Consider the following 143142-nt stretch of genomic DNA (forward strand, 5'->3'; position numbering starts at 1 on the left):
CTATCATTTTGTTTTAGAGCCCTGACCTGTAGCTTCGATGGTGGCTCTCTGGGAGTTTTTATCTCTTCGATGTACTCGGCACTCAGAAAGCTTGGTTGATTGGTGGAGGATAGAAGCCTCGCCCACATTCTGTCAGTGATGACCACCTTGTTTCGCTTTTGCGTAACCCTCTGGAGTTGTATTTGTAGAAGAAAGAAAGATCCACATGTTAGAGAACAAGATTGTGAAGCAATTCTTTCGACTATAGGCTTATGTCACTTACATAGAATGGTATGTATGTGTGCCTGCCATTAACTAGGCCAACTGTGAAACCAGTGTATCCTGCCATTGCCCCATGAACAGCACTCTGTGCCAAAAGCGTGCTGTAGACATTGTCGGAGGCATTACTGGGAATAGCTCGGATCATGTAGGTCGGATCTGGTTATCTAGCTGCATGTTAGATCCAGTTTTCTACAAGGACAAAAGGTTAAAGTATTCACTTTACCTATGTACTTGAGATTAATCACCATCTTTTGGTTGCTTGTGAAATAACCCTACATGACACCGACGAAAAACCAGTCAATCTTTATAGGCTAAAAACAAGATACTATGTCCTACAAAGCATCATAACCTCAGACAGTCGGTCGGATAGTCAGTCGGAATATAAAACAAGAATATTCGTTGTGGTTGTGTTGTGAGCATTACCTTAATCTTTTGAGATAACCATAATCCTATATCAAGAAGCAATTTGTTTCCAGAAGCATCTTTGTGACCCGTGGGTTGAATGCTTTCGGCGATAAGTTCTTGTCCGGCACCCTCGGCGACAACAATAACCATATGCCCATTGTCTTTCAACCTCTTTTCTATGTATTCAAAAAGTCCACCTTTCCCTTCCAAATAAAATGGTGATTCTGGGATTAAGCAGCAATCCTGAGAAAACAGGAAGGAGGAACGGCACGCGAAGACATCGGCGAATTAATCATTTATTGAGATTGTATATCTATAAAACAGAATAAAGCCGATAGCATATTAGAGGCATACCACATCCCTACTGGCGAGAGTAGCATACATCGCAATGAATCCTGCATCATGGAATCTCATTAAATACAACATATGACAGTATCGAAGTAGTTGCTAGATCCATATGAGAACAGATCTTTACCCTTTTTTCTAAGAAACAGTGACTCTTGATATTGGAGAAAGTAGCTTCTTGACTTTTTATAAAAAAATCTCTCCCAATTTCTTGGCACGAATAGTAGAGTCAAGAATATAAATTGCAATGTTACTGTATTTTTCTTATTTCATTTTCTACTATTTGCGCGCAAGTTAGATGGCATTACGATTTTACTTAGGGCATACAAACTACAGTCAGACTACTTTATAGAGAATGAATCTTACCACTGTGGCGACCCATAAGTTTGACAACTCCTATGCCATTCTCAACACTTTCAGCTTCTACATGTGCGGCATTGATGGCACGCTGGGCCTCTTCAACAGCAGTATCAAAACCAAAAGATTTGTCTATGACCTGAGGGAAAGAAACAGTAACCGTTGAGTAATGTTCTTATGCAATTTAAACAAGTAGAAAGAATAAAACTAATGAAGTACCGCAATATCATTATCTATTGTCTTTGGAATCCCAGCAACAGCAACATGGAGGTTACGTCTTCTTATTTCCTAAAAGGCAGAACGGGAAGGTTATACTTGCTTCGATTATCTCATAAATTCAAGGGTTTAGCAAAAAAGGAATTCATATGAGACACAGGACAAGCACTGGTCGACAAAAAACAAAACGAGGGAACAAGTTGTAGAAATCATGTCATCAAGGACCAGATGACTCATTAGCTATGCTACTGAAACAAATTACAATAACACGCATGACAAGATACAAATGAGGCTCTCTAACTTCAGAAATGCTTCAATTAGTGGCATCATAAAGTAGAGTATTTTATGTTTCATGTTTTAATTACCTCAAAAATCACAGAAGCTCCCTTTTGTGTTCCATCTCCACCTATAATATAAACCTGAAGAAAATGCAAGCCATGAATTCTTCCAAAAATAAAATATAATATGTTTATTAAAAAGAACATGTATGTTTACCTGATTAATACCACGATCTTGAATGTTGTCAACTATTTTCATAGCATCATGCCCGCCTCTTGATGTTCCAAGGATTGTACCACCACGCTTGTGAATATCGTTGACAATCTTTGGCGTCAAAGGCATAGTGTTGCGAGCATAGAATCCCCTGTAACCACCCTGTATATGCGAACTACTCACAGGTATGCTACAAGAATAATTTGACAAGAAGACAGAATGGATGAGATAAAAAAAGATACTTCTAGGTATAACTTGAGTACATGTGACAACACTTCCTGTAGTTGACAATGCGATGCAAACTTGGGATATGAGATAAGATATCATATTACCACATCAAATTTCTAAAATGCCCATATTAAAGTTTACAAAACAAGCAATCCATGGAAAGAAATTATCTGGTTTTCAATTCTCAAACATTTGTTAGTTCAATTCATATAATATTTATCCCTTGTCTGAGTAATTCTATGGATAAGGTTATATTACTAGTAATACTTAAATTAATTAAATTGCTTTTTTATCAGATTGACTAGTCTCGACTTTGATCTTCCATACACCTCCCACTCTCAAATCCGACATATGCTTTTATTTTTTTCAAATCTAACATAATATTCAAAAAATTCATGTTAAAATCTAGCACCTGTTACTGTTAAAAAGCTGGCATAGTATCCACATAACATTTTGTCAACTCAACAAAGTTCACATATGAATATTGACGTGGATGAATCAGTTGTTGCCTCTTACAACATGGATGTCAATGTGCATTTACCAAAAATGTTACAAGAAGCAAACAACTGACAGCATGCATGTGTATGTTTTACTGAATTGGAAAAACACCATCCATGTGCCATATCACATTTTTAATGGAAAATAGATTGAATTTTAATGGGTGCTAGGTTGCTGTCTCAACATTTCAACCTTACATAAGGGTGCTAAGTGAACATGTTATTAAGAAGTCATACGTAGAATAGCCTAGGTTTGATTATCTAGATAGGCAATTTCCAGTTCTTATACAGTATCAATACACTTCTAGAAGTAGCCATCCATGTGTTTGATACCAAAAATCTGGAACTCAAAAATGTACATGCATGCATAACTGATCTCTCGTATTTTCACAGGGAGATCTGCATGCAATATCGGAGCCTTAGTATAGAGTATCAAACGTAGATCCAAGTAAGACCATTACAAAGAAATCAAAGGTTATCTTTTCAACACAAAATAGAAATATCATAGTCAAAAGTCAAACAAGTAAAATTAATTGTCCTTGGAGATGAACATCTTGATTATGTGAAGTTATGTAAAGGTGCCACAGAATCATAAATCTTGTTCAGTGTTTACACTTCACACAGAGATATCACAACTATTATAGTGTACTAGGTGGCGAAAAAACCACATGCACAAACACCACAGAAACTAATTCAACCTTTCAGGTACACTTGCGGGGATACATTAAAGCTTGAAATTATACTTGTCGAGACTGAAGCCATGCCACATAAAAATGACTAACATATGAAATTAACATGACCTGGTCACTTTTTGTTATCCTTGTTATATAAGATAAGAGTTCTAAATGGTATCTGATCCCAGTCCAATTTATTTAGCACCACCCTCTAATTTGCTTCCACACAAGAACAGAAAGAGGATTAAACACATGGGGTGCAAGAGGGATGTGTAAGGGGAAAAGTAAGACTCATGAATGCCTCTAGATTACCCATATGCTTGAGAGTTCAAATAGAACTATACAAATTTTTATAGTTCTCATGCAATCTTTGGATTTCCAATAAGTCACCATAAAATTGGAGTTAACATCCTGATCTCAAAGTTTCCCATGGACTCAAATGTTCAAAGCCTTTATCTGCTCATTTTTTACATTTAAAATAGATTCTTTTGAAGAGCTTTAAAAGAAATTGTTCTCCATCACCGAATTAGCCTAAATATAATTGGTAGGTGATTGAAAACTACACCCTGTGGAAAATTCTCAAAGTAAATCTATGGCAAAAAAGGCATTATACATTCTTACCCGTTCCATCTTGAACATAGGCATGACCATAAATACAAGGATCACAGAAACGAAATTTCAAATTAGGGTTCTGGATAGACTATTTTAACGCAGTTTAGTTCAAGTGATCCTCACCTCTATGCCAACAATTTTTTTGACGCCGTACATGTAGGACAATCCACATACTAATTCCCTGATCACAGTATTAAGCCCAGGGCAAAGTCCTCCACATGTTACGATGCATGCATAAACATCTTCTGGTTCAAAGTATACCTAGAATTAGGTTCAAAGCATACATTCATTAATATCTTCCATGCCACTTAACCATTCAGCAATGCATGCAACACAGTAACATACCCTTTGACGAGGACCAGCTCGTCGAAAATGGATGCCCCTTGGGCTGTTTTTCTGAGCCACAACCTAAAGATGTAACAAATACAAATTTAAATAAAATTACCCTTTTAAGACCACAATGAAAATGATAGCAGGAGGTTTTACCTCACCAATTTTATGTTAAAAAAAATCCATTTCCAATATTTATGAAGAAAGTGTACTTACCTTCTCTGGAACAGTATCATCCGCATTAACAAAATACTTCCTGGAAAATGGATATTTTACTTAGTAATTGCAGACAAAAAAACAAACTTAGTTGTAATCAATAACGAATATACTAGAACACATACTTTACGACGGAATAAGCTGGATTATCTTGGAGCGGATTTGAATATGTCTGCAAGACAAGACATAATTTTGCTTCAAAAAAAAACACAAATGCATACATGTACAAACCAAACTATACCATCAAGAATACACCAAATGATAGAAATACTTGACAATCATCAGAGCGTAATCCTCATACCATTATCATGAATGGCATCCAATGTTTCTCCATGTTGATTCATTGCTTTCCAGTTTTGACTTATTATGACCTACTTATCTTCACTCTTGATAAACAATCAAACAATTAACTAAGTTAAGCTGCATAGGCATGTCCCAAATTGGACCAGGATTCCTTTTTCTCATAATTAATCAACCTAAGTGTTCGAGTCACCTACAATTTTAAGCATGCTCTCGCTGTGTCACTGCCATTTTGACCATTATTTAAGCTGGATACCGTTGAATCATTTCTAACCCAGACCAGACCAGACAGAGTCCACACAGCATGATGTCTTTTAGATTTTGGGGAATCGTAAATATTTCAACTAACAGGATAACATATTTTGCATAACCGATATGCTAAGATCACTTCATGGCCGTCAAAATAACAAAATTACATAACATACACTACCAACAGAAATAGACCCCAAGGTCACGCCTATGGGCCAAGAGAAGAAGAGTAAACCAAGTCTCTTTAAGAGTTCTAACCAACAGCACCATTTCAAGGACTAGGTCATGTCAACAAGTCAAATATTCACAATAATTCCAATTTTTTGAACAAACAATGAATAATCTCCAAACCTAATCGAAGTAGCAGAAAGGGGCCGAAGTCAAAGAACAAGACTCAATGGATCACAAAATTCAATGGATCAAGCAAGACTCACAGGCAAATCGGGAAGGTAATCTGTGAAATGCGGCACATCCTCGAGAACGTAGCCGAACTCGCCTTCCACGATCTTCTTCTCCGATGGCGCGAGGGTCGCCATATCCCCCACCGACCTAGCCCTCAGATTGGCGTAGCTGGCGGGCGACGGGAATCCTTTTCCGCGGACCGTGGCGCTGAAGTCGCTGATCTGCCGCCAAGTTGGGGAATCGCGTTCGGCTTCGGCGACAGCTCGCTGGGGATCACCGGATCCGGCGGCCGTGGAGAGGGGCGGAAGCGGAGGAGGATGCATGATGGCGGAGTGCTCGGAGGAGAAGAGCAGCGCGACTGAGGCACTATTTATAGGCGGTGGGGAGAGGTTGGCTGAGGAATTTTGTCGAGCAGGTGGTAGCGTCTGGAATGGCGGCCAGCGTGGACGGGAAGCTACTTCTGGTAGTTTGTGGAAAACCACCGCGATCTGATTAACGGGTGAAAAGACTATTTTGACCTCTACCATTTAGAAAATTTTCATTTTACCTTAATATTTGGATTCAATCATTAGATTCAATTAGATTGTTAAAATAATATATCGCCCCGGTATAGTTGAGTTGGTTACAACGGACTCGGGACATAGGAGTTGGTTACGGAGCAGAGTTGAAAGAGGATAAGATTTCGAATCTCTGCGAAGCTGAGATAATACTCTCCTCCGTTGTGGTCAACTGCAGTTTCTTAATTTATCTCCTCACAAATGATCGCGAACTCGACCGTGTGGAACCGCTGGGGTGATAGATTTCACCTTTACAGAAGAGTTGGTTACGACGGAATAGAATTATTGAAGTGGATAAGGATTGAATCTTGACGAAGACGTAATGTCCTCTTTCCGTCGTGACTAGTTGTAACTTCTCGATTTATCTCTTCACAGATGGTCGTAAGGCTGACGTGTGACACCGCTGAGGTGGCGGATTTCATATTTTACTAAAATGTCGAAGTTAAAATAACATATCATATATATTTTGGTAAAAATTAGAATAACTTCTTTTATTTTGTCATTAAAAAAATTACACCTTTTTTTTAATATATATATATATATATATATATATATATATATATATCAAATAAATATTTTATCATATTTTTATTTTAAAAATATTTGTATTTGAACCGTTTTAACCAAAACTACTCTAACATAGAGCAACTTTAATTAAAATTATTCTAAATAATTTTATTCAATTATTTTACATTATAATACTTTTGATCAAAATTATTCTATATTATATCAATTTTATCCAAAATTACATTTAGGTTTTATTAAATCGCATTAGATTATTTTTTATCAAATTAAAATAAATAATTTTGAGCATATTAAAACGGCAATAATAATAATATTAAAAAATAATATTTTTCAAAAAATATAGATATATCAATGTGTCTTTTAATTATTTTTTAAAATAAAATATCCTTTTATTAATAATGAAAATAAAGTGAGTCTTTTGATTTTTGTCCGGTCTTTTTTTAGTATTTTAATAATTTTAAAACTGTAAAACATACTTTAAAAAGAAAAAAAAGGTAAATTATAGTAAAAATTTTACGCTGATGAGCTAACGATGTTAAATTAAGTGAAGGTGAAACTTGTTTTTCACTAGTGATCATCACGCTGTTAAGTTTAGGGGTAAAATAATATAAATTTACAAAGTTTAAGGGCAAAATGTGACTCACGAAATCCAGATGGCGGGAAATCAAAACTGTGGTCGGGGCCGCACTGCGGCTCCAACCCGCCTTTTTTATCCGATCATAAAGCAGGTGCGTCGCAAATATTTTATAGTATTTGATGGGAGGTGAATAAGAATCCGTGTGGCGGATCTTTAACTTGATCGATATAGATTTTATAGAATGTGTTAATTGTCAAGTTGACTCGACTAATTGAGTCGTCGGCCTTCCTGAGAAGTCCTCCCAACAAAGGCTGATTCTCCGATCTTTCCACCTATGAAGGTCGGCTCTCTAATCTTCCTCATGAAAGTTGACTCTTCAATCTTCCTCATGAATATTGATTCTCCATTCTTCCCTATAAGATCGATTTTCCAATCTTTCCCATGAAGATTGACTCCACAACCTTCTCGAGAAAGGTTGACTCCAAAGTCTTCCTAACAAAGGTCGACTTTTCAATTTTCCCCACAAAAAATCGACTCTCTAGTCTTCCCCTTGAAGGCCGACTCCTCAGTCGACTTAGCCTCATTGAATTGATACTCTTACTCATCTCCTCTCGGCCTCGTCGAATCGATACTCTTGTCTAGTTACCTCAGCTCCACTGTTTCGATATCTTTCCGCTCAACATGTCAAACCCCTAGCTCAAGTCTCCTAATTGGTCAACGACACGTGTGACCTCATGTAGATTATCATAATACATGAAATAACAAGGCCTCTATAGCGAAGTCCCACACGATCTTCTATATGATAGGACGTGGGTGATTTAACTCTCAGACATGGCAATGAAACATTTAGGGTGACCCATTAAGGAAGCGAAAATATATTATTTCTGGTGCTATAAAAGGAACCTGTTGCTACGAATAAAGGTATGCTAATAATATACACATTTACTAACTATCCATGCATTGGCTCCCATTTTTACTATTCTTCTTCTCTACCCCTCCCTGTCGAAGATTTGACTTGAGTGTCGAAGTGGGTGCTAGATTACCCGGGCTGGCTCCGCCATTGCATTCCCCGACCTCTAGTCTAATTCTCTTTCTCTCTTAAATTTTACAAGCTCTTCAATCAGTCTAACTCTCCCTTAGTGTTTAGCGACTCCATCCACATAGAAGACAATTGGTCGGTAGCTCATCTTGCGGTGGTCTCAGGCAACAACAGTGTTCAAACTTATTTAATAAAGTAATTGAGTTAAATCAAGTTGAGTCTAAAATAAATCAAGTTGTTGAAATAATTGTTCAAGTTTAGCTTGATTTATTTTGTATAAGCTTGAGATTGGTTCAATCTAGTGAAAATGTGATTTCGCTCATGTTAAGCGGTCCAATATCATCGATCCCACATGAGGACAGGTAAATAAGGTATGTAGCATACCCCCAAGAAGGAGAGATACTCTAGGGCGATGAAATCTCAGAGAATCGACCCGTACCCAATCCAACAAGTCTGCCTCTTGGGAACCAACTGTGTTAAACTACCTCAATGACTCCTCTAAGTCAGTTCCACGGATATGGAGGGAAGTTCATTTAGGTACATAGGCATAGGTACATGGTAGGATTGACCCCAAGTCATCACCTCTTAGAATCGACCTTTGATTATTATGACAGTAATACCATGTCACTGTCTATGCTACACCGTAGGAGCGTGAACTTTTATATTTTAAATTTGTTTGATTAGTTGTTAAGTTTGATAATATAAATTTATTTTTTTATTTTAATTTTTTTATTTTACATATTAATAAAAATTTTATAGATGAATATTATTGGTGAATATTAATGAATTTGAATAATATATATTCAAATTTATTTATTTATTTTAATAAATTTTTTAAATTTATTAAATTAATTATTTGGTGTATATTAAATGAACATAAATAAGTCTATACATCATTCACAACCCTCATTTAAGAAGGGAAATCAAAGCGTTATTTATTATTCACTAGATTCAGAATGGTATGAACAATGAATTATTAATTTATATTAATTTATTGTAAATTAATTTTTTTATTAAATTTTATCTACTTAAAATTAGGGATGCAAAAGTCAAAATCGAATAATATAAAAAATTGAATTAATACTAAACATATATATGATAATTCGATTCGAATTCGAAAATATCAATAATTTTGATTCGAGTTTGATTCGAAATTACGAAGTTCGATTCGAATTAGGGAAATCAGAATTAAACTTTAGTTCAAAATGCCTTAAATTATTCGAGTTCGATTCAAATTATTCGAACCTTAATTCGAGCAAAATCAAACTTTAGTTCGAAATGTCTTAATTCGAACGGCTCGCAAATAATATTATAGATTCGAATTCGGTTTGAAAAATTATCGAGCATGTTCATGTTCGGCTCGAATTCGATAATTTTGAATACAAATCAAATATTATTCAAACTGGCTCGAAAAACTCACGAACCGACTCGATTCGTTTGCACCTCTACTTAAAATTTATCGAAAAATTTAAAATTCTTTCCTTAGGCACTTCTCATGAGTATGGCCCACCTTTGCCCATTAACCCATTGGGCCGCCCTGAGCCCGCTAGTTGGCGAACGATTTTTTTTTCTCGAATTAATGATTTTGTTTTTTCGAATTGAGATCGAATAGTTGGTGAACGATTTGACTCGTGTACTTCTTTAATTTTTCAAGTTTTTGGAGTATCGCGAGCGTGGAGTTGCCGTGGGAGAGGCGTCTGGCGACGTCCAAATCAGCGAATTAAACGCGAAGGCTCCGTGTAGCAGTGCTGCAGTGGACGGTTCCACATGACTGTTCCTCTGTTCTGTTCTGTTCTGTTCTGTGAACGCGTCAATGAATTAATTAATACGGCCGTGACCACTTTGACTGGCTCCTTTCAGACCGCCTCCTCGTCGCCGAGGCAATGGTGCAACGGTAGAGACATTCGGGTTGTGATCCAGGGACTCGCGATTCAATCTCCAACTGCGGCGTATTTATAAAAATTTTCTTCCAAATAGGGAATTGCAATCAAAGGATGTTGGACATCTAGATTGGCCGCCATATGCGCTTCCCGATTTACCCTAATGGTCGGTGGGAAACTTCCGTGGGACCGGGCCGACCACCCCAAAAGATTGAGTCCATGAGACTGACTGAGATTTATCATTTTTTTTTCAGACCGCCCCCTCGTCCCTGGGCCCATCGTGCCACGGTAGGACATCTAGATTGTCACCTAGGTATTCATGATTCAATCCCAACTATGGCGTATTTGCAGGAATTTTCTTTCAAACGGGGATCACAATTAAAGGATGCTGGGCATCTGGGTTGGCCGCTATGTGCACTTTCCGATTTACCCTGGTGGCTGATGGGAAATTTCCATGGGATCAAACCGGTCATCCTTAGAAATTGAGTCAATACGACTGACTGGGATTATCATTTTTTTCATACCACACTCCAACAACTATCAAATCTATCTAGATATCTATTCGTTCTTATCTATCTATCTATCGATCGATCGTTCTATTGTTCTTATCTATCTATCTATCGTTCTATCGTTTTCTGAACTTTGCTAAGTCTAAATTCATTGATTTCCGACAGCACCAACTCCGCGTAACATCTGCGGCTACAAATAATTTTTTAATAAAATTTTAAAAATCACTGAAAAATTTATGTTGATGCAATAAAGATGCACCGGATAGGCCCTTGACCCAATCAATAGAGAATCTAGATGATATGTTCTTGATGTGTCAAGTCTGATCTGTTGAGTTGACTTGATCAATCGAATCGTTTACTTCTCTACTTCCAAAACAGTTTGATCTGTCGAGCTGGACTTCTCGATCAGTCCAATCCGTACTTCCAGAGCAATTTAATCTACTAAATCGATTTGACTAATTGAGTCATTGACCTCCTGATTTTTATGAACAATTTGATCTATTGTGCCGACTCAACTAGTCAGGTCGCCGACCTTCTGACTTTCTTATCATCACCCCCGACTTGCCAAGTCGACAAGATCAAGTCCTTTAGTTCATCAAATTCTATTAAATCTCCACTCTTTTCATATTCTCTTCCCCACCTCCCTATGATCTTCGCAGATACCTCACGCTTATAAAAGGTTAGATATATACTTCGATCAAAAAGGAGGCTCTAACTCAATTTCTCATATTACTGTCTCTTTTGATTGAAACACCATAATGACTTAAGCATCAAAGTGGTTTCGTTAGGAGTAACTTTCGACAAACCCTTTGATGTTTGTTATTTCTATAGGAATTGTCACGTCGCGAGAAAATTAGCATGGAAAAAACATCGACATCATTGCTCCTTATTGTGAGAAGGATTTCTACTGTTATATCATCGTGGTGAGCTGTATCAAATTTCATCTGGATCATCATGTTTGTTCGAAACTGTAGAATAAAAAAAATAAGAATTAAAATAAATTTTTTTGTTAATTTATTATATTTGTCCTTATCTAAACTTGTCAGTATAATTGGATTATTCACATAATGTCTATTAACATATAATCTACAGCCCCCGGATTCTATACTGCCGAAATTTTTTTTTTTACTGAAGTGAACACATAATTTGCTCTTTTCTTATATTTGCCCATTTCGTTCAGTCGTAGAATATTCTTCTTTTTCTTTTTGGAGTCTACTATGTTATTAATTTACTTGATTGTATCTTGGACATCTTTTTATTTATTTATTTTTTGAAAGATTGAGGGTCTAAACGAAAATATGTTGTTTACTTCGACTCCCACCGCACGACACGTTTCATACGCGGAGATAAACAAGCACCCTGAACTTTATTTATTTATATCCTTGGGCCTCGACGTCTCTGCCTCGAGCAGCTCCCGCCGGAATCCATGGAGAGGCGATTCGATCTTCTTCTTCTTCTTCTTCTCGCAGTGCTTCTGACGGAGGCGGCGACTTCGTCCATGGCGTACACCTTCTACGTCGGCGGAAGAGGCGGCTGGGTCGCGAATCCGTCGGAGAGCTACGACGCCTGGGCCGGCAGGAACCGGTTCCGAGTGAACGACACGCTCGGTATGAATTTTTAATCGATCTCCTCTTTTTCTGTTCTTCGATTGATCGGAGGAGCATGGCCTGTGCGGACGCAGTGTTCAGGCCCGGCGGCGGTGGAGGGGGAGGAGGAGACTCTGTTCTGGTGGTGGCGAAGCCGGACTACGACGCGTGCAACGTGAGCAGCCCGATACAGACGCTGCAGGGAGGGAGCTCGCCGGCGACGTTCGCGTTTGACCGTTCGGGTCCGTTCTTCTTCATCAGCAGCGTGGCGGAGAACTGCCGGAGCGGACAGAGGGTGGTGGTAGTCGTCTTGGCCCCGAGGAACACCCCGCCGAGCACCCCGCCGCCTCCGCCGCCAGCTTCTCCCCCTTCGCCTTCCGTTTTGGCTCCTGCTCCGTCCATAAGTAGTACTCCTCCAGCTCCGCCAGCTACGTCCCCGGCGTCCTCCCCTGCTGCTTCTCTTCCACCTTCTTCCTCTTCGCCGTTGCCTTCTGTTGCGGCACCGACTCCGTCGTCCACAACTAGTTCGCCTTCCGCTCAACCACCGGCGTCCTCCCCCGTTTCCCTTCCACCTTCTTCCTCTTCGCCATTGCCTTCTGCTACGGCACCGGCTCCGTCGTTCACAACTAGTTCACCTCCAGCTCCGTCGCCGGCCTCCCTTCTTCCTCCCTCCTCATCGCCGACGCCTTCTACCACCGGTTCTGCTCCGTCATCACCTACTAGCACACCTCCATCTCCTCCATCTCCACTAGCTGCGTCACCGGGTTCGGGAAGCGAGGTGTCGCCGCCGCCACCGAGCTCCTCCACCGCGCTGCAGGTGAGATTCACTCTCCAGCTGCTCGCCGTGGCCCTCTGCGGCGCCTTCCTCCTCTGAGGACGAACTCATACGCTTGCTGCCGCCATGTACACGAGTCATTCGATCGTCGATCGCGCCTATTCTTGTTCTCGATTTGTTCCTACCAATAAAGATCGAATTTTCTAATAATTAAACAGAATCCACGAAATGATCCATCTCCAGCACACCGTAGATCATGAAGCTTGACGTTGACTTTTTGACGTGATCGTCGACGATAGATGTCTTCGACGGGCGTTCGGAATGGAAGGGAAGAAGACACCTCAGGCGGCCTCGTTGTCCTCTTATGCCGACAGACGGGGAAGGGCTTTCGTTCGTTGAAAATTATGAATATTGAGAAATTTATTCGGAGCAAAAATTAAAAAGATATTTAAAAAATATTTATATATCAAACGACACCTTCTTTAATATTTATAATTCTAAAAATAATATTAATTTAATATTATTATAATAGTTGGCAGCATATCTTCTATATTAAAATAGTAAAAGTTATTTAAACATATTAAAATTACTTCAACTTAATTAAAATGATTTCAAAAGTATTGTATCAACTATGGTACCAAAATGATTTTAAAAAATAAAATATTTGTAATCAAATTTAAAAAATTTTAAATAAATTAATTAAAATGTATTTTGATATAATAAAAAAAAGATAGTAGAAGTTATTTAAACATATTGAAATTATTTCAACTTAATTAAAATGATTTGTAATCAAATTTAAATAATTTAATTAAAGAGCATTTCGATATAATAAAAAATAATAGAAGTTATTTTTTAAATTTAAACCGGTAACCTTTAGATCACACACTAATAATTTTACCATTGCACCAAGATCCTCTCATATTTTAATATAGCAATGTTCATATATAATAAATTAATTTGATTAAGCGAAATCTTTTTACTTTGACGATTAATCTTGAAGGTGATTCTTCATCAACTATCAAAATAAATCTAGAAACACAAATAAGTTTTGAATGTCACTAATTTTTTAAACTTCTCTGATGTAATATATCTAGGATGAGATTTGAATCCTTATTTTTTAAGAATACACTTCTCACCTTTTACCATCGTATCATAATCCTGAGGCATCCTTTTGCGATCTTGATAAATCTTAAGTTTGATAAGGGCAAGGGCAATTTTGAATTTTGGAGCTCTCCTTAATGGATCTTCTATGCTTAAAGGTGAAGAATACATGAAAACTATATAGTCAAAACTTCCATAAATGTTAGGTATGATTTCCTTTTCAAGATGGAATATTTGGGTCAAAATAAATTATAGCCATAGATTGCTCATTAAAAAATAACAAATATATATATATATATATATATATATATATATATATATATATATATATATATATATATATATATATATATATATATATATATATATATATATATATATATATATATATATATATATATATATATATATATAATAATAAATAAAGTTAAACACTAATGAATTGTATTAAACTTATATATTAATTTGTCTAAAATATTAATAATAGATTGCTTTTTCTATTTTTTAATCAAATGCATTAAAAATATAGTAGTTTATAAAATTTTACCATCTTATATTGTTAATAATATGTTAAACATTAAAAATAATATAAGATTCATATATTAGATCAATATTTTATCTAAATTATAAGAATAATAATTACTTTTAATAAACAAGTTTGATAAAAAATAAATAAATAAATTTGAACACAATTAAATTCAACTTGACTTATTTATATCCTTAATCATGGAAGAATGTTGAGCGATTTGGATTAGAAAGTTTGAAAAATGCAAGCTCGAAGGAAAGCTCTTGCATACTTTTTATTATTATTATTTATTTACTAGGTATTTGGATAAGAATCAATTAATTCTTAAATATACGATTCAGTCCCACATTCCACATATTAAATAAATTTAAAAAATGAGATGACTTCTAATATAGCCCAAGATTAGATTGTAGCATACTTAAACAAGCATGCAACGATCGAGTTTTATGAACTTGTATGGAAACTAGGGATGTTTGTCCCATTCTTCTACATGAAGAGTTTGTGAAGATAATTTATGATCGTAGCTGTTATAATTACGTTGAAATAAAAATATTTTCATAATAAAAAAATATGATAAGGCATTCTTTTGATATATATATATTTTCAAATATTGATAGTTTTGTAGCTTTTTCCTTATTCTTTCAACCATTGCATGGAACCAGTGAAAACAACTTATACTTAACTTTTCTCTTGTTAACTTGTCGACCCACACCTAGCTAGACCATTCCTCTCTAGTAGTCTAACTCACTCTACTCCGTCAACGAAAGTAGACCAATCGGTTTTCACAAATTCAACGGTCAAGAGTTTCCACTCACCCTATCACATCTTGATGTTGTTAGAATCATCAATTTAGATTAGACCCATTGAATTAATTTATCCTGTCAAACAATTTAAGTGAGTTAGATTGATATTTTATCAATCTATTTTAAGATAGGTTCAGATGGATTGACCCACTTGAACCTCACAACCTGTGCAAGTTGACTTGCATTGGATTTGAGTTAGTGTAAATGAGTTCATGGGCTTACCTCACCTAATCCGCAACCAAATTTTAAATCTTTAATTATATATATAAATATATATAATGGGCTCATTTTTTTACTTCACTTAACTCACCTAATTTACAATTAAATATATATAATATTTCAATATTTATATTTTATTTTTTATTTTTTGATAGACTTGTGTATTGATCCGCCTAACCCGCAACTCGTCTTAAGTTGAGTTGGATTAGAAATTTTCTAGCCCACCAAGATGGTGGACCGATCCACCTCGCTCCATTATATGATGAATTTTTGATGAATTGACCCATCCCACCATGAATTGGCTCATTTGACCACACTAGATGTCATGTCTCATTTCCAATATTCAAAATACAATAATAATATAAAAATAATCCGATGTACAAAATTCCCTTCAATATAGGATCTCAAAAAAAAATCAAACTACAATCTATTATAAGTAGTCTTACTCTATATTACAAGAGGTTATTTTTACGATTTGAACTTGTGATCTCCAACTCACACGATAGTAATTTTAACATTGTACCAAGGCTCCCTTTCACAGTGATAAAAAAAAAAAACTAAAAAAAAAAAACATGAGGAAATTATCTATGCATTTTAAATGAACAAGTACTCACAATGTGTATCTCATCCTTAATCATATGCTATGGCTTTCGTTTAAACAAAAGCATTAGAACTGGTTTAATTTGAGTATTACAAGTATGATTCAGTCATGTATAAATACCAAAGTTATGCACATCAAATGATATTTATTTAAACATAGATATGATATAATAGAAGATAAAGTCCGTAGGAAGATCTATAACGGACTCCACGATTGTTATTATAATCATAGCAAAAATTACCTAACTAACTAGAACAAAAGGCACCAGTTTAGGCAGCAACAAAACAAATAGGATAAGAAAAAGAAGAAAATTACTTTCTTCTCAAAAGTCATTAGCTTTAAACTAGTTGGGTAATTACAGCTTGCTAATCATGTCATTTAACTAGAGATTAGATGACTTTACTGTCTTACCAGTGATCGAAATTCTGCTTCAAGCATTGGATTGCAGTGGGATGGATACTCGTTTAACTCATTGTTTGTGTCGTCTCAAAACTAAAACTGAAGCAAGTCCCTTTGGGTGTTGTGAATGGAGCCTGCAAGAAGTTGGAAGCTCACATCATCTTCAGGGTCGAAGTGATTGGATGCATCTGCACTTGAAGCATGAACCATGAGGCTTTGGCTTTGACTTTTGCTTGGATTCTGTCGGAAAGTTCTTGTAATCAACCCTCCGGAGCTCAAGCTGTTAGCTGATGCACTGACTTTTGAGAGAAATGGTTGGATAGGGGTCTGACCCTCGAGCAGGCTCACCACCTTCGACATTGTCGGTCTGAGTGTGGGTGATGAGTTAGTGCACAGAAGAGCCACGTTCAACATTAGAATCACCTCGTCGTTCGGGTAGGCTGATCCAAGCTCAGGATCTACCAGTTCCATGAGAATGCCTCTGTCGTGAAGAACACATGCCTAGATGAATTGGCACCATAGTTAGTTCTTTGCTAAACCTGAATCCTTTAGGAAATCATATCGAGATCAGTTTGATATTTGGAAGTTACCCAGTCAAGAAGATTCACAAATTCATCCTTGGGCCTGTAGCTTGTGTTGCTTTTTCCACTCACAAGTTCTAGAGCAACAATGCCGAAACTGTATACATCGGCTTTATCAGTCAAATAACCTCGCATTGCGTATTCAGGAGCCATATAACCTCTGCATAAATCAAAAGATCATCTGTAAGTTTAGGTTTGTACCAGAGGTATGGGAGCATATGTTAATAAGTTGTCGCCGAAGGATTGGCCATTCATGACTGTGCCAAACGAATCAATGGATTATCTTAACATACTGCTTGACTAGGGTATTATCATAATACTAGTTACAGAACCAGAACTTGAATTGCTCCAAAGCAAGAAAGGTATGAACATACACAGCATTCTTAAAGAATTTGATTCTCATGGTAGAGGTATTGGTAAATATTTTTGAAAATAAATAACAAAACATGAAACTGTGAAAACAACAAAAATTCATAGACTTTAGATATATTCAAGGTTTAAAACATTGTACTGAGCTGGGGTTTTGGTGCTTGGTCAAAAGGAGATGTGTCAATGCAAAATGAGGAAGAATTTGGGAGGAGAAGAGAAAGAAGAATGGTGAAGGAGGAAGAGAATTGGGATATTGATCCCTAAGCTTCATTTTGTGGCCGCAAAAGGTTTGCGTGCTCAGGGGAAGCTCCTCAGTCCTCACCACATCATGGAAGCCTCCAGCTGCATCGTCATCGTTATGGAAGCTTCGCAAGGGAGTTCATCGTCTAGGGTTGTTCCATGTGTCGGAATGAAATGTTTTGCTCGTGTTTCAAGAACCAAGTAAAAAACACAGGCCTATGCTCTACATCCATGTATGAACTCTTCTTGTGTTAATTGTGAATGTAGACCAACTGGCACACCCATACATTTATCTGTATCAGAATGTGTTCTTATAAGTTTCTTCAGGTCCTTGTTTCGTGTGCCCTAGTTCATTGATCTACTTAACAAGGTGGACAATTTGCAGTTTGCTTGTGCTTTGTGCTAAATTTCTGCAGTTAACAACTAATGACTCTCCTGTCAATAACTTGAAAACCGAACAGGAAAAGATGTGCCATTCAGGATAAAGGGCCATCTTATTTTTGGAAACTATGACTAGCAAAATGTTAAATTGCTTTATAGAAGACGAAAAGTGAAAAGTGGTTACTTACATCGTTCCAGCTATTCGAGTGCTGATGTGAGTATGGTCTTCCTCATAAAGCTTAGCGAGACCAAAATCAGAAATCTTGGCATTGAGGTCACCATCTAGCAATACATTGCTAGCTTTGATGTCTCGGTGTACAATCCTTATTCTGGACTCCTCGTGAAGATATGCAAGTCCTCTGGCTATTCCAATACAAATCTTGAGTCTTGTCGGCCAATCCAGCTTTATTTTGTGCTTTGCGCCTTTGCCTACATAATTCTTATGTTCTTGACTTCAACATAAACCTTTAAGATATATAGCCAAAGGTAGGTGATGTGTTTGGAATGCTTACCAAATAGAGCACGGGAAAGACAGTTATTCTCCATATACTCGTAAATCAACAAGAGTTGGTTGCCTTCCATACAGCATCCATAAAGCTTCACAAGGTTAGGATGCTGCAAGGCAGAAACCATGCCTATTTCGTTGATGAACTCACGGTTTCCCTGCTTAGATCTGGATGAAAGCTGCTTAACAGCAATTATCGTACCATCGGATAGCAAACCCTACATTCACAAGATAATTTGTAGAGAAAACAGAAGCAAGAAACATGAAATGATCAGATGCTCTTACAGTAAGGTTTCATACTACCTTGTAAACTGAACCAAATCCACCTTCCCCTATCTTATTTGCAGAATCAAAATTCTTTGTTGCTGCTTTGATTTGCCGTAAGGTAAAACATCCAGTTTGCAGGTCGAGAGCTCCAAGTTCTAGTAGAAAAACAGAATGTATAAGAGTTCTATGAGATGCATAAGAACATTTATGAATAAAGCTAATCTGTTGGAGGGAAAACAACATATTTTACTCCTTATTACGTAAAATATTGTTGGTGTAATCGTGCCCCGAGCGGTAAAGTTCGACCTTGAGTTTTGATGTTTGTGCAAAAGATTTAAGTTAGATCTTGCATGTGCATTTTATATGTGTGTTTGAGTTGTGAAGGGACTAGCAGGACCACGTGGAGCTTAAAAAGCTTGTGATTCGATGAGGACAAGGTGATGATTGATGATGACTTGGTGTGGCTAAGGACAACACATTCAATGGCTTAAAGGTCCATGAAGATCAGAAAAAGTTGCACAAGGTGACCAAGGGATTGAAGGACGAGAAACACTAAGGTGGTGTTGGAGCAACTTTGAAGCATGAGTTGGTGTGGCCAACTTTGTAGTTCGATGACTCGAGGTCTTAGAGATCATACAAGGATGAAATAAGACATTCGAGAAACCACAAGACGAGGAGTATCGAGGCGTAAAGTTGATAAAATTTGAAGAGAAGACAAACTAAGTAAATGAAGCATGAAGGATGGCACGTGAACGAATCAAGGGCTTGGGTGTACTTGAGGGATGAGAAGCCTAACAATAGAAAACAACCTTGGTAGCAAACTCAGCTGTGAAAGGTAAGCTCTGGTGGTGAGATATGAAAGTTGAGAGACTTGTACTCTTGTGAGGAAGGATAGTCTTCAACTTAGGATAGACTTGATTGTTAGGATGGTCCTAATCGGGTTCCAGTCGATTGAGATTTGAATCAACTAAGGAGTCAACTTGAGTTCGGAAAGTGGTGAACAAAATCTCTGTTCCTGGCTGAGTTGGTTGGATAATCGACTGAATTAGAGTCAACTGATTGATGATAGGATCCAATCAACTGATGTCACAATAGGAAAGTCGAAAAGAGTCATTGATATGATAAAGTTGCATTGTAATTATCGGATGACCTACGGGTTACAGTGGTCTAGTCAACTATTGGTGGAATTCAATTAACTCAATCAAAGGAAGTAGTCGACTAATGGGTGAATTTAAGAAATTGATCGACAACAAACCAGCTGAACAACAAGTAAAGAATAAAGAGGGATTGAAGGCTATAAAAGGGACTGAGATAAAAACATGAAGGCTAGTGAAAATAAGATTGGATAGATTCTATTGGTCTCCCATTGTACTCTTAGTCCTCCCTCTATTTTCTTGTAATTAATGTTGTAAGAGGTTTCTCCACCTCTGGTAGTTAACCAAGAAGAAAGAAAGCGGGCTTTCTGGGAGCGACACACTAACGAATCATAGGTTGTGGATAGAAACAAGAGTTTCGAACCACGTTATATGCCCATGTTATTGATTAGAATGCTTGTATCTCTTTATATTTTTAATTTAATCGCGCTAATATTTTTTGTAACCTCACTAAGCAATAGCAAGAGCAAGAGTAGAAATAATTCACATTTGCAGGTACAATGGTTATTCACTCCCCCTCTAGCTCATCCAACCATTTCACCATCTTGGTCCCAACAAATAGTGCATCTTTATTGCATTTAAATTTAGCTTTCACTCTTTTGTAGTGCTTTGTTTCATTAATTTAGTTTTCTTAGTTGTCATGTCATCTAAACTAAGGCATGTTTGCTAAAAAGAAAGAGAACTTATTACATTGCAACAAGCCAGCAAGAATTAAATGCTTCAATTTTCAATGCGTGAACTTGTGAACTGGATATAATCCGATACTTCTAGCAAGTTCAGCTGCACTTATCATTCAACTAATTCAGAAAATTATTTGGAAGAAAGTAAAATGGTATCATTAGGTATAGGTATATAGGTTAACAATCTAACTGCATTTCATAAACCTAAAGAATTTTAATCTAAACATATAACCATTTTAGGATCACAGGCATTAACCATCACAAAAGTTGGGACATTTAGGAAGCAAACAACAAAGGTAGGAAGCATCTATATCGAGCAATAAGCTAACGTGTCTTCGTTGTGAATACAACACACTCTAGTGAGAATTGAGTTCTTAATGCCTAGTGGCCTACAATCTCTTGTTGAACAGAATCTATAGCCGAAAAGCTTGAATTAGTAGAAAGAAAAGATCATCTCATTAGGAGGCAATACAAAGCCCCTCTCTATGATTGGACCTAAGTGGCTTCATGATGTACATGACACCAGAAAGTTGGGCTAACAATGAAATCACCACAATGTACACTACCTTGGCTAACAGGCTAAGCGTTGCTGCATCTTCAACTCCTTTGAAGTAGTACTTTGGTTCTTGACAAATACACTTAGAATAGTCTAGTGCAAAGTAGTTATTGATAGCTGATGAATAACAAACTGATTGGTTCATAGCTGATGTACATGGAAATAGACTAATATTGGCCCTTGTAGAACAGATGGAAAACACTGAGTTGAGAGAAATCAAGCATCAGCCAGTACTAATTTTATCGCTAATGGAAGCTAAGAAATAGAACTTTGAAACACTCATTCCAAAATAAACCATTTGCGGGTAATCAATAAAATAGTAATACTGTAAAACAAGAATGACCACAAACACCATATAAGTCGGATTTAATATAATATAAATCCATTACCTTTGTACAAGATATTCTGTCTCTTCTTCCTCCAAATGCCGAGAGTAAACAGAACTATCAGAAAAACCAGAGCCACAACCACAGCAATGATAATACTATGGAGCTTTTTCTTACTGGAAGATTTAATAGCTGGCGGTGGCTGGAAATCTGAAGATGAATTAAATGCATGTGAAGTTATTTAACAATCTCACATGTATGTTTATAGAGAGAGAAAACTATTTAATTGCGTAGAAAATAAATTGAATGCCATTGAAAGAAGTAAAATTCCAGTAGCTATATTTAAGTCTGTGCATTGATCTCTGGAGTAGACAAATATCAGATGGAAGCACTTAAAGAAAAGTAGAATTTGCAGCAAATGGTTATCTACAAAGCTCTCGAGTAAGGACTCCTGAATTCTATTTTTCCTTTTTATAGTCCAATTAGATGATTGTGCACCTATGAATAACTTTCACATACTAAACAAGAATATACTAAAAGATCATAGAATGTCAATTCAAAACATTTGAATCCAAATTCACATATGTAAATATATCCAATTAAAAGAAATCTGTAAATGATTAACATAGTGGAAGTAGATAGGCGGGTTTTTCTATGAGGAAATTTTTTGTGTTTGAATGTAGATGTAGATATTTTTCCTAATTCAATATATGTTCCCTAGCTTTGTGCAAAAAAAAAACATTACATACTAGGTGTCACTGAGATGGCTGATATCAGAGGACCATAGATTCCTCTGCTTGGGATGCCTGTTGTCCCTTTCCCAGACCAATAAAATTTGATCTTTAAGGTATTATCAGAGACAGAAGCATTGAAACTCTTAATAATAGGTTTTCCAGATCCTCCAGCAGCATCTTCAATGTTGAAATCCTCCAACACCAAATTTTCCTGTATTCAGTAAATAGACAGTAATTTGCTGCGTAGGATCTACAAGAACTTAGATGAATGCAATTAGTTATAGCTATTGACCTGAATAAAGACATTGAATACACGCTTTCCAAGGCTTCGAAATGTATTGTCATCAGTGAAAACTATTTCCGCAAAATGAAGTTTTACTGTATAACTCCCTTTCATTAAACAAAGACCATAGTAAGTGAGTGAAAGAGGAGAAAGACGTGCTCTAGTGTACAGTTCTGAATTGGGCATGGAAAGTTCAGATGAATTTCTAGCAATATAATTGTCAGCATCAAGATCATTGTCCATGAAATTCCCAGTACTACTGAATGCCCAATTTGTTTCCTCTATATGCAATTCTGAGGCACCTCTTTCCACTATATCAGCTTCATATTTGGTTCCATTGATAGTTACTTCTTTTCCTCCACAATTGATATGCAAATAATATCGATCTGTCAAAAAGATCATTAGTAATTGAAAGTGATGAAAATATAACAAAAACAACAAAAATATGGTCCTACTATCGCACCCAGATGAATTATAAAACAAATTTGATCTTGACTGAAAGATAATGTTATGCATCTATAATGTAAATTTTACATTCCACTTCCTTTAAATTCAACACTTGGTACATTGTGAATTTTATAAAGGATTGTTCTTGAATATGAGCAGAGTCATGGTTGGAAATGTTGAATTGTATTGGGTGGCATGGTTAAAACATACAATCTCTCTTGTGTCAATTGTGCAAATTGCACAGATGAGTAACTTGTGCCAACAATTAATACACCTTGGCATGCTATGACCAACAACAACAACAACATTCAGCCTTTATCCCATTAAGTGACGGTTACATAGATCCTCCTACACCATTGTACTCCATCCTCTATTATATTCTCATCTATATTTAAATAAATTTTATTTTTTTATCATTGTTAATCAAGTCTTCCTTGGTCTCTCTTTTCCTCGATTAATGTGCGTATTTGTCTTGGTCTCACATCGCCTAATTGGGGTATTTATTGATCGCTTAAATACATGTTCACACTATTTTAAATGTATCGCTCAAAGTTCAATAGGTGCAACCTTGAATTTCTTTAAAATATTCTCATTTCTTATTTGCCCATCCTCATATATTCGCACATACACCTTAACATCCTCACCCTTGCGGCTTTGATCTTCTACTCTTATACTCGCTTCATAACCCAACATTCAATTCCATATAATATAATAGGTCTAAATCGTCATTTTATAAACTTTCCTTTAACCTTTAGAGGTACCTTACAATCACAAAAAATACCTAGTATTCTTCTCCATTTCAACCATCTTGTTTATATCCTATGTAAAACATCTATGCCAATCCCACTTATTCTAAACACTCAACTTTAACCCGTTATCTGAGTTAGATCTTCCCCTTTAAAAATGATATTGAGCCTAAGGGGCATATTAAAAGAAGGAAAAGTGAGACTGAGAGGAAAACTTCACCCTTTTAATCTAACATACTAAAAATGGGAGCTCTTGAATCTACTTAAATACCAATAGACCCTCACCTAGGGCCTTAGCATTTTAGTTTGAATTGGGCTCTCTTGGGAATTAACATGGTATCAAAACAAGAGGTTTGGAGTTTGAATTTTGTACGTGTCAAAATAAATTTATACATCTGAGTCATGATGGACGTGAACGGGTGTGTTGAAGTTAGAAGGCTTCCTATCCACTAATCCCACATGGACAAGTGTGGTGGTTCATATAAATATATAAATTAAACACTACATCTTTCCTAACAGCTTGAACTTTTGGGTTAAGCAGTTAACCAATTAACTTTAACAAGATTAACTTGAGCAGATACATTGAAAAGTAATCCCTAAATTGATATCATGTAGGAAGTTGTGTGAAATACTTATTCAACCAAGATTATATATAGTTAGTGAGCAGGGAGCTAATATAATTATGAAGTCAAGTAGAATCCAAGTTGAATGGACACATCTTACTGGATGAACTGCAGGGGAAATTCTTTTTCAAGCATGGCTGAACTGTATTCCTGCACTAAAAGATAGATATTTAAGATGACAACAATAGATGGAACAAACAATGGCTAATCAAATTGATCTAATAAGCAGAAATTAACTTGACTAAGTGTTCGGAATCCTACACGTTGTCAGCAGAATGTGAGTAGCTCTCCACCAGGTTGCTGAAAAGAATAAAACAACAAACTTGTTATAGGTGATCGTTAAAAAAAAATCATTGAAGCCATACACCAAAGCCAAAATCGGACTCACACACTCCCTTGAGGACATTGCATAGGACCTGAGCCTTCAAAAGTGAAGCTATTGAATGAGATATCCCTTCAATTTGCAAGTATACAAATCAGTGAATAGAAACCCATAAATGGTTGATCAAATTCAAATAAATTTTCTAATCATCCTCAACATGGAATGTAAATGACAACTTAATTTCTCGATTATATACTCCATATACTTTGTAGCATGTTTTGCAATCTAGTATGTGCTAGGCAATACAGCCAAAACATATTGTTTCGATAAATTATCAAAAGTCAATAAATTAGTATAGATAATTCTCTAGTACCAATTGTGTCAATCGCCTTGCAATACAACACAAGTCAAGATGAACGCAAGTAATGTTTTTTCTTTTAACTTCTTTAAAATTAAAATTTAATTGATTATGCAATTATTATAAGTACAAATAGTATTGAATTCATGTTGACATGTATTGAAATAAAAATATATATATAATTTTTTTAAAATCTAATTATCAATTGTCATATTCTTATTAAGAATAGAAATGTCAATGAACAAAATGTTAGTCAAGTTGACTGATATATAGTTTCAATTGACTGATAGTCATGTTAGCTAAGTTAGTCGACTCCGGCTGAAATGTTAATAAACAAAATATGTGTTAGCTCAACTAGACAATTGACTAAGGCATGACTAGTCGATTGATTAGGGAGACCAGTGGAATCAACTAGTTAGGGAGATTAGACTGATGAGATAGTCGCCTAATAGCATAGTCACTTGAGGAATCGGTCGTGATCAATGGGTAGAACAATAAATTTGCCTCTGATAATAAGCATGACTCAACACTTCGACCGTTGGTTAAAATAGCATTTTTTCGTTTAGTTTTCATTGTCCCTATTACTATATAGTGGGTGACATCTGCAAGCCTTAGATATTTTTGTGTGCTCAGTTAACTAGCCTTATGCTTTGTACCTTAATCAATGACCACACATGAACGAAGAAAGAATATTTAAAGTAGAAATTGTTATATTATTAGTTCAATGAATTTATTGAGGGAATAAACTGATAATAAGGGATCAAACTAGTAAAAAAAGGATTAATATGTTAAAATTTTATATTGTGCACTAATTTATTTTATTAAACTAATTCATTTTTTGAAAAATATTTTTTCTTGGATTGAAACAATTAAGGATTTGTATGAAGATTTAATGACAAAAGTGAAGACCCCAGACGTATTAACTAAAGTATTTCTATAATGATAGGGTTACAACAATGATCAATTCTAAGTTTGTATATTTTTATACTAGTCATGGATGAACTCATTGGGCACATCCAAAATATGTTACCATGGTGTATATTATTTTTCGATGACATTATTTTAGTAAATAAAATGCGTGAAGCAGTAAATGTGAAGCTCAAATTTTGGTGAGAAACACAAGAAGTAAAATATTTTAGGCTTAGTAGAGTAAAAATAGAATATATGAATTTAAGTTTAGGAATAGTAAATCTAGCAAGACAATTGTTAAGATAGAAGAAAATAAGTTATCTGTAATTGAGAATTTAAATATCTAGGATCATTTTTGTAAAAGGATAGAGAGTTGATAAAGATATTTTACATACAATACAAGCAAGATGGTTAAAATAGAGGAGGTCATTAGAGGTTCGTAAGGTGTCTCTAAAATTTAAATGAATGTTTTATAAAATGGCGGTTAGAGCTACTTTATTATATGGAGCTAAATATTAGGTTATGAATCAAATACATGAGCAAAAGATGAGAATTCACAAAGATGAGGACGTTAAGATAGATGTATGGACATATAAGAAAGGACAATATAAAAAATTAGAACATTAGAGAGAAAGCCGAGCTTGTGCCTATTGAGGAAAAACTCCAAGAGATGTGTTTAACATAATATAGACATGTACTTAAGCAACCAATCAAAGTCTCAATTAGATAATGTGAAACCATAATAAATGTGCACAATAATCAAGGAAGATGGAGACCAAAAAAGCTTAGTTAGCAACGATAACATGGAATAAAATTCATTTAAATATAAAAATAGATTGTCCTTTAAATAAATGTGAAGATATACTAGGGGACCAAGCCTAATAGGAATAAAAGCAATATAACGGACCTCACTTAGATAAAAGCTTGGTTGGTGTTGTATTTTTTTTTTCTTGGATTGCATCATCAGGTTTTGCATGTCTAACATTGAGTTTCTCTTCAATATGTTAGACATTGAAGGTAAAAGTGATTCTTCCATTCTATCAATAAGGGCTCACCCTTTGCAAAGCATATGTCATTTTATGTAACCTTCAGTTTTTGTGCATTAGCAAAAATTCCCTTTCACACAGCAGTCCTTTCTCCTTTATAAATTTTGTCTCGTTTTCATTTTCCAAGAATATCATATAGGAAAAGTTTAGCAATATCTATACATCAAGCATAAACAAAGTCCTGTATTAGCCACTATGCTAAAAGCAAACACACTTTAATGTAAGTGCAGTAGATTCAGATCTTCAATGCTGAATATGCCCGTTGCTAATGGAAAGAACATATGATATACTTACGCATTCTTGTTTCTGTTCAGGATCCAACCAGGGATATTACCAGTAAGCAAATTACCAGTCAAATAACTGCAATACCAAAATAAGGAATGAGAATGACTAAATATAGAAATATAACAAGTGGTTTATAACCAATAACTACAAACGATTTTATTAAAATAACTTTCAACAACAATTGCAGCATACATGAAATCCACTTGTTGCAACTGTGAAAAGGAGCTTGGGATCTCTCCAGATAATTGGTTAAAGCTTAAATCTTTGAATCAAGAAAGCCCAATCAGTGGGAACAAACCATGATGAAAAGATATCATTCTCAGAAATTAAGGATATAAGAACAAAAAACAATTCAAGAATGTACAAAATTCCTGTTTGGAGTTATAAGGAAATGAAGACTATATCTGCATGACAGTGATTAGTAGTTCAAGGATTTTAAATAAGTAAATCAAATTAACATATCTCTTGATGACAATGATGGTTTTCTAAATCCTATACATCCACTAAATCTATGAAGACTATATTAGTACTAGGATATTTGGCCAATCAGGGTTGGTTTTCTAAATCCTATACATCCACTAAATCTATGAAGACTATATTAGTACTAGTATTCAGATTCAACACAAATAATTATAGAATCTATCAGTCATCTTTATACAAATTAATACCATCTTAACAAATATCTCTTCCATTTCTTCATCTAATGGAGCTACACCTAATTACTTTCAAACCCAGTACTTTTTATTCCTTTCTAGCAATTTCACACATTTATATTAGCATTCTCATCTCAATACTTCAAGCTTTACTTCCTAAACTACCCAATATTGCAATTGATAAAATATAAAGTTGCACCATAGTGTTATAAGCTTTTCCTTTTAGCATTAAGTGGTAAGTCAATCACACAAAACTTTATAAGCTCCTCTCCATCTTGACTAATCATTCATTGTTTATCCTATTAAAAATATCTTCATAAATATCCTCTTCTTGTTGACAAATAAATCCATGATATCTGAAAAATGGGATTAAGATTCATGTTCAGAGGATTAGATAAAGTTTGATGTTGGGTTTCTAGGCCTAACTCAACCTTCAACATTTTTAGCCATTATTATGTCAACAAATAAGCAAAACAAAACTGATCACCAAAAACAGATATTTAAAAAAAACAGAATCACCAAAAAAAAAAGGTAAATTTTAAAAAGAAAAAAAAAGATGATAGCAGAACTCATTTTCTTTGGCAATCAAAATAACTCCTACTCGATGTCCATAACTTTTCTAATAGTCCAAACCTAAAAAAATTGTAACTATCTTTTAGTTCTCTATTTTTTAATGCATATAATTAGAAACGTGATGAAGAAAAAAAAAACTTACAAGTTTTTAAGCTTCTCCATATCCCCAATGTAAGACGGTATATTTCCATGAATAGAGCAATTCCTTAGTATCCTGTGCATGCAAAGCGCCATTACTCAAATTTAATAATCCACTAACAGACAGCAAATTAAGATTTCTTTCAAGTGAATTTCTCACAAAGTTTTCAATGTTTCCATTTGTCTCAAATCTGGGAACACAGATGAAATATTTCCTCTTAAGTCACTAATCCTCCTAATTATCAACAAAAAGAATTACTCAGCAACATAGAAAAAAATGATACAAAAGAAGAAAACCAGATGAATGTATTCAAACTCATACAGATCATTTAGGCTCGTTAAATATGAAATTCCAGGGGGTATGGGTCCTTCCAAACGGCTGCCTTGGATGTGCCTAAAGAACAACTCAGTTAGGGATCATGCACAGATCATTGCCAGAATTCACAACAAATATAACCAAAAAATGTCTTACAACTTTTCAAGCTTCTTCAAGACCTTTACAAAATCAGGTAGTCTGCCAGTTAAATTGGTATCAGAGATCCTCCTAATTTTATGATGCCCATGTTAAAACCATCAAATATAATTACATGAAACATGATCCAAGCTTCACTCTAACATGAAATCAGGGGAAAATTTTAACTCACAGATCAGTTAAGTTTGTCATCTTGGCAAGTGCTCTGGGAATTTCTCCAGTGAAGTTATTGGAGGATATAACACTGAGTCCATATTTGCAGAGGAAAACAAAAAACTAGTTGCCATTAACTTTGTGTGTTTTCCAACTTTGATAGAGTAAGTAACAATGAAGTCTGAGAAATCTCACAATTTCTCCATGTGAACAAGGTTTCCGATATCCGGTGGCAGTAGCCCATGAAAGAGATTCCCCTCAATGCTTCTGCATAAAATTTTCTTTCAGTGAAATTATCAGCCATTCTCCTCAGCAAACTAAATGAACCAGCAAAGCAAGAGCTATATGTTCTTGAATCAGGAAGACATACAGATTAGTCAAAGTGGTAATCTTTGTGAGGACTAGCGGAAATGGCCCAGAGAGTCGGTTCCCCATGAAGGACCTGCAAATTTTCAGCTAATTATTACACAATAAATGGTTATATTTTTCAAGAAAACTAAAAAAGAAATTTTTTGATAAGCTTTTGTTTTTCCTGCTCAACATAAAGAAGAAGAGACGCATTTCAGGAAATTTTTTTTAAAATGATAATAAGGAGACATACAAGCCTTGCAGCCGCATCTTCTCCCATTCATCAGGAACGGTGCCATTGAGGACATTGCGACTCAAATCCCTGAGACCAAATTAATCATCAGAAAAGCATGCAATCTAACATCTATCCATTTTTTCCCCCATTTTTTCCCCTTTGGACAGGACAGAGCTCCTTGGACTCACAGTTGTTGGAGGTAGCGAAGACTACCAAACTCTTTGGGGATGGCGCCAAAAAGATTCTGGGACTTCAGCGAACTGCATCAACCATAAAAACCTCATTCCTAAACCCTAATCCCGAGAACAAAAAGCTGAACCAAAGAAAACAAAACGATGGAAGCCAAGATTACATGTTAACAACGTGGCACACGGAGTTGTCATTGAAGGAGCAGTCGCAGTCGACCTTTCTCTCGACGCTTTTTTCTCCCTGAAAACTCCAGTTTCCCATTCTGCTGCAGGGGTCTGAGTCGAAGTTCCAATCTATATTCAGTTTGGTAGAAATCCGCTTCAGCAAATTCTCTGCCATTACAAACAAAACACAACAAAATTAAATCTTTCTAGGAGAGAGCAAGAGACAAGCTAGCAAACAGGTCGCGTACTCTCATTCGGGTGAATCCTGGGAGCTTTCGCCCCAAATGCGACAGGAAACACACTAGAAAACAGCAAGTAGTAAGCCAGCAATAGCAGCTTGAAGCAGATCACAGCTGGCGACTTCTTCATCTGTAAGACTAGCAATGAGGTGCTAGAACCGCATCGGAAGAACAAGAACAAACAAATCTATAGCAAAAAAGAGCTCCTTTTTCTCGCTGCTCGATCGAGCTCGGATTCAGTGAATCTGGTTGGAGGAAGCAGTGGCTTGCGATCGATGGAGTGGAGACAGTCATCACTCCTATCAGTGTCGGCCTCTTTATCGCGACATGGCTGCGATTTGGTGAGCTTCTTGTCGCTTTCGCGGGTTCAATCGCCCGCAGAACAGTGTTGCGATAAACTGCACCGAAAAGAAAGGAATGCTGGGAAATCGCTGGCTCGTGGAAAAGGTACGGTTCAGGAAACAGTTGGATAATTATGGCAACTACTTTCCCGGTTCGATCGAACCGGGACGAGTTCGAACCGACTTTACTGAATTAGCACCTCAATTTCTATAATATCCAAAACACACCACGTGGCTTACTTTTTTAGAATTAATGAATCAGTTTCCCAAAATACCCACCGTCCAGTTAAGTTGGCGGTGGGTATTTTAGAATTAAAAAAAATACATTTAGTAATTTGAAAAGTACGCATACACTCAATCGAGCTAGCCGTAAAATCATGACCGTTCAATTGAGCAGTCGGCTGATTGAGCGGCTGTGAAATTACAGTCAGTTATGATATGCCTCTTGCGTTTGAATTTTGGTGAAGTCGAATAATACTTTTCTTCGTCGTGATCAATTATAATTTTTTAATTTACTTCTTCATAAATAGTTCTGAAGTTGACCACATATGACCGCTGAAATGACAAATTCTACCATTTAGAAAAGAAATGTAATTGATTGGATTAGGGTATCCTTCTCATTCTCATTTATCATATCCATATGCTTCCACAAACATAATTGAATTAGTATTCAATGACAAAGTTACTGTATTTGATAAGGATTGATTCTCATAGAGTGCATTCTCTTGCGATTTATATTTTTCTTATGTATTATGTAAAAGGTGAAATCCGTCACCCTAGCAGTCTCACATGATCAGCTTTACGACTATTTGGACTTTCACCATCTAGGGTGCAACATTCATTTCATCGCTTCGCCTAGCAACACGACGCTCCTTTGTCATCTTTTGCAACTCTGCTTTGTCATAACCAACTTCTCCAGGGTGAAATTTATATTTTTCAATTTAGGAGGTAGTATTGTGGTGTATTCTAATATCAAATATATATCCTCTATAGTAATTTTTTTCCCCATTTTATCCAACTGGCAACAACTATCATTCATATATTAGAATTAACATAATATCAATATATATAATTCAAAAAAAAATAATAACTTTGTAGACTACGAAAGAAAGAAATCAAGAAGATCAAAATTATTTATTTATTTTTTAATTAGTTGTAAGTTAGTGTATATATATATATATTATTTAATCAAATATTTGAGTCAGATACCGAATAAAATTTTATCAGATTCCTCTTTATATTTGAATTCAAAAAATGTTATATCTAAATACCTAATTATTTAATCGAGTTTAAAAAAAATTTCTTCTAAATATTAAAATTTTCATTAAATTTGAAGAAAATTATCGTGTTGATTGTAGTTTCTTAGTAAGTGTCGTCTAGCAGTTGCATGATCGATTGGTTTAGAAAAGTCGACCAGCAAAGGATAGGAAGATATTTTAAAATTTTGATGAATAATTTAATAATTTAAAAAACTTAATACATAATATAGTAAATTATAAAAAAAGAATGAGAATTCAAAAGAATTGTTGATTTTGGTTTTTATTAAATAATAACAATATAAAAAATTTTAAAAACTATATAATATACGTTTTTTATGATAATTAGAACATTTAATATAAAAAAATTAAATATCAATCTCTCACGAATAAAATAAATATATATAATTAAATGAGTGGGTCCACATTAGATGAATATAGATTTGTATTTTTGTATGGATCGTAGACTTCATGTGTTTTTGAAATTATGGTTCCCCTCCATCTACTTTATGGAGGGGAACCATAAATTAGGGTCCATATAAAAAACGATGTCGGCACAAAATAAGTCAAGCTTTCTCATATGATACGAATTGATATAAATTATTTATTTCTGTTTGAAATCATTTCGGATAAGTTGAACACTTGGTTTATATATTGACAGAGTTACGTAGTACCCATGACCCACTTTGAGGAGAAAGACATTAGGATCTGACATGCCGTCGAGCGTCAAACTGCAAGGAAAAGGATGAGGGTGAGAACGGAAGTCAGGGGTGTCTTAGCTCAGTCACTCCGACGTTCAAATCAATCAGTTGCCCATATATGATGAAGAAAGACCAAGAAGGGAGAAAGAAGTATATCTTCGTATTCATGCGTACCTATACCAATGCCAGGAGGAGCTATTATATAAGATTATCAAGGAAAGAAATATCTCATCCTCGATAAAAGAAATGTCACATTAGTAAAAATGTCCTATCAGAAGTAAGGAGAATATCTCATCGTCGTTGCGCGCCGTAATGAAGGGTATTATCATCCATATCTAATACAACATTAGACTATGCCATCATAAATTATATTGTTTGCCTTCTGGCATGGTAGCGGCAGTCTGACAAGTTGAATGATGGAGTGACAAGAGCAGAGTCAATCGAGCACTGAGTAGGACATTGGGCGAGTGGAGCTTAAGCAGCAAAGAGAGTCTAGGCCGAGGCTGTCCGAAATTGGGAGCTGAGACGCGGTCCGAGATGGAGCTCAGGGTTTAATGGAGACTTGGTTGGAGGCCCAGACTCGGAGCTTGGCGTTGAACCTAAGTGGAGCAGTCGAGTATTGCGTTTTGAGTCGAGCTCGTTATCGAGTTGGAGAGTGGTTGCTGGTTGTCCGAGTCGGAGAGTTGGAGCTGAACTGATTGTTAAGTCGGAGAGTTGGAGTCAAGCTGGTTGCTGAGAGCTCAACCACCTTGTTAGGGTAGAATTCCGACGTGGAGCTAGGGTGTGGGATTAAACTAATCAACTTTGGAGTCAGACTTTATATCCGACGTGTCATCTCCAATTGGATCAGGTTTTGACTTCCTTGACCAAAGTGTACTAACCTGTAACATTATTCATATCAAGTTATCGAATGGATCTTGTTATCTTAATACGTCAGTCAATGTTCTATATGAGGTCGACTCAGCCTTACCTCTAGTCGAGTCATATTCAGCTACTATGCCAAAACATGGGTCAACTTGTCGAGTGCCTCGTCATCAAGGTAATAGGCCAAGCTTTTTATCGTAATAGGTACATTCTATATATGTGCAAGAGCAAGGGCATTAATTGTTTGTGTTTTTTAAGTGTCAAATTAGGTCCATGAGATTATTTCATGAACATGATGTCCATGACTTTCACATTTAATTAGACATCCGCGAGTCTATTTTTAACTGTAACATACTGTGAATTAATTTTCATAAGTGATTAGACAATCTTAGAACATTAATTATGAAACAACACATCATTCTTACTTTCAGATTTACTCTTGTAGTCGATAAAAAAATTTAAGGGGATTGGATAAGTTGTTTTTAAAATTAATCAATTGGAATAGTTAAATATCTAGATTATGAAACACTCCTTCTGATTAGAAACACATAAGTTCAACTATAGTATACCTTTTAGTCATTATGACATCATGTATCTAGTTTTTTGGATTAATTAATCATAAGATGATTAATCTGATCCTATAAAAAATTTTCACCGGTCAATAAGATAATTTAGAAAATATATAAATGACGATTCAATCTAACAGTTAACGTTCTCAAGTACGCTAAAACAACTCAACGATACCCCTCAATTTACTTGGTCATTTTATCAACTCATCTAGAGGTCACTCTAAGCTCAAAGTATTCAAAGCAATTTATATTTTAAAAAACATAAATATTTATTTTAAAAATATTTATAATAACAATGTTTTTTGTTTGTCTATACTTTTAAATCTGAAAATAAAAGTCTAATTTGTCTTTTGTGTCTATAGATAAGAAATTCCAAACACAATAATGAGCTGAGTTGTCATGTGTTGACATTTAATTTGTTACCATTCCAATTAATACAGAATATTCTTGTCACCATCACTTGTTTAATTAGACTTAAATTTCAAAAACTTTTATTTAAAATTATAAAATTAAGTTTATATTTCTAATTTAGAGTAGTTTAAATAAATTCATATAATAATTTTATTCGAAATTGCTATACGATTTATTTACGAATTTAAAATGGTTTAGATTGATGTATTTTATTCAAAATTGTTATGTAGCTAAACTTACCTAAATTAGTAAAGGAAGATATGCATATAAAAATAGTTATTTGTGAAATTAGAATAATTTTAAATCGTGACATAATTTTATATAAAATTGGTATATGTTTTTAAATTAATAAATTATGTATACTTTATAAAGTATATGGTAGAATTTAGATCACTTTATTTCTTTTATTTTTAAAGATATTTTTAAAAAAATTTATAATTTATATAACAATATTAATTAAAATTACAACCAAAACTAGTAGATAGACTAGTTGGATAATTATTTTTTTATAATATAGATATTCAATTCTTACGATATATATCTAAAGTGATATATTATAAAAAATTTTTATTGACTATCAAAATAAATAAAAAAATATAGATGGATAATAATAGATAATCCAACGCGTTACAAATTTTTTAAACTCCTCAAATATAATATATTTTGGATGAAATTTAAATTATATATTATTGTCTAGAAAGTCCAGTCCATCTTTTATCATCTTTTATAAAAGATGGAATCTGCCACCCTAACGGTTCCATACGGTCCTATGATTATATGTAAGAAGGTAAATCGAGAAGCTGTAATTGATCATAATGGGGAAGGATATTGCCTCGACTTCGTCAAGATTTGATCCTTGCCTACTTCAATAAGTTTGTTCTATCATAATCAATTCAATTAGGTCTCAGAGATATCTTTTATCATCGTATCATCATCTAGAGGAGAATGATTGGACAATTAAGTATAATATCTTCAGGTTAAATTAAAAAGAAAACATTGAGAATAATATCTAAAAAAGATTATTCTTTTTTGACTACTCTTTTGGCTTTTACCTAAACACTAACAATGAAATATATGAGCTATTTTGATGTAGAGATAAAATCACACGAGAAACTATAAGTCACATTTAAAAAAATATATTCATTTTTTATTTTAATCATTTAAGATATCACTAAGAGCGCCGCTGATATTTAAAATGAGAGTGATAAAATTAAAGGGCACAGATAAAAAAAAGATCATTTATTTCTAAATCATCACATTTTTCATTTTAATTTTTTTAATTAAAAAACAACTCACTTCATTATTCTATTATGTATACTAATTCAAATACTCTCAAATACTATTCTATATTATTATCTTTTATAAAAAATATTTATGTTGTACGATTATAATTTTGTAGATTCATTATTATAATTATGAAACTGTATTGCTACGAGCAATTATAAAATTTTAACTATACAATATGATTTTGCGTTAAAAATAAATCGTGTATCAGAAAATATTTGTATCATTTTATATAGAGAATTAATGTGATGAAATATTTTTTTGATAAAAAAATCAAATGTAGCTCTTGGAATGATTTTAAAAAATGATAAATTTCAGTTAACCTCGATAGAATTTTACATTTTAGAGAAAAATTTTTACAAATACGTTGTAATTGGAATATTTATGTTATTTTATATAAAAATTAATGAGATGAAAATTTATTTATTTTTGATAAAAAAATCAAAATAAGATAGCTCTTGGAATGATTTAAAAATCATATATAGAGCGTCATTTTTGTTCAAAATTAAATTTGTTCGGGTAACCATCTGTCTGAGTTGACCATGCATGAGTCAAAGTCGACGGTCTGGTTTGACTAGATTGTACGCGCCATGTGGACCCGCAAACAACGCGTTCTACGATTATTTTTTTTCCCCTAAAAAGAAAGGATTAGCAGAGGACGACGATATGTATTATCCATGCCTATTATTAATGCATGTATTATCCATGCAGTTTATTATTAATTTGTGGGGCCCGTGTGTACCTTTCACTTTCTACTCGTCGATTGACTGGTTGGCTGCGTTCACACCGTGAGACATAGACTCGTGGAGCATTTATTTACAGGAAAAAATTCCTTTGTACTTGCACGGACTTCATCCCAATGCAAGAGGAAATCATAAACAATTATTAAAAAAAATATTAAAATGATCTTATTTTTTATTCTGAAAATACTTTAATATTCTTTCAATATTGGTATATCAATCAAATTGCTCGACCTTAAAAACTATAATCAGATTAAAATATAATTAAATTTAAACAATTTTAAATAAATCTAATATTTTCTACTCAATATTAAATCTAAATACATAAATACACACTAAAATAATAGAAATGCTAATTGATTTCAAAATTCTCTTTCATTTTAGAATTGAGGATTTCATTAACATCATCATATTCAATTCTTCCACTCATAAAAAATTTCATCAACCATCAAAATAAATTCAAAAATTTTCAGACCCTAAACCCTTAACATCATCTTATTGCTACCTATCTTGTAAAACACAATTATTTCACTTGCTACACATTCCATATGATTTAATGTTGATTGTATTGTTTGGAATTCTTAGTCAGATAGCAATTAATGCACAACAATGTTCAAAATTATTGTAATTGTTTGAATTCGTACTCGGTCTTGCGTCATGACCAACTGTAGTTTCTCGATTTATCTCCTCACAAATGATCGTGAGACTGATCTTGTGGGGCCATTAATGCACAATAATGTTCAACTTTTTGTAAAAAGAATTCATACTCGGGCACAATTATTTCTCTTTATTCAACAATGTTTGACCAGTTCTTGCCTTACATTCTTGGTCAAACTCAGACCCATCCATGTAGCCTAGTTGCTGATTGAGACATGACAATTAGTCAAACTAGTCAGATTTTTCGTAGTCAAAATTGTCGTGACCTACTTATTAAAAAGGTCCTCCTTCAAATAATAATTCATAAAAATGCCTTTCATATTCCAGCAATCAAATACGAGCATCCAGTTAAAAGAATATAATGTAGAAACAAAATCGGTATCTTTGAACAATTCTTTCATATATAGTGCAACGGTGAATAGACAAATTCTTGAAGAAAATGTTTCACACTAAGCATTTATTTTTTTTGGTAAAAAATCAAAAGAAAATACTCCCTATTTTTTGAATATGATATCCCATTTTAATTTTTATTAAAAAGACATCATATTCTCGTTCCAACTTAACCTCTACTACACTATCCTGGTAGTATTCTCGTTATTATCTATTCTTGTAGTATTCTCATTATTATCTATTCTTGTATTTACTGCTTAAATCCTGAACTAAAAGTGCATTATTACAATTATGAACTTATAATTACTACACCGTAAAATTTTTAATTCAAATTGAACCATAAAACACATAATATATCAAATTAAAACTCATTTAAAAATCTACATTTATTATCATATATCACCTATAACAACACAATTTTAAAAAAAAATATCATTTAAAATCTTTTCAAAAGTTACGAAGAATTTTAATCTCTTTATTAAATTATTTTTTTATATTATAATAATTACAAAATTATAACTACTACAACTATAAATTATAAGTTGTAACAACTATAATTTACCACTGTTATAAAATTTGTAATTACTATACCACACCCGACCAATTCAAAATTTAAACAAGAAATATACACAAGATAATAATGAGAACAATAGTAAAAAATAATTGCATCATTTTCCGTGAATTGAGAACCCTTTTAATAATAAAAATAAAAATAAAACACCCTTTTAACGGTTTAGAAAAATAAGAGTGTTCTTTAACTTTTGCCCCCTTTTTTCCATTTTACGAGATAATCGTAACATCAGCAATCAAATAATATTTTTGGTACTTCAAAAAGCAGATGAAACAATGAACTAATTTGCCGGATCAATTCAATATATCAATCAGATTCTCCCGATATATGCAAAAATAGCCATTCCCGAATACATTACAAAATTTAGGTTTCTTAATAAAATACATTAACAAAGAAAACTGTCACAAAAATATTATCGAACCACTACTCACTTGTTAGTTTTAGAAGGCTATGCGCTATAGAGTTTAAGTATCTAGTGCCATAGTTGAAATAATTTGATGGTAGATCATGTTCTTTTTTTTGTTTTTGTTTTTGGCATCTTATATGATAGTTCTTGGGTCTCTAAGTCACAACTTAGGTATCAAATATTAGAATGGAACAGCAACAAGCAGACCTCAAGCAGGAAGTTGAAGCTTTGCGTTGTTCTTCCAGCTGCAAATCTCATACAATGTGAGACGTCCTTCAGGGTTTTAAGATCATCAAATTTCCCCATAGAGTTTAAAAAGTTTGTCATTTTTACCCACCAATCCTCCAATCAGTAATACTGTTAACAGCCTCCATCATTCGGCCGAGTTACTTCACGGTGTTAGTAGTTGAGGGATAAAATTATAACACATTTCAAATTCTATGGGGCATTTTGACGATCTTAAACACTTTTGAAGGCATTTTGAAAATGCAAGTAAAAGCTTAGGGAGTGAAATGAAATTTTCCCCTAGGAAGTAGAAGATTCAGTATCTTACCTTATGAAGTAGTAGTAAAAGAAATCAGCATAAAGAACTGTCTGGACCAGACCACAAATCCAAGCTGGAAAAATGCAACGGGGTCAGGGGAAAGAAACTAGAAATAAGTTGAAATGGCAAGCATCCATGATAAAGCCTTACATATCCAGGAAATGTGATGTTCCGTCGCATAACGATATATCCAGTTGAGAATATAAAATGCACGGTAAGCCCTGAGGAAAATAGATTAAGGGCGACAAGTGGTCAGAAGCAAGTTAGGAATGAATTGAAACTTCAGAGAGTAAAACAAATAACCTTTTTTAACAGAGAAGGAATTTGATAAGGCTTACTAGTGCAAGAAAAGGCATGTATAGGAAATAATACCCTAGGAAAAAGACATATTGGCTAGTCAAATTGTCAACATTTCCACTTCTTTGCAGCAAAACCAATTGTGGAAGTATTGCAACTGCTTCCAAAAATATGGAAAACGACCAGCACACCTACAAGACAGCGAGTAGATCAAATAGATGTAAGTGCAATATGTATCAGAAGTAAAATAAAAAAGAATCTATATGGCTGCAACGAATGTGGATCTACATGGTTAAAGGAATGTTTGCCATAGTTGAATATTGCAAGGAATGTGCATAAACGAACCTAGCACACTATATGTGAACTTAAAGGAATAGCATGAGCAATATAAATGTTCTAGCTAGTACCAAGTCTAGATTAAAAAGGTTGAATATTGTGGCAGGTTCTGACAGGATGTTGGAAATCTCTAAACCTAGAGCATTCATCTTAGCTATATGTGTCAGTCCTAGTAGATAGTAGATGCAATTTGAGTGTGATATATATATAGGGTAACAAAGTAATGAACACGAGTACAACTTTGATCAATCTATAGTCAAAATAAAATCATGCATGAAATTAAATAAGAATGATAACTTTGATCAATGCATACAAAATTTTTTAATCTCCCTCTAAAACTGAATATACCACAGGACTTTGAAGGTTTTGAATGTGGAGAAATAGATTGTGATGGGTTGCGGAATGAAAAAAATGATAGATTAGGGTTCCTCTTGTGGAGTTGATATTGAGGAGACTATGAAGTCCAATATCAATCCAAGCAGTGAATATGCCATAGAGGAATAGAGGAACTGAGAAAAGTTTTGCTAGCTCATTGAGGGAATGAGAATACTTGAAGAGAGACAAGGCTAATAAATCTTTTCAAAGTTAAACTTGATATAAAGATTGAGATTGCAGATGTTCCTGAGAATAAGGTTCCAATAACCTGCTTTGATTTTGAGAGAAGAGAAATATCAGAAGGGCACTAAATAATTTCCAACCAAATCATCTAAGAAAATTTTTGATCAATTATATGAGATTTTCAACTTTCAAATGGAAAGATTCTTTTTAATGTTTTGTCGATGTTATACATCTTATAGAAGATACTACTTATCAAAGTTATATTGGATTATTTGTATACTAAAGAACACTGATTATGAATTGCCATGTTAGAGTAATGCAAATTTGCAATGTCCATGACAAAATTAGATATTCAAAGTTAATACTGCAAGCAATTACAAATGATGGAAGATTCATGTGGCTAACAAAGAATAGTTGGGTGAAAAATAGCTTGATGACGACAAGATATAGGATCCAACACTCTCATCTTAAGATCCAATCTTGTGAAGCTCTCATTGTGCCTAAATAGGATCTCAATCCTAACTACTTTGCACTCAAGTACAATCTACATAATAGTAAAAGGATAAATAATTTTGCAAGCGAAGAAAAATAATTTTCATGACAAAGGTAATCACTATCTCATGATGTTATAATGCTTGACTGCCTAAATAATAGCTCAATTAATATCAAAGGTAATTTGTATCCTATAGTTTAAGATACCACAATTCAAGATCTTAGGCATTTTTGCAAAGTATGATAATTTCGATGAAGACTATGTCAAGAACAATCAAAATGAGCTAATTTAAAGTGAATACGTATAGGCTGCTGAAAGAGATTATTAAGATGAAGAATGCATGGGCATCTGTGTGCGTGACTTGGATCTCTCTGTGATTGTTTTCTCTCATAATCTCTTATGAATCCTTTGTGTCGCATAAAGGCCATTATTCAAATATATACTTGTTAAAAGCTCAAATGCGAAGATTGATTATGATTACAATTTACAATTGCCTGTCATTTTAGTGATTCCTCAAATCCTCAATGAGGAATATGATTCATGTTTGCAGTTCAGATTGCATAATAGAAATTAGAAGATTGATGATTTCCTCTGAACCCCTTTTCTGCATGTTATTTAAAAAATAAAAGAATTCATAAGTCCACTAGCTTCAGGAATCTACCTTGGATTCAATTGGAAATGTAGCCAAAGGAGATGTAGTGGAGAGAATGTCAATAAGTTGAGTTCAACTGGGGTTAGGTTCGCCAAGCTAAGCCCAGTTTGATGAAAGTGAATGGAGTGGGATCAAAGTGAGTGTCCTTGGATGCGGCAGTGGGAATTTACTAGTCTATGTAAGTTGAAATCTAATGAGCTAAAGTCTGGTTGGAGGTATCTGAGATGAAGAAAAGTTGGCTACATCATAGACAAGCTACAAAATGCCCTTTTGACGGCCTTGAACCCACCTTTGTAGGCCTTGAGTGCACACTCATAGATAGTTACCATGTCACGGTTTTAACCACCTGGGACATGGTTCTGATTGATCGAATCTAATGAACAAGCATTGGACCCTATTTACACTGTCAATCAGATCCAACTGTTCCTGAGATCAGTGGTTCATTTTACCCACATCACTTGCAACTCATATAAGAATGATATCGAATGGAAACAGAATATTAGGACAATCAAACTTAATCAACGATCAACCCAAAAAAAACAAAATACCTCGCGAATGGTGAACTCGTCATGGAAGACGAGTGCGAGGAGAAAGCAGGCACCGACAAGGACGTAATGCCGAAACACGTCCTGACTCTTGTCGTAGGTCCGCCTTACCGCAGGGTGGTACCTCATGCACCAGACAATGGCGATCGAGCTGGCGACGAACACAAGCTTCATGATGGTATTATACACCGAGACAACGTAGATGAAGAGATCGAGGTAGCGGGTGAGGAACACCAGCGCGAACAGCTCCTGCGTCTTGAGCGAGATCCCTGCCGCCACAAAAATCGCCCATAATGCGCGTTTCTCCGACGGCCCAAAAAGTAACTAGGGTAAATCGGACGAACCTGAGCAGGACTTGGTGGCGTAGATCTTGAGGAGGAGGAGGACGACGCTGAAGAGGTGCGACATGTCGCCCAAGAACCGGAAGGCGTTCATGGCTGGAGAGGGAACTAGGGTTTCGGGGGAAAGGAATGAGCAAGGGGCGGTGATTTTGGCTGCCGTAACGGGAGGAAAAAGAGACCAGAGAACATTCCAGCACTTCGAGGCGACGAGAATGACGTGGCAATCTGCCGGAGCTTGCGGAGCTTTTTCGGTTATTTAATATATATATTAAATAACTTGTTCCCGCAATTGACCCAATTGACTCAATCAAAGTTGACTCGGGTCAGACTAAATTGACTCATGTCGGTTCCATGAGCTGTCCGAGTATGAGCATGACTTGAGCCATTAGATTTATTTTTTAATAAAATAATTACAATTTATGATATATAATAAAATCGGAGAAATATAAATATGTTTTAGCTGTCCGAGAAGAATACACCTAGGTTTGGTCAGTTTGATTAAAAGGTTGATCCAAATAGGACCTGATATTTGGATGTGAGTGAAGTCTAGTCAGATCAGTTTGACCAGATGACTAGCGAAGTCCTGAGAAGCAAGGAAGTCCTGTTAAGTGAAGCTAGACAGGGAAAGTCTTAGTTGTAGGTTAGGTAAGGGAAAATCCTAGTTGTAGGCTAGGCAAAGATAAGTCCTGGTTTGGAGGATCAGACAGAAGTCTTAGCAAAGTCAAGTGCACTAGGAGCAAGTCCATGCAGTGTCGGAGGACCGGGAAGCGTGGCCAAAGGCCAAGCGAGTAGGGTCAGGATGACTGGAGGCTTGGTGGAAGTCTAGGCGGTCAGGAGGACCGGGGCCTAGCAGCAAATTCCTGGGGGCCGAGGACCATGGCTAAGCGGGAAATCCAACAAGTCTGGAAGATTTGTTGGCAAAACTTCTTTCGAGTGGAGTGGGTAAGGGCGCGTTCTTAGTATGAGAACAGTATGCCTCAGACTAATCCAGGATTTTGGTAGAAATCCGAAGTTACACCCACAGGATAAGGTTTAGGTTGTTTTGCGTGTTTGTATGCTTGTCTTGCAGGAAGCGGGAGCTAGAAGCAAGATGAGAAAGCATAAGAGAAGCAAACAGAGGCAGCCGAGCCAAGTTCGGGGTCAACTCAGGTCAAACCTGAGTCAATAGAATCCAGGCAACCTGATGGTCCGGGCGACCCAAATGTGGAATCCAGGTGACCCGATCGGGAAGACCCAACTCGAATAAGATCGAGAGGATCGGATCAGAGCGTATCCAACCGCCCATATAAGGATTTCAGTCGACCGGAAGAGACTATACAAGGAAGTGAACATGAACAACAAAGAGATAACAACAACAAGTCATCTTCTTCATCTAGTGGTATTGCTGAACGCGAACGGGGCTAGGCTCGTGCAATCGGAGAAGATCCAGGAGTAGTGCGCGACATTCAGGACTTCCGGATCGGCTCTACACAAGTGTTTGTCTTTATTATTACTGTTTTGCGTTGTATTTTATTGTTATTCTTTATTAGACTGTAGACAGGTTTCTCCCCCTCCGAACGAACATTCAGAAAGGAGACTACTAGTGGACGGGCACCTCCCGTACATAGATCTTGGACGTACTAACCATGGAGGGTTAGGAACCAAGTAAAAATCCACGTGTCCTTGCATTGTTTATCTAATTCCGATGCAAGTGTTTCTGATAGAACGAACGAACGAGAAGCGACGACCGTGCTATTCACCAGGGGCGGAGCTAGGATCTTGATTCATTGTAGGCAATAATATAATATAAAGGGGTAACTCGGTGCGTGAAGCTCCTACCAATGCTGGTCCCGGAGAAGGATTTGTTGTACGTAGCCTTACCCTACTTTACAAGAAATTGTTTTCGAGACTTGAACCTATGACCTCTAAATCACACGGCAATAACTTTACTATTGTGTCAAATCAATACTATAATATAATTAATAAATATAAAATATAAAATCTTGTAATAATAAAACATCACAAAATAATTACTTTACAAGTGTTCTTTTCGAGTCTTCATATTTTGAAACATTTGTACAATGACTTCATTATAACTGTTAAAAATATATATTTCTCTACATAGATAATAAGACTATCATTCACCCATTTGATTGAACAACTTATCTTTTATAATTCTCATGGTAGAAAACACTCTCTCTACCGTTGTAGTCGCAATCGTTAAAATTAATGTCAATGTCAAAAGCTAATAAACCAATAGGTACACCATATTTTTCTTTGACATAATTAAATTTCCTGAAAGATCGCTAAGACTTTTTAATCCTTTAAAATTTTTGTTAGAATGCATATCACATATATAAGTTTCAAGTTGATCATCAAGTAAGATCAAATCTTGAGAAATCTTATGGATAAAACTCAACTAGTTGCATCAATTTTTTCATATCAAAAGTCAAAAATGAGTTTTGTGGGCACAAACAAGCTACACAAAGTAACTCCGTACATGCCTCTAAGAAATGATCATTTAACTCTTAAAGTTGTATATCAATAACACCATAAAATAAATTAGCACGATAGTGATATAAATTTGTCATTTCTAGGGGATTATGATGGGGGCAACCATGTGGTGTCCAACGTGTGAATGTATCATCCATTTCCCCCTCTTTGCTAGTAAATCTACCACAATTTAGAACTCGTCGGAGTCAAAAGATGAGCCTTTAGATGATGATACACGATCTCTAGCTACATTGAATCTTTTTATTACAGACAAAGATGAAGTAGATCGAACCGTTCCAAAATGTAGCTTTAGATGATGATACAGGATCACTGTTTGAAGCAGCCTTAACAGTCCTTCGAGATTTGCTGAACATCCATTCGGGGGCCTGAACACTTTCTGCCTCATTTGAGAAAGAGATGTTGCCATCATAGTATGTGAGGGAGCTTCCGGTGGCTAGAGACTTGAGCACATCACAAGCCCCTTCATATTGCAATCTCTCTTCCATATCTTCCTCTGAACCAATGTTGTGAGCAACCATGTGAGGAGGCTACTCCTATGCATCGATTAGCTTGACAGATTCGTTCTCAACCCTGCCAACAACTTCAACATAGTCAACTTGCTGTTCTTTGTCTTCAAGGTGGATCGATGTCAACTCAGCTTGAGATTGAAGCATGAGGAGTTTTATTCTGCTTTGTTTTCCAAGTTAGAGCACTGCATGGAGGTTAAAGGGTCGGAGATTGACTCAGAATCTGAGAACCCTGCATCGGAATGACTCTCAGGTTGATTGATTTGAGAAGGTTCAGCGATCAATTAATAAATTTTTTCTGGGCTTAGTGTGGGCAGCTGCCCACACTGGGCAATGTAAGCTCCGCCCATGCTATTCACCCCGCTCTAGCACGTTACACGATTCTACAAAATCGAATAGACACTCATCATTTACAAAATCTTCATATAATGCCCCATTTTCAATTACAATTTAATGGTGCTTTTCCAATGATTTTATCCCGACAATACCCCTTGAACTAGCATTATCGTGGCAGATATTAATAGCTATTACAACATATAAAAGTTATTCAACAGCTGCTAGAACATATTTAGAATTTATATTATATAGAAATTATTGAATAGTTGTTATAACATATAGAAGATATAATTACTATATCGTATTTAGGGTAAGTTTAGGATTTATACTATGTAGAAACTATCCATTTGTTGTTATAATGGATTTAAGATGAGTTTAGAATTTATAATATCTGAATAATATTATATTTAAATACTATTTATCAATTTAATCAAAATCACTTTAAAACAGTTCTAGAGGGTGTAGACTCTCCGTAGTAAAAATTATATAACTTCTCAATTAAAATAATAAAAGAGTGAATGTATAAGATATATGAGAGTGGTATGAAATAACTCTCCATAGTTTAAAAAAGGTTTTTTAGTCTTTTTGCATATGCATAGATTCCGATTTAATTGATATGATTTTTCTTCTCAAGGTGGATTATAGGTTATTCTTCTTTTATGTCAAGCACCTATAGGTTATTCTTCTTTTATGTCAAGCACCTCATATGATGGATTGTAAATCGTTCATTTTATTTTTATAAGTACATTTAGAGTGGATTACACATTGTTCACATTGTGTTTGTGTTTATATATATATATATATATATATATATATATATATATATATATATATATATATATATATATATATATATATATATATATATATATATATATATATATGCATTATATGATGTATGGATTACAGATCGTTCATTTACTGTATCAATGATATATCTTTTTTTAATGAATTGTAGATCGTTCATCCTAGCTATATATATATATAAATGCATACATACGCACTTCGTTATAAATAGATTGTAAATTGTTCATTCTCTTATACGATACATATTTCTTAATGGGTTGCATGTTTCTTACATTGATATTTTTATTTTTATATATATATATATATATATATAACATATTCATATTAGATAGATTATAAGTCATTTATCTTTATTTGTACAATATTTTTTTTTTATAAATATTATATATTATTTATCCACTCAATAAATTATATTGAGTCGTCATAAAATAAAATAAAAGTGCGGAGTCCTTACCCATTAAGCAATATGCGTATTTTCTTCTCCAACAAGTTAACAGGAATTTGAATTTTGAAAGTTTGAAATTCTTTGGATTGTCTCTTTTGCCCTCGTGGTCGGTTTTCCTGTTGCTGTCGCCGTCAGATCTGCAATTACTAGAGGAAGGACAACATGTCGACTTGCTATTATTAGGTTCTTCTTGGGTCCACAGCAGTTTGCCGACTTGTAAAAATTCTGATGCTTAGTATGGTGTTTGCTGTCCGTTGGATGATACGGAGAGTACTCAAGGGTAACGTGGCAAGCAGACCGCCTATTGAATAACGGACACAAGCCCCAAGGGCGGTCGTGGTCGCATCCCCGTCCAAAAAGTAACGGCGTTACAATTTTTCAAATTGGTCTTTAAAAGTTTGTTAATATCAAAAGGCTCTCCATATTTTTAATTTGGGCAAGAATTAAAAAGCACCCTTTTATTGTTATTATTATGAAAAGAGACTTCTATGTTTAAAAAATATTTAAAAATATTTTACCTTAATTTTTTATATCACACAAATTATTGTATTCCTTCTTGTAAAATTATTAAAATAGCACCCTAGTCAATATTTAATTCCGAGAGCTTTATTTTCATTTTAAAACAATTTTATATAAAATACTATCATTTTAAAGTTATTTTAAAAGAAAATATTATAAATAAAAAATTATAAATAAAGGTGTATTTTGATATATATATATATTTTTAAAAGTGATTATGATATAAATAAACAAAAGTAATTTTTTTAAATTTTTTAAATCATTTTATTCAAAAATACCCTTCCTTTTTAAATACGTAATTTTATTATATTATTTTTAATCAAGATCTATAAACACTTTCTAAAACATTTAATTATTGAATAATTTTAATTAAAACTACGTAATTTTGTTTAAAACTTAGTTTATTAGTTTAGTAAAAAAAATATAATTTAGAAAACAATAGATTATCTGATAAACACCATTTAAATTTTATTTTTTAGTTTACTCCTAAAATCTCTTATCTCAAAAAGAAATAATAAAAATTTTAGAACAATGAAACCAAAAGAGGTATTTTTGAAAAAAGAGTAAAATCTGGGACCTTGTGGAAATTTCCGTTAAAATCAACCCGCCGTTAAGTTAATCGCCTATGCATTTTCGGATCCAAGATCGGACGGCTGGGATCTCTCCCCTGAGCTCTGCTGCTCTTATAAAGCCATCTTTATCGCCTCCGTTCTCTGCTAGCTTTTGACGCGCGGAGACGAAGGCGATTGCTGTGCTCGGCGGCGGCGACGATGGCGGAGCACGGAGAGGAGTCGCTTTTGGAGAAGATAACTGACCATTTCCACGGCTCGGACTCGTCGTCCTCCGATTCAGGCGACGAGAGATCGTCCGGACCGTCTGCGGTTGCGGCAGCTGCCGAGGCCGCCAACGCGAAGATCTACCGCCTCTTCGGCCGCCAGAAGCCCTTGCACACGGTCCTTGGCGGCGGAAAACGTATGTATACAGTCTGCTCTCCCCTGATGCCTTTCCTTTTCGCGTGGATTTGCTTGAATTGATACCTTTTTGTTCATCGGATTGTTTCAGATCTTATTTTCGCTCTTCTCATGATTACTCCAATCTATTTTTTTGTGTTCTTCGTTAGATCTAAGTTTTTTACGATTCGCTGATGATCTACTGACCATTTTCTGAACAGCTGCTGATGTTTTCCTATGGAGGAACAGGAAGATCTCAGCCTCGACGCTCGGATCTGCGACCGCTATTTGGGTGTTGTTCGAGTTGTTGGAATACCACCTGCTGACTCTGGTGGGTCATGCGCTCATCTTCTCCCTGGCCATCGTTTTCCTCTGGTCCACTGCGAGCACTTTCATCAGCAAGTCAGATCTCTCCTCTCAAATCACGTTACCTTCACGCACTCGTCTCTCTCACGGCTTAATCTCTAAGCTCTTGATGACAGGTCCCGGCCGAACATTCCTGAGATAAGCATCCCGGAGGATCCAGTTGTGAATGTGGCTCTTTCACTAGGACATCAACTCAACTGGTTGCTAGCTTCGTTGCGGGAAGTTGCAATGGGGCGTGATCTGAAGAAGTTTCTCATTGTAAGTCGATTGTGTTCACTTTGCAGATCGAGTTGTTTTTGTAAATTGTCTATGAATATTCGACCTCTTGATTCTAGATTATTGGCGGCTTGTGGCTTGTGTCGATCATTGGTAATTGCGTCAACTTCTTGACCTTGTTCTACATAGGTAATTGTTTTCCCAGCTCTCAATCCTTTTATTGTGTGTGTGTTGAGATTGTAAACTCTGGAAATTTGGTGCAGTGTTTGTTGCCCTGTACACGGTGCCCGTGCTGTATGAGAAATATGAAGACAAGATCGACGGCTTCGCCGAGAAGGCAGAAGCAGAGTTCAAGAAGCACTATGCCGTAGTTCATGCCAAATACTTGAGCAAGATCCCCAAAGTGCCACTGAAGGATAAGAAGCTTCAATAAAAGGAAAGGTACTTTGTGCTACCATTTAATTTTTCTTGGATTCTCAAGTATGGCTATGAACGTTTCATGTTCAAATTGATTCCGAGTTTTATGGGATCAGGGTAGTTTTATTACGTAGCTTTATTAATTTCTTAATGTTAATGGGTTTGGGTTTAAACAGTTAATTCATTAATCCATCCACTACCAATTAAACCCACTAAACCTTTTAATCCTAAATAAATTATGATTTGATTGATCAAACCCCATCCATATTAAGTTTATTTAATTAATCCCTCCTAAATTAAAGTATCGGAAACTTTAACTATTGCCGTTTCCCGTTTCCGTTTCCACGTTTCCCGTTTCTCGTCTCCAAGTTTAAAAATGTTTATTTGGATTTGGAAAAACGCATCATTTTGGTTTAGCATATATTTAATTTGCATACTTCGTTTGCAAATAAATCGATATCGAAACTAGATATTGAACTGTCCTTGGCAAGTTGGCCGTGATAACAAGGAACAATAGGGATTAGATGGGAGGAAGAACTATGTAGATCTCCTATTGAACCCTAGCAACGCCCTGAGCCTATGTAGAATTTCTGCGGGAATAAAATATCTGAAGAGGTCGTTCAATCAAATTTTACCACAAGCATTTCAAACTATAGAGGTAATTTGTTTATTTTCTTATGGAGATTATTGAGTTCAAATTTATATTATATTTCAAAGATTATAAAATTTTATAAATTATAAAATATATATAATTAAAATTTTAGATAAATTAATAAAAAAAGTTGTGTAAATTGTTTATGTGCCTTTTATTATTATATTTTGTTTTGTTAATAAACAACATAAATTAGCTTTTATTGAGTTAAACAATATTGGTCTAGAAATACTAAACAATATTGGTCTAGAAATACTATTCAAAAAATTCAACCTTACACGTCTAATTCACTTTAGGATATTATCGCTAACTTCCTTACACACAAAGCATTTCAATTATTAATAGATTTTCACTCCGTAAGTCTTACGATACCTAAAAAGATTAACTTATGATCCTTATAAATTTATTTTTTTTAAAAAAATAATCTTTGTTTTTTAAATTCTTTGATAAATCTCTTCCAATGTAATGAAACTTCCCATGAAGAAAAATATAAAGTTAACATGGAATCTTAAATTTACAAGAATAAATTATTTTAAAATTTTTATAGAGAATTAAAATATCTTCATACCTATTTCATTATGTTAAGGAAGTTATTCAGATTCGGAAGTTTAAGGTAGGGTTTAAAATGAATAAAATTAAGTCGCAAACTTTTTGAACTGATTTAAAATTTTTTGATTCATTATTGAAATTATTAAATGCGAATTTAATCATGAATTACTTTTCATAATTTTACTATGAAATTTTAAATAATTCAAATTCAAATTTAAACCATTTCAAATGACAATTCAATCCTCCTCAAATCAAAATTCAAACAACTCAGGCTACGTTTGATTACAAGAATGATTACATTACAGTGTTTGATGTACATTATTTTCAGTAAGGAATCTAATTTTTATTATTATAAAATACCAATAATACCCTCTTAATTTTTAAAATAAAATAAAAATAAATGTAATAATAAAGATTATTTTTATTATCTTTAAAATAAATTATTTTATTAATAATTAATAATTATTAATTTTTATTATTAATAAAATTAATAATTTTTATTAATAAAATTAATAATTATTTAATAATTTTATTAATTATAAAAAATAAAATATTTATTAATTACTAATTAAAATTAATTAATATTTTTTAATAATTAATAATTTATTATTAACTATTAATTTTTACAATTAATTATTAATAATTAATTAATTATTTTTATTTTTAAAATAATTAATTAGTTTAAATAATAATTAATTAAAATTATAAAATAAAATTTTTTAAAATATTTAATAAATATTTTATTAATTAATAATAATAATAAATAATTTATATTTAAATTATTAATAATTATTATTAATAATTTTATTATTTTAATTATTTTATTAATTATAATTATTAATACTTATTTTAATAATTAATAATTATTATTTTATTATTAATAATAATTATTAATAATTTTATTATTTTATTAATTATAATTATTAATACTAATTATTATTTTATTAATACTTTTATTAATTATTTTAATTAATTTTATTAATTATTAATTATTAATTATTAATTAAAATTATAAAATAAAAATTATTAAAATAATTAATAAATATTTTATTAATTAATAAATTTTATTTAAATTATTAATAATAATAATTATTAATTTTATTATTTTAATTATTTTATTAATTATAATTATTAATACTTATTTTCATAATTAATAATTATTATTTTATTAATACTTTTATTAATTATTTTAATTAAGTTTATTAATAATTAATTATTAATTATAATTAATAAATTATTGATGTTATAAAATTATTAATTTTATTAATAAAGTGGAAGGGTATATTTGGTACGATAAAAATAGAATCTGTAATGTAATCGGATTACATACTATTTTCTTTGTAATCCAGATTACATATCTTGGCTCCTCTTTTGTAATCCAATTACATTACATTACATCTCTAAAATGTTACCAAACACAGTAAATCATCTTGTAATGTAATCCTGATTACATTACAAGCCTGATTACCCCTTACCAAACATGCCCTCAGAGTTGAACTCAAATTTTATTTCAAATCATAAACATTTACATTTTAAATTTTCAATTTTAAATATCACATATATTTTTCAAATTTAAATTTCAACAATAGTATTTGTATACTATTTTGTGTTTGCACCTTTAGTTTGAAACATTAAAAGGAGAGTCCCAACTTTCACATTTTTTAAAAATTTAAATAGAACCCACATCCTCTAAATATTTTCTGACTCAATTATAATTTCATTAATTTTTTATATAATAAGTAACTCTTTAAATCAATTAATTTTAAAAATAATATTTTATAAAAATTTCTCATCTTAATTTTAAAAATAATATTTTATAAAAATTTCTCATCGATTCATCCTAAAAGTGATATCTTATAAAAATTTTTGTAAATCATCAAAAAACTCAAAAAACAAAAATAAAATATCACTCCATAACTAAAGTTCCAAAGTTTCTTACTACTAAAAGAAATTAATCCATACGTCGTAGTTGAGATTTGATTGCAAAAGCGTCTTGCCTTGGGGCAACCATGGCCTCATCATGACAACAAAGGAAATACATCAACCTCATCACATAGCCAAATGCTACCTTAGCCTCTTTAAGCTCCATGTTACCAACTAAAAGCCAGATCACAGGGCGACAAAGCCCTAACCGTTGCAGGCTGCTAATGTACCGCCAATCTAATGCCTGATAACTCAAGGGCAAGACCAAGGAACGAATTAATTACAAGTCGCCTGATAGCTTCAGAATTCTGCCGTATCAGCATGAAACACAACCTTGTCAGTGGAAACAACACACTGCTCTTGAGATGGCAAAGAGACCAGAAAATAAGACCAAGGTTATTGTTGCATGTCATCAAGTTAATTATTGGAATATGTTCATAAGCAAATCATTGTTGGAATATGTTTTTACTATTTAGTTCGTTATTGATTTTTTTTATCTGTTGAATCAAAGTGCAGATTTTAATCCCACGCCAACAACCACATAATGCTACACTCGCACCTTTTTCTGATGACAATATTTATAAGTCTTTATGAAGCAAGTCTCTTTATTCTCTAATAAAATCCAAATTCAAACACCTAAACAAATCCGATGGAAATTTGATGTTTTCATCTTCTGCAGCACTGGGTCCTTAGTGTTCAAAACAGTATCGGATTAAGAATTTGATCGTTCTTAATCGAGACGTAGAAGAAGATACAACCTAAATTAAAAATGTAGATGTGTATGTAGGTCACCAACGTCCAAATGCAGCGGAGGATAGCTTGCATTGGCTAGGAAGGGAACACTAGTTTATGCTTCATAACTTAGCTGCAATCATAGAACAAAACCACCGAATCTACGTCCAATGCGATGTAGCAACAGCGAAGTTTCAATTAGATTTGAAAACCAACAGCGCGCGGCAGAAAATTTAAACGCAAAAGCATCAAAATCGCTCAATCATACGAGAAGAAAGAGGGACCAGAGGAGATCTAACCGATATTTCAACTTTTTGTGTGATGTGCGAGGTAGATCAGATAAGGAAGCAGATCTGGAGGTGGACGGAGCTCGAATCGAGTTGCGAGTCCGCCCGCCCTCGCCCCGGTCCTTCTCCGAAGGCAAACTTGGAAAGCATCTCACCGAACAGTAAGACGATGCCTCCATAGGTCCTTCGATTGCGAAAAGGATCCAAAAATGATAAAATAAAGGGAAAAACAGGAAGATGGTCAGAGAAATGACCCAGTGGAGATCGATTCACTTCGCCGGAGTCGGAGAAGGATCAACCGATCTGGAGCTCTGCCATCGGGAAGGGAGATCGGAGGAGAACGACGGCCGCGGGTGCGCAGCGCAACTCCCGGTGACTCGAGAGCTAGGTCATCCCTCGCTGTGTATTTATAGTGTTCCGGAACCTGGACCGGGTCCTTAATGGTTAACATGAACCGGAAGTTAGTGGGCAGTCCGGTCTGGTCGGATTTGGAAAGGAGTGAATGCATTTGGGGGAAAATCAAATCAGCATTTTTCATTAGTCATCAAAATAACATCTCTTTTTTTTTAGTTATCCTTTTTTATTCTATCAATTTAAATGTATGCAAATTGAATATTGATTATGTAAATACAGTCAACATTATTATAAACTATAACTACTATAATTTATAATTATTATAACATATTCAAATCAATCATAAGTACTAAAATATTATCGCAAATACCATTTGCAACTATCAACTTATCTAAATCAAACATACAAATTGACTAGGAATGACAGTGAATTTGATTTAGATTAGATTTTATACTCTCGGTCTCTATCCATATTTATTATATTCATTTTCATCTTCATTCCTATCAAATATTCAACTTTCAATTATATTTTCATATCCATCAGATGATCGAATATTCATCCTCGTACACAACCCAATCAGTATTAATTTTTAAAAATCAACATCATTATGATATTGACACAATTAGTGTTGATTTCAATATTAGCATCCTTATAGTATTGAATTTCAATATCAATGTCAATTGTGGTGTTGGATTTCAATAACAACAACTAGTATTGATATTTGAAAATCAAAGTATTAATGTTTTAAAATCAATACCATAGTGAAATTAGATCTCTCCATATCCTCTTTTATTCGAGTTAGATATTAAATTCTTTGTTGAATTTAGAGGAAATTGTTATATTTAAGATTGAGCTAATCATATAAATTTCACCTAATCAACGGATTTAGTTGTATATGAATGAAAAATGAAAGGTGAAAAAGTAAATAATAATAATAATAATTTATAAATAATTTTATTTTTTAAGAAAGTCATTTTATATTTACAATATTTTTTCTATTTGCCAAAACACTGAAAAAAATAAAAACAAAATATTCTTAAAATTTTGTGAAATAAGCTAATTAATTCTTAGAAAACATATAATATTTCCCCCATTTTAAAACTAATTTTATTTAAAATATCATTTACTTTAATGTAAGTATCATATCAATATTTTTATCATTTATTAATTATCACCTAATTAATGATATTTATTTGCCGAAGAAATACTGTGTACATGCTGGGTCGGTGGTTTTTAATATTAATAAATGTATGAATCATTTATTGGATTAACGAAATTTTTTTTATCAAACATCAAAACAAATTTAAAATTAAATAGCTTATTAATTTAATATTTTAAATCAACTGTCTATTAAAAAAATTATCTATTAATTTATTAAAATTAAAACTCGATTGAGAATGCCCCCGACCACTTCACCATCAGTTCTTTCCACCGTTGCAAAATTGTCTGAATTCGGTACTTTAGTAGTCTCTCAATAATTCGGCTTCCTATTAGCTAATCACTCCACATCAATCAATGGACATTGCACCATCCATGTCGTTATCTCTTCTACAAAAGGTAGAATCTGTCATCTTAGTGGTCTCACACGGTCGGCCCCACGACCATCTGTGAGGAGGTAAATCGAAAAATTGCAGTTGGTCACGATAGTATTGCCTAGCTTCGCTAGGATTCGAACCTTTGCCATCTTCTACAAGTCTGCTGCGTCGTAACCAACTCAGCTATGCCCCAAGGGCATCCATGTCGTTACCATTTAGACCTTCGGGCAATAGTAAAATCTGTTATATATATAATTAGGACGGTTCTATTAATTTAGGTGTGGTTGGATGATATCGAAGTAAAAGTATTGTCGAAGTGACTTATCCCAGTTAGTAAATACGGAGATGTGTTGTTTAAGATTTCGAATTTGAGTTCTCTTAGCAACAAATAAAATCTCCCTTGAGAGGTCTGTTAACTGAGGTGTTGTCTCGATAGTGGGACCTCTTATCAATATAGTGGAACCGTGCATCCTCTTAAGAGATTTTTTGATTATGGGGTCGTTTTGACGATGGTGTCGATCACTATAAAAAATTTACTCGGACAATTTTATATTGCCTCTGGGACATAAATGAGTTGATTACGACGGAGCATAGTTGCAAAAAAAGACAAGGACTTGAATCTCAACGAGCTACAACAAATAATAGTGGAGCTAACCGTATGAAACTGCTGGGATTATAAATTTTATTTTTTTAAAAGAAAATAAGTATTATAAAAACTTTCAATCACATTCCAATTCGAAATCAATTCAATTCAATTTGATTTAATAAAATTTTTAAAATATAAAATAATAATATTTTAATTTATTATATTTCATAAATTTAAATATTTAAATTTAAAGATTTAACTTGAATTTGAAATTTTCTTTCCAAATTAATTCTGGATCCAATTTGATTTGATTCAAATTTTAAAATTTTCAATTCTAACTTTATATTTTTTGAATCGGTTGGAATCGAATTCATTTTTGACACTCTTATTTTTTGTCAAGACCATTCTTTATAAAACGACATGCAAGTGTACAAGTTATATGCCCTATTTACTTGTAAGAACGGATTAAATAAAAGAGGGAATAAAAGTCAAGACATTTTCTCTTATAAAAGTAAAAGATGACCTAAGTATATTTAGTTCTTTGAATTAATTAATTAGATCAATTTTAAATTTAATTCCAGATCAATTTGTAATTGTTACAAAGAGACTATCATGTTCATGTAAATGGATGAGCGATTCATGATTTAATGTTCTATAACAAAAATAATAATAATATCAAATAATATATTCGAGGATAGTTATATCAAAGATGAATGGGATGGAGTGCTCATGAGAGCTGCTCGTGTAATATTAATAAAAAACACTTTTTGATTTTTACTTATTTTTTCATCATTAATTTTGTTTCCTCTATCTACAAATTATTAGGGTAAACAAAGCATTAGTTGTGCTTTCAATATATAATTGTTTATTGTCTCTATTGTTTAGCTAATAATCATCTATAATCAATCCCTTTTACTCTAATGGTCACTAATTCTTATTAGGTTTTTTTTTTTGCAAAAAGGAAAAAAATAGAAATAAAAAGTACTTAAAAAAAAAACACATCCTACACATATATTATGATTTGCGACACAATAGATCCTATAAAATAAAATAAAAAAAAACTTCCACCCGAACAACCCTTTTATTGTGCAATGAATTCTCACTTTTGCTCTCGGACTATGATTTAATAGTAGATGCCTCCGGAACATATCTGAGTTGGTTATGACGCAGCAGAATTGTAGAAGAGGGTAAGGGTTCGAATCCTGGCGAAACCAGATAATACCCTCTTGCGTCGTGACCAACTGCAGTTTTTCGATTTACCTCCTCACAGATGGTCATGGGGTCGATCGTATGGGGCCGCTAAGATGATGGATTCCACTTTTTTTACAGAATAGTAGAGTACTTTCATAATTTATCAGGTATATATGGGTCTATTCCTAATTACGATGCATTACGAATTAGTTTCCTCCCATAAGAAGAGAACTTTAGAAAACGACCTTGGAAAATGGGACAATATGTATCAGTTTTCTCCTATAAAAGGGAACTCGGGAAAGATAGATGGGAAGCGACATATCGTTCGCTTCTAAATTTAGACTATGATAGATAGAAAACTTTTATGGAGTCAGATCGAGCATCTTCAGAATTAATCAGTTTAAAGAGCTAGATATTTAAATTATCAAAAAAAAATATCACTTTTGCCTCTCAAGCAGGACCGTCTCAAGGTTTTATGAGGCCCTAGGCTACTTTTTTTTAGACCTTTAATATATTTTTTAAATATAAATTTTTTCCTCATCTTTTTTCATTCGGATTTGGGACCGATAACAACGGGTTTAAATTTTTTTGTTGAGATGCAAAATTATTAATTAAATTTTTATATTCAAATTTTATTAATAATTTTTTTTAATTGATAAAATTACTAGATTATTTAATCTTTTTCAAGACATTATTGAACGTAAATAAGACTTTATTAATTTTAATTTTAAATTTTTTTTTTCTGAAGCTACACTAATAAGTATAATTAATAATATTTTATAAGTTATTTATGCATTAGGAAAATAATTTAATTTTTTAATACCTCAATTGTGATTTATAATTCTGGATTTATTATTTTTTAAAAAACTTTTAATTCTAAAAATAAACCTAAATCATCGATAATGTTAAAAAAAATTTAAGATTTAAATATTTTATTTTTAAAAAATTATTATTAAGTAATTTTAAGTTTTTTATATCATATAAAATGAGATCTACAGTATTGATCTGTTAGTTTTTGAGAGAATGAAGATATAAAATAAGATAAAAGAAAAGGAAATTGACATATAAATAGAATTTTATATTTTTATAATAATATAATAATTATAATTAATATAAAATTAATTAGTTTTACTGTTATTTTCAAAATGATGCATCAATTTAGCCATGCTTAATTCTTATGCATGCAGCAAATTCTCATGCATGTAGGCGTGCAGGCGTGAGCAATGCATCAAATGCACGAAGCGGTATCAAATTTTCATGTGTAGCCATGCAAACGTGATGTGGTCCTACAGAAATCGAAGCACTATGATCTCACGAAACGAACACATTGTTTGATTGATGTAAAAAAAATTTTATTAAATTTTTTTTTAAAATAATAATGGGCCCCACTAAAATTGGGGCCCTAGGCATAGGCCTTAGTGACCTATGCCTTGAGCCGGCCCTGCTCTCAAGGTGTTTTAATGGTTTACCCAAGTCTCAGATATTGATTGCTAGATATGGAGCTATTTTTGAATTTATCTTCGGTGTCCGGTAAAAAACAAACTAGATATCTAGATTATATAAAAAAATAAATAATCATTTTTAACTTTTGAGAATATGATGTGATGGTAAGAGATGGGACAGATTCCTTAGAACACAAGAATTCAAATCTCACTATGACATATCACATTTGAAGAGTTTGAAAATTTTATAATGTTAAGTCGTTTGCTAATACCAATCCACATTAATTTTTATGAGGTTGGATCAATCACCTTTCAGATTAATTAAAACATAAGAATTAGATATTGAATTAAAAAAATATCACTTTTTAATTTTACTAATATTAATTATGAGAAAATTTTATATTAATTATATATATTGCTAATATTCATCGGAAGCTTAATGAGTCACATGCATATGTTTTAATACTTCGGATATTTATTGAACAATTAAGTTTTGATCATGACAATTGATAAATTAAGTGGACTTAATTGAAGTGTATTATTAGGAGGTTAGTTTATTTTTATTAAATTGGAGGATTGAATTGTAATTTAATAATGCATGGGAACTCGCCAAATTCCCCAGACAAACAAACTGTTGGGCGCACGTTAAATATCAGTCGGCGACAGAGTTGGAAGCCCCATCCATCGGCCCTCTCCCCTCGCCGCTTGTCTCGGTGTCTCCCAGTCCCAGTCCCAGCTCCAATCAATCCGCGGAGGATTAAAGAAATCTGGTTCGGTGGAGCAAGCGCCGGATCTGCTTTTGCTGCGCTCCTTCTGGTGGAGAAGTGGACAACGCGCTCTCCGACAAGGCCCTTCTTTCCGGAGGAGGCGGAGGTAAAAGTAAGTAGTAGGTTTTCTTCTTCGTTTTGTCATTTTCTCTCTTCTTTGCTCGCCAATGGATGAAAGATTCGTCGGTGAGGTCGGAAACAAATGAAAGGTGTTTGTCTTAGAGAGCCATTCGTGGGTTTTGCTGGATCTGTGTCACCGGAGACTGGATCGATCAAGGATCTTGGTAGAGCGGATTTTGTGGTGGTTTGAGACGGATAAAAGCAGCATTAATTTTTTTTTTTCCTTTTTGTTTTCCGCTTAGAAAATGGTGCGCCTGCTGTTGGCTATCCTGCTAGCGCTGTTTCAAGGTGGCGTCCTTGCGGCGGCGGAAGGGGAAGAAACGTGCTCAGGGATCGTGCCGATGAGGAAGCGGGATGAGGTGCTATTGATTACGGACTTCGGAGGGGTTGGAGACGGGCGTACTCTTAACACAGAGGCCTTCATGAGCGCAGTTGCTTGGATTGAGCGAAGAAATGCACCGGGGGGAGCCCTTCTCTACATCCCTGCCGGTGTTTGGCTTACCGGAGCTTTCAACCTCACCAGCTACATGACGCTATACCTTGCCAAGGGTGCCGTCATCAAGGCGACACAGGTTATAATCTTATCTGTTCTTTGAGTAACTCCAGTTATTTTTTAAGGGAACAAAAATTTCATAGTATACGTAACAGTTTGGTGTGTTGAAAGGACAATTTTTGATTCCAGAATAGCAATCATGTTCTTTATTTTTCACTTTTGTTAATCCTAATTTAGTGAAGTTCTAGCTCACATTAATCAAGCAAGCGGGAGACCAAAGAAGCCCTAGTCAGTGATGATAAAGGATAAATTTCATTTAAATATAGATGAAGGTATAATAATGTAGGAGGATCCATAGCCAGCTTCATTTAGTGAACAAAGACTTGGTTCTTGTTGTAGTGCAAGTTTTGGCTGTTGACTTGGTAATAATCAGATGTTGTTTAGATCTGATCTTCATTTTTTGCAGGATACATCGAGTTGGCCACTGATTGATCCTTTACCATCGTATGGAAGAGGACGAGAGCTACCAGGTGGGAGATACATGAGCTTCATTCATGGCAATCAACTTCAGGATGTGATAATAACAGGTGTGGTCTTGCAGTAATGCGTTTGATATTTATTACCACGGTGATATGTATTTACAGAAGAAGCTTAGCTCAACCTACCACCCCAACTATATGAAAACATGTCTTCTCACTTCTTTAACTCTTAAAGCGAGCGAGTTTTTGCCTACATAATTTCCTATAGAGAACCTTGTTGGCTTTGCTTACAGCTCAACAAGCTGCCTAGGTAGGCTCAACAAAATTTTAGCTAAGTCTTGTGTGTTCTTCTTTAGGGAAAAAAAAAACAAATCTTATTTGTGTTAATGACAAAATTGAAGACCATCACAGCTATTTGGCAAATTCAAGTAATGCAATTCTGGTTCATAAATCACAACTTTGTATAACTGAGTATTTTAGTACTTGTCTAAGGAAGGCCATTTGGGGATACGAAGTCTCATACTTTTGTTATCTTTTTCTCACCATCCATTTATACGGTATTCCTAAGATGATGTTTTTTTGAATTATTGCCATGCCTTCATATCCAAAGTATTTTGGTGATTGATTGTCACCTAATTCTAATTTCTACAGGTGAGAACGGGACAATTGATGGCCAAGGTGATTTGTGGTGGAATATGTGGAGACAGAGGACCTTGCGTTTTACTCGACCAAACCTCGTGGAGCTCATGCATTCTACAGATATTATCATCTCTAATGTGGTTTTCCTGAACTCACCCTTTTGGAACATTCACCCTGTTTACTGCAGGTGAGTTGAGTATTTCAATACATCTTTTTTTGTTATGTAATGCCATTGAGTACTACTTTGACACTGCTTCTATGCTATATTTTACTGCTGGTTCAACTCTTGGTTTTAAATCGGAAATTGTTAGAGTTGAGGCCACCCTAACATCACTTGTCAGTCCCAACAGAATTGAAAAAAATCTTTGGTAGACTCATCCCATTAAGGTAGATGCTCTAATTTGTCACCTTGAGTCACCCATCTGGTCAACATTGACGTGCCTAGAGTATGAAAATTTGCCCATCGTGAAGCCAGGCTATCAGAGGGTCATTGATTTTGTAAGGTGTGAGCCATGTGGAGTCCATGATAACCTGTACTATGGAGGATCAGTTTCACATCTGATGATAGTATTTTTTGCTTCAAGCATAGATCTCATTTTTTGTCCTTAGACAATGAAAACATTTCTTGAAGCTTCAAATGCTGACAGCCCGTGCATGTGTTTGATGCCTGTCATAGCCAACAAATAGTTTCTAGGTGAAAACCCCCTTGTTTTCTAGAGAGATTATGTTAGAAAATTTTTGTTGGAAAAGTGAGCAAAAAATCACCCATACTGCAATCTGTCAATTGCCCAGCCATTGGGCAAGCTGATCCAACAAAGTTGCAGTTCTCATTATGAATGAACTACTTTGGTGAGCAGATCCTACAAATGTGGTTCTTGTTTGTTTGTTTGTTATGTAAGGGTTAGGTTGGTAATTTAATGCTCTGTTTACTTGGGAGGACGAGGAAAACTTTAGAAAGGTTTTACACATTTACTCTTTATGAAATAATAGACGGATGGATTTACGAATCCATTCGTGGATGAATTTTTAGACATTTTTTTATCCATCCAAATCGGGCGGAAGCGAAATCCTTCTTCTTTCACAATCACTCGTGTGAGCCACTAGCACCATGCCACCTCCTCCTTGTCGCTGTCGGCATTGCCTAATGTTGAGGAGAATGTGAAAGAAATCCTCTCTAAGACCCCCCGTCCGTCAAGGCCTCAACCATGGCCTGCCAAGGCGCCAACTCAGCTTTGACTGTCGGACACAAGGAAGCCCGAATCCTCGATAAGCCCCTCTCCGTCCCTGGCATTGTGCCCCATCCCATCGATGACGCCTCATACCGAGGATGCTATCTGAGGCCTGTAGCAATGTGAGACACCAAGAGCGAAATCCTCTTGGTCATCGCCTCAGCCACCCCAGCCGAGAAGAGGCGTCGCGCGCTTGCGCCAGAGAGCGAGAGGAGGACTTGGAGGGAGGAGCGCTTGCCAACCAAGTACTAAAGGAAACACTCCCTTTTTGGAGAGCTCGGCTCTAGGCATGATCGGCGCGTTTCCATCGGATGCGTCAACGAGAGGTCCTCTCCATCCTCGGCGGCGAGGAGGCTTGATCCCACTGTCGTGTGGAGAACCAAGTCAACGAGAGGTCCTCTCCATCCTCGGCAATGAGAGCAGTGCTGAAAGAAGGGAAGAAGAAAGAAAAGAGGAGGAAGAAAAGGGGAAGGAAGATTGTGCCGTTGATTTGAACAAAGGTGGGATTTTTAGGGAGGGGGATATGGGGAACGTGATGTCGTCGGTGGTGGTGCGGTTTGCGTTCTTCCCGCCGGAGCCGGCGACTTATGAGGTGTTTTGGAAGGGGGTGGAGGGGAGGGCAAGACCAGTTCCTTGTCTTCCCCTGCTTGTTGATCTCCTTATTTTGTCTCGGCGAAGGCTAATAAGGGTCCAAAGCAGAGTTCCGAGTTACAAATCCATTTGAGGAATTCTTTTCTCTCTCCTGACGGATTATTATCTTTTCCCTTCTCTTCCCGCAGCTGCAGGGATCTTTTTCCACAGTTGATTCCTTTCCCTCACTCGCCCGTCTGTCCAAGTAAACTGAGCATAAGAGTATTGATAGCCTAGAAACTTGCTGCGATAGTGACAACTGCTCTGTAACTCATAACCCTAGAGGACTAGCAATGGTAGTGGCAGTTGCTCCCCAAAGTTTGTAAGATTATCATTAAGAAAACTATCAGGAGTTGTTAACCAAAATTATACATAATTGCCTCCTCGAGCGGGCCAATCCAACAAGCATCTGGTTCTCAAGTGCTTGTGCTGTAAGAGTTAAAATTGGTAATTCGAGAGCATCGATGGACCTAAGGACTGACAATGGTAGTGGCAGTTGCTCCGCTAAGGTCATAAGTTTATCATTAAGAGAACTAATATGCTTCTATTTTTTAACCAAGTTTCAAATGATTGCCCCCTCGGCCACCTGCTACAACAAAACATGTGATCCTCATTCATGTTTACCGCAAGAGCTAGGGTCGGTAACTTAAGAGCATTGGAGGGAGTAGGGCATTTGGCAATGGTAGCACTATCAGGAACTGTGACAAAGAGATACTTGCGAAATGCAGAGTTTGAGGTTCAGTGACCTTGAACTTGAAGATACCAGATGTTTTGGAATTACAATTGATGTTAATTAGCAACCTTTCATCGATAGTTTCCTGCAATAGGTAAGCATTCTCTTTATACAAGGGCCATGGTTCGTATCGAATTCATTTTTAGAATCTTAAAGGTGGCTCCTCCATTACATTGTGTTTTTCTTTTTGTCTTTGCAGCAATGTCGTCGTGCGAAATGTGACTATTTTAGCACCCCATGATTCTCCTAACACCGATGGAGTCGATCCAGGTAATTATGTCGGTTTATTTTAGGTGTATCGGTGATCAAATTCTTAAACCTAAGACTACACTATATCTTGCAGACTCGAGCTTAAATGTCTGTATCGAGGACTGCTACATTTCAACAGGGGATGATTTGGTTGCCATAAAAAGCGGTTGGGACGAGTATGGCATGGTTTATGCTCGCCGGAGCTCCGGAATTACCGTTCGTCGAATAACAGGATCTGGCCCATTCGCTGGCTTTGCTATTGGCAGTGAAACTTCCGGTGGAATCGCGAATGTCTTGGCCGAGAATTTAAACATATTCAACACTGGCATTGGGATCCATATCAAGACTAATTCTGGGAGGGGAGGCTTCATAAGGAACATAACCGTCTCCGATGTGAATCTGAGCAATGTTCGAAAGGGATTGAGGATTGCTGGAAATGTGGGAGGCCACCCGGATGACCACTACAATCCTAATGCTCTTCCGGTTGTCGACGGATTGACGATAAAGAATGTGTGGGGTGTAGGAATCCAGCAGCCGGGCTCGATTCAGGGTATCAAGGACTCGCCGTTCAGGCAGATCTGCCTCTCGAATGTGAAGCTAGATGTTGCCGCGACGAGGGTAGTTCCATGGGTATGTGCCGATGTGAGCGGTGGCGCGCTTGACGTGCAGCCGGCGGCTTGCTCTGAGCTGACCAGCACAAATAGCATGAACTTCTGTACTACTGCTCTTTGACATTCATTGGTTTCTTGATGCTCCTGAGCTTTTGGTATGTCAATGTGGCTGTGCAATTCCAAGGATGAGTTGTGCTGAAAGATGAAGCTGACAGTTGTGAAACCAAATGAAATGGAATTTGAAATGGTAAATTGAGTATTTCAAGCTGAGTTTAACTGTTTGTAACACTTAAACTCTGAAGTTGAATTAGACTTCTAAATAAATGAATCGAATGAACGTTTTAAATAAGTTTGATGTTCGATTTAATAAAAATTTATTTATATATTTTTAATATAATTAATTAAATGAATAAGTTTAAATAATTTATTAAATAAATAAATAAATTTATATATATATATATATATATATATGTTTAATTTATTAATATTTGTGAATAATAATTAAGGATTATATTTATCAATAAAATTTTTATTAATATATTAAATGAATATTTTTTATTATTATATTAATAATTAATTAAATAAATTTAAAATATAAAAATTGTAAATAAATGTAAATTAAGAGTTGGATAATATTTAAAGGGACGGAGTTCAAGTCAAATTTGAAAAGTTCGTAAAATAATTTATAGGACATATGACACAGCTTAAGCTGCAATATTTGGCCTTCCTTTCTTCTTCTAAATCCCTCCTTCGTCAACGTCCAATCGGGTGGGTCCCGCACCACCCGCTTCTTTCGCCGCCAAACCATCCTCCCCTCCGCCCGCGGTGTCTCCCGTGCCATCCACTCCCTCCGCCGCCGCCGCCGTCGCCGTCGTAGTTCCCTCACCGCGCTGCCATGTCCGCACTGCAGGCCTCGCTCCTCTTCCGGCCACACCCCTCTCTCCCCCTCCCTCGCCCTACTGAGCGGTTCTTCCGCTCTCCTCTCCGCCGCTGTGCCCCCGTCTCGATCCGCTCTCGCCCTCGCCTCGCGCACGCCCGAGCCCTCCGCGCATCGCCTCCAGAGAGTGCTGAGTCGGTGCTGGAACCCTCCTCGCCGTCTATGTATCAGGGCTCTGAGATTTCTCAAGAAGTTGGCGGGGACAGCTCGGAGAGGGAGCCAGTTGAGGCTGTGGTAGACAGAGATGTTGAGAATGGCTCTGCTTCCGTGGAAGACCCGTCGAAGGCGAAGATGACGACGGAGAATAGATTGCCTATTGTGGTTTTCTTGATGGGAGTCCTGGCTTCGGCCAGGAAGCGCTTCGATGCGTTGGTGATGTCACAGTGGCTGAGTTGGTGGCCCTTCTGGAGAAGGGAGCAGAGGCTGGAGCGGCTAATCGAGGATGCCGATGCGAACCCCAAGGATCCCTCCAAGCAGAGTGCCCTCCTTGCCGAGCTCAATAAGCACAGGTTCTGCTGTGGCAACTTTTGTCCCTTACCCAATCTTTTTTCCGTTGGAATTACTTTATTTGTTATTAGGTCATCGTCCATAATACTGTTGCTGTTAATGAAATGCTAATAGAATTTCCATGCCATATGATGATCTTGTGTTCCCAACTTGTGCTCAAAAGGTACCTGTCTTTTCCCTCCCCTATCACACCACTTTGTTGTTGATCTAAATAGTTGACTGGCTGGGTAGATCAAACAAAATACTGTCTCCTGCAATATCAACGTAACTCTTACTTGAAGTATCATTCTTCAAACTAGAATTGTTTGATGGTGCAGAATCCACATTATTGTCTTGTGTGCTGTCCTGATGAAATTTTCACTTGGGAGGGATGAATTGACTTGGTTTACTCTTTTAACCTATATTACATACCACCCCATGATATTATCTACACTCATCGTCTATTATGTGACTCTCTGTGGAATGATTTTGTTTGTTGGCTCCCTATACAGTGTAAAACTCATTTAGCATGATGTGCATTATGACCATCTTGTACTAAGTTGCTTAGGACAGTGCCAAGTGCATATGCATTCTCATAGTCTTCTTTGTATTTTGTTTATTAGGTCCTTATGCAGTTTAAGACTCATTTAGCATGGCATGCTTTATCATCATGTTGTACTAAGTTGCTGAGGACAGTGCAAAGTGCATAAGCAATCCAATAGTCTTCTTTCTTGATCAAATGTTAAACTACCTGACATCTTTTTGGCAGTCCTGAGTCAGTCATCAGACGTTTTGAACAAGGAAGTCATGCAGTTGATAGCAGAGGAGTTGTGGAATATCTTCGAGCTCTTGTAGTAACTAATGCTCTTTCAGATTATCTTCCAGATGAGAGTTCGGGGAAACCATCTAGTCTTCCTGCACTGGTATCAATAACCTCACTATTTATTTTTTTTTTTTTTATCTCCTGGTTACATATGTATGCCTAGTCAGAGGTGGGTCTAGCTGTTGCAATAAGAATGACATTAGCTAGCCAGTTGATTAGGTTTTATGTAGTTGAAATAACCTTGTTACTTGGCAGCCTAATGTTGTCTATTTTGATCCTCCCTAAACCTTGTGTTGACAGGAGTCTCATCTATTAGGCACTGTTATAGTTTTTAGAATTGTCTAGTTCCAATCTTGATTGTCAAAGTTGGATTAGGTGCTATTGATATCACTTCAAAATCAGCCATAATATACCAACATTTGATGTTCTCAAATTTGCCAAATTTCCACTAACAGGCAATTGGAGACAAGCTTCAAGTGGAATAATTTATATTTTTAAAGGGAATCAGTTGAAAAATGTGATAAATAAGTTGAAAAAAAGAGAAATCAGTTGATGTTATGGTTTCTACATAAGATAGGTGATGAGGAACAAATGGGAGTGGAGAAGGGTGAAGTTATGTTGCTTTGAGGAGCAACGCTCATCAAGCACTTTGTCATCTTGGGGTCTCATTGCGGCTGCTCATAATCTGTAGCTCTAAAATTATTTGCTTCAATGTGTTAGTACTTCAAAAGGATGAACTACACAAAAAAGCTTCAATACTTTAGTACTTCAAAAAGAACACTACATAGAAACAAATTGTCTGTTGCGTAGGAAAAAAGCTTACTAAGAATATTAATGGGACACGTGCGATCATCATCATCATCATCATCAAGCTGCTTCTGTCTCAAATATTTGTGAGATTACTACACAGAGAATTACTATCATAAAGCTGTAATATATGATAAAATGACAGTAAAATATATTAAAATGTACAAATATGTTAAAGAATAACTAGTAAATTCTATAGTTAAACAAGTTGAATTAAGTAGAGCCTTACTTGTCCTGACAATTTGGAATCTGCTACATGGTTTTTAATTTCTCATTAAACTCTGTGTGATAATATATGACTAATAACATGTAGATTTTGTTAGTCCCAATTAATTAATAAATTCTATTGTTATAGAAATTGAATCAATTAGAGCCTTGTTAGTCCCAACTAATTGAAATTAGCTATATGTTCTTATCCTCTCATTGAACTCTATGCTAGACTATATCACTAATAATATTTCGTACTCTTAATCATGTTAATTTACGTTTACTAAAATTTTCTTTGCACTCCCTCTATTCTTCACATCTTTAGCTTCCATTACTATATAATCTATTGGTCATCTTTGAATGTGTCATATGATATTAATTTATACATTTGATAATTTGCCAGAGATACACCTAGTTGCTCTTGGATAATAATATTTTTGATTTTTTCTTTTCAAGTAATTCTACACATTCATCTTTTAGCTTTCTTGTCTATATTAGAATTTGATTTTGTATATGATATTTTCTTAATTTTATAATACCTTGACCAATAACAGGCCACTTATCAGTGCTTTAATTAATTGAAGGTAACCATAAGTTTCTATTTTTAGATTATTAATAAAAAGCTAGAAATTTCTTCAGTATACTGTTAACCACTCTAGCAACATAGTCTAGGCACATACTTTTACTAAGTTCATGTAATGCTTAAGGCCTACTACTATGTATTCCTTACATTTCACGGTGTCACTGTTAGTCCAGTAGCTCCGGGAGTACGCAAATTGATATGACTCGTCGAGGCTAGTGTTCAACACTATCTCCGTAAACGATATTGCTCCGCTACGGTGCTAACGGATAGCAGTAATTTGTTCCCAAGATACAACGACGAACGTCTCGGAATAGTAGCACTCCAAATTCTGAGACCAGTGAACCTTCTCGTAGGCTTTTTGGACTCCTAATGCACTAGATGAGATGGATGCACAAGGAAGAGTAGAATCGATGAATTGATTGATGAAATTTCCAATCTAGAGGGATCTATTTATACTAAGTGAAGAGGTTGAATGAGTGGATGTGACCCTTGGACAGGATCAATCTGGGTCGTCCGATCTGGAGGGTTGTAACCTTTCATATAGCTCTCTTAATCTCATCCATCAGATCTGAAAGATTGTAACCCTCAGATCTCTCCTCTGGTCAATAGCCATCGGATCTGGATCTAATGATCCATTTGATCTGACGCTTAGATCAGGTCTCATCCCAGTGGTCTGATCGTGACTCTTCACGATCGAACGCTCCAGATCGCAACACATGCGATCCATCACACCTCTTTGATCAACGGTTGTCATCTGTTGGCCTAGTCAGCGGTCCAGTCATCTCTCTTAGCCCACGTGGATGTCACATAGGCACTGCCACGTCACATGTGAGCCTGACACGTCACCCGAGTGCCACGTAGGCACTACAATGTCATCTGGAGCATAAATTTAAGCTCCTCAATCCTCGCGACGACGATGACATGTACGTGCAAAGTGCGCCTACAAAGCGCCCATTGCGCATGTGCGCACGTGCGCGCATGGCGGGTGGCGGGCTCACAGGTGCGAGCACCTGCTCGCCCCTGAGAAGAGAGCACCTGGTCTTTTTGTGTTAACTCCATTAACACAGCATCATTAATAAGGAAAGAAAATACATCAAAAATTTCCGATGTGGGACTATTTCCCATGCATTTCCTTATATATAACATTAATTAATAATTAATGTTATTCGGGTCGATTTTAAACAATTAATTTCTCATTCATCCTTAATCGGTTTTGAGCAAATGAATTGTCTAAATCTATCTACGCAAAATGTAGATTTCGATTTTGAAGTCAATTATGACTTTCATCAATTGATGGCATTCCAATTTTTCCACAAAACTGTATTGATCCATTAAGGCCCCAATATCCAACAGCCACAATGGTAATTTAGTTTTGGTGATGACTGCTTCATCATATTTTAAATGTTTCTGTATGCTACTACTGGTTTCTGATTGTAATAATTTTATGTCAGTAGTTGCAAGAGTTAAAGCAACGTGCATCGGAAAATGAGGATGAGCCATTTTTGAATCCTGGAGTATCAGAGAAGCAGCCGCTACATGTGGTTATGGTAACATGGTGACTTTACTACTGATTGCTATCATTAAGACTGTATTCTGATATCCAACAGTTTGCTAAATATCCTATTCAGTGAATTTCACTTTCATGTTTGATGTTTTGCTTTACAGGTTGACCCTAAAGCATCTAACAGATCATCACGAATTGCCCAAGAACTCCTCTCAACCATCTTATTTACCATTGCTGTTGGCTTTATGTGGTGCATATTTCATCTATTTATGTTTATGTGCTCTTGAATCTTGATTATCAAAATCCTTAAGTTCCCTCGGATCCATCTCTGTTTAAATGATGACCTTGTCAATCTGACAGTTTTTATTTACTGCAAAATTTCCTTGCAGCTTTAGACTTGAATACCCAGAGTCATACAATTCAGATAGCTTAAACTGGAGTATTTGATGATTTAAATTTGTCAGGTTGCTGATATATTAGTAAGAAATTTAATGAGATAAATAGTACAATGTGGACCTTGATCCAATGGCTAGTTGCTTTTGAATGCACTCTTTTTTCTTTTTCAACTTTTAGAGGTGTTCCCATGGACTAATCCACATTCTTCTAGAAATGATATATTATGGTTTGCTGTTCCCAACACTAGAGCCACTAATGAGCATGAATCACCACAAGGATCCAAATAGTACTGATCTGTGGAGATCTGAATATATGCTGTGTATTTGATGTGTTATTAAGCATCAAGTACACAGGCAGCTAATTCTCTTCTCATATATTCCATGAACTAGAAAATTGAAGTGGTTTGAGGTAATTAATGCCTAACAACGAGCTTAGTGATATCTAATATAAACATGTCTATAGGTTATCTTCACTGGCCTGAATCTAGGTGCCTCAAGACACAACATTGGGCAGTTGTCTCAGAGTTACCTCTCCTATCCATAGAACTTATGGATTTTTTGTTGTTTAATATGAATATGTGGATTAATAGTGAACAATAGTTAGAAATGATATTTGCAACTTCAAATTTCATATGGAGATGAGATGCTATCCTATCTGGTTTTTCCTGCATTAGCTAGTTGACAATAACATAGTTCGGAACATTGATTCTTTACTACTTTGTCCTGCTCCATGATTTTATTCTTAGAGAGAATCTTTTTCCTTTTTCTCTAGTTTTGCTATTTTTCTGACTTACCTTTAGTTTGCAATATATTTTGGATCTTTTTAGGTTTATTTCTTCCATTAGTTGGTCTATTTATCATTTTGTTTTTAACTGCAAGGGTATTGGGTGTGGCTGCATTGCAAAAATATGTTGGGAGCTTAGGTGGTATTGGGACTTCTGGTGTTGGGTCAAGTGCCACATATGCTCCCAAAGAGTTGAACAAAGAAATCTTGCCAGAGAAGGTAACGATTAGTATTCTTTTTTACTCCTTTGTAAATGCTTTCAATACTGTTATGTTCTGTATTAATACGTTCCAGCTAATTGAAATAGTTCATGTGCCATGTTGACTTGATCTATTCTTGAAACTCTAGAAAACAGTAGATGATTACTTTTTTCTTATTCTTATCGAATAATGGTAAACAATTGTTTCTCCTCAACTGGAGAAACCAATCCTTGTTGGTTATGTGGAATTCTATCATATTGAAGAACCCATTGAGATCTGCACATCGATCCTATTGTATTGTGTTGAATTATAATGTAGTAACTTATAAACACTAGTTGAGTAGAAGTTATTTGTATTTTAAGTTGCCTAAAGATTTGGGTTTTGTCATACATGCCTTGCTGAGGCTATATTTTTATATTTTTCATCAAGGGACATATTTTGAATAACCGTTGCTTCAGATAACATCGGAGACAATTAGGCCAAGCCCACATCAATTTTTAAATTGTCTTAGTACCATCCAACTATGATTGTTAACTTTGGCCGATATTGATACAAATAGTATGAGTGGTCAACATCAACAAAGGTCGATTCGGTCTTTCTCGAGAAATTGACTATCAAACAAAGATCAATGAGAAATTTTAAAAAATTGAAAAAATTACCTAAATGGGTTATTCCACTAGAAAAATGGAAAAGGTTGAAATTTGGCCAAATCGGTGGTGAAATGGATGAGTTTGATTAAAATGTTACCAAATTAGATTGATTCTAAAACTCAAGGACTTCCGGTTTTCTAATCCAAGTTGAATCATAGCAAACACACACAAAAGGGCGAGTGTCTTCTTTGTTATCTTGAATTCCTATTTAAATTCCACATCATCACCATTACTTGCGATTGTGAAGAGATAAATAATTTAATCTTGCTATTAGTCAACAACACTAGCTAGAGCAAGCATCCCATCCCTCTCGATTGAGAAAAATTACTATTAACTAGGAGAAACTTTATATACACAATTTTGATGTGATTAAGCTTCTAATTAAGCCCAATAATATAGAATATTAAATATATAATTTTATAAAATACTACTTCTATAATATTTATTTAAGTAATAAATCTGATCACATGTGACATTTGTTGAAATTGGTGGTGTGGAGGAATCTTGTACGGTCACAAACAACTTAGGATGACAATGGGGCAGTCCAATGGATGTTTTTAACTTTCGATCCTTGCCCTATAAAAGAAGCGGATTGGGGTAGGTTATGGGATAAACTCTTCTTCCCTATCCTTGCCTCACCTCACTTTTCTTGCAAGTCAAGTTCACATGGGCAATAAAAATTTAAATTAATTTATACAAAAATCTTTAAATATATGAATTGTATATAAAATTTCACAAAGGATAGGGTGGGTCATAAAATCTTTTCACCATCCCTTCCCTGCCCTTGCATATGGGGTATATGTTTAATCCCATCTTCATTCCATTTACATTATAGGGTGGGGAGAGAAGATCTTGATTGGAGGGGGAAGGGGAAGGTGAAATGCCATTTCTATGAGTGGCTTACAACTCCCAAGCTCATGGCTTGGGTGCGTTTGGGGTTGCTAGTCTTCTTGGGATGATGTTATGATCAAGAGAGACTGGTGACTTTAGAAAGGGGGGGGGGGGGGTTTGAATCAAGGTTACAAGATATGTTTTCTTCAAGGACCTTAGCGCCGATCGAGATGAGGAAGTGGATGCTTCCTACATCATGCGTTGGATGTGAGCCTCGGTGTGTAGGTGGTGCCAGGCAAGGTACTACAGGTAGTGTTTACGGATTGCACTTGCGGGTGAATGCATACGAATACTAGAGGTGGTGTTAGCGAGATAATGCTCACCAGTAGAACATGTTATGGAAGAACACTATTGCTTGCTTGTGAGAAGTAAAAGAGAGAACACATGGATGAGAGGGGAGGACGTCTGCCTCCCTCCTAGGGAAATATTCTTCTTTGAAAATTCTAACTTAAAATGAGTGTCTCTAATACTATGTAGAATTTTAGAGAGAGAAAATATTGTAATGCTTTTTAATGAGATAACTATTAGATTCATGATAAGACTCTAAATTTAGATCGTACCAATGTAGGGCTAAATCCATGGCACTTTGATACCTAATAAACCCACTACCTTTAACAACCATTTTCAATCTGAGTTCATCTTAGTTCAATCCCACTTTCTCCACCTTGACTTAATCAATCTAATTCTCCACAACTGCATTTTGGCCCACATAACCTAACCACTCAAACATCTCATTTTGGTGAAACTTAGTGTGGTTTCTAGGACCAAGTGGTCAGCCAATCCAGGTTCACCTCAGTCAAACCCATCCATCTCATCCGAGCCCAAGTTAACTAACAAACCAACTTCAATCTGACAAAGTTCAATCCATTTAGGTTTTTATTCAGCTAACTTCTCCAATTGAGGTTGTACCATACTAAGATAGTAAGCAGACTTATTTCTTGAGATCTCACCATGAATGGTTGAGTGATTTTGAACTTGGATGCATTTCATATCTTTATGTGGATTCTGATTCTGATTGCTATCTAAAACTTTATCTTTTTGGTCAATCAATTTTGTAGTTATGTCTAACCCTGTTCTTTGGTCAATCAATTTTAGTGTTTAAATCTTTTTGATGCTAATTGACATATGATCAATTCTATTATCCTTGCTTGCATCTCTATCTCAGTTCCTAGTACAAGTACATAATGAACAAATGGTCTGATATTCTTGTAATTCTTGTGCAGAATGTGAAAACCTTTAAGGATGTTAAAGGTTGTGATGATGCGAAGCAAGAGCTCGAGGAAGTAGTTGAGTATCTTAAGAACCCAGCAAAATTCACTCGTCTTGGGGGGAAATTACCAAAGGTAGGTGCACTTTCTTTTGGTACTTTTGCAGATCTTGTTCATCTGTACTTTCAATATTTATTTTAAACATTTACTGCTACAACTTCACTTCCATAGTTCATTTGTATCTTTAAGTTTTGTTTTTAGACATATCAAGGTTTTAGATAGAATGCTATCTTGATTCTTCTTATCTATTCTGCAACTTCCTGTATAATTATTGATGCTATTGTATTTACCAAACCTAAATGCTATGCTAGAGAATGCACAGGAATGATATTTAATTGTGTTGCTTTAGTATTTCATTGTTCTAGAAGATCTAATGGTTTATGGTACTGAAGTGAAGACCTTTACCGTTTGTGTATTCAAAAACCTAAATAATTGCATAAAAGGTTTTAAATCTCCATTTAGGTATTAGTTTTTGTTCTAGCCTTCCTGTATAGACACTATCTGATTGTTTCAATTTGCAAGAATTTGTAAACAGTTTATAAATTCTTATCAACATAATATGGTGACTCTTATCAATCAAACTGTCAACCCCTTACAAATTTTATTCTATAGTTTGTTTGGATAAGGTTATAACACTGAACTTAGTTTCATATTGTTGGTTATCCTACCAAATTGCTACATTCTTCTGGCAACACCATCTTATGACTACTTATCTCAGTCAACTTCACCTGGCTTTCTACAAGAAGTTATCTTGGTGACTTTGGTATTGATCTTACCTCTATAGACTACAAATATGAGGAAATGTTATAACAGTTTATATTTATTGTTGAAAAACTATGTTTCCTTTTGCTTTGTAGCTTAGTGATGCAACCTCTTATTTATTTTCAAGAATATTCTTATTATTAAATATTCCATCGAAGGGATTATAAGTTAAACCTTCAAAATTTGTCAATGTGAGTTTGCACTCATGTTCATGGTTGTTGAAGTTGGTTTCACGATCATACTGTCTTAAAATTTGAGTACGGACTATCATATTAATAGACTGGTGAAATGAAAAAAATCACAAAATTCAATCATAATAATATGCCTCATGAAATAACATTCTAATAAAATATACATTATTGAAGTGAATGTCTATCCTTTATGTTTCTGTGAGATAATAAATTATATTTTATTAATAGAATCAAATTAAATTTAATATTAATGTACTTATTAAGATAAAGTAATTAAACAAAATTAAAAATTAATATATTATTTACTAAAATAGATTATTATTTAATATTCAATATTAATCTAATTGACAACACAATTTGGATGCAATATTGGTTGAGAAATGTAGTGTAACTCACCTCTAATACTTGGATTCTTTATCTACCCATTTCGTATTCATGTTGGATATTGACACTAGGACACTGACTCTTCGAGTGGACACTCGATTTTTCTACTGATCACTTATAATTTTTTTAAAAAAAATAGTCATGTTAGACACTTGGATTCACTCCCATGTCGCATACTTGTACCCAAGTCAAAGTAACATAGATCAGCATTGAATGAAGAATAGATGGATGTAGTTTTTGATTTATTGTTAGCTTATATACGAAAACAATGTTATTATGTTGATCTTATGACAAATCAGTGATTGATTTAAGTTGGAATTCATGAGTGTAACAAGGACTATCTTCTTCTCTTGTATGCCTTTGCTAGTATTCAAGCTAAGGTTGGGAAAGAGTTACATAGGCTATTTGAGCTTGATAAAATTTCAACCTATTCTATCTTTTCCATTATGATTTGATGAGCTTTCAATCAACTTTCTAATTCCTAGTGGAGTTAATTTTTTTTTAGATAATTTATTATAATCTCTATTTTTTTAAAAAACTTAACCATTGTTGTGTATGAGTTGATTGATGTCTTCGAAAAGATCTGATCTAGTGCCTTTGCTGATACCGATCCATTCAGGTGATCTTATAGACTGGTTTTGACAAGTTTATTCATCTTCTTAATAGTGAGGGATCAAAATATGGTTTCAAGTGGTAGGTGGTCGACCCCCTGTTAGCACCTAGGCGGTTGACATTAAAATAATGATAACAATACTATAGACAGAGAAGAAAATTAAATTAAGGATAAGTAATATTAATGTGTGTGTACACACACACACATACATATATGTATGCAAGTATACACGTAAAAAAATTAATCTCTTTTCTACTTGATATTGTATTATATCTTTCTGTATCAGATTACTTGTACTGAGCTTAGTATGAAGCTCAATATCTTGTATCGAGTTCCGTATTGCTTGTATCTTTTTGTATTGGGTGACACAAGCAAAATGCGTATTTGCCCGTGCCACTTTGTACTGGTATGGAGTTATTTTTTGGAGCAATGCGTCTCATTCATTTTTCCAAAAAACAGCATGAGCATTACATCTGTGATGCCATAAATTCCTGTTACATTCAGAATTTTGAAGACTTCATTTATTTGTATTTTACAATATTATAAACTTGTAACATGCTCTTTTGTAGGGAATTCTCTTGACTGGTGCGCCTGGCACTGGAAAGACTTTGCTTGCAAAGGTGAGAATACTTCTCTTATTATTAGACCAGTTCATGAGTCCATGTGCATCCTTACCTGACTAATCATTATAAATGTATATAGTATTTTGTCGTTCAAGGGAAAGGGGATTCCATGGACAGTTTCTTTACTGTAGGTCATTGACAACAATCAAGGTGGATGAAATATGAAATTTTAATAGAAAGAATTAAGTGTTTGATTTTTAGTTCATTGTTAGATAGTTTTTAAGCATTAACATTATAGATTAACTATTGGGAGTCAATCTTGTTTTGTTCAACAACATTATAGATTAATTGCTAATATCTTCATTTATCAATTTCATTGATGTAATAGATCAAATGGTGCTATTGGGAGTCAATCTTATTTTGTGGATGAAATATGAAATTCTAATAGAAAGAATTAAGTGGTTGATTTTTAGTTCATAGTTATATAGTATTTCAGCATTAACATTATAGATTAACTTTGTTGTTCAACAACTATTACCAATCTCTTCAATTCTATTCTGTAGTTAACAATTTCATTAATGTAATAGATCAAATGGTGCTATTGGGAGTCAATCTTGTTTTGTGGATGAAAGAAGCTTATGCAGTATATGTTGGCCAAAAGTGTTTCATGCCAGGAGTTTAGCCTTTCTGAATCAAAGCTAATGTGCATTCTATTCTTCCAACTTCATGACTACATCTGGTTTCTGCAGGCTATTGCTGGAGAGGCTGGCGTGCCATTCTTCTACAAAGCAGGTTCTGAGTTTGAGGAAATGTAAGAGAAACTACATACATAATATTTTCCAATCAAAGAAATAATTTTGATTTCTTTCTCCAAAGTTTAGTAGCATTAGAGTATGCAGATTTACAAATGTCCAGTGCTGACTGGATTAATGTTCAACTAATAATCTAAAATTTGGCACCGTGTTTTATTCTAGGTTAATGTTCAGTTATGATTTGCATTTGACCAGTTTTGAGTGGATTTCTGGAAATCTTAGTAGTTATCGCTAAAATTGTGAGCTTTTCACATTTTTCTTCTGCCTGGAAGTAGTGGTAGGGGAAGGACTTGGAGAATAATAGTGAATCAATACTTTCCTTAATTAGTTGTGTATACTGTACCCAAGTTCAAGGTTTAAAATCTAGTTCATTTTCTGAGTTTGAATGGATGCTGGAACAGTATCATTTTGCTGTTGATCAATGCATTGTTTTGGTATGAGATGGTGTTCGTTGGCATTGATTAGGAAGAAGGGGAGGAAGATGAAGAAAGTGGAGGAGGAAGAGATTGCTTTATCTAGGATTTTTTTTCTTCCTGGAGAACTATGAATGCCCTTCCTTTCCTGCTGTTGAACTTGCAGCCAGGCTTTTATTAGCCCTCCTCTGTCTTGATGCCCATCTTTATTGCTCTCTGATGAGCACTCATCTATGTCTTGAGCCAGAGCATGTCTCTGGATGCTACTGTTTAGTGTCACTTGACACATGCATGGCCTAAACAATCTTGTTATCAAAGATTTCTTTGTTGACAATAGCAGGCATCTATAACTTAATATTTCACATAAGCTAGACTTTCTCCTTTTATATCCTTTACATCCCTATCACTGAGATAGTCTCCCTTTCTGTCTTCTTTATTCTCACAGTCAATCCCTAAGAATGTCTGCACTTTATCTCTAGGATAGCGGCAGATTATCTTCAATAAAATAGATGCTCTCCACTCTAATGACGCTTGGGAGATAGTTTCTTCTTGGTTTAAATGTTCACTAGAAGACATTATGGCAAGTAAAAAAACTTGTTCCTATCTGATCTATTGTTTCAACCACAAGTATCATGTTTTTATTTTTTTTCCTGTAACTACTACTCTTGGCTACCTTTAAATCTTTATTATTGGTCTAACCTTTTCTATTCTAGATAGTTTATTGGTGCAATTTCAAAGAAGCATGCCATTGCTTTAATGCCATTCGTGATATCATGGATTTGTATTAACCACATGAATTATCATCACCTAGTTTGGTTTATGTGAGAGCTATATTATAAGAAATTCTTTTATGTCTTGCTTTTCATACCAGGTTTGTTGGAGTTGGAGCTCGGCGCGTAAGGTTACTATTTCAAGCAGCTAAAAAAAAGGTGCTAATGGATAATCTGATATTTATTTGATACTTGTACTTGTTAGTTACCTATATTTTGAACATGCTGAATAATTTATTATTTTCTATGGTGTATGACTATGATAATTAGATTGTTCCTTGTTACATTTGAATTCTGATCCCTTTAGCCGAGCGCTCCCACTTCATGTGTAGCCTCGATGACAATGTCCTATCCAAAATTAACACAATTCAGAGGACGTCAAAGTGATCTAGCGAGGCTCCTCCGATACTTAAGACACCCTCTGGAATTAAAAGAAGAAATGCTAAACAGAAAAGTGAACCCAACATGAAGAGAATAGCCAAAGTCGTAGTCCAGCTCCCTGTCCCAGGCTACCGTATGCCTTTTTTTCATAACCACGGGTCCTCTTTTTGTAACCGTTGTAGCGTAATAGTCATAATCGCCATTCCATAACTGCACTCCCTCTGTTCATTATATACCCGTTACTACTCACACGTGGGTCCCACGTAAGATAATATTTTCCAATTCGCCATCCATTATTCAGACTCGAACTCTTGAGTGCTTGGGCTCGGGCCCTTAAGTGCTCCGGCATCTTTTGAAGGAAAAAAACATGGCATCTTTTGAAGGGAAAAAAAAGTTGGGATTAACACAAATAACGATGATGATGAGTGTGTAAAACATAGATAAAACAGAAACATGGCATCTTTTGAAGGATTTTTTTTTTTCAATAATTATGGAAAGTTGGATCTCTACTTAGGGAAACATAAATTATTCTGCTTCTTGTGGGTATCCCAGAATACAACATTCTATTTTATGTAACATTAAATATATATAATTTCTAATATTAACTGATTGATTCCTAATTGAATTTATCTATACTTCAATTATGTAGATGACCAATTCTGATAACATAGTTTTGAATACTGAATAATATATTCTATCTGCAAGTTTTATATCTTACAAGTTCTGAAAATTTTTTAGTTTCCAGTTGTCTTCTAGTACTATTTCATAGTTTATTCAAGTAACCTATAGTATATCACTTCTTTTACTTAAGTCATTGGCTATTCTGCTCTTGCTAATTGTTTTTGTTTTGTGTGATCGAAACCAAAAACTTTGGGACCTATTCAAGATCTCCAAAATCACTTAATTCTTTAGGTCACCCATCTGTTGAAATTCGTTATTCAGATTAAAAGTAGTCTTCAGCCTTCCTTATTTGCTAGTGAATTCAAACTTCTTTAATTTAGCTCTATTGATTTGTTTTCCCGTCAATAGGCACCATGCATCATTTTCATTGATGAAATAGATTCAGTTGGTTCCACTAGAAAGCAGTGGGAAGGACATACCAAAAAAACATTGCATCAGCTGCTTGTGGAAATGGATGGCTTTGAGCAGAATGAGGTAAATCAGATGGATAAAATTGCTATTGCTTTCTAAGTGATGATTATGCTTCTCAACCTTGAATACATTCCTTGTCAGGGAATAATACTGATGGCTGCTACAAATTTGCCAGATATACTTGACCCAGCATTGATTAGACCTGGTAGATTTGATAGGCACGTAAGTTCTTCCATTTCTTCTGCATGGTTCATTGATGTGGTACTGTAGTCCCATTTACTATTTTTCTATACTAAGAATCAATTAACAAATTCTAGTACTGGAATCTGTAGATGTGTTGATCAATTCAAGTGATTCATTTTTATCTTTCTGTTATGTTGCTTATTGCTGACATGTTGATAGGATTGGAAATTAATGGGGGATATCCAAGAATTTTTTTTTCTTTACCTTTGTTCTCAGGAAAGAAGCATTTCTTTAAACCTGGAACATCAAATCTTAGCATCAGTATATTGTGTAACCATAACTGTTTCCCTTCTCTCTAACTTTCATGTTTGGTTCAGTCCAAGGATTCACCTATGTCAACATAAATTACCTAATATCCAATGAAACAAGCTAGTGGGAAGTGTGTTTGGGAATTGACTGTTTTGGGTTGAATTGTGTAGAATTGTGAGTATAAGATGAAGTTGGTAGGTTTTTGTTATAACAGTTGTCTTAAAAGAGTAGAGACAATTTCCTTCTTGCTTTAAACCCTACAAATGATACCACCATTTTGTGAGATTTAACTATTGCAACCATAACTCAAAGGTTATTATCATTGTTATTTAAATGTTCCTGATTGCTTGTCTAAATGCCAAGGTTATCAACTCAGGTTGAGTGCCTAATTTTCCTCACGCAACATCTTTGCCTCTGGCCGCTTGGGTGCTCAATTTAAAGACTAAAGACATTGGTGTAGTTACTTGTTTGACTTGATAGAAGCTGCTATGCTTGGTAGCTTAACTTCTCAGTCATGATGGTAATGTTACACTCCAAGTGCCCTTTCCCATGTCTGGGAATGACCACTTCTATGGTGGTACAATTTTATCAGCAAGTCCCTCAGACTGGTCATAGGATTGTGGATGCAAGAGAACACACATAGCACATGCATTTTAGCATTCACAAGACACAAGGGTTTCCATAAAAGAAATGGGAAAACACTGTATTATCCAAGAAATTAGTCTTTTAAACAATAAGGTCAGCTATAGCAAGTACTATAATCATGAAAGAAAAGAAAATAATGCAAATGGATAACAGGAAACAATGTAGCATAATCTCCTTAGTATCTATGGGTTTCCATGGCACTAAATTTATCTACTGTTTTTTGAGATGTAATGCATGTTGCTCATGTTACTTCTTGAGTAATTGTGTTTTAATTCATGTGTTTAATCATCAAAGAAGAAAAGAAACTATTGTCTCCATGCACAAAGGGGAGATATATAATCGTTGTATACTTCCATGAATCCTTTATGCTCCTAGATTCATTTCTGGGTTTGAATATTGACAATCTCCAATGCCCACTTTTTAGATTGTTGTTCCAAGTCCCGATGTGCGTGGTCGGCAGGAGATTCTGGAGCTTTACTTGCAGGATAAGCCATTAGCTGACGATGTAAATGTTAATGCACTTGCACGTGGGACTCCTGGATTCAATGGTGCAGGTTTGTGAATTTTGGCTTCTTGCTGTGTGAAGTCTTATCTACCGCAAGGAAATTGAATACTTCTCTAATTGTGCTTCTGAAGCATCTATGTGAAACTTTTCTAAAAGAAAATAATATACTTTTTTGTATAATTTTAGAGCTTGCAAACTTGGTAAATGTTGCTGCTATTAAAGCTGCAGTAGAAGGTGCTGAGAAAATAAATGCAGCACAATTGGAATTTGCCAAGGACAGGATAGTCATGGGTACAGAGAGGAAAACTATGTTTATATCTGAAGAATCAAAGAAGGTACCCATATTGCTATTGCTGTCATATGTTGTATTAATACAATTGACAGTCTAGATAAATTCTTCCCTGTATAAAGACAAAGGAGGTAACTGTGGTATGATACCTTCTGATTCAGCTCACTGCTTACCATGAGAGTGGTCATGCAATTGTTGCACTCAATACTGATGGTGCTCATCCCATACACAAAGCAACCATTATACCCCGAGGTTCTGCACTTGGGATGGTGACTCAGCTCCCTTCTCAAGATGAAACATCCATTAGCAAGAAACAACTATTAGCTCGCCTAGATGTCTGCATGGGAGGGAGGGTAGCTGAAGAACTCATTTTTGGTGAAGAGAGTATTACAACTGGTGCTAGTGATGATCTCCACACAGCTACAGAACTTGCCCATTACATGGTATTGTGTTTTGATATTTCAACACGCATTAGTAATTTTGAATGCCTACATTTGAAGTTGCTTAGCAGGTGTCAACCTGTGGAATGAGTGATGCAATTGGCCCAGTGCATGTCAAAGAACGGCCAGGTTCTGAGATGCAGTCACGAATAGATGCAGAAGTATGTTTTCTAGCATTTAAAAGTTTACCTTCTTTTAGTTGTTGAATACTTGAATTTTTCTCATGATATCTTATTTCTGTTTGATTGTAGGTTGTCAAACTCTTACGAGAGGCTTATGAGCGTGTTAAACGGCTACTAAAAAGGGTATGTTAATCTATGGTTTTCTTTGAATATATCCTTTATTTTATGTCTATGATGATCTTATTGATCTCCATGATCATGCCATGCAAATTTAAGTAGATTGTAGGATTCTGCCTATTCAAATCCACGTTGACAATATCATACAATCTTCAATACTCGAGTATTCATTCTTTGGTCATACTAAGTATCTTATCAACAAGGAAGAGTAGGACAACAGGCTGGTGATTTTGTTTGGTATGTGCAGACAGACAGTGACATGTTTGTACCATGTGGCATGGTGTTCTATCACGAGACCAATGGATCGGTAGCATCATCAACTTTGCTTTTTTGGCCTTTTTCTAGATCATCGGTCCTTTTACTTTGCCTTCATATGTCAGATAAATTTATTTATTTTGTCCCTTGCAAGCTTCAAAATTGCATGCATAGCTGCAAAAGGTTCCACCTTGTTATAGCCTTTACAGGAATCCACTTATTTATCATTGTAACTTTCAACACTCTTCTGCAAAAAAAGGTGGAATGTCACCCAGACACCTGCAGTTCGATACGATCGATCTCCAGACCATTTGTGAGGAGGTAAATGGGAAGCGCAATCAAAGACGCAGGAGGGTGTTGCCTGCTTCCCGATTTACTGGTTGCTTGCTTTTGTCATTCAAAGATAATCAATGGGACTAACTGAGATTTATAACTTTCAACACTCAAAATAATAAAAAGTAGTGTCTCAATTCAGTAATAAATATAGACTCCTGACCAATTGCTTTACTGGTTGCTTGCTTTTGTGATTATAGTTCTCACTTGATTCGTAACAATTCTTTGCAGCATGAAAATGCACTCCATGCGCTAGCAAATGCACTTCTCGAATATGAAACCCTCAGCGCCGATGAGATTAAAAGAGCCCTCAATCCGTACCAGGAAGTTCAAATTGCTGAACAACAAGAGGAGCTCGCTTTGACTTGAAGGATATCAAAGGATATCTTCATCTTTTTCCTTTTTTTTTACCCCACTGTAGAGTCGTGTACAGTAAATTCAAACATAGGCCCATTTTTATACATGGCGTATATTCGAATTTATTCTATTAAACTTCAGATCCAGCTTTTGCAGGGAACCAAGGGAGCACCCCCACTCTTGGACATGGAATATGACACGTTGAGGAGGTGAGGAAAAGTTGACACTATTTTTTCAGGGATATAATCGGCAAGGGAGAACCTGTATAAACATTCACCTAAAGAACTAAGACCTCATTATATTAAAAGGGCAGTCCGGTGCACGAAGCTCCCGTCATACGAGAACCTGTATAAACAGGATTCACCTAAAGCAAACTAAGACCTTCTAAGATCTCATTATATTCATACAGTAAATTACTGGTCAATTCTGCAGGTACTCAATCATGGCAATGCCAATAAACACAGTGGTGAAGACGACAAAGATTATCAGCCCCACCCACCATTCTTCATTATCAACGACAGATTCTTACAAAAGAATGGCCTTCCTTTCAAAATAACAATTATTGGAGTCACATGGTCCTCCTGCAATGAATCTGCCATTGGGATTGCCTGTGATTGGCACAACACCATGGAGCTGATACAAACTCAATCATAAATACCGCCCAAAGACAATGAAAAGTCATGCCAAAGAATCTCTATCTCTGACAATTCTGCACAGGAATGCCCAAATGTGCTTGGCTTCAGTGCCCATGATATAGCTGTTCATTTACATACTAAGAAATTATCTTGGCAGCTCATCTTGTAAGCCTCATTGTGCCACTTACCTTCTCAATCATGTGCTTATGCATCGGGCTGTTTGGTCTTTTCCGCCAATTGCTCGCAGACATCAGCTAAAGATTTCTGGTTGCATTTGATGAAGGCCTCCACGAAGTAGCAGGTTTCATCCTTGGTGTTGCCCTCTGGCACATCTACTACAAAGGACTCTATAACAAGTGTGCCTGGCCTTCCATCAATCACCATTGGATGGACAGTAATAATGGAGCAGTAGTTCTGCAAACCAAGCAACATATGACAAACTGTAGCCATAGCAAGCAATGAATGAAGACATGAAAGGAAAGGAGCTACTGCATCAGTTGCACCTCATCCAACTCTATAGATACTTTCAACAAAAAGTAAGCTACCTCAAACAAAAATATTCCTGAAAGTAGTAACATGTATCTTACCATACAAGAAATACTGCCTTTTGTTTTGGAAGCATTGCTTTTTTACAGTAACCAAAAATAGAAAAGCATACATACCATCCTTTATGTTTGTGAACTTCCAAGAAATGGAATAAAGTGTTGGTCCTTTCAAATAGAAAAGCTAGATGCCATTAGAAGAATAAAATTGAGGACTACTCATTTGTGCCAATACTTGAACTAATGGAGAATGCAGAACAAGTCCATCATGTAATCTCACTTGGCATATCCTAAGACATGATGGCATCAACCAACAACTTAGTCAAGTGTAACAGTTCACTGCCATGGTGAGAAGATCTTGCTGAATTGAGAAGTTTCATGGCAAGATCAAGCTTGCTTACAAAGGATTAAGAATTTGATCGAGTTAATATTTGCATGCAGGTTGCAAAATAAGACAGTGGATGAAATGGGGGAGACAGGACAGATTACAAACCCTTAGCCTGTGATCTCCGCCGACAATCTTGACAATGAGGACGTGCTCATTGTCATCTAGCTGCTCCAATCTCTCCGTGCTGGTCGTCGCCGGAAGCCCCGATTTGACATTGACTTCCCGGACGCTGCCGATCTCCAGATCGCCCTGCACCACGCATCTGCTAACGAAGGGTTTATACTGCTGTGGCAGATCAAATCGTCTCACCAACGACCAAACCTATCATACACACAGAAAGAAATCAGCTCCCTCTCATTGTTCTTTCTTTTTCATCCAGAAAGCCACAAGTAGGTTTTAAAAAAAAAAAAGGCCCTCAAAAGCCTCGTGATTGCTGAATCGATGGAATCGAGAACAAAATCGTTTATAGGAACCAAATCCTTTGAGAAAATATCATCGGTCAAGCTCGATTCCTCAAGATCGAGATTCAAAATTTGAAAAAAAAAAAAACCAAGAGTAGAGATCGAGAAGGGATACGAGATGGACAGGAGCCCTGATGTGCTTGACGAGGGTGGAGCTGCACTGGTTGTCTCCGGGATCGTGCCTGTGGTACCTCCGCACGTACTCCTCCTCCATCAGCCGCGATCCGCCGCTCGTCTGGTCGCGACACCACCGCCTGCCTCCGCCCTCAAGGCCTCGCCGACGCCGCTTCCTCCGCCTCCGTCACGCTGTCCAGGTATCTTCCCCACCTCTCTCTCTCCCTCTCTCCTCCCGACGAGCGCGATCCCTTCGGTCTCCGCCTCGGCGAAGCTTATCCTCTTCTCCGATGCCGCACGCTGCTGTCTGTTTCCGTATCTTATAACCGTCGCCGCCCACAGGAAACGAAGGGCTGGCGGATTAAAGCGGTGGGTCCCGCATTTGGCTGGCCAATCAGCAGCCCGGTAGCGGACGAAGCTATCCAGCTTCCGAGATGTCACGAAAATATCTAACCGCACGCACTAGATATTTTTATATTTATATAATAAAATATGTGATAGATCAATCATATTTAAAAAATGATAAATTTATTATAAAAAATTAGTAATTGATCTATCTTTTATGAAGTCATACCCAAATTTACAGATATTAGATTTACACCCTTCGATTGCTTAAGTTCACCTCATTTTTTGATGGACTTATTTCCAATTTACATTCACATAATATTGCCAATTTGCCACTCCTTGATCGGCATTTTTTTTGAGTTTGCCTTAAGCTTGAAGTGTCCGAGAGTTGAGATTTTACAAAGACGAGAGGAAGAAAAGTTGCCTCCGAAGAGCTGAGTTGGTTATGATGGAATAAAGTTGTAGAAGAGGACAAATGTTCGAATTTTGATGAAGTCGAGATAATACTTTTCTCCGTCGTGATTAATTGTAATTTTTCGATTTACCTCCTTATATATAGTCGTGGGACCGATCGTATAAAACCGTTAGAATGATAAATTTCACCTTTTTACATTAGATGAGAGGAAAGGAAAGTTAGTTCTATCTAATTTGAGATGGATCAAAATCTAATTAAAATCAATCATTAAGATGAATGATGAATAATGATAAAAATAAATAAGACAATAAATAGTCAAATCAAAATCAAATTTTATATTATTTAATTTTATTTAATAAAATAATTAAGTCACATCAAATCAATAAATTAAATCATTAAAATAGATATTTAAACTTGATTTAGTTTATTTTTTATGAATTTAAGTTTAATTCAAATTTAATTTGAATTTGATTCATGTATATATTATTGAATTCTCAAATTAAAATTATTTAAAATTTTTATATTTTTAAATTTATTTAATTGATTAGTAAATTTGATATTTATTTATACGTTTGATAAAATTTTTACAAATGAACATAATTTATAAGTTTAACTCTATAATGCCCAATATTACCACAATCAAAGAACCCAATTACTAATGATTGGTTACTATTATTATCGTTGATAACCATTTTAACTTTGTTTGTTTGGTTCCAGTAACCAAGTTATGAATAATTCCCAACTAATCGAATATGCATGCTCATCAGGTCAGCAAATTTGCCTATCACGTCAACCAATGTTAGCGACGAAGAAGGCATATAACTCGGAATGTACTCTTGAATGCGATACGTCTGCTACAATTCCGGATCTAATGACAATTTTTTCTCAAAATTATTCTCCAATTATTTTCAGCGTCGATGACGAAGGGGACGTCGATGGGGAAGTGGGCGTGAGGCGGCGACAAGCGGCTCATACGGGTTGTTCTTTGGCGGGCTTGCGATGGGGAAGAGGGAGCGACGATGATGAGACGAGCGACGAGGAGGCTGCGGTAGTGAGGAGGCAGATGCGGCAAGATCTGTTATTCTGGCGGCCCTACACGGTCGGTCCCATGACCATTTATGAAGAGGTAAATCGAAAAATTATAGTTAATCACGACGGAGGAGGATATTACTTCGAGATTCAAATCCTTGTCCTCTTTTGCAAGTCTGTTCCATCATAACCAACTGAACTATGTTCCGGAGGCGAAGAGATTCAAATGATAGGGAAAAAATGATATGCTATATGAAAAATGTAGTATAAAATTCAACATGACACACTCAAAAGCATGGATGTGGACTCCAATGATAATTTAAATATACTGCATTAAAACCTTAATCATTTTATGCTATAATTATAGAGAGGACCACAGATAGTGCAATGATTAAAACTTGGATTGATTCAATCATTTCCTAATTTAAAATAGAATAATTTAAATATATTTTTATAAATCTTAATCATCTTAATTGAATTATCTTATTAATATATATATATATATAAATTTATTTTAAATTTTAAAAAATATAAATAGATTTTATTTATTTATTATATATATTATTAGTAATACAGTAAATATTAAATTATATTATATATTAAAATCTCTAAATAAATACATTTTTATTATACTATTTAAAATTAATCAAATAATATTAAATTATATTTTATTTTCATAATTTTTTATTATATAATTATTTGATAATCTTTAATTATGTATGATAATTTGAATCAAATACATTTCAATGTTCACTCTTTCAATATTAATCTCATAGTGATTTAAAGAGAGTAAATTATAATGACTATAAGCAAGCTCGTGGGAGGGATTTATATTCCCCAAGAAATTATTTTTTAAAAGATTTGATCTCCATTTTCATGTAATAATTTATCATCCAAGTATCAAATTGACTGTGATCATGGAAGCTATAATAAAGTATATGTCCCCAGGGCCATGGTGCCGCGGTAAAACATCTATGTCACTCAAAGATTTCGATTCCTGATTTACCCTTCTCATGCGCTTCCTGATTTACCCTGGTAGCCGATGGAAAACTTTTGTGGGACCGGATCGGTCACTCCAGGGATTGAGTCAATGCGACTAACTCGAATTATCATTTTTTTTATAATAAAGTAATAGTTATGATCATAATTATTACAACGAGTTTAATTCTATTTAAATAATTTTAATTAAATTGATAAAAAATATTTTAATATACTATTATTTTATATGTAATAATTTTAATTAAATTAAAATAATTTACCGTAAAATATTATTTTATTTATTTTTAAAAATATCCTTTTTAATGATAATAAATATAGGGGGCGTTTTTTTTAAGTGCACTTTTATTTTTGTAAAACTTGCCAGTAACGAAAGCCACGGCAGCAACTCCCCCGCACGTGCCCTCCACGTGTTTATCCCCGCGCGGCAAGTATTCCCCGTGCCGGCCGTGCTCGTTTGGCGACAGATAAGAGAGAGAGAGAGAGAGAGAGAGAGAGCTTGAGCAGGCGCACGGAGCCAGGTCCATGGTCTTGGGCGCCGTTTTGGGAGGCACCGCTCCGCCGTCGCCGTCGCCGTCGCCGTCGCTGCCGCCCTTCCCACGCTCTTCCTTCCCTCGTCCACTCCCCTCAGCCGTCTCCATGGCCGCCACCTCCGCCAATCGCAGCGCCGGCGCTCATTCCTCCTCCCCTTCGCCCAGATCTAACCCTAGCGATCCGCCTTCGTTGCTTGTTTTCTCAGGTCCTCACCCTATTTTAGGCTTCATGTTTCCTTCTTCAATACGATTCTACTGCATCGTTGTCTTCGTATCTGATAGACTGATCTTGGAGTAATGTACCTTGAGATTGCCTCAGGCGGGACTGCGTTCAACGGTGTTGTGGAAGAGCTGAAGCGGCTTACAACCAGAGTGGCCCATGTTCTTCCTGTATCTGACGACGGTGGGAGTACGGCCGAGATTGTCCGCGTGCTTGGTACGGTTAGGACCATCGCTTATACTCTGGATTAGTTCTTGTGACAAGGCTATGATTGTGCTTATTTATGCAGCATTCGTGTTTTACCAATCTTATGCATGTCTCGCAGGAGGACCAGCTGTTGGGGATATAAGGTCAAGATGTTTGAGACTGTCCGATGAAAGCACTTCTGAGGCACTTGCAGTTCGACGATTACTTGGTCATCGCTTATCCCGTGATGCATCAGAAGCTAGGTTAGAATGGTAAGCAATCGGCGCTCTTACCATTCTTTCCTTTATGGTATGTTTTTTTTCTGCTGACAGTGATATCCACTTTACAAGCATACCTAGCAAGCCTTTTTTTTCCAATAAAAGTTACACTGAATAAGCTAACTCTGCCATACTTTTTCTTCTGCCTGTAAAGTATATATGCAGTCAATAATTTACTTTGTTGTTGGATCCATACTACCTCGAGCTGAAAATTTGGCAGGTATCAAATTGTTGAAGGAGAACATTTTCTATGGAATGGTGTGTCACGACCTTATGGGGAAACAATTCGGGCGTTTCTAGCTTTTTTCCAATATCAGGTGACATAGTATAAACAAGATTGTGTTTCTCCATGGCCACATTATTCTTTGGACATGCTTAACCAAAGGGCCTATTAACTTTACCATCTTTTTAGACAATGTTTTATTTAGTTAAACATTTATATACCTAGCACATCTATGTTCTCAGTGTGTTAATCAACTTTTAACTTTTCTTCGTTTGATTTTAGTATTCATCTTTCTCTTCATGGGTTTTTTTTGCATCAAGTTGTTCAAAATAGCAAACATAATGCAAAACATCACATTGATTCAGTGACACAAATAAAATATAAATTGACTTTTTGGCAATGGATTGTTGATGATTGATGAACTCATTTCTTTGCTTGTGAGATTGTTCAACAACTCACTGTGATTCTGTTTTAACAGATCCTCCAAAGGTCCAGTGAGTCATTTTGCTTCAGTAATGGAAGGTTTGTCTTTAATGCTAAGATCAGAGCTTTTGTTGTTTGTTATGCCAGTGATTGGTGAAAAGATGGTAGTTTGAATATTCATAGGTTCCTGCTGTTGCAGTTGGGATTAACATTAAAGTAATTAGTTTAATTTTCTCATTGGTCAAAATTAATAAGGATGATTAGATGAGAACATAGGTCACCTGATAACAAAATTTGGAGACTAATGATAACACTATGGGTTTGTGCCATATGTCTTCTATGTATGTGCCTTCTTATATGCACTGATTCCCTGTTTAGTATGAACTATTTACTTTTTGGTGCTACAAAGACAGAAACCTGAAAGCTTTTTAGTTTCCAACCAAACAGGTTGAATGGAGACCATTAATATATTGTGCATGTTGTTTTATTCAAAGCAGTGGAAACCCACTCCACTGTATTACCATGCAAGTCTTTTATGAAGGTCTCCATTTTTGCAGAAATTCCTAATGTCTATGGGCACAAATCCCTCTAAGATCAGAGGCATGTTTCTCATAGTTATACTTAACTACTTTCATGTTGTATGATATGTACCACACTAAACCCTTGCCTTCCTTGTGGGAAGCTAAGGACAGTGGACAAAAAAATCTAGTTAATGGAAGCAAGATAACATTCGATAGCAATTCAAATATGTAGGCAATGTAAGTTGAAGTTCCAACTGAAATGAACCAAAATTATCCTTGGAATTTACTAGCTAATGTTTGAAGTTAGTCACCCATATATAAAATATATTACCTGTGTTATTCACTGCCATAGCCAAACTGGACTTGCATATGTGCGTGCTGGTACCCTTGAATTCCAAATTGTTGCTTCTTGATGTTCATAGATTGGTCATGAGTCACGCTCGTAATAACAATTATTGGATTAGTTGGTCTATGTGATACTTGTCATGGTAATTTGGGTTGCATATGTATGTATCTCATCTATTCACAGGCAACATGAATCTACTTTAGACTGGAAAGTTCTAGCTGATCAAATCAATCGAAGTATTGAAGCCCATTTCTCTGTTATAAATAGTGTCTATAGGTTGTTGGTAGCAATTATACATCCTTTATGGTAGTGAATAAATTGGTGTTTAACCACTAAATTACTGAATTTTCTTTTACATGGAAACTGAACTCATCATCATCAATCTGTGTTATGGAAGTTGAATTAGTGCACAAAATTACTGAATTGTAAATGTTTCAGATTTGCTGCATTTATATGGGCCTTTTAGTGGTTCATATATTTTTCACATTTCGTGGATGTTATTTGAGATCTAATAATTAGTTAAAACAGCTAAGATATAAAGGTATGTTGTAACAGATCAATTTGCTTTTGCAGCATTGGAAATTTCTTCTTTGCTGGAGCGCGTATATTTTTTCAGTCATTAGATGCAGCTGTGTTTTTGTTTTCACGTGTCTCAGATATTCCAAATGAAAGTCTGGTTCTTCCTGTGATTTCTACCAATGACAGATTAACATTGGGATGTGAATTATGGGTATTTGCATTCTAACTTAAATCTTTTAAATCAAGATCTTAATATATATCATATTGTATCATCTACTGATTTGTGTTTGTTGTTTTTTCTCACATTTATATTTTACCAAGGTTTTAAATTTTAATACTCTTACACCACTGGTTTGAAGATACTCTGGTTTATACTTGCCTTACCACTGTTATACCAGACAGAAAATAGAAAATGGAAGAAATAGTCATGTTCTTCTTCTTTGCATCCTTTTCTCTGATTCTTTTGCTGTTCATTATCATTGGTCATGTTAATCTGGATTACCTGGGTAGACGTCAACAAATTAGATCAGTTTGTCTAGATGTAGAAGGTTAGCTTGAAGGTAGGCCATCCAATGATACCATACTGCTAATTATCTTGTGTTCCTGCAGTGTTGAGCATTTGCCTAACAAGGGCAAATCGATCAGTCCAATCTCACCCCACCAAGAAAAGTAGATAAGCTATGGCTTAAACTATTCTAGTAGGGTTGTTCATGACAGGATTGGTGTATAATATCAGGCATTTCTGAATAAAAATAAATAAATCATGTTGGAAATAATTCATAACTTGAAGATAACAGTTAAATTATGTATAGCGCCCGTACATATGTTTGCACTATTAAGTTTGCCTTCAGATTTTATATCATACTAGGTTCATTCAGTTTATTGATATTTTTTTCTTTCATTCCTGGTAATTATGGGGAAAACTTCTTTCTTTCAAGTTTGGTGTAGTTTGCTATGAAGATGTTATTTATAAATGTTTACTTTTATCCTGTCTGAATTTTAATTCTTAGGATGGAAGTATTATACGTGGTCAAAACGAAATTTCACACCCAACTAATGGATGCATGGAACCTATTAACAAGGTATAAGTGGAGCAGAGCTTGCCTCTCTAGGTCTGTGCCCACACTTTTCCTGCCATTTCTTCATTATAAATTTCTTTATCAACATTAGGGATCATTCAAGAGATTCCATATCTTTCTTATTTATTTCCATTTTGGAAAAGAGGAAATAAATTTATCTTTCATCAAGCAATAGATAGCACATTTATTACCATGTGTGACGGTTAAAATACTTGCTGTGTTGTAGGTAACATACATGATCATGAATCTAGTGGTACTTTAGATTGTCAGTGGTGTTTCAAAGGGCACATATACCATATCTTTCAACCAAAAGCCTTATAACATGCTATGAAGCTATTTATTCTGCAAGATTTCTGTTATTGTATCGTTACTATCCTCTTCAGCTTGCTCTTGTTCTGATTGGTTCATAGCAACATGTAATACTGGTTCATTGTCCATCAGGTTTTCTTACTTGGATGGGAATGAGAGGAAAAAAGAAGAAATGAAATAGAATGATAGATTTCTCTAGTTTACTTGGAAGGAAATAGAGGAGGAAGGAATTTAATTCTAATTTCCATGCAAAGGGGAAAGGGTGGGACAAGCTGTTTAACTGCCATCCTATCTTTTGGTTCAGTTAGATCCATAATATGTAATAAAATGCCAGAAACAATTAATATAATCCCCAATTAATTTAATGGTCGATGAAATATTGTATGAACGATTTATACTTAATTGAAGGTTAATTGTTGGGACAAATCCGGTTTGATGATGATGAGGATGATTAAGGTTAATTGGCTGTTCATACATACTAATGTTTTTCAAAGGAAATGTTCTTTTTTATTGATCTCGTCCATGTAGACATATGATATCTCATTATCTGCTTATCATATGTTCTAGTTTTTTTGATGGTTCTGGATGTTTAAGGCTTTAATTTGATCGCACCATGCAATCTTATTGGATTTATTCAATTACCACAATTTTTATTATTTATGTTTGAATCCACTAATTTTTGAACCATAAAATCACCTAGTATAGCTGATGCATCACTTATCTGTCAGACCAAGATAGCCGTTCATCTTTTAATTGTTTCATGGATTAATCACATGTTACTTGATAACATGACTTTTGTCCTTGTGATGTTTTAATAGTTATAGGGATTTGTCTTCCAACCAATATCTAGTGCTTTGTATATGATTTTCATATGAAGTTGCTGTGTCATGTTTATCTTGATGGTAATTAATGCCTCTCCAAATGTGATTCTATGTATCCAGTTAAACTTTGCTTGCTTTCCAACTTCCACTGTGCTTTTGTAAATGACCTTGTTTGAAATTATTTGGTTCAAGTAATCTTGATTGGAATTTATTGGTTTGCTTCTGGATAGGATTGTGCTTCAATCTCAAAATTGCCTTCTGGAATTAAACGAGTCTTCTACATGTCTAGTGAAGGTTGCAATTTGTTGCATGAGGTTAGTCCTATATCCTCTTTAGATGCATGGAGGGTTCATCCTATGGGTCACCTACTATTTGAACCTTGTGTTTTTTTTCTAGTTTACTTTCAATCTGTGTGCTGTACAGGACATGATATATTTCAGTTAAATGTATGCCACAGTCTAGTGATTTTTTGTTCTGTACTAAGGCCAAGCAACTCTTTTTTGATTGTTTCCTATGACCAAAAAGAAAAGTTTAAAGTCTTTTCTAGTTATCCTAATTTTTACAGTTATAACTTCTGGTCTTTCTTGCCCTATATCCAAATGCCATGTCAGTCACCACTAAACAATTTTTTCTTCCACTCATTCCTGCTTATTTATTTAGATGAGTTAACCTTTTGATCCTCAAAGGAATTATTGTCATTTAATATTATCAAGCATTGAAAGGATTTCTTGGTGACAGGCAATCAACTCTTTGTATTACTCGTGTGGGGACATATGTGGCTACTATTAAAGGATATTAAAATCTTTATATTGACAAAAATAACTAACATATATCAAATAAAGAATCCTAATCACTCCATTCAATTCACAATTCCTAAGAATTGCTTTTTTAATCGTTAAATGAACTGAATAAAACTATGTTTCCTTTTCATAGCATAGATGACTTCACTAACCAGCATAAGCATGAGCCTCTATGCGCTTGCGTAGCCCTTGGCCAATCTAGGTGCTTCCCTGACATGTAAACTACTTAAAGGGATCACATATCACACATGCGATGTGTTCTCTTCTAAAATGCCTAGGTAGTTGCATAGAGGAAAATGGAACTTGCCTGATATTGGATGAAACTAGATTATATATAAGCTTAAGGTTTGATGCTTGTTTTTAGATCACTAGTTCTGACCAATATTATTCAAGTTTATTTTTCCTTTAGGAAGACCTCATTTCGAACATTACTGATGTTACGACCCAAATATCTCTCAACACTAATTCAAAGGACGGGATCGACTTGCCACCATGAGAATTCTATCAGTATCATTTATGTTCACTGTTGGTCTGTATGATAAGGGCATTACATAAGCATGCACATGACACATCCTTTAGCCACCCAACAACATAAGCATAACTAGTAGATAAACAAACAAACTTTTACACAATGCCACATTTACTAACACTAGCAAACATAATCCAGAAGAACATAAATGTTAAGAGAACAAAAAACAAATGTTGCCTCTGAAGTCTGCATGAGAATTCCCTTGAAATACAATAGCTATATATGCTTTAGAACCATCACCTAACTCCTTAATCTAATACCTCTAGCATTTACCTTAGGAAATCTAGAGGCAAAAACATAAGGAATGCCAGTTAGCACAGTAACTGGAAAAATGCATCAGTATTTATGCAGCAAGAAGTGTTACCAAAAAGCTAATAGGAAATGGATTAATATAGCAAATTATGTGTAATTTAAATAGCTTAAGTTATCAAGTAAGCTTGAGCATAGTGGACCTGTGTGTTATCCTTCACTTTGAAGCCATGAAGAGGTACACCATGTATGCTGAACAAAGTGAGGAGTGCTAATTGGGTAGTAGATCCACTGTGATCCTCTTAATTTTTTTACCCAAAAGAGTAACTAGGTGTAAGTCAGAGTTGGCGATGAGGAAGAAGATGACAATGCAACTCTCCGGTGTGATTTTTTGTCATCTGGATCTCAACCTGGATTTTTCCATACATCTCAATCCTAAACACAATCAAACACTATGAACAAAGGGAAGGGGAAAGCTCCGTCAGTAGCTACCAAAGCTAGAATATCTATCAAATACAAAAATTGGTCGATAGGAGAAAGGACAATTGGTGTGATTAGGTACGATTATTTTGATCTTATTGATGAACAAGAAATTGATGAAAATGACCAGACTTCATCACCTTTGCTCCTATTGTCCTGGTTATGTTTGAAATGTTGATACAATTTTTGATAATAGTGCAACTGATAATGGAAGAGATGATAGTGAAGATGCATGGTATAAGGATGGAAAATCAAATAATTGCGTTTAGGGTTGAGATGTATGGCAACCTTTATGCCAAGATCCATAACAGAAATATAATGGAAGGCTACATTATCATTTTCTTCCGCGCCTCTCTACTTTACTAATTTAATAGCTTTAATGTTATTAAGTAAACTTTAGAATAGCAAACTTGTGGGTTATCCCTTTAGCTCCAAAACCATAGAGAGGTCCATTGTATGCACTTTTCATAGATAGGATTAGTATAACTAATGAAGTAGCAGATCCACTATGGTCATCTCAATTTCTCCTATACATTTCAACCCTAAACACAATCAAAGGATGACAAAGGGAAAAGAAAAGCTCTAATGATACTAGCAAAGAGAAATATCTTCAAAAACAATTTCGGAAGCTAACTGAGAGGAAAAAGAGCAATGGGCAATTAGGGACAATTATCTCGATGTAATCCATGTGCAAGAAATTAATAAAAGTGAGGAGACTTTGTCCTCTCTGATACTGTTATCCTATTTAAAATGGTGGTAGTGACATTGATGATAGTGAGGTGATGATAGTGGAGATAAATCAAATGAAATTAATGATTATTGAGATTTGCAAGTGAACTTAGATTTCTTATCAATCTTCCTTCTATGATTCTAATCCATTATATGGTGATTCAAAGCTCAGTCACTAACCTATGAGTATTTGTAACATATACTTGTGCTTATTTTAATTATGTCAATCTAAGTTTTAAGTTTTATTTTAAGTGGTTAATCAAGAGATATATTGATGGACATGTGAATGAATTAAATTAAATGTCAAATGATAATCAAAATAATATTTTATTTGGAGTTTTAAAAATTATAGTGTTGATCTTAGTCGAACTCTATAAGAACTGATGCTCCTATCTAATGATTGACACTCATTTTGTTCTTAGTAAGGTACAACAATCATGAGTAGCGATGCATCTTATATTTTGATAACTTGTTTCTTTAAAATTTTAATTCAATTGACTCTCTAATTGTTATATGCATATTTTGAAAGAAGACGAGCCAACGTAAAAGAGATTATAGGATTAAAATTCATCTAAATTCATCTTGGTATGCTTGAGTTTAGGCATGGTAGGATATATCTATGTTCATCTTGGTATGCTTGAGTTTAGACATTAGCATATCAAACTGTATTGATTCTGGCCACGGTCCAAAATTTTGGCTTAGAATGATAATATAGACCTCGATTGTAGTTTGTACAATCTTAATTGCCTTAATTTCATTTTTTTAATATTCAGTTACTGAATTATTCATTTTCTAAAACTCTTTACCTGTACCCACCTGCCTGAAATTTTGAAAAAGAAAACAATTTTATTTTACATTTGAAGGCACATGATCTTCATAAGAACACATGATTACCTCTTTGACTAACATACTGCTTCTACTCTATAGATATAATATTCATTAAAGAGCTATTTATCTTCTTTACAACTAAACTATTGTTAATTAAGATCAACAAACAGAAGATTTTAGCACACCAAAATTACCATTCTCGTGTGTAGGTTTTCCCTGCAGCTAATCCTACTGTTCTGGAGCAGTTGGGGAAAGTAGATTGCATTGTTTATGCTATGGGTTCGCTTTTTACCTCTATTTGCCCTTCATTGGTAATGAACTCGAAATCTTTTTTCTTGTATTTTTTTTCACATTCAGTAATCATCTCATCTAAGATGTTGATTGTCTTGATTTGTCATCAGGAGCAATTTCTATTTTGTTTTATTCTTATATAAACCATACTCATATATGAACATACAGATAGGTGATTACTTGACTCAAATTTTTTCTTTATTGATATTGGTAGACTTAGCGCTATGATGTTTGGAGCTTTGAATTCACGTGTAAGCTTGCATTACCAACAAGGCTGCAGATTTTATAAATTCGTTCATTCTGCTTGAACTGATCTTTCAACTAAGCTTTACTAGAACATAGTAATAGACCTTGCCTGCTAAGCATTGTTGAAGTTAGACCCAACTTGCATTTGTTTGCAACTATGACAACTGAGATGTTATTGGAATTATTTCTATTTGGCTGATGGATGTTGTACTTGCACATGCTAAATAATTTGTGAAGCTCTCCTAGAGCTGTTTTTGTTGATTGTTGGTCACATTAAGGTTGCTGCAAGGTAACTGAACTTTCTGTTTTGTTGAGCAACTACAAATGCATTTACGGGTAGGTTCTCAGGACTATAATTTCTTCAAACTTCCAGCACCTACTTTTGCATGGAAGCCTGTGCTTCTTCCTTTTATTTTTTTTACCATTGGATTAATGAGAATTCAGAGTCAGACAAAACAGGGTATAATTTCTGTCATTCATACACAACCTATCTCCAAAAGACTCATAAAGAAGTTGATTTCTTTTCTGTAGTCCCTTTTTATGCTATGTTAGTTCTGTCCCACTATTTTCAAAAGGAACCCAGCGTAGTTATCGTACTTGGACTCATTGTCTGCCGCTTTTATACTCATATTGAGCACTTACACTCCGAGTTGACACTGGACTCTCCAAGTTGACACCCAACAGTCCTGTTGTTTACATAAATTTTTGTAGTAAACTGTGTTGGACACGGATTCTCAGATTTGGGTCCTATTAATACAGTAGTTGAGTGCTTGGGCACTAAAAAAGCACAGAAGAACTTAACTGCCTTAATTTGTCAGACGGGCAACTTCAATTAGGCATCACCTATGCCAGTATTTCATGAGTGCTGCTAGCATGGGTCCTAGTGAGGTTGCTTGTTTGCCTAGACATTAAAAAATCTGACTAGCTAGCAGTAAAACACGCCTTTGTGGTAAGAAAAATGATACGCTACATGAAAAATGTAGCATGAAACTCAACATGACACACTCAACTGCATGGATGTGGGCCCCACTGTATGGAGTGTGTCATGTTGAGTTTCATGCTACATTTTTCATGTAATGTATCATTGCTCTTGTGGTAATTTGCGATGCTATCAACATATAGCTCGAGCAACAAATTTCTTTGTCTTCAACAGAGTACTCTAATGAAGAAAAAGTGTTTCGATGCAAACTCCATGGAAGTTTGAGGATCATAGCAATTTCCTTATTTTCCGGGCAATTGGTTCTTCTAAAGCAACGGATGTTGAAATGGAAATATTGACATGAAGTTTGGATTACTATTGATCACTTCATGCAAAAGAAGGAATTCATTCAGTATATTGTTGGCACTTTCTAGTATATGTTGTTCTATGCTGTAATTATTTTAAAACACAATTTCTGCAATTGACATATTGGCACACCAAAATCTCTTTGTAGTTCAAACATGGCACATGTTTGCAGGTTTTAAACGGGATTGGTGAAATTATTGCCTCAAGATCTATTCCCAAGGTTGTATTCTCTCAACATAAAATAAGATCACAATTATCTTGGTGATGTTTCCCTATGCATCATTAGGCCACTTGTTTCTTTGTGTTCAAAATATATATTTTTCTCATGGACACTTTAGTTAGCGTTCTCATTTTCTTGCTCATGTGATTAAGGCTGTTTATATGATTTACCTTCCAAGTAAAATGTAAGTGTATAATTATTTCTAACCCTGGTCCTTAGCTATATTGATTCTCTTGTATGAAATTCAGGTGCATATGCCTATCCTTGATATTGTTTTTTCTGGAAAGTCTCTTTGTTAGGTGCATACCAGGTATTCCCAGGATAGTTTAGAATCGTGTTGACTGGTATCGATAACAAGTACTTAGAGTGCAGTAATATACTCCAGTTGGAACATACCCAAATGTTTCTAAAAGCTATGTTCTCTAAATCAAATGTTAGCATATGATGATGTCCTTGTAGAAAGATTTGGTTATCTAAAGCACATTGGAAGGTAGGAATAGGTTATACACCCCAAAAGAAACCCAATGGATGATGTGTTTTTCTATAGCTTAGTTTAAGCATATAATTGGACTATCGTATTGATTGTATCTTAAATTACCAAAACATTATCGTTCTAGTCAATGTCCAAAACTCCAACATGATTCAAGATTATGCATCTCTATTGTTGCGGGTTACGGGAATTTTCTTCATCCAATATTTCATAGTCAAATTGTCTAGAGTTGCATTGCAAGATGGTAAGTAGAGATAATTTTTACTGTTTACTTGGAAAAATTGTGTTTTCCAAGGTTGTTCAAAGACCATATTAGCTATGAAAACAAATTGCAGATATTTGATGCAAGATAATAGATCACTATTCCTGGTTTATTGTGGCATCCAATTGTATAATGAATTAGGGAAACTACTATTTCACAGCTTGTGTTCTCTTAATATAAAAAATGATTCAACTTTTGACTCTAGAATTCATGCGCTTGGCAATAGTTCTTCCAAATGATTTTCGGCATATCTTATGGCCTACGTCCTGTTGAATGCAGGTGCTTTTGTTGAATGGTACCCATGATAGGGAAACTATTGGTTTGTCGGCATCTGGTTTTGTGATGGCAATTACGGATGCTCTAAATCGAACATATGGAGATCCTGGAAAAAGTTTAAAAAATAGTGTAAGTTTCTCAATTTATTGCAGCTCGACGTATTCTCCAATATTTCAGTTTTATTTATTCCACTGAAATGCCATTTGAAGAGGCACATAAAGACATGGTTATAAAAAGATTCATGCGTGAGCACAGGTATATTTTAAAATTCTGACTCTGGTCTGGTTTTATTTTTGGTGCAAATGCTACAGTATGGATGTCGACCAGCTTAAACACCCAATACGGTTCGACATAGGTCAAACAATGTCAACATAGTTTTGTACTGGCTTATCCCTCTGATCATTTTCCACTTGATCTATATACTTCTCAAAGTGAGAAATACATTGATTTCATAGTCAACATTAATATTGTTAAAATAAATAATACATTAATTTCATAATTGTTACATCACATCGAAACAATTTTAATAAGTATGTTAGTGGTCAATCATAATTGTTATGTTTGCCCCAATTTTAAACAGTATGTTACTGCTCACTGTACTAGTTATATAACAGTTGTCCCATAGCTAAATTTATGTCAGTGCATCAATGATCTTTGCTATTTTAGTTAATAACTACACTTAATCTATCTGATTCACAAGATGTCGTATCCATTCGATCCACAAAATTTCCTTTTTGGTAGTAATGTTGTTCATTTGTATATTTTGTGCAGCCATTTGACTATATCAATGCTCTCTTGGTTCCTCAAGATGGTCAAATCCCAATAGATCTTCAATGTTTGGCTGCTCAAGGGATCTTTCGGGTGGTATGCTTTTCAAACAAAATATGTCGCAACTTAAAACTTGTCGAAGTAAAGCAATACTGTTTCAATTCTATTATATATCAATTCCGAGGAAAGGATCTATTATATATATATATATATTTATTTATAAATTATGTTATTGCAAAAGTAGTAGTTTTGCTACCTATTACAGATTGTTTAGTTATTGTTTTTGGTGTTCTTCAATTATGTTACTACAATTAGTATACGCCATTGTAAGATTGTGTTCTTCAACTGGAATTGCTGCATCTCACTTGCAGGTCCGTGTGGATTGTATACATGATCCCAAGGTGGGAGCAGTGTTCGAGCCCAAATCGCTGATGAAAGCTCTTGCCGATCTGATACTGGAATACGAACAAACCGATCTCAGCATGGAGAACGATCAGGCATGTTGAACTGGATACTACATCGGGTTTGTTTTATATCGTTCTCATCAACAACAGCTGTTGCCTATACATGTTGATCTTCCATTTTTTTTTATCTTCTCGTCAACAAAACCGTTATCTTGCATCTTACTAAATTATGAATTTATTTTACTTTTATTCATGGATTATAAATTTAGATAACATTCGTTTCAGTTCCAACCTCACTTACCTAGCCGAACATAACAGTATTTACAGCTCCTAAACCAGTATGCCTCCATGGTTACATTGTAATTGTTAAATCCTCCAGTGGATAATCAGAGATTCGAATTTCAATTGAGATGCACTGTAGGAGATTTTATCTCTAATAAAAAACAGGTTTAAGAATATTACTTGTTTGGATGGACTCTATGAGCATTTTCTAATTTATTTTATTTATCTTAGTGGTCGGTAAAAAAAAATTTTATGGGATGAGATTGATCAGTTAAATCGATTTAACACTTGTTTGTATTAAGTTTTATTGATTTGTTTAGTAAATAAATCACTTCTCGGATTAGAGTTGGTAGGAGTAATACATTCACCAAATAGACATCCTTGATAGTACAACTACACGTTCAACCAAATAGACATCCAGTTAGCAACCAAAACTATCTAGATGTGACTAAGAAAAAAATTTAAAAGAACAAATAAGAGAATTTCACCCCAAATAGACATACATTTAGCAACCAAAACACGAATTACGATAAGAATCAGAATTTTAAATTTTAACAGGAATGAATATTTTGAAGATTGACTTTTAAATGTAGTGTTTCGAAAATGAAAGAAAAAGTCATCTACTTTCAACATTAGTCAGATAAAATTTGAAGATTTGGATTATCCAAAAACAAAAAAAAAAGCCTTGGCAACTATATGTTCTACCAAGCGCTAAACCCACTCAAATTAAACATCGGGAGTCCAAATCGGCATATAATCGAAATGAAATGCTCTCTAGGAACCTGAGTGGTTGAGGTTTTCTGAATAATTTATTTGAACAAGTTTTGAAGGTTGAATTGGCCACCCCCTCTCAAGTAGAATGACGAAAAAAGGACATCGAGACTCCAATTTTTGTGACCATGGAAATCTCATTAACTTTGGTTGGCGAACTTGAAACCCTTTTCTATCGAGGCTTTCAGTTCTGGCTTAAGCTTTTCCAAACCCTCTTTCTCGTAGTCAGACAGGGGCCCTAGTCCGAGAACTTCTTCCACGCCGTTCTTTCCCAACCTCACCTGCACCACGACAAGGAGGAACAATTAGTGTGCGTGCTAGGGCAAGATAAATGATGCACTTGCAGATCTATGCAGATGTTATGGATATTCACAGGTGCATTAACATTTCTGCCCTTGTGAATTCACTATTATGATGGCTGAGGAGGATCTCTCTTTTGAAACATTGAAAGAGAAAAAGGAAAGCACACGTCTAAATTACCAACAATGGCTTGGCTTCTAAAGATGCAGAAGATCTAGATTCTAAACGAAAAAGCGAAAAAGTATTTAACGGTTTCAACACTTGAATCAGGGGAACATTAGTAAGCAAGGATTTGCCACATTATCTACAATTGGCCTAACCAGTAGAGAGAACTAACCTTAGATGCAAAGAATGGCAACTCTGTAATGGTTGATTGCACAAATGAACACTCGACGACGTCTGGAGCGCCATTAAGACCTTTCAAACATGCATCTGCAAAAATTGCTCCTGCGTATCTGCATGATTATCTACCATTTAGTTTCTAAGAATAAATTTTAACGTTTCGCTGCAGCTACATCGCCGAAATAGAAAAAGAAGAAACAATTCAGCCGTTGATTATCAATAGCTAAGACATATAATAACATACTAGTCGAGTTACATTTCAAGAATTATATGGTTTAAGTAACATCTAAGCAAGATATAATATGGTTCACAGGATAAGATTTGATCCAAATCCAACTTAACACATTTAATTAAATGTGTTCATAAATTGCTATCTTAAAAGTGGAACCAACTAAATGATCTAATTAAGTTATATTTATCGGGCTTAGCATTAAATTTAAATATGGATTTTATTTTATGTAGAGGCTTATTTTATAACTCTTTAGTTATGAATAGGGGGGTTGAGGTTCCCAGTTCATATGTAATCCTAATTTTAGTGACATCCCATCATTATAAAATTCTAAAAGGGTGCATATTGATATGGAAGACTTCAACAAGATTAAACATCCATCGATATGAACTCAAGTATGATTCAGATATACTATTGTTTATCATGTTGATATGATATGGAGGATTGTGGATTTAGATTTTTGTATTTGGAATCTAAAATTACTTTCTAGCACAAAAGAGAACTGAGTGCCTTAAAGCACAACACAGTCTTCTTTATATATACACATGGCACTCTTAATAACCAATAAGAAAGATTCAAATCTCACAACTGAACTAATTTAGCCTACAATCTTGCAATGATACTCAAAACAAATAATGACATATTTGCTAGGTAAAGAGATGCATCATTAAGATTTGATTATAAAAAAAAACAGAAATGCATCATAACTTACGCCATTGACAAAGTTGCAGAGCCTTTTCCAGCCTTTGCCTCCACAACCTCCGTCCCACCATCCTGGGTCCTCTTGGTGAGGGCCTCGATATCCTCATGAGACAAATCATTACTAGCAGGAGTTGCCTGTACAACAGAAACCACAAGTTACCAAAGATCAATGGAAGTGCAAAAGCCAACATTGCTACATCAAATCCAGAGCAATCACCTGGGAGAACAGAGGCAAGATGGTTACGCCAGCATGCCCACCAACAACAGGAACATTAACATCTGCATAAAAGACAGCATTTTTCAATTGGAATGTTTTCATCACCGAATCAACACTCCGCTATATCGCATAGGATAAGAAGAGGGCGTTACCAGCTGCAGGAACATTAGCTTTCCCAGCATAGAAGGTTTTAGCTCTGACTACATCGAGGGTTGTGACACCGAACAACTTTCTCTCATCGTATGTTCCTGCCTTCCTGAAGACCTCAGATGCAATTGGCACAGTAGAGTTCACTGGGTTGCTTATCATATTAACGACAGCCTGATCCAGAAACAAGAGCACAAATTGATTCTCCTTAAAGGGGAAAAGATAAAGAGGGAGTTCATATGTCAGTCGAGGCGCAAGATACACATACATTAGGGCAGTACTTGGCGATGGCGGTACATAGGGATTTAACGATGCCAGCGTTGATGTTGAAGAGATCGTCACGAGTCATGCCGGGTTTCCGTGGCACGCCTGCGGGGATGATCACAACATCGGAGCCCTCGAGCGCCTTGCCGAGCTGCTCCTCGCCGGCATAGCCGGCCACCTGCAGATCCATCGAGTAACAGATCCGGAACCACAGATCCGATCAGATCCGCCGCGAGGGACCGGTGTAAAGAGGGCAGAAAGAGCGAGGGAGATGCGCTAACCTGGGCGCGAGTGTTGATGTGGCTGACATCGGCGGCGACGCCGGGGGTGCCGGCGATATCGTAGAGGGCAGAGGCTGGAGACGAGGGGGTTAAGCTTCATGAGGAGGGCGAGGGGCTGGCCGATCCCGCCGGCGGCACCAAGAACGGTGACCTTGCGATCGGGGGCGGAGACGGAGGAGAAGAGGCGGCGGGCGGAGGGGCCGTTGCCGCTGCGTCGGAGCGCGGACTCGGCGGATCTGACCAAGAAGCTCCTCATGGTTCCGAACGGCCAAAGGAGATAGACCGAAAAGGTGCGGAGAAATGAAGGGAGGGTTAGGCGTGGCCTATTTATAGGGAGGGAGAAACCGCAGTCGAACAAAGAAAGAGCCAGTGGAAGCACAAATTCTAATTGATTATTTTTATTAAAAAAGGTATCCTATATGATAAAATGTGCCTAGCGATCTCACATGTCAGTCTCAATTAAAGTAAATTTTGATTATATGTGAGGAGGTAAATCGAGAAACTGCAGTTAGCCACTACAAAGGAGAGCATTGTGTCGATGTTGAATTTCATCCACTTCAACAACTCTTTTCGTCGTAACTAATTATATGCTCCGAAGATTATTAATCTAGGTATCCGAACTATCACGAAGGTGATTAGTTGAATATTTAAAAATTTTACATCAAATAAATCCGAGAAACACACAAATGAGTCATGACAGACGATCCAACATCACAAGTGATTCGAATACACATAGGAATTATCTTGTATAGGAATTGAATTCTCATTGTATGTAGAATTGTCAAATGGGCTAATCTATGACAGAGTGAGATCAATCTATCAAAAATCCTTCATATGATAGGGTGGAACGGATCAACCCACCAACTTTGAGGATTGAAAAATCTCCAATTCAACTCAATCTAAATTGGGGTTCGATTAAGCGAGCCAACCCGTGAACTTGTAAAAAAATAAAAAATATAAGAAAATATTAAAATTTTTAAATTTCAATTATAGTTTAAAATATATAAAATTAAAATTTTTAAATTTGAATTGCAGATTTAGTTGGATCAAATTCACTAATCTATTGAGTTTCCTACTTTAATTTTAAATTTTGAAGAAAAAAATAAATTTTCTAAATATACGAATCAATCAAGTCTGTCACAAGTCGACCTACGCATGTCGCGGATCTAGGTAGATCAATTCATCTGAATCTATCTTAAATGAATTGATAAAGTTTCAACTACAATTTATTTAAATTGTTTAATTTAACAAGATAAATTAATCAATGAGTCCAATCCAAATTAACAGTTATAATTGTACGAGAATATCTCACTATTTTCCATGCCACTGAGTCTTGATTATTGAATTATCATTTTGTCGGGTCAACTGAACATTTAAAAATATTATTGAATCTAATAATAATATTATTATCTACTCAAATGATTTTAAATTAATTTAGTATTTATCATAATTTATTGGCGTAATTAAATCCTAAATGACTAATTTGACCATGACTTTTCGATGTGTTTGATAAAGATTTCAAATCATATGAGATATAAGACGTTGTTGAGCATAATCAATTAAATATCAAATTAGGGTTTGTTCATTCATTAACCTCTCCTTCCTTTGTAATTAGCTGTAACTATTCGAAATCGTAGTCATTGGGATTCTCAACTATTTGAAGTTGGCTGTGTGATACTTAACCTACCTTCGCAATGCGGACGAGACACTTGAAGCTTCTTCATCTTCCGATGAGGGCCACCTAACAATCCCTAGCTCTCGGCACTGCTTCTTTATCACTATCAATTCTACGGTCATCTCCTTTACGACCTTAATTATCTCTTGATCTTCTCAATCCTTAAAGGGGTATTTAATTAAGGATTATCATTGATAATCTTAGTTATCTGTCCAAAATTATTGATGATATAATCTTATTTGATTTAGGTTATAATACAATCCCAAGTAATACAATATTACTACCACATCAACAAATGGATTATAATCTGGGAATATGATTACCTTTCAGGTGCGTTTGGTTGGGGGTAATCTGTGATTACCTTGGTTATCCATCTAAGGTAATCAATCAAATCCTTGTTTGGTTTAGGTAATCGCTGATTCCGAAGTAATATGTCATACCCGACACAGCATACGTCAGCAAAAAAGGTTATCTAACTCGGAATTAGAAAACCAAGAAAAACTTAGGTAATTACTGATTCCGGGATTAAATAATTTTTGTTTACAAAATTATCCTCCCCTCACCCCTCCGCGAGCAGCCTTCCCCGATCGCGAGCTTCCTCTCCCGTTGCGTGCGAAAACCTCCTCTCCCGTCCTTCTTGATCGCGAGCGAGCCTCCTCTCCCGCGAGCGAAAGCCTCTTCTCCCGTCCCCGATTGCTTCTGCGAGCGAGCCTCCTCTCCCGCGAGCGAAAGCCTCCTCTCCCGCGAGCGAGCCTCTTCTCCCGCGAGCGAAAGCCCTCCTCTCCTGTCCGCTTCCGCTTGCTCCCTTCTCTAACAGCGGCGCCGGCGATTCGAAGCCCTCTTCTGTCTTTCCGTTCATCCCCGCATTGAGCCCTAACCCTAGGTAAGGAGACACACCTAAACTACCTCTTTCTCTTGCTTTGGGCAGCATGAACGCGAGACGCAGAGAGAAGCGTGATCCCATGGGCAGCCGACGACGCGATGGCAAACGGCGCGAAGAAGAAGCGGGTAAAAACAAGTTCCAAATCACCATCCACTCTTTCGATTTCAATCTCATCGTCGTCTCTTTCTGTTTGTCTCTTCCGTAGACGAATCGCTCTGCCAGGTTGAGGCATTCCAAGTTCGATGCGGGTCGTGAGCAATTGCTCTCTCAGAGTAAGTTTTTTTTTTTCTAAAAGAACCTATTTTCATTTCTTTGATTTAGTTTGCTTTTGATCGCTCCTTAATTTGATCGGTTCTTCTGCTTTGTTTGGGGATCAGCTAGGTGCAAGAATGATTGCAAGATTTCTGGTTAGGCTGTAAAACTACATCAAGTAATGGAAGAAATATCTACTATTCTGATTAAAGGTATTGAAAGAAATGCAAGTAGGTGAAAGTGGCTACTCTGAATCGACTTGTGGCAATGAACCAGCAGTAGCGTTTAGACTCTATCTCAACATTCTCTGCCCTCGAGTCCGCCTGTATGATCTCTATCAGAGCTATCGGGTGTTGACTTAGATGCATAGATGGATGATGTTGCGTATCCAATCAGACTATTTTTGTTGCTCGGGGATCACATTGCATTGTGCCCAAATTGGAGTATTTGTTAAATGGGGTTAGAGAGTTAGCTATTCATTGGGTTGCTTCAGAATTAGTTCATTGTAGATCAACAAGCATCTTGTTGTAGTTGAACGTGGAGAAGGTCAAAGAGAAGAAGTTTTACCAAAGAAGAATCTATGTAAGCACATAAATGTGGTTTAAGAGATCTGTGAATAGTTTTGGTGATATTGCTCTTTGCACTTGGTTTAATTGCAGGATAAGGTTCATATTAGTGGACTTCGAATCATTGATCATATTTGAATTTTATATAAATTAGTAATTGGATTTATATAAATTATTCTTGATCTATATATAATAATAAATAGATTTATAGTAAAAGGATTTTGCATTTGTGGTTGTAAGGCACCTATTACTTCAAATCATTGATACATTTGTGGTCAGAGATTTGAAACCTGCCTCTCTGCCTCTCGCGTTCTCGCTGCGACCATGGGATCACATCTTAACGTCTGTGTTTTTGGGTTATCATGTAAAAAAACGATGACGACGATGATGATAACAAAGCAATGCAAGAAAGTTGTCATTCGGCACAAATGTTTGTATGATAAGTAAATAACAAAAAATGAATCTGGATGTTGTTATAATTGATTGGCTAATTATTTTTTTATCTAATAGCTCGATCTTTTGAGATAAATAATTAGCCAATCAACTTTAATATGACATATGTAGGAGATAAATAATTTATAATATATATTATATTATTAATATTATAATTAATAATTTAATTTAATTTTAAAAATAATTAAATATCAAATTAATTTAGTTGTAAAAATGATTATAATTGAATTAGGGATAATATAGTAAATGTAAAAATAAGTAATGTATTAAAACCTTCAAACGAACAAGGTTTTGTCTCATTACCTAGGATTAAACCAAACAACATTAGGTTATGTTTTATTCCCTATAACCTTGGTTATTGGTTATGTGATTACTTGGTAATCACATAACCAAGGTAATCACGGATGACTCCCTAACCAAACGCACCCTAAACTTTAAATAGGTGGATTAGACCTATTGAAGATTGTTGATGGACTCGAAAAGTTGGAAGTACAAATTTTGTACATCTCTTGCACTTGTGCAAGCCCAAATAAATGTGTAGCAATCATAAAGATATCAATTATGTACTGAAAATAAATACAATCAATGCTAACAACATATTTAATGTGGTTCAGACCTCCAACCCTACTCTATGGCTTATTGACTCATTGGATGAGTCACTCCATGCAAAAACCTATTCCGTCAAGAGGGAGAGAAACCTCTTATAGAAATCTTTATTTACAAATAAGATAAATAAGCATGAAAGAAAGTTATAGAAAAAGAAGCTCACAAGAGCTTAAGATCTATAATCTTTAAGATCTTGGGTTTTCTAAGAGAGCTCAAAGGAGCTACAACAAGAATAACAAAGTCTATTCAAAGATTGTGGGTGGTGTTATCAAGCTCCCATTGCCACTCCTTGTATAACTTTGGAACCAATCTTGGATAACTTCACACAATTGTTTGTTTGAATCTAATTGACTCAACTTTGCTTCAGTCGAATGAATCGCTAATCACAAAATCTTATTGCTCTAACAATGACTATTTTTCAATTGACTCAACCATCTTCAGTCGACTCAAATCTATTGTAGTACTAGATAAACTTACAAGCTTATCTGCGAATGGATATCATCTTTAGTCCAAACAGACTTTGTCAATTCAAATCTAAGTCAGTTGACTCAATCTCTTTCAGTTGATTAAATTGGTCAGTGCAATGAACTTATCCACCCAATGAATACTTTTGAGTGGACTCAAGGACTTTTTAATTGACTTAATTTAAATAGGAAGTAACCTTATCTTGAATAGAGAACTTGCAATCGACTCAACAGTTAACTCAACACTATAGTAGTCATCTCAATCTTCTCGAGAATCTCAATTTTGCTTATCTTATGCTTTGTAAGTTCATGCAATGCTCCAAGATTTAGCTCAATCATAGACTTTGACTAGGAACTCAGCGTTCCTTGGCCAAAGACTCTCCATAAGACAAACTAGGTAGCCTTTATCTAGTTACCTGGCATTATCCTCAATGTTGCCCAAAAGCATGAACCTAGATTACAAGTCACTCATAATCTCTCACCTTTCGTAATCTTCTAGATCTTCCTTTGTTGCAGCTTTATGTTGCCCAAGAGTCCACCACTCTAGTTGACTATAACTATCATTAGTCAACTCAATCTGCTCGAGAATCTCAATTTAATCAATTTTCTCATCTTATGCTTTGTAAGTTCATGCAATGCTTTGAGCTTGAGCTCAATCATAGACTTTGACTAGGAACTCATTGTTCCTTGGCCAAAGACTCTCCATAAGACAAACTAGGTATAGCCCTTATCTAGTTACCTGACATTATCCCTAATGTTGCCCAAAAGCGTGAACTTAGATTACAAGTCACTCATAATTGCTCACCTTTCGTAATCTTCCAGATCTTCCGTTGTTGCAGCTTTATGTTGCCCAAGAATCCACCACTCCTCAAGTCCTTAGATCTTTGGATTCATCAATCCCTCTAGGTTTCTTCACATGTCATCATTTGCTAGGTCATCTACGTAGTCTACATCTTGTTAGGCCTCCCAAGAGTTTGCCTCAATGTTACGTCCTTAGTGCTTCAGATGCATTCACATGCCATCCTTTGTTAGGTCACCTATGATGCTCTCCTTGTTCTAGGCCATCAAAGCTCTTGAATAACTAACGACATATGTTGTTCATCCTAAAGTATACCTTGCTAAGATTTTTTCAAACCCTTGGATAGCCCATACCATCCTTCATAGCTCAACGAGACCACTTTGTACCAAACCTTCAAGCCATCAGGCCAAGTCGGTCGTGTCAAGTCGTTCATGTACAAGCTGCCAAGTTCTTACAAGACATGATGTACACAAGTTAGAAATGCAGACAAACGTAACTTAAATTCTTTACCCAATACATTAAAGCATCGTATCTTGGCCGAACACAAGCACTTAGGGCACCATTGTGCCAAAAAGACATACTACCTATTTCTTTGAATAATTTGTTAGGCTGTATGGTCTACTGAGCTAGGCAGTATCATCGAAATTTGTCATTTAGGTAAATAATTGAAACTTGATATTGATCAACACATGGAATCTCTCCACCTTTGTCAATTGTGTTGTTGTATTACGCCTTGGTATGAGCACATTGTGTTGAAAATTTTCAGCTTGTATCAATAGTGTACTTGGGACAAAAACTCGCCTTGTTTTACTTTTTTTTTTACTTTTTTTCTCTCCATCTCTAATTCACCATCAACATCATGTGTCAGCGCTTTGATATAGTGCTGAAACTGTTCCATTTGGGATAAGAACTGAAACTCTATCATGATTCAAAATTTTGAACCTTGATAAAATTAAAATACAAATTTGCCTTATTAATTTTTGTAATGCATGTTTATAATCATTTGTAACCTATTTCCTTGTAAATGCTAATACTAATAACTTTTAATTGGTATAAATTTATATTTAGAGGGAATTAAGTTTGAAACCATACCAGCACAACTCAACAGGGTAGCAAAATTGTACCATTCCAATCAAATAATGAAACTCATGCATGGTTTGATTGAGATTTGAAACTTTGATTAGGCCTAAAAAGTTTATATATGTATTCTATCCAGGGAGGGATAAGATAATACTAATCCTATTTCTCTTACTTGGTAAGAGAGTTAAGCCTTGCCTCTTCCTAACACGATCCCCATCCTCTTTTTCGTCACTTGACCTCTGCAATCTTCCCTATAAATGTGTTTCATCTCAAAATTGGACCATATTTATCAAAGGTTATTATACAGATACATGGTTCAATTCTATTTTAATCAGGCTTTGGAAGAGAGCTATTTCCTAATATTCTAAGAGGAGAAATTATATAGAACATCAGAAAATTATCAAGGTTCTCTTGTAAAGTCATCATAGCATGCCAATAATAAAATTTGAGCTGTCTTACATGAATCTTATACCATAAAAATTAAACAAATTCATGACCACATTTACAGATGTATTGGGGGTGTGGACCCTGACGTTGATTTTTCATATATCCATTGCCACTAACCACTCTTGATTTCTCCATCTGAAACATTTTTCATTTTCACATGCTCCTGCAAGATGCCTTCCTATATGATCTATTTTAATATTGTGAATCACTACCTTATTGATATCAGCTTTCAGTTTGTTGCTTTGGAGCTCTGGAATATCATGTCATTAATAAAATGTTCGTGAGGTTATCTCATGATTATACATAGATAATACTTCTAGCATTACTAGGTGTCTTTTAGCAATATATCAATCAATATGGAAATGAAACCTGAGATTGACTCAGGGCTAGTGAACAAATATTGTATTTAAGAAAATAGTGTGCTGTCTTATTACTGGTTGAAGTATCTTGTGCAAACACTGTCTATACATCCTCTTGTAGTTTAGACAAGATTGCCAATTCTTAGTACCCCTGTTTAACATGAATTGTCCTATGTTTCTTTGTAAAAATCTCTTCTCTGATTTTAATGCCTCATGTTTCAGTTTTTTAGCAGATCCACTGCACATTTTTTAGATATTGAATTATTAAAAACTTTGAAGTATGTTTACTAATGCTATTATAGATAAAAACATGTCCACACCGCTTTACGTCTTTCCTAATTATTAGCATGTGATGGATTCAACAAGAGGCTATCTTTGAAATGGAAATCCAATTGATTGGATCTAGTTGTTCTTTGCATCCTAGGTTAGTGATTTTCTATTATATTGTGGCTAAACAAAGTTATACTGCAGGAAGAAGGTCATAGGGCTAGTGAAATATCACAAAGGATTCGTCAAGTACGGGATAGATTTGAATATGAGAGAGAAAGAAGAATCACAGAAAGAGGTTTGCAATGTTTCTTTATTTCTTTCTTTCCGAAGGCCCTGTCATTTGTGCATCTTATTTTTTGTGCCACCATGTTTATCTATGAATAAATGGAGCTACTAGGATTTATGTTTCTATGCTATCCCATAATTTACTGATAACTTTTGGTCTCCTTGACTTCTTATAGTCTTGTGGAAGTCAAGAAAATTGGAGGTATAATCAATTGATTGAGGTCATTATCATCTTAGATCTCCATTTTAAAATTCTCTTAGTTTACTTCTCATCTTACATGAGAATATACATGAATCTTGATTAAGATGAGGATGGGCATTTTGACTCTTGCACTTGCACAATTCTGGTTGGCAAACTTGATTGATTCCTTTACAAATCAGCCAAGTTGGATTGGCTTTGGCTGATTTGATTTTAGCTGATTTCCTGGTCCTTAAATGTTGAAAAAACAATCGTAAATTGCTAAAGTTATAAATTGATTAATTGAGCAAAATTTAAAAGTATTAGGTGATGCGATGAATAAAATTGCCAATTTTGTTAATACACATAGGAATCGTACATTCATAATGATGATGATGACATCCTCATGGGTGGTTGGAGTGTTAAGAATGATAAGTTGACCATGAATATGCTTTTTGACTGTGGGAATTAGGAGTGCTTGAGTTTTACCGGCGTGCAATGTGTTAACGTACGACACACATTTTCTGTGAGAAAAAAAGAGAGTTGGATAATGATTCTTCCCTTGTAGTTAGGTCTAACTGTGTAGTTTGATGGCTTGACAATGCAATTAATGTTAGATATTTATATTTGTTTATTTGCATTGAGTTCCCAGGGCTTATTTCAAAATCTTTGAAATTAAAGTGATTAAAATTGGCAATTCAAGAATAAGGCCTGGTATAAAGAAAGAGCATACAAGGCTTATTTTCACATGACATAAATCATTGTTTGCATATTACTCTCTTCCATTGTGATGATCTATTAAGACTCAAAATAACAAAAGTGGATAAAGGTTGAGTTGACAATTATTTTGTTATTGTAAAAAGTATCTGACAATGAAATTTGTTATTGTTTATTTCATTTCGATTTCTAGTGGAATAAGATGTATAATAATTTCTATGTTTGCCATCAATATAAGATAAACACTTTGTTATTATGAACATCTTGAATTTTTTAACAAGCCTTATGATTCACTATTGAAAATTCACCAAAGTGATTTTAGATACAATTTGACAACCTTAATCAAGAAGGTAGTAAGGTCACCCTAGATCTTCACTAATGAATCAATTTTAAGTTGTACCTTAACTTCTATGTTCTCATTTGTATTATTATATAGGGGTATTTATTCGGTTCAATTCAAATTGAATCAAACCACATTTAATCAAATCAAAATTTTTAAAGCTGAGTTGAACCAAGTATGTGAACCAAATTGAACCCAAACCAAAATTTTCATTTGGTTCAGTTTGGTTTGTGTTGATCTAAATTTGATCTAGGCATTATAACTTTTTCAGTTTTATTATTAAATTATAACTTTTTGGGTCATCCTTTGTTTTATAAAACGACTTGTCAAATTAAATTATCATATTGTAAATAAATTCACAAAAATTTAGTTATTCAGAATAAGTCTTGATAACTAATGTGTATTTTGTTCTTTAAAAACATAAAATTCGAATTTTTTTTTTAGGTTGATTTGGTTTACAAAGAGTCATATATCCAAATAAAAATTATTTTGATCTTCAGTCAATCCGAACTGAGCTCATAGCTAATTTTGGCAAAGAAATGAAATCATATATTTTTTTGATTAGGTTCAATTTGTTTTGTTTACATTGAATAATGGAATGATTTTCTTTGTTCCAACAAATCTAACCTTTGTTGCCACTTGGGTGAATTTTTAAAAGCAAGTTTAGGCACTTTTGTTTCAGTTCATAAATTGTATTCTAGTTCACATATTTTTATCTACTATGGGTAGCGTATAGTCTAAAGGTTGTTGCACATAAGCCTTCTCAATCAAATCACTTTATTGATATTTATCTAGAACATCTACCATTTTGAATTTATGACATTGCAAAGTCTAGGCATAAGTGGAAAAAGTGTTTGAGATGGACAGTGGTGACTAGGGTATTAGTGGGTGAAAGAGAAGTATAAGGAAGGGGTATAATACTTAAGTGAATTTACTATAAATTAGTGTTGAACTACTCTCGTGATAGTATCCTAGTGGTATTAGTGCAAGAAAGATTGAGGCAGAAAGAGTTGTATTTATCTTTTAGTAGGCTGGGTGGTTGGCATTGAGGAGAAAAGGATTGATGTTATTAAGTTGAAGAGGAAAAAATGCTATTCAAATAAGAAGTTGAATGGTCTATCTCATGATTTAAAGTGCCCATATGTTTCGATTGCAATGTTGAAACATATCATTTTATATAGACGCGAGCTTCTTGTAGTGATGCCATTGTTTGAAATCTTGTGTCGTTTGAGGTGACATGGCCAAAAACAAACTGTGTTAATAAGTCACCAAAAATTGTTACTGAATGACAGTAATTCTGTGTTATGTGTTGATCGTACCAATAAAGTACGCCAACACTTGTTTTGTTATTAGCAAAGTATAATCGATAGTCAAAATACTTATAATATTTTATAATTATTTTCCTTAAATTTTAGTTTGAATACTTTTTAATTTCTATAAACTTAAATTTGGAAGGAAACAAGCTAAATGGATGATGTTTTTTAGGTTTAAAACTTATTTGAATTCATCACAACATGCTTGGGATAGGAAACCTATATAATATTAGTATATTGTTTGTATTATAAAAGAAAACATATCATATTATATGTTTATTTTGTCTTTCATTAAGTAATATCTGCTATTAATACGCAAGTGGCATATAATACCTAAATTTAGTACTTTATATAACCTAATAAATTTAATAAATTATATTATTATGTTATTACTGTTTAGATCATTATTGAGATATTGTTTGTTTTTAATTTATTATTAGTTGTATGGTTTAATTTTGAATTAGTAAGACAACTTTAAATCTACAATTAATTGTATAAATTATAAATAATTTAATATAATTTATTAACATTCATGTAGTTAGTTAAATTTAACATAAGTTAATTAAGAACTATACAGGACAAATATTTATTTGATTAACAGATTTTGATTAATAATATAGGTATAAAATTAAATACAGGCATTACTGAGTCATAACAGACATTAGTAATTTGCATTTAAATTTATGTTTATTTAGTTTATATTCAATTAAGTTAATTATAAGTTTATGCTTTATAATTAATTGAACTGAAACATAGTTAATCAGTATTAGTTAATTGATATATTTGTCAAAATAATATTATATACCTTGTAGTCAATTAATAAACCTTTTATAGTTAAATTGAATTAGGATATGTTCTTTAAAATTAAATCCGAAATCATCTTGGCACTCTTTGACACTTGATGAAACCATTCAATTCCTATACTACTCCATATGGATTGATATTTTAAACCTTGATAGAAGAAGATGAAATAACACATGCGTGTGAGTATTATTATATTAGCTATTCTAAAGGTTATTATAATTTCAACTTCAGCCTTGGAATCTGTAAGTGGAAAGTTGCATGAAAAGTTGGGAGGATTCTTAGGATGTGGATTTTGTTTTGTTGCCGTACAATTATTCCCTTTAAAACATATGTATGACAATCTGCATTGTGCTTAACAAAGATGTTTGTTACTTATAGAGAAGTTTGTTTTGGATTTTGCAGTGTAGTTTTGAATCAGAAAAGTTCAACTAGTTTAACGAATAAAACATATTCACAACAGATTCTGCATATTCCTCCTACATTTCAACTACTATCTCCTGCATTCCATGCTTTAATTTATAATTAATTATACATTTGAATTCTCCATGTTTCTGGATTCCATATTGTATTATGACTTTGACGCCCTTCCTTCTTGACGCATACAGCATTTGCTCCTATGAATATGACGCACCCTCCCTATCCTCAAAATCCAAATTCAAGGCCTCCTCATCGTTCTGGAGCCAAGTTCTTCCCCAACCCCTTCAGAGGCTAAGTGAGTGATGGCATTTCGATGGTTGGTCTTGTTCATTTTTGTTTTGTTTTGTTTTTGTTTTTTTTATCAAGTTTCAAGTTGTGATTGACAGACAACCATTGTTGATGGCATTGTCTTTCCAGGTTCTCTGAGAGAAAAACGTTTGCAATTTCCTCACCGAAGGTGCCCTTGATTAATTGTCCTGCTTACGACAGAATGTAGGAGCTTCTGGACTTGGGCTAGGTATATGCGAACCTGTCCAACAGTCCACGGTATATCAATTCCAACTGTGGAACAGAATAGTATGCGTGGTTTTTTTTTTAATTATGTTTTCCATTTTAAAATCTGTTAAAATGTTTTTTAGTATTTGAGAAAAATATTTCTTTCTCCAGTTGAAATCGAGTTGCTTTGGCGAGTCGATCAAGTGGGATAGGTTAGGTGTCTCACTCAGCTTGCTTAACTCGCTCGGCATTACTTGTTTGGTTCGATTGGCTTGCCTAGATCGATCAATTCACTTAGATTGAGCAAATTGATCGGCTTGCACAGACTATAACTAGATAGATTGACCCACCTAAATTGACTAATCTGAACTTATTAAATTGCTATGGTCTAAGGATCAAGAGCATAGGGCTTAGTTTATCTGAGGGGTAGAAATTGATCACTTGGGAAAAATATTGCAATAGTATTGAAATAGCTAGAAGAAGGCAAACCACGTTGGTAAAAAAAAAACAATGGAGGATGAAATGTGGAATGAGCTTAGGATTTGGTGCATTCGAGGGATTTATGATCTAATGGAAGACAAAAAAGTAAGAAAAAAAATTTAAGAATGAGCTTAGGATTTGATGCATTCTAAGGACTTATGATCTAATGGAAGATAACCTTGCGGGCAAAGCGAAATTGCAAAAAGGTAAAATAAATTTAAGTGAATTGTGAGAGTCGAGAGATTTAAAATTTAGGATTTATGTAGATTTTTATTTAGGTGTAGACTTGACTAAAAAAAGTATTTTGGATTGTAGTCAATGATTTAGTCAATTGGAGGTTGACCTCAATTAACTAATGTGTTGAATCAATTAAAAAGTTAATTAACTAATGTTTAGCGTTGAATCAACTAAACAATCAAGTATTAGAGATTGAGTCGATAGGGTGAGGTTGGATTGTCAATGATTTACAATTGCAGATAGCGAGATCTATGGACTATGAAGGAATAGGTTAACTACTATTATAAAAACAATTGGATGTTTATCCCAAACATAGATTGAAAGTTCCAAATAGACTAAAGACTACAATTGCAGATAGCGAGATCTATGTTTCAATCGACTATGAAGGAATAGAGTTAACTACTATTATAAAAACAATTGGATGAAGTTTATCCCAAACATAGATTGAAAGTTCCAAATAGACGGGTAAAGGGGAGCTTGAAAGAGAACAACAAAGCCATACTTTTTAGGCCTTTACGCATCTCCACGAAGTTGTGTTATTTTTAGGACTCTTTGTAGACATTTACAAACCCTTTGTAGACATTTACAAACTCTTAATAATCTTATCCTCTTTACTTTGATTAGTTCTATTACTATAAGAGAAGGTACACACATCTTGTATAAGGTTTCTTCACTTTAGAAAAGACTTTTTGATAGTGAATTTCATGTGTGATTCACTTTGTAGGCTATAGAGTTGGATAGAGGATCTGGACTATATAAAATTACATTATTAACATCGTTAATATTGCTTATTGTTCTTTGTTATTTTCACAATGCGTATAACTTTGACACGACTTGAGTGTTTTTAAACTTGCGGGTGTGCGAAAGAAATCAAGAATTTGTATCTATAAGTTTCATATTTGCCAACCACTAACCAATCCATTCATGTGATCCTATCACCTACCACAAAGGTTAATAAGATTGTAAATAGATTGTGAAGGTTATCATAATAAAAAAACAAGATTAATTAGTGTGAATAACAATATGATGTTTGTGAAAATAAAATACAATAGAGAATGTATAAAATATATAATTACAAAGAGAATATCCTCCTCTTCAACATTGAAGAATAGTTAATTGCTCTCGAGACATAATTGAGTTGATTATTGCAAGGGTAGACTTGTTGAAGTGGACAAAGGTTGAATTTTGACGAAGTCGAAGCAATGCCCTTCCCGTAGTGGTCAATTACAGTTTCTCGATTTACCTCCTCACATATAAATAGCTTATGGACCTCACACGATTAGCCCTATAACCATCTGTGAGGAAGTAATTCGGGAAGCTGCAGTTGACCACTACGGGAGAGAGGATTGTCGGTTTCGTCGAAATTAATTTTTATCCACTTCAGCAAATCAGTCCAAAAAATAACTAACTTAATCATGTCTCAGATCGGCTATTTATACTACTCAATCTAAGAGTAAATAGTTAATATATAAGAACTCCTACAGCGGAATTTAAGTCTCCAACATATTTTTTTAAGGTAATTTAGTAGATAATTTTTGACACTCTATTATTACATTTATTCTATAAGATATAGAAGAATTTTAGAGTAATTTAGAAAAATTGAGAATGATAGAGATATTGCTTGGAACAGTTTGAAAGATTTAGGGGACATTTTAGGCTTTTAGACAATTGGGTGGAGTGACCTTTTGGGGAAAAAATAAAATTAAATTAAATTAAAGGACACGATTTGAAAATTTTTGGACTTGTTGTTCTAAATTTATTTATTTATTCATTTAGTATTTAGTTTTTGAAGCATCATACTAAGCAATTTATAGAACATTACTCTAACAGCCCATGAGCTTTATGCGTCCCCCCTCGCCCTTCTTCTCCGGCACAGTGCCGTCGTTCCCTGCCAGAGCCTTGTATTTGTCCTTCCTCGTGAACTGGGTGCACTCGTAGCCCAGCGCCGACCCGATCGCGCGTTGGATGTAGTTTGCGACCTCGTGGCTGGACTTGCCGCCGCCGCCGCAGGCGAGCTCCCTCGGCAGCTTGTCGAGGAAGGTGACCTCGTAGCTGGGGCTGGGATTCATGAAGAAGTAGAAGGGGTCCATCCCCTTCCACCCCCTCGCCGTCGTGCCGTGGAACATGCTCATCCCGCTCACCATAGCCACCGGCACGATTTCGTCCGTCAGCTCCGCGAAGAGGGCGGAGAAGCGCAGCAAGAAGGGCTCGCGGCACGTGGTCCCCTCGGGGCAAATCACCAGGTCTCCGTCCTGCAGCAGCCCCTTGATCATGGCGGCGTCGCGCTCGCGGTCGCGGGTGAGGGCCACCGTGAGGATGGGCGAGAGGAACTCGGAGAGGCGCGAGACGGAGTAGGTGACCGCGGCGATGGGGCGTCCCAGGGCGGTCGAGAGGAAAATTGGATCGAGGAGGGTGCGGTGGGAGCAGACGAAGAGGACGCCGGAGTGCCCTGCGGACTTGCTCGGGGCCGGCGGCGGCGTGCCGCGCACCGTGACGCGCACGCCCAGCGCGCGGAAGGCGTGGTAGACGAACCGCATCGGGAGGAGCGATCCGGCTGCGATACGGATGCAGGCGAGCAGGAAGCCGACGGGCAGCCAGAGGAGAGTGAGGAAGGCCAGCGGCGGCGTTGGCCGGAGGGCCAACCGGCCGTCGTGAAACATGACGGGCTTCGGCAGACTCTCCCACGGGACGGGGCCCACTTTTGACTTTGACTCCCGTGGCACCACGTACCCTTCCTGTCACAATTAACCCATTAATTTGTAATTAATTAACTAATCCACTTGTAATTAAGCTACTAATTAATTTGTTATACCTGACAGAGACTCATGAAGGGGTAATCGCTCTCCCTGTCCCCCAGTCCTATCTCCGGCGCCGCCTCCGGCATGTGCTTCCGCATCGCGGCCGCCTTGTTCCGGCCGACGAGAACCCCCGGGCGGCTGACGAACCCCGTGGCGCGGCCCCTGTACGTCTGGATCTCCGTCGCAATCACCAGATGCACCCCCAGGTAATCCTTCAGGAAGGCCTCCACCATGACCCTGGGGTTCGCCGTCAGCACGCACCGGCGGCCGCACGCCGAGAACACGCGCCACGCCTCCGGATGGAGGTCCGCGGCGTAGAATTTGGGCAGCACCGCGCGCGCGGCGGACTCGATGTCCTCCACGCGCGCCCAGGCGAAGGCCGCGAAGATCAGCACCTGGATCCCGGCCGACTCCGAGGCCAAGTAGTAGAGCAGGCCGGCTAAGGGCGCCAGCAGCAGCAGGAAGAGCAGCCTCAGCGGGCCGCCTACGTCGTAGGCGACGAGCGCGAAGTAAGGGAAGGAGCTGCGGCCGAGGAGCAGGGTGCCGTCCATGTCGGCCACCACCGAGTGGCCCTCGCGGCCCGCCGACGAGCAGTGCTCGACGGTTCTAAATGGCGACGCGCCGCCGGTGAACGCCACCATCGTTGGGATCTAATTAACTCGATCGATAGCAAACTCTGCTTATCTCAATTATATTGATGGTTGTGGGCGTTGGCTTTGAGAAAGTGTGGAGCAGCAACCGCTTTGGACTCAACGACGACGTGCGTGTTTTACATGCGTTGGCGCTATCATTTGAATTTTGTTATCGAGGTGGACATTTTGCCTTGCTATTGTAATTATCACCGAGCAAGAAACGGAATCCCGTTGGATATTGGTAATCTTTCATGATCAGATGAACTGGTTACGAATCGATAGATTGAATCTGATCTAGCGGATCCTAAGTAGTCTTACGTGACAGTGAAGGTCAAGAGGCAGACTGATAGGACAAGTCAAAGGGCCAACAGTCAATCTTAGGTGGATATGTTCGACTCTCCCGACCTCTACAAACTCAGTCGCTCGGTCTATCTCTCGACCACTATCGATCTCGACAAACTCGATCGCTCGGCCTATCTCTCGGCCACTTCCGACCTCTACGAATTAGATCACTCGACCTATCTCTCGGCCACTCTTGACCCCAACAAACTCGGTCGCTCGACCTATCTCTTGGCCACTCCTGACCTCGACAAACTCGGTCACTCCCGACCTTGACAAACTCGGTCGCTCGGCCTATCTCTTGGTCACTCTCGATCTCGACAAACTCGGTCACTCGACCCTTCCGACCTCGACACACCCTCTCTCTCTCATCCCAAAAGGCGCTAGAAGCCCTCAAGCGTGCGAGCGCTACCAAGCCATAGGGCGGTTACGAGGTTGTCAGAATTGGTCCCCTATATCCTCTCGTGTCTGCACCTACGACCAAAAGACCAGAATATTCCACACTGCTGAGTCATAGGGCGGTTATGAGGTTGCCGGATTTGGTCCTCTAGATGCCACCTGTTAGGACCACTAGCAGTGATTGTCAAAACTTGCCCCGCCAATCATGATAGGGGTCTGCCCCCGTGCCAACATGGAGATTCCTCTCTGCGAATATATAATCCCTATCCCAGGTATGAAAACTCTCTTTGGACTCTTATGCTATGTTTACTTCGTACAACGGATGAAGAAAAGAAAGGAATCCCTAAGGAAAATAAATCCCTAGGGAAGAGAAAGGAAATCCCTCGCCACAGGGAGAGTAAACGACGGAAAAGCATTCCGCCGCAGGGGGAGAGGAAGACGCTGCTCTGCTTTTCCGCCGGCGGCGGGTGATCTTCTTCCTCGCGTCGAAGCCACCTTCTTCTTCCTCGCGTCGAAGCCACCCTCTGCAAAGGGCGTCGGCGACCAGAGCTTCTGTGAAGCCGCGGCGGGTGGAGCGGTCGTCGGACGATTCGGCGGTGGTGGTGACGACGTACGAGGGACAGCACACCCACCCCAGCCCCATCCTCCCACGCGGCCACGCGCATCAACCGCTGTTGATCCCGCCGCCGCCCGACCCTCTGCTTCCGCCGCCGCCGACGCTCGGATTCAGCGTGCTTCCGCCGAAGAGCTACCACCTCTCCTTGCTCGGCAGCTACCTCCCTCCTGCTCCGGCTCCGGCTCCGCCTCTGAACTTCCTCTCCGCCACCGCAGCTCCTCGTCCTCTCCCCCGTTGACCCCCAACTCCATGATCACTACGGAGATAAGAAAGAACGACGACCGAGGGAGCGTCGTCCAGGGACCACGGTCTGCTGCAGGATTTGATACCGCCGGAGATAAGAAAGAACGACGAACTGTAGAGATGATCCTGTTAATGGGAGCAGGACGACACGAGAGCCCGGTTAATGGGAGCAGGACGACGCGAGAGCCCGGTCTCCCACGTCTCCAAGGGCCGGTGCGGTGCGAAAGCGGAGTGAATTTTTATTTTTATTTTTTTGTCCGTCCGTCGCGTTCCGCCCGATTTCGGGATGACAAGTTTTGAGGAGAAAATGATCCGCTGATGGATCAAATTTCTTTCCTTCCTAAAAACTTCGAGAGGTAAACGAAGGATGCATGCATGCAAGGGAAACTTTTCTGCAGTTTCTCTTTCCGCACCTCCAAGTAAACTGGGCATTAGCTACTTCATACATTTCTTCTTCTTCTTATACTGACTTGAGCATAGGAGTGGTCTGTCAGGAATCCTTGACACCTTACTAATTTGTACGGTCAATTTCCTTCTTCAGGTCCCTTCATCGGCGGGAATGATAACGCGGGAGGTGACGGATTCTTGATTGATGGCTTGATCGTCCACGACATCCAACTGAAATAGAATCCATGGTTGACTCAAAGGAGTCTAGTTGAAGGCAATTGAATCTCGATTGATTAATTAGTTATGCAGTTCGATTGATAATAAGTTTGAGTTGACTAATTGAGCAATGCATGGATAAGTTGATTGGTTGGGCCTATTTAGTTAAAATATTGAGTGAACTTATTTTAGACTAATTATTTTTTACCACTTTTGATCACTAAAAAAGAGGATCTCGTTGATTCAAAGGGAATCATACTATTTTAATGCCATATTTTGCAACTATAGTTTTTTTACTTTAACTTTGTATACGCATGCAACATCTTTAATTCTTTGTCATATTTTATTCTCCCTTTTAGTAAGTATGGGATGGAGGGACATTGGTCTTATACCTGTCTTACAACAAGATATCTTGTGGATCTATATATTAAAAATCGATCAAAGGAAAAAGGAAAATAGAGATCATTTTTGTTGATGATTATGATCCATTTGACATAGTCAATTTGGATGTCTTTAATTTTTTTTACTGTCAGATGATAATATTAATCATTTGATTGGTGGTAGTGTGCTAGAAAATATAAAATGATTGTTTTTCAGATACAGTGTTTTTTCTATTTCGATGTTTAATTTTCTTTTAAATTGTCAATGGGAGTTACTAATTTGGATCTTTATTTAATAAAGTATTTCATTTATAAATCTTACATGAAATTATATTAGAATTATAATTCTTTTACTTATATATTTATTTTTTAAGAGTAATGATAGAATATCAAGATGAATATCTAGTAGATAGTGGTATAATTCACACCATTCTTCAAAGCAAAAGGTTGTTGTGGAGTTAACATTAGTTGAAAATAATATTATAATAATATCATGTGCTTCAAAAATTATTGAAAGCCATGAAAAGTAAAAAATTATTTTATAAAATGATACAAGCCTATATATTGAAAAGACACTCTATCCTAACAAATCCAGTAGAAATTTACTTAACTTTAAAGATATTAGTTAAAATGAATATTATATTGAAACATTGAATGAAAATAATATTGGATATTTTTGCATTATATTTATTATATATAGTCAAAAGCATAGATAAAAGAAAGATTGTACACACTCCCTTCTGAGATGTATTGTACAATAATAAAAGTAGTTGAAATAAATATAATAATAAATTAAAAGTTTGTTGACAAACACGATTTTATATTATGACATGACTGACTTGATCATCTTGGGGCAACAATGATACAAAGAATAATAAATAATTCATGTGGACTTTTTTACCAGAAGATTCTTTACATGATAAATTTTCATGTGTGGTTTGTTTACAAGACAAACTAATTATAAGATCTTCCTCTACAAAGGTTGATATTGAAACTCCAACCTTTTTGGAGAGGATTCATGGAGATATTTGTGGACCTATGCACCCACCATGTGAACCATTTTGATATTTTATAATATTGGTTAATGATTCAACTAGATTATCACATATTAGTTTGCTTTCATTTCAAAATATAGCTTTTGCTAAATTACTTGGGTAAATTATTAAATTATGAGTTCAATTCTCGAATTATTCAATCAAGCTAATTCGCCTTGATAATGTCTTTGAATTTAAGTCACAAGCATTTGATGCCTATTGTATGTCAATCGGAATTTCAATTGAGCATTCAATTGAATATGTTTATATATAGAATGACCTAGCAAAATCATTTATTAAACGGTTGCAATTAATTGCTAGACCACTACTAATAAAAATAAAACTTTCATCTTCTATTTGGGGTCATGCCATATATAATACACGTTGCATTATTGATTCGTGGAAGACCAACTAATTATCATCGATACTCACTTGTTACAACTTATCTATGGTCGATAACTTGATGTTTCTTTCCTTTGAGTATTTGGTTGTGCAGTACAAATTTCTATCCCACTACACAACGAACCAAAATGGATCTACAACGTAGACATCTTTAAGTGTTCGAACTACCGACCCAAAGACTTTACATTTCTCTAGAGATTCTAATTCAGCCTATATAACCGTCTTCCATTTTGATTAGTCTTTTTTTTTTACAATCTTTAATAGATTGTGGGTTGGAATCATCATCAGCTTGCATGATGTCAAGGGTCATATTGAAAGCAAAAATATCATCAATGGTTGTATTGTTTCGATCCTATAACTATATTTTAGAGATATCAAATAATTTATTGAAATCTCATTATTTTTCTGTAACGGTGATTCTTCAAGAACAATATTATCCACATCTAATTCATTGATTTCTCTTACTATCATCTAGAAATGCTTTTGGAGCTTTTGATTATTCCTTTTCTTATACTTTTTTTTTCGAGGCACAATGTCTTTTGAGCCAATTGGTCAACCACGCTTCTAGCGTATTCTATATAGGTAGAGTAATAGATGGTCTTATAGGGATATCAATTTTTACTGGAGTATTCTCTACTTGTATATATAACTTTGTCATATTTTTTGTATTAACAAAAAATATCAAATAATTAGTTTGCAATTCTTTGCAAGTGAATGATTCTTTCCACTTCTTACTCATATTGATTGTTGCGACGATCAAAATGAGATAATATTTTTTCATTCCAACAAACTTTTCGTTGTTCTTCAAGATATATATAACTTTGCTCCCCTAGTGTTAGAAAATTTATTTCATCAAAGTGACAATCTGTAAATCTTGCAAAACAAGTCATTTGTTAAAGGTTCCAAATATCTAATAATGGATGGTAAATCATGCCCCACTTACAAAGAATGTGAGAGTGCTGCTCTAGTCATGCATGCATGTGAATGATGCATATGTTGTCTTTTCCTTTCCTTTGGGATGATTAATTAAAGGAGAAAAAGATAATTAAGGTTAATTTTCACAAAGTAGTGTTAATTAGTTAAATTATATATAGCTTAGAAGTAGTAATTTAACTTGTTCTTTATTCAATGCTGCATATATATGTAGTGCATGTGTATTTCCTTTAATTTCTTCACATTCTTTTGACTGAATTATTTTGCAAGTTAATTAGTTAATATTCCTATCATCCAATTAACATTGATTGTTCGTCTAGCGTGGGGCGGGCGGGGGAGACGAGGCGGTGGCGTCGGCCGGGGCGGGCGGAGGAGATTCGAGGCTCGTCTGGCGTGGCGGAGGTATAATACCGTACCGAATTTTTTGGTATCGGTATCGGTATGAAATTATTATTTTTCGGTATTTCGGTATATACCGAAATACCTATTATATATCCTTTTATAAATTATTTATTATTTTTAAAATTGATATTGGATACGGTATTTCGGTATGATCGGTATACCGAACATTTTTATACGATCGGTATGATCAGTATGATTGGTCGGTTCGGTTGGTCGGTATTTCGGTATAATCGGTATGATCGATATATCGAATATTTTAATCGGTATGCATTTTATACTATAATGAAAATTCAGTATACCGAATTTTCGATATACCGAAATTCCGGTATACCGAATTTTCGGTATGATAACGGTATAGGTTTTTTTATGCCGAAATTTTCGATACGGTATACGGTATCGTATGTAAAATTCGGTATACCGTACCGACCCAGCCCTAAGTATATGATGAGGATCATATGCGGGTGGTACTAGAGAAATATTATCAGTATTATATCAATATGAATGATCAACATATGTTCAACATAGGTCTAATTATATGAAATAGATTGTTTTGCATATAATTTAGGAGTCAGGATGTATCTACGATTGTGCTGGGAAAGTGCGATATCAAGAAAAAAGTATCAAGATTTAGATCAAATCTTACATGCAGGTATATATGAAAGAATCAAGACTTCTCGATCTTTTACAGCTTGAAATATACTATTAAATTGTCAGTCTTTTACCAAGATCCGCATGCAGCTACTCCTCGTCGTCCTCGTCGTCCTCGACGGAGATGAACGGTGCTGGTGGCGGCGGTGGCGGTGGAGCTGATGAAGATTGAGATGGAGGTGGAGGTGGAGGAGGAGGAGGAGGAGGAGTTGCTACGGGGGCCGCGTCAGCTATGATTTGGGCGGCGTCCGCCACTGCCTGGGCGTAGTTTGCCGACGCCTGGGCGGCGTCCGCCGTCGCTTGGGTCAAGTTCGCCATCGCCTGGGCCGCGCCGGCGTTGCGGCGGCCTCGTCGACGAGCTCGAGGACGAGGAGGCATAGGGAGATTGTTCGTCTGGCGTGGGGCGGGCGGGGGAGACGAGGCGGTGGCGTCGGCCGGGGCGGGCGGAGGAGATTCGAGGCTCGTCTGGCGTGGCGGAGGTATAATACCGTACCGAATTTTTCGGTATCGGTATCGGTATGAAATTATTATTTTTCGGTATTTCGGTATATACTGAAATACCTATTATATATCCTTTTATAAATTATTTTTTTTAAAAAAATTGATATTGGGTACGGTATTTCGGTATGATCGGTTTACCGAACATTTTTATACGATCGGTATGATCAGTATGATCGGTCGGTTGGTCGGTATTTCGGTATGATCGATATATCGAATATTTTGATCGGTATGCATTTTATACTATACTGAAAATTCGGTATACCGAATTTTTGGTATACCGAAATTCCGGTATACCGAATTTTCGGTATGGTAACGGTATAGGTTTTTTTTATGCCGAAATTTTTGATACGGTATACGGTATCGTATGTAAAATTCGGTATACCGTACCGACCCAGCCCTAAGTATATGATGAGGATCATATGCGGGTGGTACTAGAGAAATATTATCAGTATTATTTCAATATGAATGATCAACATATGTTCAACATAGGTCTAATTATATGAAATAGATTGTTTTGCATATAATTTAGGAGTCAGGATGTATCTACTATTGTGCTGGGAAAGTGCGATATCAAGAAAAAAGTATCAAGATTTAGATCAAATCTTACATGCAGGTATATATGAAAGAATCAAGACTTCTCGATCTTTTACAGCTTGAAATATACTACTAAATTGTCAGTCTTTTACCAAGATCCGCATGCAGCTACTCCTCGTCGTCCTTGTCGTCCTCGATGGAGATGACCGGTGCTGGTGGCGGCGGTGGAGCTGATGAAGATTGAGATGGAGGTGGAGGAGGAGGAGGAGGAGGAGTTGCTACGGGGGCCGCGTCAGCTATGATTTGGGCGGCATCCGCCACCGCCTGGGCGTAGTTTGCCGACGCCTAGGCGGCGTCCGTCGCCGCTTGGGCCAAGTTTGCCATCGCCTAGGCCACGCCGGCGTTGCGGCGGCCTCGTCGACGAGCTCGAGGACGAGGAGGCATAGGGAGATTGTTCGTCTGGCGTGGGGCGGGCGGGGGAGACGAGGCGGTGGCGTCGGCCGGGGCGGGCGGAGGAGATTCGAGGCTCGTCTGGCGTGGCGGAGGTATAATACCGTATCGAATTTTTCGGTATCGGTATCGGTATGAAATTATTATTTTTCGGTATTTCGGTATATACCGAAATACCTATTATATATCCTTTTATAAATTAATTATTATTTTTATAATTGATATTGGATACGGTATTTCGGTATGATCGGTATACCGAACATTTTTATACGATCGGTATGATCAGTATGATCGGTCAGTTGGTCGGTATTTCGGTATGATCGGTATGATCGGTATATCGAATATTTTGATCGGTATGCATTTTATACTATATTGAAAATTCGGTAAAATTCCGGTATACCGAATTTTCGGTATACCGAAATTCCAGTATACCGAATTTTCGGTGTGGTAACGGTATAAATTTTTTTTATACCGAAATTTTCGATACGGTATACAGTATCGTATGTAAAATTCGGTATACCGTACCGACCCAGCCCTAAGTATATGATGAGGATCATATGCGGGTGGTACTAGAGAAATATTATCATTATTATATCAATATGAATGATCAACATATGTTCAGCATAGGTCTAATTATATGAAATAGATTGTTTTGCATATAATTTAGGAGTCAGGATGTATCTACTATTGTGCTGGGAAAGTGCGATATCAAGAAAAAAGTATCAAGATTTAGATCAAATCTTACATGCAGGTATATATGAAAGAATCAAGACTTCTCGATCTTTTACAGCTTGAAATATACTACTAAATTGTCAGTCTTTTACCAAGATCCGCATGCAGCTACTCCTCGTCGTCCTCGTCGTCCTCGACGGCGATGACCGGTGCTGGTGGCGGTGGTGGCGGTGGAGCTGATGAAGATTGAGATGGAGGTGGAGGAGGAGGAGGAGGAGTTGCTACGGGGGCCGCGTCAGCTATGATTTGGGCGGCGTCCGCCACCGCCTGGGCGTAGTTTGCCGACGCCTGGGCGGCGTCCGCCGCCGCTTGGGCCAAGTTCGCCATCGCCTGGGCCGCGCCGGCGTTGCGGCGGCCTCGTCGACGAGCTCGAGGACGAGGAGGCATAGGGAGATTGTTCGTCTGGCGTGGGGCGGGCGGGGGAGACAAGGCGGTGGCGTCGGCCGGGGCGGGCGGAGGAGATTCGAGGCTCGTCTGGCGTGGCGGAGGTATAATACCGTACCGAATTTTTCGGTATCGGTATCGGTATGAAATTATTATTTTTCGGTATTTCGGTATATACCGAAATACCTATTATATATCCTTTTATAAATTATTTATTATTTTTAAAATTGATATTGGGTACGGTATTTTGGTATGATCGGTATACCGAACATTTTTATACGATCGGTATGATCAGTATGATCGGTCGGTTGGTCGGTATTTCGGTATGATCGGTATGATCGATATATCGAATATTTTGATCGGTATGCATTTTATACTATACTGAAAATTCGGTATGAAAATTCCGGTATATCGAATTTTCGGTATACCGAAATTCCGGTATACCGAATTTTCGGTGTGGTAACGGTATAGATTTTTTTTATGCCGAAATTTTCGATACGGTATACGGTATCGTATGTAAAATTCGATATACCGTACCGACCCAGCCCTAAGTATATGATGAGGATCATATGCGGGTGGTACTAGAGAAATATTATCATTATTATATCAATATGAATGATCAACATATGTTCAGCATAGGTCTAATTATATGAAATAGATTGTTTTGCATATAATTTAGGAGTCAGGATGTATCTACTATTGTGCTGGGAAAGTGCGATATCAAGAAAAAAGTATCAAGATTTAGATCAAATCTTACATGCAGGTATATATGAAAGAATCAAGACTTCTCGATCTTTTACAGCTTGAAATATACTACTAAATTGTCAGTCTTTTACCAAGATCCGCATGCAACTACTCCTCGTCGTCCTCGACGGCGATGACCGGTGCTGGTGGCGGTGGTGGCGGTGGAGCTGATGAAGATTGAGATGGAGGTGGAGGAGGAGGAGGAGGAGTTGCTACGGGGGCCGCGTCAGCTATGATTTGGGCGGCGTCCGCCACCGCCTGGGCGTAGTTTGCCGACGCCTGGGCGGCGTCCGTCGCCGCTTGGGCCAAGTTCGCCATCGCCTGGGCCGCGCCGGCGTTGCGGCGGCCTCGTCGACGTGCTCGAGGACGAGGAGGCATAGGGAGATTGTTCGTCTGGCGTGGGGCGGGCGGGGGAGACGAGGCGGTGGCGTCAGCCGGGGCGGGCGGAGGAGATTCGAGGCTCGTCTGGCGTGGCGGAGGTATAATACCGTACCGAATTTTTCGGTATCGGTATCGGTATGAAATTATTATTTTTCGGTATTTCGGTATATACCGAAATACCTATTATATATCCTCTTATAAATTATTTATTATTTTTAAAATTGATATTGGGTACGGTATTTCGGTATGATCGGTATACCGAACATTTTTATACGATCGGTATGATTAGTATGATCGGTCGGTTGGTCGGTATTTCGGTATGATTGGTATGATCGGTATATCGAATATTTTGATCGGTATGCATTTTATACTATACTGAAAATTCGGTATACCGAATTTTCGGTATACCGAATTTTCGGTATGGTAACGGTATATGTTTTTTTATGCCGAAATTTTCGATACGGTATACGGTATCGTATGTAAAATTCGGTATACCGTACCGACCCAGCCCTAAGTATATGATGAGGATCATATGCGGGTGGTACTAGAGAAATATTATCAGTATTATATCAATATGAATGATCAACATATGTTCAACATAGGTCTAATTATATGAAATAGATTGTTTTGCATATAATTTAGGAGTCAGGATGTATCTACTATTGTGCTCGGAAAGTGCGATATCAAGAAAAAAGTATCAAGATTTAGATCAAATCTTACATGCAGGTATATATATGAAAGAATCAAGACTTCTCGATCTTTTACAGCTTGAAATATACTACTAAATTGTCAGTCTTTTACCAAGATCCGCATGCAGCTACTCCTCGTCGTCCTCGTCGTCCTCGACGGAGATGACCGGTGCTGGTGGCGGCGGTGGCAGTGGAGCTGATGAAGATTGAGATGGAGGTGGAGGAGGAGGAGGAGGAGGAGTTGCTACGGGTGCCGCGTCAGCTATGATTTGGGCGGCGTCCGCCACCGCCTTGGCGTAGTTTGCCGACGCCTGGGTGGCGTCCGCCGCCGCTTGGGCCAAGTTCGCCATCGCCTGGGCCGCGCCGGCGTTGCGGCGGCCTCGTCGACGAGCTCGAGGACGAGGAGGCATAGGGAGATTGTTCGTCTGGCGTGGGGCGGGCGGGGGAGACGAGGCAGTGGCGTCGGCCGGGGCGGGCGGAGGAGATTCGAGGCTCGTCTGGCGTGGCGGAGGTATAATACCGTATCGAATTTTTCGGTATCGGTATCGGTATGAAATTATTATTTTTCGGTATTTCGGTATATACCGAAATACCTATTATATATCCTTTTATAAATTATTTATTATTTTTAAAATTGATATTGGGTACGGTATTTCGGTATGATCAGTATACCGAACATTTTTATACGATCGGTATGATCAGTATGATCGGTCGGTTGGTCGATATTTCGGTATGATCGGTATATCGAATATTTTGATCGGTATGCATTTTATACTATACTGAAAATTCGGTATACCGAATTTTCGGTATACCGAAATTCCGGTATACCGAATTTTCGGTATACCGAAATTCCGGTATACCGAATTTTCGGTATGGTAACGGTATATATTTTTTTATGCCGAAATTTTCGATATGGTATACGGTATCGTATGTAAAATTTGGTATACCGTACCGACCCAGCCCTAAGTATATGATGAGGATGATATGCGGGTGGTACTAGAAAAATATTATCAGTATTATATCAATATGAATGATCAACATATGTTCAACATAGGTCTAATTATATGAAATAGATTGTTTTGCATATAATTTAGGAGTCAGGATGTATCTACTATTGTGCTCGGAAAGTGCGATATCAAGAAAAAAGTATCAAGATTTAGATCAAATCTTACATGCAGGTATATATGAAAGAATCATGACTTCTCGATCTTTTACAGCTTGAAATATACTACTAAATTGTCAGTCTTTTACCAAGATCCGCATGCAGCTACTCCTCGTCGTCCTCGTCGTCCTCGACGGAGATGACCGGTGCTGGTGGCGGCGGTGGCGGTGGAGCTGATGAAGATTGAGATGGAGGTGGAGGAGGAGGAGGAGGAGGAGTTGCTACGGGGGCCGCGTCAGCTATGATTTGGGCGGCGTCCGCCATCGCCTGGGCGTAGTTTGCCGACGCCTGGGCGGCGTCCGCCGCTGCTTGGGCCAAGTTCGCCATCGCCTAGGCCGCGCCGGCGTTGCGGCGGCCTCGTCGACGAGCTCGAGGATGAGGAGGCATAGGGAGATTGTTCGTCTGGCGTGGGGCGGACGGGGAGACGAGGCGGTGGCGTCGGCCGGGGTGGGCGGAGGAGATTCGAGGCTCGTCTGGCGTGGCGGAGGGTGGGGGGGGGGGGGGGGGGGGGGAGGAATCGAAATACCCTTCGTTTTTTTATAGGAGCTGACTGACCGGAGTTCGGATCCTCTGGGTCCAAATCTATCCGAGTCCCTGAGTCTTAAGAAAACGACAAAATTTTGCACGTGCGTAGCACGTGCAAAATCTTTGCCAAAAACCCCGCTCTCGCTCCCTCCGACCTGCGCCCGCTCTTCTTCCTCCTCCGACCGGCGAACGAAGTCCCTCTTCCTCTTCCTCCTCCACCCACGCTGCACCTCTCCTCTTCTTCCTCCTCCGACCGGCGAACGAAGTCCCCGCCTCACCTTTTCTGCCGAAGCCTGCCCGAAGCGAAAAACTAGGGTTTCCCCTGTCGCTGCTCCCCGAAACCTGCCGACCCTCTTCTTCCTCGACGAAGCTCGCAGCGACCCTCTTTGCCCTCAACGAAGCTCGGCGCCTTCCTGCCGACCCTCTTCTAAACCACTGGCTTCCTATCCGCCCCTCTTCTTCCTCGACGAAGAGAAGAACTAGGGTTTCCCCTTCTACTCGTGCTGCTTGCCGAAGCCTTCAGTTTTTCCTTCTTCGATATCCGTCCTGGGCATTCCTTCCGACGGGCAAAGATCAATCAAGGAGTTGATGAACTTGTACGAAAACAATATCAGCGGTACCAAGAACTTCAACTCAGGATGTTTGTCCATGTTCGAAGAGCCGAATGGTCTTCATACTAGAAACAAGTTGGAATACAACTTGCTTGAGCAGGGACCTGGAATCGGCGACGACCTCTTTGAAGGAGTCGATAGCTTGGCGGAGCAATCGCAGTTTGCTCAGCAAAGCATGTTGCAGTTTCAGCAAGAACTTAATGAACAGCCAATTGGAGTGGACTACTCTGATGTTATGCATGAAGCCATTGAGGTTTCTTTGCACCAACAAGGTGGATTCAACTGGTTCTGTTGAAAGAAATGGCAGGAAGCAGCTAAACCTCGCTCGCTTAAGGACTAGGTGATTTCCCTACGATTAGCTGTTTGAATCTTTCCTTGTTATGCCATGAATCAAATATAAACTATGTCGAGCATGTTCAGGAGGAATTCTTGTTTGATATCATCATTAGAACTCCAAATATGGCATTTGTATTAGTGTGGTTAGTGATGTTTGATACTTCTATCCAACAGCTTGATAAATGTATGATGTTCTAAACCATGGTTTCGATATGTAGTTTTGTGTTTCACTCTTCATTTCGATTGTACTTCTGCCCTTGTTGTAAAGGCTGTGCAAAATCTATAAAGTTTAGAAGAAACTAAGAACTTGCTTCTGTCTCAATTATGATCTTTCACTACAAGCACTTCACTTTATGCAAAGATGAACTCTTGGGAGTGGCAGATGTTAACTTTATACATAATGACAAGAAAGAAAGAAAGAAAGAATCTTTAGTATAATTCTATATAATTAACAAGTGTAAATTAGATTTGATCGATCTTTGGTAATCTTTGGAAAACCAATTTTTATAACTTTTGATCGAGACAGAGCAAGATTCAAACAATGAAACAACACAAACCTTTGTACAAACTTGAAAAACCTTACATGAACACAACTAACAGTCAATGAAATTACACACACACAATGAAAGCATCAAAAATATAATTAACTACTTCATTAAACTCCTAATCCAAGTAAATAGGATTAACACAAGGCTCACTGTTAATTGCCATCCTTAATACTGAACTAACCCTACTTTATCAACTAGTTAGGAGAGTGATTTAGGGTTTTCCAGGGTTCTTCGGATCATGGCGGCCGTTCGGTCCTGAGCCAGGATAGTCATTCACCTCGATCTCCATTCTTCCCTTCTCAAAGCCACCTTCCTCGACCTGCATAATCTGAGCTTGCAGAAACAAATTAATCACAAATTTTCACAAGAAAGAAGAAGAAAAATTGTGGAAAATCTGTTCTGAAACCTTCATTCTTAGTTCATCTTTGTTCCTCAACGCAAAGGCTCCTACAAGAACAACAACAACAAGAAGAAGAAGAAGAACAAGAGAAGAGATCAGCCGTCGGCAGGCTTCGGGGAGCAGCGACGAGGAGCAGCGCGGGTGGAGGAGGAAGAGGAAGAGGGACTTCGTTCGCCGGTCGGAGGAGGAGGAAGAAGAGGCGGGGGCTTCAGCGCGGGTGGAGAAGGAAGAGGAAGAGGGACTTCGTTCGCCGGTCGGAGGAGGAAGAAGAGACGGGGGCGGGGGCTTCGAGCAGCGCGGGTTTTTGGCGAGGAGGAGGAGGGGGCCGACGAGGAGGAGGAGGGAGCGGGTGCCGGTCGGAGGAGGAAGAAGAGGCGGGGGCTTCGAGCAGCGCGGGTTTTTGTCGAGGAGGAGGAGGAGGGAGCGGGCGCCGGTCGGAGGAGGAAGAAGAGCGGCCGGTCGGAGGGAGCGGGAGCGGAGTTTTTGGCGAAGATTTTGCACGTGCTACGCACGTGCAAAATTTTGTCGCTTCCTTAAGACTCAGGGACTCAGAGAGATTTGGACCAGAGGATCCGAACTCGACTGACCGACCAAAAATTAGAGGAAGTATTACCAGTGTTTTAAAAGGCGTTCCGGAGGCGAGCCTCGGGGCTCGACCTGGGACGAGGCGTTCCAATAATAGGGCGTAAGGCATTAAAATAAATAATTAAACAAGTTATTTATTCAACAACACTGCATAGCGCAGTGGCTTAGTGGGTTTGATTTTGAAATCGGACTTGGGTTCGACTTCCATTATAGTCATTTTTGTAAAAAATTTTCATTCCTTATAAAGAATTTAAATTAATTCAGCAAATAAATAGAAAATTTTTTTAACACGATCATTATAGTACTTCATTGACTTACTAATTTAGGCTGTGATTTATTTCAATTTAGAATTATTTGCTTTTTTAAGTGACTAATATTGAAAAAGTATGTGTTTTAAATTATTATTTAGAATTGTATAACGATAGTTTTGTATCTATATAGGTTTTCTTAATTTTATTATATCTATTTATATTTTTAAAATATTTTATAATATATATCCTATTTTTATATATTTAAAAATTAAAAATTTATGGGACTTACGCCCGACGCCTCAGGGCTTTCGCCCCGTGTGGGCGGATGGTAAACGCCTCGCCCAACGCCTTCGCCTTTTAAAACACTGAGTATTACGCCCTGTTTACTTGGGAGGGCGGAAAATAAATCAAAGGAAAACTTTCCTCACGATGTATCCATCCATCGTTTACTTTTATAAATTTTGAAGGGCGGAAAGAAATTCTATCCATCAGCAGATCGTTTTCTCCCCCAAATCTATCACTCCGAAATCAGACGGAACGCGGACGGACGGACGAAAAAAAAATTCTCTCCGATTTCTTCTCTTCTTCTCCTCTGCCGCCGGCGCACCTCTGTCCCCTGCTCGCCGTCCGCCTCTGCCGCCGGCGCACCCTCACCCGTATCCTCGTCTTCATCCGCCTCCGCTGCTCGTCGCCTCCGCCTCCGTCTCCGCTGCTCATCGCCTCCCACCCCACGGAGCATGCTCTCCTTGCCGTACTTGCAGTTGAGGTACTGATCGGAGGAAGGGTCGAGGGATTCGAGGGATCCGCGATCAGCTCGTCGTCGGAGATCCTGGAGTACGCGTCAGTGGAAGGCGTCGAACCAGTGGTGCGCGCCTGCGTGGAGTGTTTGGGGTCGGCGTCGGTGGAGGTGAAGCGGGAGGTTGCAACGAGGATCCATCTCTTGGCGAAGCACCGGTCAGACTTCCGGATGCTGATCGGAGAGTCAGGGGCTATCCCGGCCTTGGTACCGCTGCTGTGCAGCACGGACCCGGCTGCGCAAGAGAACGCGGCGACGGCGTTGCTAATAAACCTTTCGTTGGAGGAGGCCAACAAGGGGCGGATAGCGGCAGCAGGTGCGATCAAGCCGCTGGTGTACGCGCTGCGTACGGGGACGACCTCCGCGAAACAGAACGCCGCATGCGCGCTGCTGAACCTTTCGATGATCGAGGAGAACTGGGCAACGATAGGCGCATGCGGGGCGATTCCCCCGTTGGTGGCGCTGCTCGTGGGTGGCTCGAGCCGGGGGAAGAAGGATGCCCTCACCACGCTCTACAAGCTGTGCTCCACTCGTCGGAACAAGGAGCGGGCGGTAAGCGCTGGCGCTGGCGCTTCTGGTGGGCATGATCAGTGAACCCGGAGGCGGCACGGCTGAGAAGGCAATGGTGGTACTGGGAAGCCTGGCTGCGATCCCGGAGGGGCGAGAGGCGATAGTGGAGGCCGAGGGAATCCTTGTGCTGGTGGAGGCGTTCAATTTCCAGTTACAGCCATTTTCTCACGAACAGGTTGATGTCTGTTGACGCGGGGACCGAGCATCCTCCGTTTACTCTCCCTGCGGCGAGGGATTTCTTTTCTCCTTCCCAAGGATTTATTTTCCCAAGGATTCCTTTCTTTTCCTCATCCACTCTATCAAGTAAACATAGCATTAATGTTCTACTCTTTTTCTTTCGTTTAAATTTTTTCTACTGGATTTTATTGATAATGTTTTAATATTGAATTCTCCATCAATCATTTGAAGGAAAATATTATAATAGAGGATTGATTTAATTTTATTGTTGATTGATAATTTATCATATTATTTCATTTTTATCCCACTCCTAAAAAAACAAACAAAAGAAGACAATTCTATTAAGTTAAACAATATAAGATTTATATATTTACGAAAGCTAAACGTGTGGACCGGTTAAATGCAGTTATTTTAAAGTCAGATACCGTTATACGAAAAATTTCCCTTTCTAGTAAATATAAAAATTAAATGCAATCTTTTTTTTTAACTCGAATCCGGTGAGATGATAAATCGCGAAATTTTCCTTTTAGTAAATATAAGGTTAAATGCAATCTTTTTTTAGTTGGATACCGTGATGCAATCTTTTTTTAGTTGGATATCGTGAGATGACAAATTGCCTATTTTAGTAAATATAAAAGTTAAATACAGTCTTTTTTAATTAGATAAGTTGATATAATCGGTAAATTGATTTTAAAAAATATTATAATATTCTAGAAAACCAATAATTATATTCAAAATAATATGGTCAACAATCAGCGAAATGGGAGGCATAAATTCGATTTGACCTTTTCTATTATCGTTTTCATATTATTATCGTTTGAATTAGTCCCCGTCACATCGCTTAATTTTAATTTTAAAAATTCTCCGATCCATGACCAGGAAGCGTGACTCAGTGACTCAACCACCTTGACGCGGAATCATCTTAATGATTGCGTACGTTCACACAGTGCGAGTGAGCAGCAAGCGACGGCGCCAGCCTGGCTTTTTCTGTGAGCGGCCATCGCTCGGGAGGCTCGAAGTCGTGTCGAGATCGGATTCTCTTGGTTATTTAGGTTGGGACTTGGGAGGGCGAGGCTCTCGTTGTTGTCCTCGGTTGTAACGAACGCTGCAGAGAGATGGGGGTGTTAGGAGCGATGGTGGCGCATCCGGAGGAGCTCTACCCCATGGTGAAGCTTAAGATGGCCATGGATCGCGTGCGACGCCAGATCCCGGCGGAGCCCCACTGGCACTTCTCCTACCTCATGCTCCAGAAGGTCTCGCGCAGCTTCGCTCTTGTCATCCAGCAGTTACGCCCACAGCTCCGGAATGCGGTCAGTCTCCTTTTTTTCTCATCGCTCTGATTTTCGATTTCCTCGTTTCAAGTGGGAAATCTTTTATCGCACGCGATTGCTATCTGATTTGTCCGCACATATGCTGCCTGATTTGATATCCTTTTGTTTGGACGCGTCAAGTCGCTGTGTGCGATTAGATCCGTTCTCCATTTCTAGTTATTATTGATGGTTGTTGAGCGTTTCGTGGATGTCCAGGTATATTAGTTCGCGTTCCCATTGCCTGGCTAACGAGGAGTCCTGCATTTTGATCTTGTCTGATTGATGTTGATCTTGTCTAATGAGATAAATCTAAGAACTACTGAAGATGAAGATAGATATTTCTTATTTTAATGCATACCTACATTCATATTTTTTCTACTAGTATTACGCCATCAGAATGCTGTTGACTTGTCATAGATTCTCAACGGCCTCCATTTATTTAATACGTTTCCTTGTTATCTTATTCATACACACATGTAAACTTGCGGATGCCTTGAGATATCCAAATTTTATTTTACTATTCATCAGTTGGTATCATTACCATTGTTCAACATGGAAACACCAGTTTATTCTGATCCGCAATTTTTCACTCCCCTTTCTTGTATTGTGCTACATCTTCATTGTTGTGGAGAGTTTTGTGAGGGAACGAGGGACAGGTAAAAGCTTTCCACTCTGCAGGGGTGAAGAACAACATTCACAATGAAATAAAAATTCTCAGACTGACTCAATCTATGCAGGCTACATGTTAAGTTAAAATACAAATTGTATGAGATAGGTTCGTTGCTTGGAGACCAAAAATATCCCTTTTGAGGTAGTCTAACTTAGAAGTGTTCAATCCTAATGATATATGACTAGAAAAATGCAGGATAATAGAACAAGACTATCATGTTTCATGATAATTATATCAATGCACCATGGCCCTATTGCCTGTGTGCTATTGATACATGCACTATATAAGTAATCTCTGAGAACAAATATCTTATCATTTTTGTCTCAATTTTTTGGGGAAACCATATGAACATTATCCCATCGACTTTATGCAACACTCTATTAGTTTGAGTCAAGAAGAGCTTAGTACTGTATTGTTGTTATTCATAAAGAAGCATTACACTATATAGGGCTCAAACACAACATGGGTACACAATAGATAAATAATAGTGTGCCAAGTTAATTAATTAAGCTTGGATGATAATGTGGCACACACTTGGATAACTATACATTTTAGTGGTGGAACGTGTCTTGGATATTCATTCGAGATAAATGCAACTTGGCCCTTTGTGACTTGTCAATGAGTTTAAGTCTCTTAGCCAAGGTTGAAGCAGGTTTACCAAGCTGTAGCTGGGGATCAATCACTTGTGGGATGGCTTGAGTGTTGTCTGTGGTTCAACTCAAGGTGGACCATGGTTTGGACATTCGTTTGAGTTGAATGCAACTTGGCCATGGGCCATGGTTTGGACATTCGTTTGAGTTGAATGCAACTTGGCCTGTGGTGGCCCGAGTCTAGTTAGGTTTCATATAATGTGGGAGAGGACGAGGATTTGTCTCTACTCAATTTAAAACAAGTACAATGGCTTTGAGACTCCTCTATCTCTTTTGTGGCTAGACAATGACCCTCTCTCTTTTACTGATGCTTTGAAGACGGTGGTGGAAAGGGCTCTAAGCACTACATAATCTTTGAAAAGCGATTGCTCAAGGTTTTCTTTGTGATTAGGAAAATTGCTTTTATAGGCCCTAAAAAGTGTGTAGACTAATCTTTGGAGCCATGTGGTACCACAAGGTTAGCTCTTTTAATTGGGCTATACACCTGGGCTTATCTCATAGTTTTAGTGGTTCCTAAATATTCTAGGGGTTTCCCCATTACAACATTCCCTTGCCTTGATTTTTTGTGATCCATTATCTCTATTTTGGTTAGGAATATGATGTAGGAAACAAGGTGATATCCTTGCATTTGTAACACTGATTCTGGATGTAAAATCCTCTAATTTTGTTGTCCTTATGATTGAGAATTTTCTCAGTGCTCGCTATTGATGTAAGGTTCGTGTGGCATGGTTGACCTTGCACTATAAAGGCACGGCAAGGTCTTACTGTCCTTTCTTTCACAACTTTAGTAGAGATTTCTACTACTTCCTTGCTTTGATCAGAAAACTCCTTGTGTCTTCTAGCACCCTTTGGGCTTTAGAGTATTGGGTTTCTAGGTCTATCTTCTTTGTCCTTAATTTCCTTCTAGTGAGTCTTAGACAATTTCTATGGACCTATAGATGCTACCCCCATTAACTCCATAAATTAACATTAACTAGTTGATGATCATAAGGCACGTATAAAGGACGATACAATAAGTTTTCTATCATACTCCAACTAAACTAGAGAAAAAAGATGGTAGAGGAAGTTGTTTTTCATTTCTTCCTCTTCATAGTGATTTTCTACTGGCGCACTATGCTCCACTTATCGTCAATATCTCATAGGGCTATAAATGAGCCAAGCCGAGCCAAACTTTGTAGTGTTTAAGTGTGTTTTATAAGGTAACTGAACCAATCTAAACTGAGCCTACCTTAAAATGAACCAAGCCGTTGAAATGGTTGTTTAAGCTTGACTTGTTTTTTTATATGAGCTTGAGCTTAGTTCGTTTAAATGTTATCAAGCTCTTAATTCAAAACTTATTTGATTGTTTGAAACATTTACAGTTTTAATCTTGTTTCGTTGGTTATTGAACTTGATAATACAAGCTTGTTTGTTCATTTTGAAAGTTTCTTTATTTATGTACCATGTTGATGAGAGTTTTATTATGAACATGATTCACAAACTTTGTTCGTGAACCTTGTTCATGAACTCACATATAGTTCACAATCTCAATACATGAAGATTGACAAGTTGAACACATATGTTCAAGCTTATTCATTTAGTTTAACGAGTTGTTCAAGTTTGTTCATTTAGTTTAACAAGTTGTTTAAGCTTGTTGATTTAATCGACCTTGTGTGTATTGAACGATCATAAACAAGCTCTTACCAAGCTAAACACCAAACTTGCTCATGAATATTTGGTTCATTTACAACCCTAATATCTCACCCTACCTTGATAGCAAGGCACTCTAAGAATTGACCCAATTATTCATGCTCATCAACGCATTTGATTTCT

General features: G+C 36.4%; 13 protein-coding genes, 2 long non-coding RNA genes and 1 pseudogene across 18 annotated transcripts in view; 9 read left to right on the forward strand and 7 right to left on the reverse strand.

Moving 5' to 3' along the window:
• The window catches only part of LOC141823211 (ATP-dependent 6-phosphofructokinase 6-like), a 6296-nt gene extending 281 nt beyond the window's left edge, over positions 1 to 6015 (reverse strand). The window contains exons 1-14 of the mRNA XM_074710474.1: positions 5617 to 6015; positions 4759 to 4805; positions 4634 to 4673; positions 4433 to 4495; positions 4211 to 4348; positions 2080 to 2238; positions 1950 to 2003; positions 1588 to 1656; positions 1378 to 1507; positions 1021 to 1061; positions 685 to 909; positions 485 to 533; positions 263 to 417; positions 1 to 170 (exon numbers count right to left, since the gene is read on the reverse strand). The exon at positions 1 to 170 is cut by the window's left edge and continues 281 nt beyond it. Coding sequence (XP_074566575.1) covers positions 1 to 170; positions 263 to 417; positions 485 to 533; positions 685 to 909; positions 1021 to 1061; positions 1378 to 1507; positions 1588 to 1656; positions 1950 to 2003; positions 2080 to 2238; positions 4211 to 4348; positions 4433 to 4495; positions 4634 to 4673; positions 4759 to 4805; positions 5617 to 5907 — 1631 coding nt within the window. The 5' untranslated portion in view covers positions 5908 to 6015. The remainder of the gene's footprint in view (positions 171 to 262; positions 418 to 484; positions 534 to 684; positions 910 to 1020; positions 1062 to 1377; positions 1508 to 1587; positions 1657 to 1949; positions 2004 to 2079; positions 2239 to 4210; positions 4349 to 4432; positions 4496 to 4633; positions 4674 to 4758; positions 4806 to 5616) is intronic.
• Positions 6016 to 12065: 6050 nt separating this feature from the next.
• On the forward strand, positions 12066 to 13441 carry LOC141825033 (uncharacterized). Of its 2 annotated transcripts, XM_074712398.1 has the most exons (3): positions 12066 to 12278; positions 12353 to 12877; positions 12908 to 13441. In XM_074712398.1, exons 1-3 carry the CDS (start codon positions 12098 to 12100, stop codon positions 13129 to 13131), a joined length of 930 nt encoding a protein of 309 aa, XP_074568499.1. In that variant the 5' UTR covers positions 12066 to 12097; the 3' UTR covers positions 13132 to 13441. The 2 variants fall into 2 exon arrangements, with proteins under 2 accessions (XP_074568499.1, XP_074568498.1); XM_074712397.1 differs by having other exon boundaries at positions 12353 to 13437.
• Positions 13442 to 16496: 3055 nt separating this feature from the next.
• Positions 16497 to 30832, reverse strand: LOC141823892 (putative LRR receptor-like serine/threonine-protein kinase At1g07650). The gene is made up of 24 exons (XM_074711092.1): positions 30667 to 30832; positions 30418 to 30586; positions 30254 to 30325; positions 30084 to 30152; positions 29853 to 29924; positions 29678 to 29749; positions 29502 to 29573; positions 29330 to 29401; positions 29180 to 29251; positions 29018 to 29092; positions 28862 to 28933; positions 27686 to 27757; positions 27503 to 27568; positions 24962 to 25027; positions 24835 to 24873; positions 24674 to 24723; positions 22767 to 23143; positions 22490 to 22685; positions 21804 to 21950; positions 19061 to 19179; positions 18765 to 18975; positions 18441 to 18681; positions 17272 to 17422; positions 16497 to 17182 (listed from the first exon to the last, which is right to left on the reverse strand). Exons 1-24 carry the CDS (start codon positions 30785 to 30787, stop codon positions 16775 to 16777), a joined length of 3081 nt encoding a protein of 1026 aa, XP_074567193.1. The 5' UTR covers positions 30788 to 30832; the 3' UTR covers positions 16497 to 16774.
• A 7906-nt stretch (positions 30833 to 38738) lies between these two features.
• LOC141824767 (ER lumen protein-retaining receptor A-like) lies at positions 38739 to 42767 on the reverse strand. Its single transcript, XM_074712103.1, has 6 exons — positions 42617 to 42767; positions 42276 to 42541; positions 39764 to 39879; positions 39542 to 39612; positions 39401 to 39464; positions 38739 to 39092 (listed from the first exon to the last, which is right to left on the reverse strand). The coding sequence occupies exons 1-6, from the start codon at positions 42705 to 42707 to the stop codon at positions 39056 to 39058; spliced, it is 645 nt and encodes a 214-aa protein (XP_074568204.1). The 5' UTR covers positions 42708 to 42767; the 3' UTR covers positions 38739 to 39055.
• Positions 42768 to 48452: 5685 nt separating this feature from the next.
• LOC141823472 (reticulon-like protein B2) lies at positions 48453 to 49790 on the forward strand. Its single transcript, XM_074710759.1, has 5 exons — positions 48453 to 48691; positions 48891 to 49071; positions 49152 to 49293; positions 49371 to 49440; positions 49515 to 49790. The coding sequence occupies exons 1-5, from the start codon at positions 48490 to 48492 to the stop codon at positions 49682 to 49684; spliced, it is 765 nt and encodes a 254-aa protein (XP_074566860.1). The 5' UTR covers positions 48453 to 48489; the 3' UTR covers positions 49685 to 49790.
• Positions 49791 to 59593: 9803 nt separating this feature from the next.
• LOC141823454 (putative polygalacturonase) lies at positions 59594 to 65197 on the forward strand. 2 transcript variants are annotated; one of them, XM_074710740.1, is made up of 6 exons: positions 59594 to 59792; positions 60049 to 60378; positions 60766 to 60886; positions 61430 to 61604; positions 64209 to 64279; positions 64353 to 65197. In XM_074710740.1, exons 2-6 carry the CDS (start codon positions 60052 to 60054, stop codon positions 64988 to 64990), a joined length of 1332 nt encoding a protein of 443 aa, XP_074566841.1. In that variant the 5' UTR covers positions 59594 to 59792; positions 60049 to 60051; the 3' UTR covers positions 64991 to 65197. The 2 variants fall into 2 exon arrangements, with proteins under 2 accessions (XP_074566841.1, XP_074566840.1); XM_074710739.1 differs by having other exon boundaries at positions 59595 to 59798.
• A 567-nt stretch (positions 65198 to 65764) lies between these two features.
• On the forward strand, positions 65765 to 84541 carry LOC141823065 (ATP-dependent zinc metalloprotease FTSH 9, chloroplastic/mitochondrial). Its single transcript, XM_074710334.1, has 18 exons — positions 65765 to 66315; positions 67062 to 67215; positions 70167 to 70259; positions 70378 to 70466; positions 71491 to 71614; positions 74360 to 74479; positions 76924 to 76974; positions 77667 to 77728; positions 79014 to 79071; positions 80323 to 80448; positions 80527 to 80607; positions 81947 to 82076; positions 82214 to 82362; positions 82478 to 82759; positions 82828 to 82917; positions 83008 to 83061; positions 83875 to 84209; positions 84433 to 84541. The coding sequence occupies exons 1-17, from the start codon at positions 65765 to 65767 to the stop codon at positions 84010 to 84012; spliced, it is 2352 nt and encodes a 783-aa protein (XP_074566435.1). The 3' UTR covers positions 84013 to 84209; positions 84433 to 84541.
• On the reverse strand, positions 84446 to 86421 carry LOC141823066 (abscisic acid receptor PYL3). Of its 2 annotated transcripts, XM_074710336.1 has the most exons (4): positions 86142 to 86421; positions 85671 to 85886; positions 84824 to 85049; positions 84446 to 84709 (listed from the first exon to the last, which is right to left on the reverse strand). In XM_074710336.1, the coding sequence occupies exons 1-3, from the start codon at positions 86238 to 86240 to the stop codon at positions 84840 to 84842; spliced, it is 525 nt and encodes a 174-aa protein (XP_074566437.1). In that variant the 5' UTR covers positions 86241 to 86421; the 3' UTR covers positions 84446 to 84709; positions 84824 to 84839. The 2 variants fall into 2 exon arrangements, with proteins under 2 accessions (XP_074566437.1, XP_074566436.1); XM_074710335.1 differs by having other exon boundaries at positions 84446 to 85049.
• A 3029-nt stretch (positions 86422 to 89450) lies between these two features.
• Positions 89451 to 102499, forward strand: LOC141824726 (uncharacterized protein YNL011C). Its single transcript, XM_074712055.1, has 13 exons — positions 89451 to 89664; positions 89778 to 89894; positions 90004 to 90136; positions 90363 to 90459; positions 90844 to 90887; positions 92229 to 92385; positions 93185 to 93256; positions 94614 to 94697; positions 98208 to 98309; positions 99993 to 100040; positions 101072 to 101197; positions 101840 to 101932; positions 102208 to 102499. The coding sequence occupies exons 1-13, from the start codon at positions 89451 to 89453 to the stop codon at positions 102340 to 102342; spliced, it is 1422 nt and encodes a 473-aa protein (XP_074568156.1). The 3' UTR covers positions 102343 to 102499.
• Positions 102500 to 103126: 627 nt separating this feature from the next.
• On the reverse strand, positions 103127 to 106059 carry LOC141823203 (malate dehydrogenase, mitochondrial-like). The gene is given in 8 exon segments (XM_074710468.1): positions 103127 to 103574; positions 103931 to 104048; positions 104877 to 105001; positions 105084 to 105145; positions 105236 to 105404; positions 105499 to 105672; positions 105776 to 105844; positions 105846 to 106059. Coding segments are annotated over 8 exon segments (1044 nt in total). The 5' UTR covers positions 106032 to 106059; the 3' UTR covers positions 103127 to 103433.
• Positions 106060 to 108171: 2112 nt separating this feature from the next.
• LOC141822797 (uncharacterized) lies at positions 108172 to 109238 on the forward strand. The gene is made up of 3 exons (XR_012601359.1): positions 108172 to 108458; positions 108539 to 108605; positions 108711 to 109238. It is a non-coding gene; the product is annotated as an uncharacterized LOC141822797 (long non-coding RNA).
• Positions 109239 to 113828: 4590 nt separating this feature from the next.
• On the forward strand, positions 113829 to 118354 carry LOC141822808 (uncharacterized). The gene is made up of 3 exons (XR_012601361.1): positions 113829 to 113924; positions 117872 to 117999; positions 118101 to 118354. It is a non-coding gene; the product is annotated as an uncharacterized LOC141822808 (long non-coding RNA).
• A 2364-nt stretch (positions 118355 to 120718) lies between these two features.
• On the reverse strand, positions 120719 to 122334 carry LOC141825322 (glycerol-3-phosphate acyltransferase RAM2-like). Its single transcript, XM_074712711.1, has 2 exons — positions 121708 to 122334; positions 120719 to 121630 (listed from the first exon to the last, which is right to left on the reverse strand). Exons 1-2 carry the CDS (start codon positions 122332 to 122334, stop codon positions 120719 to 120721), a joined length of 1539 nt encoding a protein of 512 aa, XP_074568812.1.
• A 13581-nt stretch (positions 122335 to 135915) lies between these two features.
• LOC141823666 (uncharacterized) lies at positions 135916 to 137015 on the reverse strand. The gene is made up of 3 exons (XM_074710940.1): positions 136935 to 137015; positions 136328 to 136825; positions 135916 to 136249 (listed from the first exon to the last, which is right to left on the reverse strand). The coding sequence occupies exons 1-3, from the start codon at positions 137013 to 137015 to the stop codon at positions 136133 to 136135; spliced, it is 696 nt and encodes a 231-aa protein (XP_074567041.1). The 3' UTR covers positions 135916 to 136132.
• A 420-nt stretch (positions 137016 to 137435) lies between these two features.
• On the forward strand, positions 137436 to 138877 carry LOC141823667 (uncharacterized; annotated as a pseudogene).
• An 809-nt stretch (positions 138878 to 139686) lies between these two features.
• LOC141823668 (squalene synthase 1-like) overlaps positions 139687 to 143142 on the forward strand; it is an 8815-nt gene continuing 5359 nt past the window's right edge. The window contains exon 1 of the mRNA XM_074710941.1: positions 139687 to 140010. Coding sequence (XP_074567042.1) covers positions 139816 to 140010 — 195 coding nt within the window. The 5' untranslated portion in view covers positions 139687 to 139815. The remainder of the gene's footprint in view (positions 140011 to 143142) is intronic.

This window comes from Curcuma longa, chromosome 3 (assembly GCF_044706935.1).
Source record: "Curcuma longa cultivar G26 ecotype Majalengka, Jawa Barat chromosome 3, ITB_CL_G26_1.1, whole genome shotgun sequence".
NCBI classification, from domain to species: domain Eukaryota; kingdom Viridiplantae; phylum Streptophyta; class Magnoliopsida; order Zingiberales; family Zingiberaceae; genus Curcuma; species Curcuma longa.

Bases quoted from the DNA above. Each gene is read 5' to 3' on its own strand.
- LOC141825322 (XM_074712711.1), bottom strand. From the start codon at position 122,334: ATGGTGGCGTTCACCGGCGGCGCGTCGCCATTTAGAACCGTCGAGCAC. The intron at 121,631-121,707 runs GTATAACAAATT...TAATTGTGACAG, and splicing joins CCTTCATGAGTCTCTGTCAG to GAAGGGTACGTGGTGCCACG.
- LOC141823065 (XM_074710334.1), top strand. From the start codon at position 65,765: ATGTCCGCACTGCAGGCCTCGCTCCTCTTCCGGCCACACCCCTCTCTC. The intron at 71,615-74,359 runs GTAACGATTAGT...ATTCTTGTGCAG, and splicing joins AAGAAATCTTGCCAGAGAAG to AATGTGAAAACCTTTAAGGA. The intron at 74,480-76,923 runs GTAGGTGCACTT...GCTCTTTTGTAG, and splicing joins TTGGGGGGAAATTACCAAAG to GGAATTCTCTTGACTGGTGC.
- LOC141823454 (XM_074710740.1), top strand. From the start codon at position 60,052: ATGGTGCGCCTGCTGTTGGCTATCCTGCTAGCGCTGTTTCAAGGTGGC. The intron at 60,887-61,429 runs GTGTGGTCTTGC...TAATTTCTACAG, and splicing joins TCAGGATGTGATAATAACAG to GTGAGAACGGGACAATTGAT. The intron at 61,605-64,208 runs GTGAGTTGAGTA...TTGTCTTTGCAG, and splicing joins ATTCACCCTGTTTACTGCAG to CAATGTCGTCGTGCGAAATG.
- LOC141823472 (XM_074710759.1), top strand. From the start codon at position 48,490: ATGGCGGAGCACGGAGAGGAGTCGCTTTTGGAGAAGATAACTGACCAT. The intron at 49,072-49,151 runs GTCAGATCTCTC...TCTTGATGACAG, and splicing joins GCGAGCACTTTCATCAGCAA to GTCCCGGCCGAACATTCCTG. The intron at 49,441-49,514 runs GTAATTGTTTTC...AATTTGGTGCAG, and splicing joins CTTGACCTTGTTCTACATAG to TGTTTGTTGCCCTGTACACG.
- LOC141825033 (XM_074712397.1), top strand. From the start codon at position 12,098: ATGGAGAGGCGATTCGATCTTCTTCTTCTTCTTCTTCTCGCAGTGCTT. The intron at 12,279-12,352 runs GTATGAATTTTT...GTGCGGACGCAG, and splicing joins CCGAGTGAACGACACGCTCG to TGTTCAGGCCCGGCGGCGGT.
- LOC141824767 (XM_074712103.1), bottom strand. From the start codon at position 42,707: ATGAACGCCTTCCGGTTCTTGGGCGACATGTCGCACCTCTTCAGCGTC. The intron at 39,880-42,275 runs GTATTTTGTTTT...GCTGTCTTGTAG, and splicing joins ACGAGTTCACCATTCGCGAG to GTGTGCTGGTCGTTTTCCAT. The intron at 39,465-39,541 runs GTAAGGCTTTAT...GCATTTTTCCAG, and splicing joins ACATCACATTTCCTGGATAT to CTTGGATTTGTGGTCTGGTC.
- LOC141823666 (XM_074710940.1), bottom strand. From the start codon at position 137,015: ATGCCTTACGCCCTATTATTGGAACGCCTCGTCCCAGGTCGAGCCCCG. The intron at 136,826-136,934 runs GTAATACTTCCT...GCACGTGCGTAG, and splicing joins GAACGCCTTTTAAAACACTG to CACGTGCAAAATCTTCGCCA. The intron at 136,250-136,327 runs GTTTCAGAACAG...CTGCAAGCTCAG, and splicing joins AAGATGAACTAAGAATGAAG to ATTATGCAGGTCGAGGAAGG.
- LOC141823066 (XM_074710336.1), bottom strand. From the start codon at position 86,240: ATGGAGGAGGAGTACGTGCGGAGGTACCACAGGCACGATCCCGGAGAC. The intron at 85,887-86,141 runs GTATCCCTTCTC...TGTGTATGATAG, and splicing joins TCAGGGCTCCTGTCCATCTC to GTTTGGTCGTTGGTGAGACG. The intron at 85,050-85,670 runs GTTTGTAATCTG...CTTGGTTTGCAG, and splicing joins GCGGAGATCACAGGCTAAGG to AACTACTGCTCCATTATTAC.
- LOC141823892 (XM_074711092.1), bottom strand. From the start codon at position 30,787: ATGAAGAAGTCGCCAGCTGTGATCTGCTTCAAGCTGCTATTGCTGGCT. The intron at 30,153-30,253 runs GTGAGTCCAAGG...ATTTGGTCTCAG, and splicing joins CTTCGCTACCTCCAACAACT to GGATTTGAGTCGCAATGTCC. The intron at 29,925-30,083 runs GTATGTCTCCTT...GAAAATTTGCAG, and splicing joins AAGATGCGGCTGCAAGGCTT to GTCCTTCATGGGGAACCGAC.
- LOC141824726 (XM_074712055.1), top strand. From the start codon at position 89,451: ATGGTCTTGGGCGCCGTTTTGGGAGGCACCGCTCCGCCGTCGCCGTCG. The intron at 89,895-90,003 runs GTACGGTTAGGA...CATGTCTCGCAG, and splicing joins CGAGATTGTCCGCGTGCTTG to GAGGACCAGCTGTTGGGGAT. The intron at 94,698-98,207 runs GTTAGTCCTATA...TCTCGTGTGTAG, and splicing joins GTTGCAATTTGTTGCATGAG to GTTTTCCCTGCAGCTAATCC.